Here is a 139,775-nt window from a genome sequence, read left to right on the forward strand (position 1 = left end):
TTGGCTTGAATAAAATGGTCAGGTTTGGGGGAGAGGCAAACCCTGCCTTCCAGCATAAGGACCTTATCATATACCGTATGTCAAACATGGCAGCGTCATGGTTTGGTTCTGCTTTGCTGCCTCTGGACCAGGATGACTTCCACCACTGATGGAACGATGAATCCTGAATTGTGTCCCCAAATTCTACAGCTAAAGCCAGGACGTGTCCTTGTGAACTGAAGCTCAAGAGAAAGCAAGACAACAATCCAAAATGCACAAGTTACAACTAAAGGATGGATAGAGCAGAAGAAAATTAATACTTTGAAACAGCTGTCAAAATCCTGACCTTAATCCTACAGAAGCGTTGGGGAAGGCTCACAACATCCTTGTGTCAAAGCTGTTTGGCCAGGAGGGAAGGGCTAAAATTTCTCCAAGCAGATGTTACAGGTGGTCCTCGTTTGTTCAATGACTGTTCAAAGTTGTGTCACATTGAACAAGAGGTATTGTACTTACAAGTTCTCAAAGTTCCGGTTATTGCAGCACCTGGTCACATGACTGCTATCTGCGTGCCAGGCTCACAATTACATCACAGTGAGTCACAATCACACCCCGCAAATTTTGACATTCCCTGTGGGCTCTTGGGAGGCTGGAAGTTGCAAACACACGAGGTCTTCGCTTAACCACCTATGCAGGTTTTGTTTAATGACAGCAACCAGGACTGCTGAAGTTGCCATTGCTAAGAGACGTGGTCATGGGAACATTGCACGCTTAGCGGCAGAGTTCCATTTCCAATTGTCACTGTAATCTGAGGACTATCTGTACAGTATTGGAAATGCTTAGTTGAAGTTATTGCTGCTTACAGGCAACACACACTACTGAATGCAGTTTCAGATACTTTGCCACAACACATACGTTGCTTTGGTTCATTTTCCTCAATAAATCAATGAACAAGTATATTGCTTTTTACTAATTTGTTTAATTGGGTTCTCAACTAGTTTTGGGACTTATATGGAAAACAGATCACGTTTTAGATCATATTTATGCAGAAACATTGAAAATTCAGAAGAATTTACAAACTTTTAAGCAACACTGTACAGTTGTAAATGTTTTGTACATCTGAAATAAAGTTTACTTTTTTACTTCTTCTTTGAAACAAAATTGCTATTGATTTTTGAAGAAATTACCAGACAGTGGACTTGCAATAACCTAATAGGGACCAGTTGCAGGGCTGCCTTTCACTGATGTCTCATAGCCTGGTGGAATCTGGAGGTAGGGAGCCCCTTTGAACATATTCCCCAGTAGTAACTGATCATCCAACCTTCTTGTTCTTTCCTCTCTTCAGGGCTAATGTTTAAATAAGTATTATACATGCTGCAAAAATGCTTTAGACCTTATGCCGGCTAAGCACTTCTGCTCTTCAGTAAAATAACCTGGATTTGTTCCTGGCTTCTACACTGCCCAAATGCCTCTTCTTCAAATGAGTGAACCTATATTAAACCATGCAACTTTTAAAGTAGCTGTGCTATTTTGTCCCTCAGATGTGTGCAGAAAATTGGGTGGGGGATTTTTATCAAAAGGAGACAAGTGCTGTGCTTACATGAGGACCAAATCACAACTTCTACATAATTTTTGAAGTAAGGCCAGTATTCATTTCCACAAATTCCCTTCACCTATTTATAAGACTGTCCACACTTGCATTTTGTCTCAAATTTGTTCCAAAGTGGTACAGTGGTGGACTGAATTCCACCCGAAGCCTGCCCAATACCAGGACGTTTCTGGTTTCTTCAGTGATTGAAATAAATGAAAATAATCAGCAATGTGCAAATCCAGTTTGAGTACTAACACCCCCCATTCCATCATGCAATACAGTAACACAAAGGAAACGCAACCTGGTGTTCCCTAAACCCCTTCCTGGTTTAGGGTTTTGGTAGGATCTTGTTCAGGCTACGTGTATCTGACTGCTTGACCTGGCAAAAAAGACCCCGGCGAGAGCAAAGTGAAGGCTTTTCTCATTGCCCTCATTGTCCTCCTGCAGTAGAATAGCCCCAAACCCAGAAGGTTCTGACTTTGCCAGGGCAAACCTCCACCTGGGCTCCTGCCAGAAGAGGCCACTTGTGCTGCGCAAGGAGCATCCCTTTGAACAGAGGCCTCAAAATCTTCATCTCTTCGATTAGAAAAAGCCAAAGCTGCCACCGCTTGCTCAAATTCCTGTTCTCAGCATGTAAAGGAGACAGGAACAGAACGTGGGGGGGGGGAGAGTCCAGAGACCACCCCCCCTGCACAAAGTGAAGGGTTCTTGCGATGAGGAAACAACACCTCGCCCATATTACAAGAAATGTTTGAGCGTGACAGTTTAATTGGAAAAAGACAAAAAGAACAATATGAAACATGATAGATATGACTCAAGTACCATACATTTTCCCCTCCTCTGTATCAACATTTTTATATGAACACAACAATTAGTCCAATTAATAGAGGGGCTTAAATATATTTAAATCATGTAAAATATTTTCAAAGTTGCTAAAAGGTACAATGCTTGGCCAATGAACAATACAGGAATATTTGTACACCTCATTATACAAAGAGACAACAAATCAAGTCATCAGTCGTACAACAGCATTTTGTTTGGCCTTCCCACCACACAAAAAGCCGGGCCCTGCAACCCTTTGCCCCTGCCAGACCTTGGAAAGAAAACGGTTTGCTCCCTCTTCTGAAAAAGTGAAGAGTCCATTTATTACGTCAATACGATTTTGTACTAACTAGTTCACCTTTAGTATTAGTTAAAATCATGCTGGTAACTTTTTATGCTCAGTTAAACATGTAAATGCATCAAATTAAAATTCCATGTTTTAAAAATGTCTGATATTAGAATGCCAGGATTTCAAGGGTCACGTTCACCATTCCTCTCACTTTCCATATGTGCCGGAGTGCATCTTAAAGGCAGACAGGCTGGCAGGCATTAGAAGTACCATCCATGGAGATCCTGCAACTTGACACGACCTGGAGAATTTTGTGGGTTCACACCCAGAGTGATGACAAGTGCTGGATACCAAAGAACCAACGGTTAGAGGAAAGTGACGGCAGCAGCATCAAGAGTGGCAGCTTCTCGTGAAGAGAGATTTCCAAGCTCCCCAAAACACAGTTGCATGATAAATCAGAAGGTCACAGTAATAATCCAGGCCCCACATGATCTGGGCTCGGCTACCTTAACTGGTCTAGGGCAAAGCCAGCAATGCAAACTCCACTCATTTGCAGCAAAAGCCAACGTAATCAGTGTCAGCAGAACGTGGGTGGGTGGGTGTGGGGGCGGGGGGGGGAGGGGGGCGTGTAGAAGCTCCACCAGAAGCACAAAAGCAAGCAAAGCAACCCTGAATTCCACTGGCTGGGCTTTTCCTCCTCCTCCTCCTCCTCCTCTTCCTCCTCCTTTTCCTCCTCAGAAGAACAGTTCGGCGGCCCTGGAGCTGGAGGTGAGCCAGGCGTGGAAGAGTCCTCCGTCTGGGGGCACGTGGCACTCTAGCAGCAAAGGAGTGAGATGGGCACTGAGGGGCAGTCTCATTTCGCAGCATTCTGGTGATATCTGTGTCGCCAAACCTCTTGTATCTTTTTGCACCACTTATGAGCATTCCCACTTGGGTCCATCAGGTAGTATGTCCTGTTAGGCTGTAAGTAAAGAAGACTCAGTGCCTGTTCATTTCAGCGGCCAGTTAATATATTGCCAGCAGCAGGGTTGGCTTTAGGCACGAAGACCTTTGTGCAAGCTCCTGCCCACTGGGACTTCCCCTGCTACGTGTCACCCAGGGTCCTAAGGCAAATCCACAGGGCTGCTCCCTACTTTCTGCTGCCCCTGAGAGGAAATCGCTGCAGACGCCAAGCTCAGAGTTTCTGGCATTTGGGCCTATTTTGTTTCCCAATGAGGGATTTCTCACAGCTCCTGTTCTCAGAATGGGCTAAATCTCCCCCCACCTCACCCCCACACACTTTAAAATCATTTGGATGAACATCCCAGCACAGAATTTAAAGGAATACAGGAAAACCCCACTTGAACTGGCTGGGCAGGTCACTTACTGTGTGGACAAAAAAGGTCTTGAAGTTCTTTGCTTCTGGTCGGAGTTCCAGTGACCAAGGAATCTCCCCTTTCAGGACTTTGTTGACAGGGTCAACGTAGTACAGGTGTGGCCCTTCCGTGAGCAGCAGCTGTCGCCGGCGGGCAAACAGCCCCTGTGGAGAAGCACATGGCACCCAGAACCCATTAAAGGTTTGTTTAAAAGCACAATCAGTACACACAGTTCTACGAGGTACTGTTTGGGACCTTACCTTCTAGTTCCAGAAAATGAAGCCATCACAAAAAGTTATAGTTATGTCAAAACTACTATAACCAATTCCTTAAGTTGGGAAACTAAACAATTCAACACTTTCCAAAAAGCAGAATTGAACAATAAAGCTTGATTTAGACTTGTCTGCAACGGTTGCATTGTGAAGGGTCTGATGTTGTAAGCATAGGTTGCAGGTGGTTGTAGATGGGCCGACACACACACACACACTTCCCAAATCTCAACTATGAGTCGTGTGATGCGCCTCCTGCATGCTGATTAGTTGATCCAACTTCCTGATGGGCACCTCGTTCTTTGAGTTGTTTAACACTCACAGAAGTACAAATGCAACAGCCACGCAACCTTCTCTGAATGAGAATCAGATGTTCCCTGATGTGCAGTGACACGGAAGTCTAAACTGCCTTGCCAGAGTTCCTGTCTCCCAGGAAAAGCCCCACTTCTCTGTCCTCAGGCCCAAGAGTTTAGGGCCACTAAAAGCGGCCTGTCTCCCTGTTCAGGATGCTAATCACCACAGAAAGCCTTGGGAAGGGAGGGAACAGGAAAACCCTAACCCGCTTCAGGATGGAAAGCCAGGGCTGTTGAATGATTGCTTTAGTTGCAAGTCATGGTAGTTTTCCTTTTAGTGCATTCTTTCTTTGTGAGCTGCTTTGGGTCTCCTTGAGTAGAGCAGCCTATAAACTGTGGCAAAAGAGAAGCAATAAAATAAGAACCAATGACGATGGAACCCAAAGCTGTACACAGTCCCCAAGTCTTCTAAGTCAGGAATGGGGCATTTTTTTGTCTCCAGGGCTAGTCTCTGTTGTTTTAGGGCTAGGAGAACCTCACTACAATGTCATTAAACTGGAGCAGCACCCACATTTTTGCCCAGGCATGGATAGTAAGCAATGAATAGGTTTCCCTAACAGAGATGCTCCAGCTGCCCCTCTCCTTGTAAGCCACCAGCCCAGGATAATCTGCAGCTTTCATGCTCTGGTTCCCTTCAGTTTAAAGTGCCATTATTTGGGCTGCTGCTCCTCCCCTCTGAAATGCCAATCTCCTAAATGCCTTTGTAGCCCCAGCTCTGCTCTGCTCGTAAGGTAATGGCAAGAGGGCAAAGGCCAAAGTGTTTGGGCATCCCGGGAGGCGACTGAAGAGCACTTGTTGAAACTTTTTTATCTTCTTCTTTTAGAACCTAAATGAATATAAGAATGGGGTTCAAGGGTTCTTGCAGTTGTTTTGGCGCCTATTTTTTTGGTATTATCTTTGCCTTCTTTTGCCACAGCTGTTATTCTTCTATTTGCAACTCTTTGAATTGTATGATTTTTTCCCCCACTTCTTTCTGTTCTATTCTGGTATCTCCAGGTCCTGCCATGTATTATGGTCCATTTATTATTACACACACCTAAGAACCTAAGTGCAACCAAAACACCGTTTATGTGAACATAACCTGCTTCTGTTACAGTACCTGCAATCCTTCACCGATGCCTCTTCCTAAACAATTTATCTATCAAAAGGTCAACCCAAAAATCTGAATATGCAACTAAGGCAGATTTTGCGGGATTGTTTTATTTGCCTCCCAATCACATTGTAGCAGGAGCATTTTTCAAAGACTTGGTCATCCTTGGGCTTTTCAGAATGTCCAGAACAAGGGACTGACCGATCGTGTTCTGGAATGCTCCCCAGGAAAGGCCTGGGAGTTCCAGAGCGCCTCCCATCGCTGGTGCAAAGAGGTTGGCTACAATGGCTAACTCTGGTCCAAGATTTCTACAACTATCTTCCAGCAGGCAAGCAGTTTACCTGCCATTATTCTAGGGCCATCACCACTCAGTGCATCCCCCTTTCCACGGATTAAACCACACCCAGGGTGACCCTTGCTTAGGGTCCCTCCCCAAGGCCTTTCTCTTTCATGCTACCGTTGCAGCACAGGAACTGGAAGGAGTCCCCACCTTCTGCCTCCCTGAACTGAATATTCGGGGGCAGCTGGATTCCACTCTTGTAACTTTGGGGGTTTCCTGTGCTGTGTTCCCAGAAGGCATGTCAAGCAACAGGACCAAGCAACTTACCTTTCTCTTGTCTACGGGCCCCATTTTCAGTATTAAATTGTTTTCTACAAACTGGTGCCTAAAGAGGAAACATCAGAGCACATCATTCCATCATACTATCTTTGAGCCTCCTCAACTTGCAACATGAGACAGCACAACCCCTCTGAGAACCAGAAGAGGAACATCAATCATCTTTTGGGACTGATTTTCATGTGCCAAGAAAAAACAGTCCTAACAACGTTAACAAAGATCCAACATTTTGAGTCATAAATTGACTGGATTCTTAGAGTTTAATTACTGTATTTTTCAGAGTATAAGACGGACTTTTTCCACCCCAAAATGGGTGGAAATGTCTGAGTGTCTTCTACAGCAAATGTGGCCCCACCCTCCTGCCAGCGCCCCACCCTTCGGCCTCTGCCTCCCAGCAATTTACCTCCTTGCAGCAAAGAGCCTGGTCAGCTTCCGCACAGCCGCTGATTGTCAGTAGGATCGCCTCCCGACGATCAGCTGTTTCAGGCTGCAAGGGTCACCATTGCCTCTTGCCGCCTCCACGTGCCCCATTTTTGGCCTCCAGGCACCCCATTTTTGGCTCATTCTGATCCCCGCTGCCTGGTACGGGCTGAAAAGGGAACGCACGGAGGCCAAAAGTTGAGTGCGCTGAGGCGGCAGCAATCCCCACAGCCTGGAACAGCTGATTGGTGGTATTCTGGGAGGCCCATCCAACCACCAATCAGCTGCTTGTGCTAAATCAGGCTATGCTGAAGCTGACTTTGCTGTTTGTTGCAAGGAGGCAAATTGCTGGGAGGCAGAGGAAGATTTTTTTCCCCTTGTTTTCCTCCCCAAATCTAGGTGCATTTTATACTTTGGAGCACCTTATTTTGCCCCCAAAATATGATAATTAAATTTTCTGAATCCACCTCTTCCAAATTAGAATCTCCATCCTCATAATCAAGCAGGAATATATAGCTTCAAGAATAAGCGTTTGGTAGTTTTTTACAATAACTTCTGAGAACCAAAGCTTCAAGTCTGCTGCTATCTTTCCACCAGCTTCTCGAATTCTGAAAGCTTGCAAAGCTTTAAAGAAGGGCTGGAGAACTTGTGGCCCTCTGTACATGGTCAGGAGACCACCACTTCTCATCTTTTGGGTGGCTACAAGTTCCAGAAGAAGTTTCTTCTGCTTGCTACACTTTTATGCCATGTTGTTTAGTGATTTTTTCTTAGACAACTCCTAAGAAAGCCTTCTCTTCTCTCTGCACTTCAAGAATAGCAGCAGAAGTTCTAACGTTTTCTCAGCAACAGGAAATTCTCGCAGTGTTCCAAGAAAACCTCTTCCATGTTGCCACATGGGCTTGCTTGCCCTTCTTCCTTCAATCTGAACAATTACTTCATTTCACGTTAGTCATATTCACCTTCTTGTCTCCTTCTGGTCTGACCTTAAATTCTGTGTTCTTTTAAGCCCATCTCCTCTTTATTCCTCCTCTAAGGCCCTCCTCTAGATTCAAGATATTGAGAAGTTCTAGGGGACAATATTGTATTTATTAATTATTTCTTTATGCCACTCATCTCTTCTATAAGGTGACTCTGGGCGGCTTACCGGTTACAAAACAAGTAGGTAAACAATTCAAATGTATTCGAATAGTAAAACTGCAGAGATTAAAATTTTAAAAACTCAGCTGAGAGATCTCGAGACTTACCAAGGATTGCCCCCAGCCTGCTTTGCCAACAGCAGCCTTTTCTCCTCTTCAGAGAACTGGAGGTCCAGCTCAAAGGAATTGCTGTCCAGGTCATGGATGTATTGCTCTATGTTGTTTCCAGAAGTCTGCAAGGGACCCATTTCTGGGGAAGACAGTGACTGAGAAGAGGTGGAGGTGGAAACTTGCATGCAGCCAAACTGACTCAGAAGGTTGTCATACTACAAAATAAAAGCAAGCGCTGTTTAGCACTTGGCCCCAAATACGGAGGTGCTGAGACAGATGAAATGACAGGGCTTTTCTGCCTTTATCCCAAAGGTGCCTTGTTTTTAACTGGACTTTCTTGATTTTTCTTGAAGATGTTTTGCTTCTCCTCCAAGAAGCTTCTTTAGTTCTAACTAATGGAAATAGAAGGATTTACACCCTTTTCACTCAACCAGTCATTAACTTATGTCTTGCTACGCTGGACTGCATAAGCACAACTGGAGTAATGTCATATATGCCGCGCAACGCAGCAAGGCATAGGCAGACCTGTACATTAGGGAAACAAACAAACAAACCACCCACTCCGCAAAGGCCTGAGGGCCCAACACCAGAGAACTGATCATCAGGGCAGGATTCAGCAGTCCTGGAAAGAGGCACCAGCTTGGCCCTGCTGGCCGCTCTTGATCTGGCCACCCCAAGGCCCAGACCTAGCACTGCGGTCCAGGATTCAGCTGTTGTAGTTTGCCGGCATCCCATCCTGTGCAGACGGCAGCAGAATCGGACAGTGGGGAAGAACGGGGACCAGTCTGGGAGTCTGGGGAGGACTTGGACATCCCATGCAGATATGGGGCCAGGACCATCTGGAGTTATGTGCTGACTCCGGAGCTTCCAGAATCTGACAGCAGCGAGGCAGAGGAACTAGGGGGACCCTGTTCCCAGTGCATGTGTGCGCAGAGCTGCTAGAAGGTGAGAGCAGCTAAGAGAAAAGGGGCAACTTGGGAGTTAAGGCTTGGAGGTGATTGCCCCTCCCATAAGGTATGAGGAAAGTGCAAAGGTAGAGAAACGCTTGCAGGAAGCAGTCATTCGCTCTGTTTGGATTAAACCTCGAAGCTCTGTGTGGACTTTGTACTTCGTTTGGCTTTTTACAGTTAATTTGGCACTTTAATTGTTGGCAGCCATTCAAAGGAAAGAAAAGTGAGTGCTTATCTCAAGGGACTGTTTGGGACTCATTATAGGCTGGGAATGAACATAATTCCCAGCACTGAAATAGAGAGTTGTTTGGACTAAGCATGTGCTTAATTACGGTCTCAGGAAGCCTTGGTCAGAGCATCAGCTGAGCCATAGCATGATCCCACCCAGAAATGTCCAAGCGATGGATTTCTTTTATACCCAAATCAAAACGTATTTCTGCCCATTCCCTACAGCGGATACTCTCTTCAGGAATGCAAGGCCAGCCTTGGGGGATAGGCGGACCGAAGTCGATGCTCCAAGAGACACAAAGAGCCCCCTTCCCGGATGGGGATGACAGGGCAAGCAGGAAGGCTGTGGAGAAGCAGCAGACCCACCGGAGCTGATCCAGGCGCATCCCTCAATGGAGGGAATCAAGGTTTCCTGGAATCTGTCAGCTGTGGACACTTACATTCCCATAGCAATCCTCGTCATCTTCAGACATGGCAGGCAAGTAGGCTGTGAGCTTGGGAGGGGTTTGATGATGCAGATTTTCCCAAGTGATGAAATCAAAGAATGGGTGGGCCCTCAGTGGTCCATAGCTTCCCATTTCTTCACATCCTAACCGTTTGGTAGCATCAAGAACCTGATTAAGAAAGGACAGTTACTTTTCCCCTGAAACTGCTCAGCTTCCCAGGACGTTTTATTTGGGGAGGGTCCCTCCCCAAAACACACAGCCGGAGGACTTGAAATTTGATGTTAACTCTTTCTAGAGAGGATCAAAAGAACTGCATGGGTCTAAATTAAAAGCTGAGCCCCCTCCCGCCCCCACCTGGAGTGCAGCCAGGCTGAAGCAAGCCCCTTGGCGTGCAAAAATAGGCTGCTCTGCCTCTCTCTCAACTTCAGTAACAGCCAAGACAATTGTAACAATTACACACACTTTTATAGATTACTATAAACTCAATCCCTGGGAAAATTTGACTGCAGTGCATTATTCATAAAATAGCTGAGTAAAATATTTTATATTTAGAATTAAATGAAGGTTACTTATTTAAAACAAGTTTTTTTTCAACTAGAACGCTTGAGAAAAAGAACCATTGGTTGTGAGTTTGCTAACCATGGAGAACAATTCTATTCAAATATGGCAAGGATATCCCTGGTTTATGTTATATTCATTGTTTTCACCTGAAGAATATGCCAATTACACCTCCTGTAATTTTAAGCTCCTCTCCTTGTTAGAGAAGCTGAGCTTTTCTTATCCAACGTTCACTACAGAAAACAGGAAGCAGGAACAACTGTGAAGATCAGCAAAAGAAGACCTCTGAAGACCTAGCACCAAACATGGCCAGAGCAGCGGAGGAAGACCCCCAAAGGCACCCTGGTAGGAGTAGCAATTTCTTAGAGACAGGCGGCAAGAAAGAATGGATGAATCAGGAAGTTTTGGTAACACCTATTACTTCACAGCATCCTGGAGATCTTAAGCAGGAGATCCTGGACCAGAGGTAGGGAACTATGGACTTTTTATGACTGGCGGACTTCAATTCCCAGAATTCCTGAGCCAGCACTCACAACCTCTGAAGGCAAGCTGTCCCACTGATGAATTGTTCTGTCAGGAAAGCCTACATAACAGCAGAACCCGGCATGACAACAGAAGGGACTTTCATTGTCACAAAGGTCAACAAAAACAAACTTCTCCACTTGATACACAACAAACTCCCTGAGCTGTTTGATACTGTGCTGGACTGGCAGTAGTTTCCCAGAGTTATGGTACCGGGGGGTATTTTCTTCCTTTGGGCCTGGAATTGGGAGGCAGCTTGGAAATGCGTGGACACCGTAACAGCCACAGACCACATCCAGGTCACTGAGGGCTCAACTCACACTCTATGCTACCTCTGATTTGGGTCTCACAGCAGGAGCAATAGGACCTGGAGTTGGAGGAGTTCATTATTCATTTTTATTTAGGTATTTATCAGATGCAAGGCTACTTGACTCCAGAATGACTTTGGGCAGCTTACTCTATGAAGATTTTCTTTTTTAAAAAAAAAAATAGAAAACAAGAAAAAGGTACCTCTTTGGAGACACATTCCAGGCATTTCACAAAACAGATCCAACAGGAGCTCAACAGCCTGGTTTTTATAGCTTTTCAGAACATCGTTAGGGTGGGATCCATACTGGGATGCTATTCCAGGTGTGCTTCCTGGATGCTGCCAATTAGAGACTTGGCAGTGCACTAATTCTGCCTGACCTTACCAGATGGATAGAAAACCCTGGGTTGAGACGTCCTCCAGATGCAACCAGGCCTTGTGCCACACAGGGCTTTACAGATGACAACCAGCACCTGGAATGGCATCCATGCTAACAAGGCAGCTTGTAAGAACTGAGCCATGCCCATCGCTGCTGCCTACACCACTGCATTCAGGACCCTTCAAGGGCAGCTCTTTGTAGAGCACACTGCTGTAGTCCAGTCCCTAGGTGATGAGGCATAATGCCATCTCTGTAAAGTATTTGTCAAGGCCTTTCACGATATCCTTGCGGAGAAGATAGATAAACATGAGCACAGTGTAATTGATTTAATTGATCAATTGATCCAACTGATTTGCAACTGGTTGAAGAATCCCAACCAGAGTTCATGTACAAGTGTCAGCATCAGTCTAGGAATTACTGAGCTTCATCTTTAGAGCTAACTTATTCACTATTTTATAAATAATTTTGTGGCAGAATGGAAAGGAAGCCTATTTATTTATCTGATGTGATTGTTGTTGCCGTTGGCTGCCTGGGGAATTCTGGGACCTGAAGTCCACACATCTCAAAGTTGCTGAGATTCAGAAACACTGGACTACTGAGTTTGTATTACAAGAGTTTTCAGGATGAACTTTGATAACTTTTACAAAGCATGACGAATCCTATTTTACAGAGAGGAAAGATGCCAGAGACCTGGAAAGAGGCTAATATATCAGTAATACCTAAAGAAGATCAAGCTTGACTTTAGGAAGAAATTACAGACCAATATCATTACTGAATAATAACTACAGTGGTTCACAACAATCCTAGCTGATAGAGTGAAAATAATTTTGCAATCTATTCATGAGGACTACTGTGGATTTTCACCTAAAAGACAGCTAAGGAACAATGTTAGAACTGTTTGAATATTCTGGTACAATTAAATCCAGATACTTCTTTTGAAATCATGGGACTTTATCTTTGTATATGACAGCTTCAGTGAGACTATTCTATGCTAAAAATGCAAAGATTCAATATGCCCCACAATGGAGGAATAGTTGGTGAAAATACTGGAACTTCTGGAGAATGGCTAAATTTACTCTTTGATTAGACAAAAATATATATATTTATGGCTGACTGGAAGCTACTTACAGACTTTTGCATGAAAGAGAAAAAAAGCACTTGTGACTTGTGGTTTAGGGGAAAACATTAGATAATAGAAAAAAAGTGACCTAACCATACTTGCATTTGCTGCAAAGGAAACCAAAGCTTCCTCTGTTTCTTTCTTTTTCTGCACTTTTGCCTTTTCTTCTTTATCTTTGTTTTCTTTATTCTGTCTTATGTGCTCTTTAAAGCTTTTGTATTTTAAAAAAGAGAAAATGTTCTCTTGCCTCATTTCAGTTCCATAAGTTATACAGTTCCAACTTCTACATTTCAGTCATGCTTAGATGTTCTATCAATTTCAAACTGGATTTGATCATGAGACTCATTAATCTCCTGCATGAGGTGAAGGATAAATTTGAAAGATTTGTCACATTAAAGGGCTGACTACAAAGCAATTGAAATCATGGGTCATGGATTGCACCGTGTTCTTGCTAGCCTGTTCCTGCTTTGTTGTTCCTATCCCTGAGAATTAGCAGAGGAATGTGCTGAGAGATTTAAGGGGACTGGAATGCGAGGCCCCTGGGGAACCGTTCCATATTTAGGCAATTAACAACAACAACAACAACAAAATTATCATAGAAATCTATACACTTCTAAAAGTTTGCCCTGTGCAAGCAGAATGAACTTGTCTCTGCTGAAAACAAGGGCAGGACAAGGATGAGTCGGAAGCTGAGCTGAACACCTGGAGAAATTCTCTAAGCAGTGAAACAGCTGACCCACAATGGGAGGTTTTCAAGTAAAGGCTGGATGGCCACCTGGGATGGGTTGGTGGATTCCCACACTGAACACACATTTCCATTTGAGAGAGAGAGGGGTGGGGTGGGGATCAATGCATTTAAACAGGCCTTGCCTGCCGATAACCTATTTTTATTAGCATGGTTGAGAATCCTCTTTCACTATTGTTCCTTAACAGCTGTTATTTAATCCTGACTAACTATAAAAAGTAACGAAGATGACTTTGTCCCAGGTGGCAATAGCACTTAAAGCTTACCTACTGCCTCACAGGGCTTTACCGGCCTCTCTAAGCATCAGCATATTGCTGTTGTGGCCCACCAGCTGCCAGCAGGGCTGGCGGCAGAATTGGACTATGGGGGGGTTGAGGAGGACCTCGGGCCAGTTCTGGAGTCTGGGGAAGGCTCTGATGGATGCTCTGTGTCAGGCGCAGAGATAGAGCCAGGGCTGCCTGACATTTCCCAGCCACCGGAGAAGCAGCTGTCTTGGGAGGCTGATATGAGTGAAGAGGAGGAACAGCTGGAGCCTGTTCCAGACACATGTATGTGCAGAGCTGTTGTTAGGAAAGAGGAACGATGGAAGTCAAGGAGTTGACTCGGGAAGCAAAGCACGCATGGATGCTGAATGGCCCCTCCCTGGCTGGAGAATAAATAGAAGGGGAGTCGATGGAGACCACAGTTGGTCTTTCTGAAGCTTTTGCTCATTGTGTTTCCTGCCACAGAGACTGCTTGCCAGAACTTAATTTGCAGTCTTTAGGCTGAGAGCTTATCACAAGGAACTGATAAGGTCTGTTGCTGCTGTTAACTCTTTGAAGGACTATTGCCTGGACTTTTCGGTGGGTGAATGCAATTAATTCACAAGAGGTAAATAAAGAAAGGGGTTTTTCGTGACAAGGAATCTGTTTCTTGCTTCTGCTAAGACTGGGTTAGAACAATTGCCCCCAACAATCTGGGTCCTCATTTTACAGTTTGAGCCTGGTGAGACCTGAACTGCCGAACTGCCAGCACTCAGCAGAATTAGCCTGCAGTCCTGCATTCTAGCCATCGCACCACCACGGCTCCTGCACGCCAAGAGTGATGAGTATGGAATCTGAGGGTTTGTTTAAAGGAATCCTTTGCTTTTTGGCACTCAATCTCCAATGAATGCTCCTTGACTGTACTATACGGGTTTGGAATTACTGTCACTACGTGATTTCTCTTGTGACATCACACTTTATGACTGAATCAATTAGTGATGGCAATTGAGTGAGGACTGTGTGGGTCATTAAACAAGGATCACAACTCCCAATTTCCTGCCAGCTTTCCCACTGAATTTTCTTGTGGAAAACCAACAGGGAAGGTTGGATATGATGGGACTGCAACAGCCAGAACTCCAAAGAGTGGCTGCAAGTCTTCCTCTCTTAGCGGCGCAGTGAGTTCAAACGGTTACTGAGCGGTTGTAACCTTCAAAGGAGTATTTTTTTCCTATCCTACCTGTGAACACTTAAGCCCTCCAGAACTCCTCTGGAAAGGACCCCAGTTGCTTTATCTACCCGAAGAAAAGGCTGCTCCTTCTCTTCCCCAAAGGCTTTCAATGGGCTCTGGCAGGCCAAGAAACCTGGTACCCTTCACTTCACAGAGGATTCTCCAGTCCAGCCAGACGGGAGGCTGTGCTGCCTCCTACCTTTCCCTTCTCTCATTATCCTTGGTCAGAAACTGATCTAATATGGCTATACAAAAAATGAATGAATGAATGAAATAGGTACCGGCCCTGCTTATTCTCATGATTTAATCTCCGCTTGGGTATCCCAGACGTTCCTGTTTCTGCGTGATGGGCACCTTTTTTATTTTGTTGGACACATTCGTCTTGCCGTCTATCTCCAGCCTCTGCCTTTGCTCTTACAGGAATCCTTAAAAGTAGCTCTGCTCCTCCTGGGATACGAAACAACTGCCCTTCCATAGTACCCTGAAGGGAGCGGGTGCAACAGCCCGGTCAAAGGGGGAGGGAGGCAGATCAGTGACGGGGACCGAGGGACGAGAGGAACTCATTGCAAGCACTTGGGGCCAGCTCCCCTCGCATCCAGCATGCGGTGCAACTGCGTCACCGTCAGAGTATATTCATGAACTGAAACAGAGCGTGGTAACATGGTCAGCCAATGAATAGGCATGGCAATTAAGTCAGCCAATGAGAACTGTTTGGAAACTGAAACTAGAAGTAGCCTAGGCATGGCTCTATATTAAGCTCTGCAGCTCTGAAGCTATGTTGAGCTCTGTTTACTGAAAATGAAACTAACTTGCTTACTTGCCTGCTGAAGTTACTTGCAACCTGTTTCTGTCTGAGTTTGCTCCATGTTGGAGAAATCTACAACTTGTTCGTAAAATTTACTTATTATGTTTATAAATACGTTAAATGAAGCATCAGCTATCTGTGTTTATTGTTCTGGCGCTGAATTAACGCTGCAAAACTCTGAACAGTCACTAACGCCTTACTGGGGTTGGCTGGCGTGTGCCAACCCCTCAGCAGACACAGCCGCGCAGGCCTGACCTTTTGCTCAAGCAAGGAGTCCCTTCGGCTGGAGCGCAGCAGCTCCACAGTGTAATATGACAATGAAGACTCAATCCCCCAGGCCAAAAAGTTATTTAAAAAAAATAAATCAGAGCAACTGGTCCAAAGTATATACTTTGGTCCGGTTGCTCTGAGTTAACTTCTTAAACAGCTCCTCCACATGGCTACCAGCAGAGCAGGCCTGCAAAGGACGGGCAGGCGGCCGAGGGGCTTGAAAGAAAACAAACTGATAACAGATTGAGAATTAGGGCCTTGATTAAAGGTGTGAAAAAGTGTGAAAAAAGACTTGTTGAAGAGGAAGCTCTGATGGTAATCAAACTCAAACCAGTTGGGGGGGGGGGGACTTGGAGAACACAGCTAAATGTTTTACATTTGGTTTTTCCCCTGGATAGCAATGTTTATTTACCAGAAGCTTTTCTACAAGATCTTTCGCCTTGGGAAAGAACTTCTCTGGGAAGTCATATTCCAGTTTGATTATCTTTTGAAATATGAGATATTCATTTCTGCAAAAACAACAAGAAAGTGTCACATTAATGTAAAATCCTAGGTAGCAAAGGAAAAAACACATCGTATCACACAAGAGGGTTATTTCTTCATCAGCAAGGAAATAATTCTCTGCTGGAAGGGGGTCAGAGGACATTATGCTGCAGTGACCAGACAAAGTGCTGCAAATCTGCACTGAATACATCCAACTAGACACCAGCTTGAGTCACACATTTTGGTTAAGCCATGGGTGAATCATGTTTGTCTCTGGAAGTTAACCCATATTAACCCATTTGTGGCTCAATATATTAAAACAACTGTGGTCCCAAAACTATAGTTTGTTTCTTAAAATTGAATGAAACCACAACAACTGTAGATTTCAACAAACCAGCCAGCAGGTGTCAAAGCCTTAAATGACGATTAGCCAAAATCAAACAAATTGGCAGTAGAGAGAGCAACTCAGCTGCAACTGTGGAGAGTCTGGCAAGAGGGTCCACAAGGAAGTTCCCTTTTTAATTCCCATTCAGTGTCTCTTAAGGGAATCCAGAGACCAGAGACAGGCAAAAGCAAGGAACCTGGCTAGGAGGGAGCCTTATTAAGCAGAGCCAGAAATTCCAACCCCTCCCCGTTTCTCCTTTGCCTCCCACTAGATGAGCACTCTCTTTCAAATCGTACCCGGGAAATCCAATTCAGGACATGGCCTTACCCAGCTCGGAACGGTGGCAGCCCTGCTACAAGCTGGTACACGATGCAGCCCAGCGCCCAGAGATCGGAACTTCATCAGCAAGAGGGACAAAGGGAAGAAACAAAGCACAGGAATTAATATTACATAATATTAATTATTAATATTATTCACCAGAAACAATTCCACAGAGCTTCACCTACTACCCAAGGCATTGCTGGCAAAGGATCTGTCATGCCCCTGTTGGAATCTGATTCTGAGGAGGAGGCCGAGCAGCTGACAGGGAGTGGGTGTGCAGCTTCATTGGCTGTGGAAGGAAGTGGGGAAGGGCAAAGTCTGGCTGGGCAGAGCAGGGGAGAGGTAGAGCAAGGGAGAGGGAATTCAGAGGAAGACCCAGGCCCATCCCCCTCTTCATCCTAGGGCACGCAGGGAGGAACGGAGAAGGGAGCAACGTGAGTTGCATGGCTTTTGGGGGAGGAAAGGGCCCTGATTCCCTTCATTAGCTGCAGCACTTTAAACACTCTGAGTGTTTAAAAAGGGAGATTGCGCACAGCAACTTGTTGGAAGCAAATCATGTGTTGTTTGGTTGAGGCTTATCTTGGTTCCTGGCATCTTCCCAACTGTGTGTGTTTTATTGTCTGGAATTCCTTCTCCTGTCCTGTTCAGTTAATTGCTGCATTGCGGTTTGTGTGGATTTTTATTTATAGTTTATATGTACTTTGTTTTTGGACTGAATTTCCTCCACTGAAAGACTGTTCTTCAGAGAGTTTTTTCTCCAGCCGAAGGTAACTGGACATTGGGGGCAAAGTTGGAGGTATTAAAGGGACTTTTCTTACTTATGTGACTGTGTTGCTTTTGTGCCATGCCCCTTTGGGTCATCACAAAATCAAATCTTCAGAGCCTTGCAAAAAAACTGGGGGCCAATTTTATCTCTGTGGGGTGAGGGAGGGAGCCACCACAGAGAAGGCCCCTTTTCTTGGCCCCACTAGATGAACTTCCTTAGGGGAAGGAAGGACCCGCAGCATTCCAATCTCCTCACTCTGGTGGGTCAGGTAGATGTGACCAGGAGAAGATGGTCCTTCAAATAACCTGCTCCCAAGCCACGTAGGGCTTTAAAGATGACAACCAACACTTTTGAATTAGAGCCAGAAGCAAATCAGCAGCCAATGCAGCTTCCACGGGAGAGAGAACACATGTGGACACATCTAGGCCACCAGAAAACCGTGTAGGCCACTGCATTTTGAACCAACTGAAGCCTCCCAATACTTTTCAAGGGCAGCCCCATGTGCAGTGCATTGCCAGACATGAGACGACGAGGATGTGAGTGACTGTGAGCAGAGATTGTTGGTTCAGGAAAGGGCACAACTGATACGCAAGCGGCACTGTGCAAAGGCCCTCCCAGCCATGACTGCCACCTGCTCCTCAAGCAGGAGTCATGAGGCCGGGAGACACCCGCCCAGATTATGCACTGGGTCTCTCTGGGCTATGCCAACCCAGCTAAGACCAAAGAACCGTGGAAACCAGAGCCATCCCGTCATACCAGGGTTCCGCTTCAGTCCATTGCTCCCCATCCGGCCCTTCAAGCACTGCGGGGGGGCACAGCATCACATGGGCTGAGATACAGAGCTGGGCAACATCAGCAGATTGATGATATCTCCACCCAGCAGCTTCACGTAGATATTAAACCAAAGTGGAGAAAGTACTGAGCAGTGGACGGGGCGGGGGGGCAAGACACGGACCGAGAGCGGTCACAGAGGAGGTGAAGCAGGACAACGCCAAGCCCCTTCCAGAGCCCCGAAGCTGCTCCAGAAGGAGACTGTGACTGATGGTATCAAAGTCTGCCGAGAAGTCCAGGAGAGGCAGGAGAGACTCACTACTTATCCTGCTCCCGCTAGGGGTCATAAAAGCACAACCGATGCGGTTTCCGTCCTATAACCAGGCCTGAATCCTGGCTGGAAGTGGCCTAGTCAGGGTCTCCAACCTTGGTCACTTCAAGCCTTGTGGACTTCAACTCCCAGAATTCCTCAGCCAGCAAAGTTGGCTGAGGAATTCTGGGAGTTGAAGTCCACAAGTCTTAAAGTTGCCAAGGTTGGAGACCCCTGGTCTAGCTAATCCATTTCATCCAGGAATCTTTGGAGCTGTATACAAGTTCTTTCAGACAGAGCAGAGCTTCCTCAAAGTAATTTACCACACTGTAAGGGTATCATTTAAATTTTAAACTAAAAACAACAGCTAATAAACAACATATACAAATTTAAAAAAATGATTGAAAAATTTGTTTCCAGTTCTTTCCAAATAAGTTCGGTTTCGAACAGACATTAAGTTAGTAAGAAGATGGAGAGTATTTTAGCTGTAAATGTTAAGAAACTTAGTTTATTTTAGCTGTGCTTTGAAATGTAATATTATTCATTCTTTATTGAGACTTCACTAAAAAACGTTATCCTTAAGAATCCCTCACAATAAATTTCAATAAGTATTACTGCCAAGTAGGAAAAAAGAAGAAATAATTATTGTCTCATATCTGGGCAGAGCAAATGTTTTGGAATATTGTATTGAACAAATATTGATGAGTTGAAAGACTCTCATTAGAGAGTTTTTAGGATCCCTTTTCATCTGCTGGACATCCCCCTCCCCCCAAATCCAACTGTCAACAAAGACAATGCAAAAAGCTTGGACAACCAGGTAAGAGCTCAAAGGCATCTCCTTAATGCAGCTCAAAAGAAAGTACGAAAGAATTTCAACGCACACGCAGAGCTCACCTTTTGCAAGCAGATTTTTCAGTTAATAACTCCGGAGACACGTACTGTGCTGTCCCTACAAAGGAGTTTGCTCGGGCTAAAACAAGAAATACAGAAGTAAGGGAGGGCGCTTCTCAAGGCAGTGCGACTGTTCAGTGGAGTGAAAGATACATGATTACACACCTTGTTTGCTATCTGCAGACAATATTTTCGCTGTCCCAAAGTCCGTAATTTGAATATGCATCTCTCCATTTAACAAGATGTTTTCCGGCTTCAGATCCCTAGAAAAGGCAAAATATGCTTCTGTGAACTGGTCATCCCTTCCTCCCCAGGGAAATGTTTAGCTCCCCAATGCAATGTCCAGCATTCAAAGTGACATCAAAAGAGAAAGTGCTCTCTATATTGTTGCAGTAGCATCAGGAAGATTACATTAGTAAGAAGCAAGCCAGAAAAGGTTTAGTAGGCACGGAGGACCCAGCGCTTAAACGCTTTCAACAGTAAATTCCATTTGAAAAACTTTTACTGCAAGATAGAAAGAAACCAAACCCTGGAAAAAGGTGCAGGCGTACGTGTTTGAAAAATGACTTGAAGTATCATTTATGATATAAAAAGGACGTTGCTGCTTGAAAGAATCCACTCACTAAGCACGATGCAACCTTCTTTTTTGTTTTGCTTGGGCTTCTAGGCCGTGCTGCCTCCTGGCTGTTGCCTGGACTCCTGGGAGCAGCACCCCCGGTTTTCTTAGCCAAGGGTTTCAGCAGGGACTTGCCATGGCTCCCTTCCTAGGGCTGAGGAGGAGTGATGGGCCCCAGGTCGTCCAGCTAGCTTTTGTCTCTAAAGCAGAATTAGAACTCATGGTCTAGTCGGATGACTAAACCATACCACTAAACTGGCTTTCTTAATGCAATTTTAGCAGCTTCAAACTGAGGAGGAAGTCCCAATCTTGATAAAGGAATAGTCCCCACTTACAAGTTAAAGTATTCAAACTATATAACATGGAGACCTTAATGAAAGATTTGAAACTTTCTGTAGAGTTTTAAATTATTGCAAGTTCTCTCAGCTGAAGACAAGCAAATCCTGGAATACAATTCAAGTGACATAGCTTCAGGAACTTCATGTGTCTTACAGAAATACATGAAACTTGAATTAACCTCAGCTTTTTTTTTTTTTTTGTTATTTCACAGACAAAGTCATCCACCAGAGAATTTGGGGAACAGGGAAGAGTTACTAGAAGAGGGAGGGAGGGAGGGAAGAGGATGAAGAGGTAGGCAAAGCAAGGATAAGAAAGGGAAAGCGGAAGACAGGATATAAAAGAAATCTAAAAGCTAGCTTAAAGCTCCACCAAATTTGGGGAACAGGAAAGAGTTATTAGGAGATGGCTGAAAAAGGGAAGGAAGGAAGGAAGGAAGGAAGAACAAGTTAAGACAAAAAACCTGAACTCTGAATGTGGCTAATGAGCTGTGTCTCCTTGTCTACCGTATCATTTGCAATATTTGACAAGCTCTGCAATTCGGGACAGAGCTGGCTCCTCAAAGCACTAGGGATGCAGGGATAAACCCAGCATCCTGCAAGCTCCATACTGACTGCAGCCACACAAGCCCTCTGGGCATGGAACAAGTAACAGTGAGGCAAGCACTTTACGTAGGCGTTTCCTTTCCTGTAGTGGGCAAGCAGAAAAGGCCAAAGAGATCAAGAAAGCCAAGGCAGTGCAGAGACCCCCCTCAGCTTCAAAAGCAGGGATGTCCCCGTGGGCAAAGGGGATGCTGAACCGGAAGAGACAGTTCAAAGCCTCCACCAGCAGCGGCTGGGAAGGAGACTCCCCAAGGCCGCCTCCTTATACAGTCCCACGATAGAGAAGTAACCCGACAGACCAAGGGATCAGGAGGTGCATCAATTCAGAATACATTACCTATGGATAATGCCCTTTCCGTGCAAGTACTCTAACGCAGCCACAATTTCAGCAGTATAAAACCTCGTACATGTCTCATCAAACGAACCGATCTTTCGGATGTATTTTAGAAGCTCTCCGTTTTTAGCATAACTGAGACCAAAATCTGAATGCCAAGTTAAGAGTTATTTCTACAGGATGATCTAGACACAACAAGCATGTATTTGGAGACAAGGCTAAAGAGAAAGCCACCAGATTGGAAAGAAGGCCATCAGGGGCCACAGCTAGTAGGCAGGAAGGAGTTTTACTAGCCTTTCAGGCGCTTTCCTTGAGTTAGCTTCCTAAACTAGCTATTAATTAGAGCTACTCCTTCATTTAGTACCAATTTCCATTGTAAGTCATTGCGGCCATAAGTCAAGTCAGACCCAAATTTTAGGACAATTTTTATAGTAGCTGTTAAGCAAATCATGTGGTAACTAAGCAAACCCAGCTTCCCCAATGGGCATTTTCCATGGAAATCAGCCCCCACCCCACCCCCAAAAAGGGTCACAAATAGCAAACACGTGACCGTGGAAGGCCACAACTGGTTGCAAGTAGGAGCTGCTTGCCTGGCAGCTGAATTGCAATCCTATGACTGTGGGTTGGTTTGGCAGATTGTAAGTCATTACTTCCAAGGCTTCTGTAACTTTGAGCCACGGTTACATGGTCATAGGTTGAACTACCTGTGAAACAGATATTTCAGTTTTTTTAATATTCTCCATGACAGAACCGGTGCTCTCCGATTCCTGCAACCTGTCAGAGGTGGCTCTGAAATCTTAGGAATCCCATTCTGCCCTTAAAACCATCAAGAATGCCAACAAATAGTTTGATAATTCAGAAAGTTCTTGACTGCGCTGAAATGGACCTACTTACACAAAAACGTAGGGATAAGGTGGGCTCAAAATATACTACAGCTTGGGAAAAATGGTACAACTGGATGAAGGAGAAAAACCAGGAAAAGATAACGATTTGAAAAATGAAGTGGTTAAACTAAGAGTATATACCAAAAATAGAAAATGAATATTAGTAAAATTATTTTCAATAAACGATCACACCGTCTTAGCTGATAAGAAATATATATGTTTTATGTCAATATCTGTATTTGTATACTGGTTTCGTTTGCAATGAAACATTGTACCTTATACATTGTATATATTTTTCTTTTTCTTATTTTAAATATATTTTAAAAAACCATCAAGAAGCTCCTGAGATTCAGCATTCAGCACACACACACACACACACGGAATTCCGGTTCAGACACCGTTCCAAATTTGCCCACAATTTTTACGGCCCAATAGGAGACAGGAAAGGATACAGAGCTTTTCTTCGTCTTGAAATGTGAAGTAGAGCTTCACAAAGAAAGGGTGATCCAGGCGGGACATCACATCTCTCTCCCTGGTCACGTAGGGGACCTTATTCTCTTTGATGATATGGCGCTTCTCTAGAATTTTAACTTTTAAACAACAGGCAGGTTACTAGAAATTTGGGCCTCGATCAATGAATCCCACTCTCTGCTTTGACCAAGTGCAACAGTCGCACCCTCCAGCATGCGTGTCAAAGTGGCCACATCACGTTGCCATCACCTGACGTTTCATGGCATTTTCCCTTCGCAGAGCTGGGGTGGGCATGGCCTGTGTGGGCCTCCAGTTTGACACCCCTGCCTTACAGCAACACCAGGTGTAACTTAGAGGGTCATCCACAAACTACAACCGAAGAAGCAAGTGATACTCACTGGCATATTCTCGGGAGGTGGTCAATTCTCTGGCCAGGACAACCTGTTTTTAAAGGAAAGAGAAACCCGGTTACATTCGAAGCATGTGACAAGCCCTTGGAGGCAAGGCTGGCGCATTCTTGTAGAGCCAGGTGTTCTCTATCTGGAGGCTGTCACCATCAGGCCTGACAAAGGGATTAAGCACACTCTAAGGCCTTGCTGAAGGGTGCCTGGTGAGGTTTGGTATCTAGAGGGCATCAGTAGACACACTATGCTTACAAAATGAGTACGGAAAAAATATCAGCCAGTTGCTCTCCCTTGTGAGTCCGACCCAGACTGCTCAGCCAGCCTTACAAGGTGCTTCTTTGAGTGTTTTGCATGCTCAGATCCAAAACCTTATAGGCATTCGTAGAAATCAGGTGCCTGAAGAAAATGCAGTGCTTTTGGGAGGAAAAATAGGAATGGGAAGCCAGGGAGAAACGCAAAATGTCAGCCTTCCAACCAAACTCTCCATTGCAATTCAGAACTCAGAGACAAAGTCCATCCAAGTATGAAATGATTTGAGAAGTCATATTGGCACACCTGGGAAATCCCGAATCTGAAATCCTGCATTTCCCCCTGCTATATTAAACTCACACCCAGCCAGCCCCCTTGTGATGACCCTCAAGTCACTCTCTCCAATCCACCTCCATTCTGAACTCCAAACTCCAGCGACTTGGCCTTGAGCTCTGGCGAAAGAATTCTGTTGTGGCAATCCTCCCTTCTCCCTTCCCTTCCCTTCCCACAACTACCCATCCTCCTCCCTTGCGGCAGCCCCAAATCCGATTCAAGGTGGATCCGAGGCCGACACGAAGTCTGTCTAATGTGGTCAGGCTCTCAGTGACCTAAGCACACGTGTCCCCAAGCGCAAAGGCCTGGAGAAAGGCACAGCTGACTTGGCCTTTGCGATCTTGGCAGGAACAGACCGGACCTCCAGCCCTGGCTTATCAAGGGAGACCGAGTGGAGCAAGAGGCCAGTTTTAAGTTTCTGGGTGTTACCCTAAAAGAGGACCTGACCTGGGGGGCTCACATTGCAGCCCTGGTCAAAAGGGCCCAGCAGAGACTATGCTACCTGAGGCTTCTCAGGAAACAACAACTGAATGGAAAACTGCTGGGGACCTTCTACCGCTGCACCACAGAGAGTATCTTAACTTCCTGCACACCTGTGTCTGGTTTGCCAATTGCACAGGGGCAGATAGGGCAGCACTCCAGAAGGTTAACGTCATAGCCCAGAAAATCCTGGGTTGCCCTCTCCCCTCTTTGGAAGAGCTTTATAGCTCCCGCTGCCTTAAGAAAGTTCAAAACATCCTCAAAGATCCATCTCATCCTGGGAACCCCCTTTTTTTTTTTTTTGAACTATTACGATCTGGCAAACGGTACAGGACAACAATAAAAACAAGGACAAACAGGCTGAAAAACAGCTTCCATCCCAGGGCAGTAGCTCTGTTGAATTCTACTGTATAGTGCAGTGTTGATGTGGTGTTGGGGGTTTTCGGTTCAATGTGTGGAGTGTGAAGGACGGGGTTTATTGTCATGGTCATGATGTGCACTGAAGATGGTGTTTGAGTTCATTGTACGAGGTGCAATGACAATAAAGTAAACGTAAACTACACTAAACATTGCGGGTACAAAGGCAAGCGGCTGCCACTGATACTCACTGTGGAAAAAGATCCTTCCCCGAGAATCTTCCCAAACTTAAAGTCCTCTGGGCGTTTCTTTCGAGGCTGTGGAGGCTGTTGCAAGGTGCTCTCCATATTCAGTTCCTGTCTGCTGCCACAGGCAGCAGCAACAGGTTGAAGGCTGGAATCCACCTGGTTCCTCACCATTGATGGAGATGAGCAGGAACATAAAGCCACACTGGACTGGATAGGAACAGCATCATACTGCAAAGTAGAAAGCACACTCAAGGCTGTGGCCCGTAATCGATCAACGGTCACTAGACAAAAATGGCCAAACCACGAAGCACTGCCTGTAAGGAACTTGGCAGGCCCCGTCTGTCATTTTGCACAAGCTCACAGGGCCTGAATGGCAACGGCTCAAGTCAGAGGTGATCTCTGGGGCCTAAAATGTCCTCCTCTGGCTTAGGGTTCAAGTGAGGCACCCAGTGTCCTCCCTCTTCTTCATCCCTTTCTTTCGTTCTCTGCCAACAGAAACTCTGCTTTCTAGAGGATACTGAGTAAGCTCAGTCCTCTGTGTTGACCAGACTAGAAACTCAGAGCTTGACTTTTCAGTAGTCATACTCGAGTTCCAGCCCTGCCTGTACTGGGCTTCTCATTTGCCTGCTAAAAGGAGTGATTGGCCGAAAGACTCTGCAACACCAACAGCTGAGGGTGCTGGGCACTTTGGATGACACCGAGAGGCTTCTAAGACATGGAACTGCAAACTCAAGAAGCAGCAGCAGCAGGAAAGGGCCAAAGGCTCTCTCTCTATGCTCCTTGAAAAGAGAGCCAGACAGATGCCCTCATAGAGCACCATTTGAAAAGCTGCCGGAACAAGAAGCCCCCAAAGATTCCCCTCAAAGAATAACCACCACCGCTCAGGAATTCTCTCCAAAAACGCCCAGCAGTTTGCTAAAAATGGCTGCTCCTCACTTACAAAAGATCAGTCCTCCCGGCTTGGTAGCTCAGAAAAAGCCCAAAGTGCTTCCGGTCCGGTGAAAGATTTGTGAGCAGGACCTGCAGGGACTGACACCTTCTTTCAGCTGCCCATGAACACAAGAGGGGCACCTGCAATCTTCTTTCCCTCCTCGCTTTCCTTCTTATTTGGATCCTGGCAGAGTTACCTATCAACTAGTACTTGACTTGTACTAAATGTTGTACTAAACCTGAAAGATATTACTCTCTACTTAATACCGTATACACACCCACCCACCCACACCCACGGGGCAGCCTGGTACTCATTGTTAATTGGTTCCTGGAGTCATGATGAGTACCAAACTACTTTCCCCGAGTTCCTTAATCGAAGCCTTGCGGTCCACTGTTGCCTGGCAAAGTCTGCTTTAGTCTGCTCTCCATGAAAGCTGCTTCCTTAATATGCAGCCATGTCGTTTCTGGAGGATTTTCTTCCACACCAGCTCAGACTGAACCAGTGGATTTACTTGGATCTTAGGGATTTATTTAGAAAAACCTAGCGGCTTCAGAGCCACATATAAGTATGAGAGATACCCACCCATTTGCTATTTAAGGAAAAGACAAGCAACTTCAATGAAGAGGCTCATTTAGACAACTATTGTCCATCACCAGAAGGGGCTCCAGAAATTAAAAAGCTTGTGCAGGAGACAGCTTTCTCCATCACCTCTCAATAACCAACCGGAAATGTTCCCGGGGAATTCATGAAGTGCTCTGACCAATAAGTTGCCATTGTTCTCTGCTTCTTCTGCAATTCAGTTGAGACCTTTGCAAAGCTAGAGTGCGTTTCTCAAATACATTCCTCTAGAAGTTACAAGAAAAAGTTCTTGTGTACTGAATAATATCAAGGTGAATATGTATATTTGTGTTTGATCCAAAATCATTTATGCCCCCCTTTCACTGAAAGTATAGATGGCCCAATTAAAACAAACACTCAACAAAAAGGGGCCAGGAACACACAAAAAAAGCTTCCCAAATAAGAGTTAACATTTTTCATAAATAGAGAAGCAACCTGAATTAATTCCTGAGCAGGGAAACCAAAGGCAAGAGGGGGGGGGGGACAGACCTTCCATCCTTTTGCACCATCGTTCCTTAACCCTGTGGTTCTCAACTTTCTAAGTAAGTGATGCCCATAGCTACCAAAGGCTGACCACTCCTAGCCTAGAATAATGTTCCTATAGCATTCTAGATAGTTTTTGCCCACTCTACAAACTGCTGGGTTCTTTCCCCTGAAAAATGTCTTCTATCACCAACACATTATTTTTTTCGCTTGGGGGAGTCTCTACTTTTCCCCCTGTCATCAGTATATTTGATAATGTTCCTTCTCCAGATGTCTGTGTGTGCTTTCTTCCAGGGGTAGGATATGAAATCGATTGCTCAGCTCCAGTGGGGGTGGATTGGACTGAACTGCAGGGTTTGTGTGATGACCCATAGTCTCTCAAAATAACCCAAAACCCAAAACATACATTAAAGTCCAGTAAGGCCTTCAACTTAACTTCACTGTTTTATTAGGCACAGTTTAAAGTCACAAAAGTAAATAATGAGGCAAAAAGAGAACCAAAACAAATCGCATTGACGAGAGTTCCGAAGCCAGCCAAGATAACTAATCATAAACTCCAGGAAAATAACCAAGGAGAGACCATGGGAAGAACGCCAGCAAAGATAAACCTCTTTCAAAGTAAACAATAAACTTTGACTCCAGCAATTCTGACTACGCAGTTACAAACTTATATACATAGCTCCCAGCTGCAAGCCACGAGGAGGATCTCCTCATGAGGAGTAATCTCCTGAGTAGACCTAGCTTTTCCCTAATCCTCTTCTCCCTGCATGACCTAGGATGGATAGGGGATGGGCCTGGATCCTCCTGATTGCTCAGCCAGCCTCTGCCCTACCCCAGCCTCCTCCACCACCTCTGGAGCTACACTCCCACTCCCTGTTGGCTGTTCCTCCTCTTCCTCAGAGTCAGTCTCCACCAGGGTCATGACACTATCCCCCCCACCCCACAGGGCCCCCTCCCCTGGGACCAGGCAGATGAGGACGTTGAGGAAACCAAGTGTGAAAGTCCTGGACCAAGCAAGGAGCATGAACATCAGTGGCATCGACCCAGGGGAAGTCCTCCGGTCCATAACCTTTCCATGCCACCACATACTGAAATCGGCCTTGCAACTGACGTGAATCTCGGATGCTATTTACTTCATACTCCTCCTCTCCCATAGGGGCTGGCTGTGATGGAGCCGGTCTATACAGAATGTCGGCCAAGGCAGGGACTAACAGGGAATGATGAAAAACAGGATGGATACACATGGTCCGTGGCAGGGAGAGGCAATAAGCCACAGGATTGATCACCGCCTCAACCGGAAAAGGTCCCAAGTAACGGTGATCAAGATTTTTCGATGGTCGCATTGCTGGTAAGTATCTGGTAGAAAGCCAAACCTGACTGCCTTCCGCTAAAGGCAGAACATCGTGACGATGTTGGTCTGCAAACCGTTTATAGTCCTCCTTGGGTCTCTCTAGTTGTTTGCAGACCATGTTGTACACGTCTTTTAACTCCTGCAAGAACGTATCCACTGCCGTAACTGGGGAATCAGACGGGGCTAAAGGGAAAAGTCGTGGATGAAACCCATAGTTAGCAAAGAAAGGGGACACACGGGTGGATGCATGTTGAGCATTGTTATAAACAAATTCTGCCACCGGCAGCACTTCCACCCAATTGTCTTGTTGACTATTGCTGAAACAGCGGAAGTACTGCTCCAAAATAGCATTCACTCTCTCTGTCCCCCCATCAGTTTCAGGGTGATGAGCAGATGACAGACACGCCTGAACCTGCAGTTTCGCGAGTAAGGTCTGCCAGAAGCGTGCAGTAAATTGTACCCCCCGATCTGATACCATGCGGTCTGGTAACCCATGCAACAGGAAAACATGGGAGATAATTGAGCCGTTATCTTGGCTGATGGAAGACCCGCACACTGAATAAAGTGGGCCATTTTAGTCAACATATCCACTACCACCAAAATGGTTGTGGCACCATTCGATGGTGGTAACTCAACGATGAAATCCAATGAAATTGCCCCCCACAGTCGTTCTGGCATGGGCAAGGGCTGCAAGAGATCAGGGGGTACACCAGGAGCATACTTGGCTTGGTGACAGATCCCACAGGACACCATATATCCCGACACATCATGTTTAAGTCTTGGTCACCAAAATGTCCTAGATATGACGTACAGTGTGTTGAACACCCCAAAGTGTCCCACCGCCGGACTATCATGACATTGACGTAGGATAAGGCCACGAAGAGGACCTCCAGGCACGTAAATGCGATCACGGAACCTCAACAGTCCCCAATATACACCCAAGGAGTCTCTTGTCTCCCATTCTCATCCAGTTCTCAACGTCGAGCTGCCACAAATGGGTCCTGCTGCTGCACCTCCTGAATCCTCACTTGGAGGTCCACAGGTTCCTCGGTGGCCGCAAACCACTCCAACGGAATCACCGTCTGGGGCAAGATTTTATCCTCCCTTTGGGTATACTTGGGCTTCTGAGATAGGGCGTCGGTGCGTTGATTCCCTCCACTCGGAACATAGGTCACCCGGAAATCAAATCGATCAAAGAATAAGGACCATCTCACCTGACGCTGGTTCATCGTCCGAGCTGTACGTAGATGTTCCAAATTGAGATGATCTGTCTGAACTTCGATTTGGTGACAAGCCCCCTCCAGGTGGTGCTGCCAGGTCTCAAAAGCGACCTTAACCACCAATAGCTCCTTGTCCCAAATCAAATAGTTGTGCTCTGGAGCCGATAACTTCCGGGAATAATAAGCACATGGGAACAAAGTGCCTGCGGGAGCATAAGCCTGGAGGAGCACCGCACCAACTTCACTGTTTTATTAGGCACAGTTTAAAGTCACAAAAGTAAAAAATGAGGCAAAAAGAGAACCAAAACAAACCGCATTGACGAGAGTTCCGAAGCAAACCAAGATAACTAATCATAAAATCCAGGAAAATAACCGAGAGTCCATGGGAAGAACGCCAGCAAAGATAAACCTTTTTCAAAGTAAACACTAAACTTTGACTCCAGCAATTCTGATTACGCAGTTACAAACTTATATACATAGCTCCTACCTGCAAGCCACGAGGAGGATCATGGTAATCTCCTCTTGAGTAGACCTTTCTTTTCCCTGATCCTCTCCTCCCTGCGTGACCTAGGATGGATAGGGGATGGTCCTGGATCCTCCTCTGATTGCTCAGCCAGCCTCTGCCCTTCCCCAGCCTCCTCCACCACCTCTGGAGCCACACTCCCACTCTCTGTTGGCTGTTCCTCCTCTTCCTCAGGGTCAGACTCCACCAGGGGCATGACAAGTTTGTTTTTTCATTGGGTCTTTAGCAAGCATGAATACATATATGACACACATACATACATATCACAACAGGGTTAGTCTTTCTGTGACTATATGTTTTTCCGTGACTATGCGATTTGCAAATACTCTGAGTCATTCCAAGGCAGGGTGTCTTATTTCTTTTAAAATTTGGTTTAATGAGTTTTATTTTTTAGCAGTATTTTCAATGGTTTCAATAACCAATTCCTTTGGTTTTCAAATTTGGTCTTTGTGATTCATGTTGAAATAAGACTTAAATGTTAGTCTTTTGCTCCCTCTTGTGGCTAGTGTTGAAGTAAACTTTAAATATAACTCATCAAAGGCCAATCAAATTGCCTTCAAGATACAGTTGTAATGCGGAGAAGGAAAAAGCAAAAAGGAATAGAAAGAAAAAAGGCACTCGGCTCAGTTGTTGTAACAATTAAAAAAAAATAGTATATATAAAGTATATAAAAGTATATAAAAATGGTAAATTCTCAATTCCTCCCATGCAAGGTTTTATTTAGTAGTGTTTGTAACTTTATCTAATTTGGCAGCCATTCTCTTAGTTCATTCATTTATTAACAAAATTATGAAATGTAGATTGTCAAGCATTTGTCTATAAAAGGCTGTGTTACAACTGTGAGCTTAAACAATATTTCTTAACTCCCAGTCACTCAACTCATAAACTGACCACAAAACAAGAAGCAGCTGTCTGGAGTGCATGTGGGCAATCTCACTATCTCTCCAGAGAGATTTTATCAGCCAGGATCCAGGATCCAGCGGCTGAGCTCCAGAAAGGCCGTCTCCATCTGAAAATCCATCCTACTTTTTAGCAGGGATGTCTAGCTGTTCCTTGAAAGTTAGGTTGTAAATTCACTTTCTAATCAATTTCAAAAATTATGTTTAATAATCTTAAGGCTATTAGAAATCTTCAAAATGACAAGTTTACATAGACACTTGGTGAATTACCCTCATTCAAGAATAAGGGAAAAATTAAGTATAAGTTAAGAATTTAAAGATTTGAAATGAACAGTGAAAAGCTAAATAAGATTTTAATCCAAAAAAGGTATAAATTAAGGATTATATAGAAGCAAAAGGACTTTTGCGACACAATTTTGGAATAATTATTAAATTAAATAGCACCTTCATGAGAAATAAATTGTTTAGTTCCTCTTAAGTCGTATCAGAAACTTGAGGGGACTAAAATTTTGATGCATTAAAGGAAAAATATAGCTTTGCTTTTTCGTCAGCATTGAAACAAAATAACACAAAATGGTATCCCATTTGAAATATTTCAGAAGAAATCCGAAGAACTGGGACAGAAATAATGTCAGCAATGATGTCTGTTTCTACAGACAGAATATATCCAAAAGGTGGGGAAATGATAGATGGAAAACAGAATATTCTGGAAGACTTAAAGGATAAAATTTAAAAACAAAGCTCACTTGATTAAGAAATAGTAACTATAAAGAAATTACTGAAATATTGAAAAATAAAAAATTGTTGCTTATAAGACAGAACAGACAGTAAAAATGGGGAATAGAAATGACAAACCAAGAGAATGACTTGGAGAGTAACTATTTATTGGATCAAGACAAGAAATTTGCTAAAGCCTCCAAGAAGGAATACAAAGTTGGTTTATTTGATCAGGGTTAAATTAAGATGTGTTTCTATAAAACTCTGGGAATCCTTTGTGAGGTCTGTTGACATCAGAGCTGAAATGTTAATGATTTAATGCTTACGAGTAAGGGATTAGTTATGGGAAGAAAAGCTATTACATAAAACTTTACACGTGAATTATTTAAGCTTGTTTGTGCTTGTGATAAAGATCAGAAGCACCTACTTAAATGTTCCTTTTCTCTTTTTTATTTTTCCTCTTTTCTTTCTCTCACACTTTCCATTCTGTTTTATTTCTATTTCTGAGTTTAGTTGAGTTTGTATTATCTTTTGTTAGAATCTTAGGGTTGGAAGAGACCTTGGACACAAGGCAGGAGTTCTTATAAAATCCCAGACAGATGGTTGTCCAATCTTTTCTTAAAACCCTCCAGCAACAGAGCACAAGTCAGGAAGTCAAACTGTTCCATTCGATTAATGTCACTTCATTAATCTCACAGTCACAAAGTGATTTTTTCCTTTAAAAAGCATGTGTTTTGTGTGTGCATATGCGTGTGTAAATTTATATGGCCACCCAGCTTCACAGGTGATTCTGGGAAGCTTACAATATTAAAAATCCATAATATAAAACCCCACCCCCCCACCCCCATGACAGCAACTACACAATCCCATTAATTACTTGATCGGCTCCATCTCCATTCCCAGGCCCACTGGCAAAACCCGTATCTTCAGGGTCTTTGGGAAAAGCAACGGGGGAGGGGGGATGGGGGGGGGGGACAGGGGCAACCACTGAGAAGGCTCTTTTCTGTGGTCCCACAGCTCTAATAGATGGGACTGCAGCCAACCCTGCCCTCCTGTCCTGGAAAGTTCGAGTCAGGACTAAAGTCCTCCATCCCTCCACTTAGGAAGAGAGGGAACCACACAGGCTCTTTAAAGGACCGAGGCACCAGGCCTCCCCCACAGAATTCCTTATCACTGCCAATAACCACTCACATGTCACCATCGGGAGGCCTTAATCAGCCAGGAGAGACATGGATCTAAAATTCCCTAGGATCTTGTCCATTTCTTTGGGATCTACAAGGTCAAACCATCCCCAGACAACTGAGCAAAGACTGGGCCAGTAACCACGCTAATGTCTAACTCTGAATGAATCTGAGTGACTTTCTCTGCCAGAAAATCAACAAATTCCTCAGCAGGACCCTGCAGACGAACCTCCGAGCCCTAGAGGTGATGATATATATCCTCCCGTAAAACTCCAGCAACACCACTAACGGCAATCAAATAGTCTTGTCACAGTTAGCTGATTGGTCAATTGCGGGAAGTTCAAATTCCATTCAGCCGAACCACCAAATTCTGCAAGGACCCTTCCAACTCAAGCTATAGGCCACAAGTGCACCAGCACACCCTCTTTTCCATCCTCTTTCACCTAAGTGTGATGGGACAATCAACCTTGGAAATAGTATAGTCTGACGACCCCTGCCCAGTGTAGGAATCCACTGCTATCCCTTTGACCAAGGGTCTTCAAACTTGTGGACTTCAACTCCCAGAATTCCTGAGCTAACATGACTGGAGGAGGAATTCTGGGAGTTGAAGTCCGCAAGTCTTAAAGCTGTCAAGTTGGAAGAGCCCTGCCCTTGACGGGCATCCAGCCTCTATTTAAAACACTGGCTGCAAAAGTCCTACATCATTCCTCTGAAGTTTTATTCTCCAGCTCTTATCATCTTGCTTCCTTTCCACTCCAGTTTGGCAGCATCCTTCCAAAAATGCAGTGGCCGTATCCTGATCTTCTGGCAATGACTGAATTGTGTTCGAGGTGCTTACAGACCTCGCAGTAGAGCTTGCAATACATGGGCAGACTTAGCCATATTTTCAACAGGAAATTATAAGCATTCCAGACCAAGCCAAATCCAAAAACACTAGGGAACTTTTGGAAGCTTAGCACAGAGACACATCAGCCCTTAACACAGAGATAAATCATATTTACACAACATTCAAAAGAGGTAATTAAAAAAGCTAAGAAGGAAACAAAAAGGCCAGAACACATCCTCTCCAGTAGTCTACACCCAGACAAAGCAGTGATTAACACCACACAAACAATCAAGCGTAATACTGACCCTAATTAAGAAACCAGTAAGGAGAAAAAACACATCACCAACACCGGCAGGACAAGGGACTATATATAAACAGGAAGCAAACCCCAGACTCACTAGAAAGGATAATGTTACCTAGTTGGGTAACAAAATGTCCGGTAGCAAACAACCTACTCAAGAGGCACAAAAGATTCCACAGTACACCAACTGTTCTCCCTAATATGGGATGGACCAGGAGCAAGTTTTGACAAATGCTTAGACTTGTCAGAACCAGAATTGCAGGGTGAAAGGGGACCTCGGTTTCTCCTGTTTTACCAGGAATTCTCCACTCACCCTCACCACATACACAGTCCCCAGATGGACTGCAATTATTTTCCTTTCTCAGTGCTCGTGTGCCCCCTTCTCACAGTCCAATTCCTTACCTCCACCATCAGAATTGCAACCAAAGGCTGCAGGAAACAGAGAAAACCTTATTCCAATTCATGAGTTTAAAACATGGGAAAGAAAGGCATAACTGTACACAGAGGCCCCTTTTTTCCCAAAGGCAGTTACCAAGACTGAAATGTGCTTTGCATTTATGCTACAGCCAAGAAGAGCTGTGTAGGTCGCAGCCCCTGGATGCACCTTCCCATTTGCTACCCGAGCACCACAGGCCCCGTGCACAGGAGAAGATGGAAAACACCACTTTAACTTGGATCAGATAAACGCTCAAGCCGTTTCAGCAGTGGGCCAAGAATGAAAAAAAGGCTGCATCATGCGGGCAGACCTTGGAGAAAACGCAGAGAGGCATCTGAGGTGGTGCCAAGGGATAAGCAGATTCGCCTAACTTAGGCTACATCAAAAGAGGTATAGTTAATAGGAGAACCCTCTGAATTAAACTGAAATCCACCCTGTTCTGTAACACAGCAGGATGACCAAAGGGTTGGAAATTAAGTCCCCCTGCCCCCTCCCCAATTGAGGTAGCTGGATGCATTAGCCAGGTATGAGCTGAAACATGATAGCTTCGTCTCAACAGCCTCTCCTCCTTTTAGATCCTGTGCCAAAGTAGTAAGCTGAAGCCTAGTTAGCCACCAGATCCGACAGCCACTGTCCCCACGTTAATGTCCCAGGCATTGACTCAACCACGATGGAAAGCCTTCTCTTTTGGAGCAGCAAGCCCACCTAAAGGAACCTGAGAAATGCAAAGCAAACCAGTCCCACCCTGCCACATTGCTGGCTGCAACACAGGAAAGCAGGCAGGTGCTTTCCAAAGACGGCTTTCCTTCTTCTCTTGGTCTGAGAAGAGCTGGGCTTGCCGGTTTAACTCCGCAGGATTAGGTTTTCTGCTCCTACCAGACTCACCCACTGTTGGGTGGCTGGGGGAGGGGGAAGGACTTGTGGGACAAGAGTGCCTGCCCACCCCCCTCAGAAGCGAGGGAGCAACATTTTACATGGCACTGTGGCCCCATGATAAGGAGCTGGCAGCCAGCTGAAGAGAACACAGGAAGAGGAACAGGTTGGCTCTATCTGTGGTGCTCTCTGGCAGGTCCTCTTCCCCTCTGGAACCGAAGATCATACTGACAGCAGAAGCCTCTGCAAGAGTCCAGCAGCTTTCCTCACCCCCTTTTCCCCAGGAAAAGGCAAGGCAAGCAAGTGGACCTCCAATCTTCTCTGCATTTTGTCCAAGGGGCTGAAAATAAGCCTGGTGGTGCCTGAGCATGTTTAGAAGTTATTAGCTCTCCAGCATAGCCCAGAGTTGGGGAGAGAGGCAATTTTCCATGAGAGCCAATCTAGCAGGTCCATCCATAGTTCCTTAGCCACCAGGAGAAGCAGCATCCCACATACTGTTGTCTTGTCCAAATAGCTGTTGGTCTAAGGCAAATCAGAGCATTCTCAGGCCTGGAGAATAATGCACCTGCCATTATACTCCCGCTCCTTTGGTGCTTGATTTCACCTGCTGGGGAGCGGACCAACGGCTCCAAGAATATATTGTCAAGCCATGCGGAAATGCTGGGGGAAAAGTGGAAAGAGGTGCCTCAAAAGCTGCCCTCCAGCATCCTTTAAAACAAATATGGGGCAAAAGGGCGAAACAAGTCCTTCTCAACCCCATTGGCAAGTGGACAGTTGAGGGGTTCAAGAAAGAGATCAGAAGATCAAAGACTGACCTCTTAATAGCTGCAGAAAAGCTTCTAATCTCTATAGTAGCAATATGCATAAAATGGTTGCTGAACACAAATTAGTTCAGCTGTCAACGTGATTTATTAAAAGAATGGACTCTATACCCAGCGATCTCCTGGAAGACAGGAAAGATGGGAAGTCTTTCCTTAGGCCCTTTGCAATAGCAAATGACAACCAACCTGGTTCCAGAGTGGGATGCAATATAAGCTTCTCACTGTTTCCTCACCCCATTCTGTTCCAGAAGTGTCTGGTTTGCAGTATTAATCAAAGTGAGCAAAGACTTCCATAATACCTGCCAACACAACCCAATTTGCTGCGGCAGGGACTACCAGAGTCAATGGCAGAGACCATCTTGACATCTAGGCACAAAGAAGACAGAGCATTTGACCTGATGAAAGTTTGAACCACGGTGGAGAGGGAATCTTATGGCAGCACAAGAACTTCTTGGATAAGTCACACGGGACAAGGGCCTGGGAGTGTAAGCCTGTCTAGGCAGGCCATTACCTTGGGCTTCATCCCTCTGGACATATGGTAGTCACTCTCTTTCAGGCATCTTTATGTGTGCAATTTCCCCTCTGGCATTCTCTGTTTCCTTTCATGAGATTTAATACAGATTCACATACACCAACAAGAGCTCCGTTGGAATTAAACAGATTCCAAACAATACTCTCTCTTGGAAGCAGCTTTCCTAGTGATGCTAACCTCAGCCATGAATTGTCAAATTAAGTATTCCTATCGATAAAGAGATGGTCCAGCCTTTCACCACGGTAAGTTGATGTTAACGCCAGGTCCTTATTTTATTCTTAAAGTGAACATTTCACAAGGCACAGGAAGTGGTACTTTTAAATTTATGTTGCATCCTTTACCATCCAAGTCAGCCTAGCTAATATAAACTAGATATATTCAGGCGCTTAAGAACCAAGGGTATCCATTGGGACAGGAACATAGAATGATCTAGGGTGATATATGTCTTCCTCTATTAGTAGATGGGTCAGGGAATGCATTTCAGTGGCTAAAACTAAGCAATTATTTGGGAGAATTGCTGTCTACTCATCAAGGAAGGCTTGTCATCCGGGATTACCTGATATGACATTTGTACAGGAGCAAAGTGGTCAAAATTATTTACTTCCATTAAGCATGACTGGAAAAACACATCAGCTTCTGCAAAGATGGCCTTCAGCTGCTCTATACTGACAGGCTGCTGTAAACCCTTCTGCCCACACCCTAATAAAATTCCTTTTTTGCCAAAAACTTTCCAGTAACCAAGAATGAAACTTGAACTTAAAATGATAAGTTCTGATTTTTGAAACAGTCTAACTCTGGAAAGTCTAAGAGTTGCTATTGTCACCTGAAGGAAATACTTGCGTTTTGTAATTAATGCTATTATCTACTACAGCACTACCAATTGTACAATACCTAGATTGAATAATTTTTCAGCCAAAGACAATATATGCAACTAAGGAGCTAGCCCTCATCAAAGGACAAAAAGCTTAAGCCCTGCTTTCTAGCCAGAAGAAGCAGAGTTAACCTTTCCTTGTTGCCCACTGACCCCACCAGTCACCTGATGATATGCCTAAGTGAAGGCCAGTACAGAAACAATGGCTTCTGGCTCCCTAAGGTTTCCAGTGTACTGTATTTCAAAAAGCTTTCTGTCCCAAATGAGGTTAAAAGTAATGCTCATGAAAATTCAGGAGTGATGGCTGTTGGGTCATCATTTCAGAGACATTTCCTTACTCGTGCCCTTTGCCCAACCCTCACTTCCCCACCACTCCAGATCACCGGCTCTGGTCATCAACCCTCGTTGTGCCGTCATTTCCTTACCCAAAGAGAAAGCAGAAGGATGGAGGGGGGGGGGGGGAGAGCAGGAATGATTTCTGGCCAGCTTCCCCAATGACGTTCCTTGCAAGCAGCATCGGAAATGAGAATAGCAGCAGCCCTAAAGAGGCCGCGGCTTCCCCACATTTCCATGCCGCAGGAGTCTAAACTTGGGAGTTGAGTTCGGACTGCCGGTAAGGGTCAATTGGGCCGAAGGGGAGCTTAAAGACTCTTTGGACCTCTTGGCAGGCGGCTGTTCTCCGAAGCACCGCTTTACCCTCCAGCCCAGACTTTCAGTTTCTTTGCAAGGAGAGAGAATACAAACCCGAGACTTGCCTGCCGTCAAAGCCCCCAATGAAGCCCCTGATCCCACCCAGCGCACCTCGACTCGGAGCCGGGCAGCCGCTCTGGCGACTCTTGGGACGGACCGAAGCCGTTCTGAGCAGACCCGGAAAGCGACCCGGCTCCCGCTTCGCCGTCAAGGCCGCGCTTCCTGCCCGCAAGGCGCCGAAACCGGGTCCCTTCGTGGCCCCGCCAGGAGCCGAGCAAGGCCGGGCGGCCGAGGGCCAAAGGCGGGGCCGATGCCGGGGGCCAGCAGGCCCAGACCCGCCGGGCAGGGCAAGCAGAGCCGCGCGCCCAAGGCCGCCGCCGCCGCCGCCGCCGCCGCCGCCCGGGACACAGGCTCGCCGACGGGCACCGCGCACCTCCACCTCGACCCATCCTGGCGGAAGGAGCTCCTCCGCCGGCCGGCCCTTGGCTCCGCGCATCCCGGGCGGGGCCTGCGGAACAGCCGCCGGCCCTGCCGCCGCCACACCGACCCGGCAGCCGGCGCCGCCTGTCGCTCCCGCGCGCGAGGGGCGGCCGGCCCTGCCGCGAGGCCTACCAGGGGGCTTCCAGCGCTGGCCATGGGCCCGCCGGCCCTCCGCCGCCTCCGCCGCGCCGCCACCAGGAGTGCGACCCAACGGGACGCCCGCGTCCTCCGCCAGTGACGTCAGCCACAACAATGCCCGCTTCCGCCCGGAGAGGCGGGACTTCCCTCCGCGCGCTTCCAGACTGGCTGTCCCAAGGCGCGGGAGCCCCGTCCGCCTCTCTCGCGAGACTCTCTGCGCGCCACCCCTCCCCCCCGGATTGACGCAGCTGGCCTTCGCGAGGCCTGCTGGGTAGGAGGCCCGGATGCGAGGGGGGAGGGTGGCCGAGGGGACATGGCGGCGCTTCGGGTCTTTTCGGGCGAGCCCGGATCGAGCGGAGGCGGCCGGCGTCCTGCCCGCGCCGTTGCCTCCCCGGCGGGCCGCGAGTAGAAGCGCGGAGGAGGGCCGGTCTCTGCGGGGCTGGAGCGGCTGAGTCCAAGGGCCGTCTCCCCCATTCATTCCGCGGCGGCGACTCCCCCCTGCTCCCCATAGTGGCTTCCCCCGTTTTGCTCCCCTGGTGGGCAACTGTGAGTCCTGCAGCGAGCGGATCGGATCAGGAGCTCCTCGAGCAGCCCCTTCAAGGCGCATCGAGATCATCGCTCCGATCCCTGAAGCCGTCCTGCCGTTTGCCCAGCGCAGGAGCGCGGCTTCCCGCATTCCTGAACTGAAAGGCATCGCGGGCTAGTCCGCATCAGGCTTCGTTTGTCTTCCCACAGCTTCCCCCGCTTTGCAAGCCCCATTTTACTCGGCCGGTTTATAAGGCAGCCTCCCATCTGTCGGCCCAGAAAGTCAGTTGTCGGTTACCGTCAAACAAGCTCAGCCCGAACGGTAAATACGTCTCGTTTTCTGGGAAGTTACCATTGAAGCGTCAAAGCGGCACAGTATGAAGCCTTTAGGCCAGGGGTCCCCAAACCTGGCCACTTGTAAGACTTCCACTATTCAACACCACCGACAATGCTACCATCCTTCAAAGCGACCTTGATTATGTGTCAAACAGTTGGCAACTCCAAATCTCGACCAACAAATGCTCTGTCCTACACATTGGCAAAAAAAGTCAGTATACCAAATACAAGCTAGGTGGATATGACCACGTTGATGACCCTCATTCTATCAAGGACCTTGGAGCACTCATATCTAATGATCTAAGTGCCAGATGTAACAGCATTGCCAAAAAGGCATTAAGAGTTGTAAATCTAATCTTATGAAGCTTCTCCAGAAATATCGAATTGCTAACTAAGGCATACAAAAGCTTGCTAGACCAGTACTGTCTGGAATCCACACTGTATATTGGACATTAATTACAACTGAGCGAGTCCAGAAGTATTTCACCAGAAGAGTACTACCCTCCTCTGCTTGCAGCAAAGTATCCTATACCACCAGGCTTGAAATTTTGGGCTTGGACAATCTCGAACTACGCCGCTGCCGGATGGACTTAAGCGTAGTACACAAAATTATCTGCTACAATGTCCTACTAGTCAATGACTACTTCAGTTTCAACCGCAACAATACAAGAGCACACAACAGATACAAACTCAATGTAAACCGCTCCAATCTTGATTGCAGAAAGTACGACTTCAGCAACAGAGTGGTCAATGCCTGGAATGCACTACCTGACTCTGTTGTTACATCCTCTAACGCCCACTCCTTTACCCTCAGACTATCCAATATTGACCTCACACCATTCCTAAGAGGTCCATAAGGGATGTGCATAAGTGCACCATCGTGCCTACCATCCCTGTCCTATTGTCCCCATTTATTCGTACCTTTTTCCTGTATTCTTACTCTATACCTATTATCTTGTAAGTGATTGACAAATCAAATAATAAATAAACAATAAATAAACTCTCAGCATTGCTGGCTGGAGAATTCTGGGAGTTGAAGTCCACAAGTCTTAAAGTTGCCAAGTTTGGGGACCTCTGCTTTAGACTAAGAAGTCTGGTGCTTTTCTGATTCCACATTCAAAAGCCGCCAAAAATCACACTGGCTGTTAACATGGGGGAAAAATTAGCACAACAGATGCTCTGGTGTTGCCACCTTCCTAGGTCTCCATGCTTGCTGGCAAAAAGGCTGTTTTAAGGATCTTTTGAAAGGCTAGAGAATGATGCCAGTCTGTCCTCCGGCAGGATGATGGTTTTCCACAAGGCAGAGAAAGTTCTCTTCCCAATTAAGTCCCAATAAAGGAGAACTTTCATAGCTTGAACTATGGGGTCCTTGGTGCTGTCTGAGTTTGGTGGTTTTCTTGCAGATGTTTCATTAGCCAAACTAGGCAACATCAGTGCAAGTAAGGAATGTCAGGGCAAGACAGTAGAATATAAACGGAGAGTAAACCTCATTCCTTACTAGCTCTGATGATGTTACCCAATTTGGGTAAGGAACCCTCTGCAAGAAAACCAATCTCAGAGAGCACCAAGGAACCTTCTTGGCCTTGCCAGACAAGATCCCTTGGCTGATAGGCCCCTCCTGCCAGCCCTGATGAAAAGGGGAGAGGCAATTGGGGAGAGGCCTCAAGTCACCCAGCCCTCAGCCATGGGGGAGGGGAGTCTTTGTAGGTCATTGCTAGAACCTTGAACCTGGAAGCAGTCTGGCTGCTGATGCACTCCTGGAGCCAAGGTGCAATATGCACAAAATTGTGGACGCACACATCAGATACCTGGATCGTACTATCATACGTAGTGGACATGTGCAGAGGCTAAAAGATTGGACTAAAATCCACACATGGTTGGAAAAAATGACAAAAAACATATAGATTTAAAGCCAGAGATATTTTTATTGGGCATTATACCTGAAATATACAGTAGAGAAATGATATATTTGATTATAAATGTATTAACAGCGGCTAGAGTTGTATTTGCTAAAAACTGGAAAAATGAGAAAACTACGGAGGATGAAGTTATCAAGAAAATAATGGACTGCGCAGAAATGAGTAAATTGACATTTGAAATCAGAGCAAGAAAAACAATTTTATAAAATATGGGACTTGTTTTGCCAATGGTTAGATAATAAAACAGGGAAATGAAATATTTTATAATACTCTATAATATAAGTATAATAGAATTGTTAGAGATAAATTATTGTAAGGATAAAATATTGAATAGATGGGAGATGATGAAATGAATGATATAAATGAATGTTATAGGCTAAGTTAAAATGGGGATTTACTCACATAAAGTGATGAAATGACAGTAACAGTCTAATAAACAATAATGATAATACTAGAAATAAATACAACTTATATATAATATGAGGATTAAATTGTAATTAGAAGGGAATGACTGCAGAGAATGCACAAGAGACTAGTACCAACTGACACACTGTATGTAACTGAAAGATGGCTTTATGGTTTTTTTTGTTTGTTTGTGCTTTGTGTATGTTTAAAAAATAAAAAAAAACTTTAAAAAATTGTGGACACAAATAACTGCACACACAGCTGCATTTTGAACTAGTTGAAGCCTCTGAATATTCTTCAAGGGCAGCCCTGGGTAGAACACATTGCAATAATCCATAGGAGAAGTGGCAAAAGCGTGAATGACAGCCTATTACATCACTATAATTTAGAGGCACAGCACTCAGGATAGAGTCACGTTCTACATTAGGGAAAAATTGGACAAGGCAGTTTCCATTTGGTCTGTTAAGAGAAAACAGGCATAGTCTTGCCAAGCTGTCCAGACCAGGCCATTGCCCTTAGTTGTAATATAATCTGCCTAGGAAACGTAACGTGTTCTGTGCATGCATTAATTGTGTTTTTCTAATCTAGTATTGCATAAACTTGAGCCTGGGAGTCTCCACCCTGTAAAAGGGCCTGAAGGGCTACAAATGACCCCCATGTGTCCATTTTGGAGGGGAACTCTGCTTTAAGATCATTGTCAGTGTAAGCTGTAAATCGTTGATCACCAGCCCTCTAATCTTGTTGGGGCTTGTCACATGTCCACACTTATCTGATGGCCCTCCAGATCAGTTCCCCAATCCAAGAGACGGTTTCTGTCGCTTGCCGAGGCTGAAATCAGGCAGGATATTAATGTGGCGCAAGAGCTCAGTGTCTTTGGAGACCATCTTCTGTCTGTTGGGCAAAGGGCATCTTCCTTTCAGCGAAAAAAAATTCAGAAGAATATCTGCACCTTCCTGAGCAGTGACAGAAGAGCTGAGGGTAAGGAAGCGTCCTTATTTCTCCCAGTGACTACTCTGGGCAGGCAACAGAAAGAAATGCTGCTCCTTGGCTCCCACCACCCCTCTCGGACTTGGTTAAAAGGCACACCTCTGCTTCCAACTGGTTTTCATGGAGAACTTACAGAGGGTTGTGTCCCAATCCCAGAAGTGGTGGTCCTGCTTCCCTTTTCCTTCCTTCCTTCCTTCCTTCCTTCCTTCCTTCCTTCCTTCCTTCCTTCCTTCCTTCCTTCCGATGGAACTGCCTGGTTGGCTCCATCTACCCAGGCGTCTGTCCGCAGAATCCACAGCAGGGGGATTCAAGACTTGGTTTGGGGATGAGTGAGCTCCCCCACTGAGAATCCCTTCCCAGCTAAGTCCGTGCCATGTCTGTGTGCAGCCACCTTGCATTCCAGTCCTCCAGAGAACATGGGAAAGGCCTCCTGTGGGACAGCTGCCGGCTTGATGCTCTGGGCTCAGTTCTTCCTCCTCTTGGCAATGGAGCAAACAGGTATGAGGTAGCAGCAAGAGCACCTGCTTATAATGGGACCTGTGCCCCCAAACTGATAACGAGCCAGTGGAGATTGGTATCCAAATCTTCAAAGCCTGAGCAGGCTCAAGGTACAGGTGTGGGAATATTTCTACCTCCCCAACCACCAACTTGGAGAAAAGCTAGGCGTAAAAGTGGGCACTGCACTTCTGTAGCTCCTGAGGAGCGTAGAGGTCCTTGCGTTGCAGAGGGTGACCAGAGCAGCTGTGCTGGAATAAAACAAGGCCTGGAAAGGCCCACCACCCACTTCCAGAATCCACTCTGTTCAGAAGCCCCTTAGCTGTCTCATTTTCCGGGTCATGATAAGTTGCCACAGTCTTCTCTGGGTGGCTACTGGTTTTAGATATGATTCCAAACAAGAAGCCCATTGTTGGTCCAGGGTCCAAGGAAGAGAAATTCCTTGTCTTTTTTGCATACCTCAGGTAGCCGCTAGAGGGCAGCAAAGGGATATAAACCAATCTTCTTTGCTTTCCTCTAAGGCAGGGGTGTCCAACCTTGGCAACTTTAAGACTTGTGGACTTCAACTCCCAGAATTCCTCAGCCAGCTTTTTCTGGGAGTTGAAGTCCACAAGTCTTAAAGTTGCCAAGGTTGGACACCCCTGCTCTAAGGGGTCTCTGGATTTTGGTAGCCCAGGGATGGTATCACTAAGCAAGAAGCAGAGGTGGGATTCAGCCAGTTCTGACCAGTTCTGGAGAATCAGTAGCGGAAATTGTGAGTAGTTGGGAGAACCGGCCAATCCCACCTCTGACTGGCCCCGCCAAGCCCATCTCTTCTCTGCCTCTCATTGAGGCCCATCTGATTGGCTGGGTCTCCTTTGGTTGCCCTGCACAGGAGAACAGAGCTGGAAAGCAGGCTAGTGGGGAGAGAAGGGGGATTTTACAGTATCCTTCCCCTGCCATGCCCACCAAGCCACGCCCACCAAGCCACACCACGCCCACAAGCCACGCCCACAGAACTGGTAGTAAAAAGATTTGAATACCACTACTGGCAAGAAGCCTTTGGGGGCGTCAAGGGCTGTGTGGGGGACAAGACCGGGCAGGGGGTTGGGGAGAATTGTAATCCTCAGTTGCTTTTCTCTCGCTCTCTCAGCAGAAGCTGCCAGCCGGGTGCAGTGTCTCAACAATTACGGTTTTCAGGGACGCAAAGTGGACTGCCGATGGCACCGCAATCAGGCCTTGGAGGGAACTCTGTCCTACCTCAATTTCTCTGAGTAAAATCCAGGGTTTGTCCACTTGGACAACAGCAGGGTGGTCATTTCGTTGTGTTGGTCTAATGTGGATTTGCCAGTAGAAGAAAATGCACCCACTCATTCCAGCCCATCTCCCTGGCTTTCTCAGGGCCCTGGAGAAAATGGCAGCTGCCTCTGGCAAATGGTCCTCCCCGCATCCCAGCCCAGACTACCTGCCAGGTGCCCTGCTGTCCCAGCAGAAGCACAGGCACCTCCCTTCAAAAAAAACGCCCCCATCCTACCCAGGGGCTGGCTCTGTCCCTCCACTCCAAGTTGCACCCCCCCCATCCCTTAGTTGGACGAGTGCCTGTTGGAAAGTTGGGAAGGGCCCTCCTGCAGGGGAGCTGCGCCCATTTCCCAGATCATGTCCTTCCCAAGAAGCAGCATGGCCAATCGAGGGGAAGAAACCCCCCCCTTTTCCTCTCCAACGTCCATTACAGCATGGGGGCTTCTGGGGCTTGTGAGCAGAGCGAGGAAGCAGGGTCGATTTCTGGGGGGGGGGTCAATAGGGGAGCCTCCAAGCAGCACGGACTACAATGTCCATCCTTCCCTCTTGATCGATGTGACCTCTTTGGCCAACGTTCAGTTCTATAAATCCGAAACCATTTGGGGGACTGTCGACCTGTTTCATCCAGAGAACTCTTTCCCCTCCTCCTCAGCCTAAAGTGAGAAGCGATCTGCAAATGCCGCCCTTTCTGAAGAAAACCTTCCTTTGAGAGCACATGGGCCTCACCCCCACAAGCCACCCAGAGGGAGAAAATGGGGAGGAGGGCCCCCCCCATTATCGCTGGGGGTGTCTGCTTTATGTGCAGTCCCAGCCACGTAGTCAGGCTGGATGAGTCCGAAGAGAGGCGGCCTTGGGGCTGCCTCCCCCTTTCAGGGTCTTGGCAAACGTGGCAAAAGTGTGCTGCCCACACCTGGACCTGAGGCTGAAGGTGGGATCTGACCCAGGCAAAATAAATGGAACAGTTGGCTTTTGTGTTTGGGAAACTGTGTTTCTCTAGAAACAGCCAAAAGTTTCCTTTGCTCCCTTTTTGCTTTTTCACAACCACGTATTCAGCATACAGGGGGCATCCGGACGTCGGAGACATCGAGCACAGAGGCCGCTTTCCCGGCCAAATCCTGGACTGTCGTCCATTGCAGGGGGGAGCAGGATGGGGTTGGCCTGAAGGCCTGGGGAGGGGCTACCAGGCAGCAGGGGCAGGGCGCAGGCTCAAGCAGTGATGGCCTTCCTTCTTCCAGCACCCTCGGACTCTCTGGCGACCTCATCTGCCCTCTGTCTGCCTCCCCTGGCACCCCGGGTCCTTTCAACTGCTCCGTGTACAGCGAGGAAGGCGAGTTCACAGAAAACGATGAGTACACGGTGGTTCTGCACACCAGCTCCTTGGGAGAGAACCACACCGAGGTGGTCTTTGTGAAGTACAAGCCCAGACTACACAGTGAGTGAATGTGAACCGGAGGGGGAGGAGGATGAGAGCCCTGTTCGCCTGGGGTCCTCGGGAAGGCTGCTGGCTCCTTGGGGGTCTCTGGTGGAGCTCAGCAACGCGAACCTTTGCGTTCCATAATGGCTTCTCCCTGCCCGCCTTCTCTTCCCAGTTCAGTGTGATCCACCCTTCGACCTGCAGAGCAAGTGCAGTGACACTGCGTGCCGTCTCTGCTGGAGGAGGCCAAAGGCCTATGAGGAGATCTTGGAGGTCTGGCAGTGGGAGCTGGCATTCAAGGCTGTTCAAGAACCCTGGGAGGTAGGAGAAGCCAAGGGAAGGAGGGGAGCTGGGGCGCAGCCCTCTAGGACCCCGGTGCTCCCAAAGCCACCACCTGCCCCCTCAGGTGATAAGGACCAGGAGGAAGGTTTAGGCTAGGCGACTCAGGTCAGGGCTAGGCGACTCAGCAGAGGCAGATTTGCATCCATTGGCAAGTGGCCGGAGCCCATGGCCGGAGGGCTCAGGGTTCACTTGGTCTGCCCTCCAGGATCCCTAAAAACCAAGTCACCGTCTTGCAGTGCCTGCAGCTTTCCCAACGGAACACTTCCGAAACGGGTTGGGACTGTAATGCAACTTGGCCATCCTCGGCCATCTTGTCCACAGTGACAGCAATTATAGCCCAGGACACATTGATGGCAGAGAGCCAAGTAGTCCTCAGGGGCGGGACTGAGAGTGCAGAAACCTGCCTGAGGAGGCCCCAAAGCTGGGTGATGTTGAGCCAGCCCCTCCCTCAACACCAGGAAGAAAGCAAGGGCAGCTCACTTCTGGAAAGGATGCCAAGGGGTTTAAATGATGCCAAGGGATACAGGGATTTAGCCAGGCAGTTGTTGTGAGTCAAGACTACAACTCTCTCTGTGTGTGTGTGGTGGGGTGTATGTGGGGGAGAGATGGTTTCTCAATAGGTCCTGTGCAGCTCGACCGCTTTCTCTGCTCTTGAGGGCAGGCAGGGTGTGTGTGTGATTTCATTCACCAGGTACTTGATAGTGTAAGGCCCAGATTCTCCCCTCTCCAGATGGTAAAAATGAACTTCTGAAAGCTGGGTACTTCAAAAGGAATTCTTTATTGAAAAGGAAGATATCCAGGCGATGTTCAAAGGAGAGTCTAATATGCCTCCAGGCCTGCAGTCCGGTGTGGATTTCGTCAACACAGAGAAGCAACAACATGTTAATTCCCCCTTTTTTTCTGGAACCATAGTTGAGGAAAGTTTCCCGGGAAGTTTCTTTTGGAACCGGACTTTTTATGGCCCCTCCTCCTTTTGCTTTCTCTCCAAGAGGTGACAAGTTTCCAGGCATCTGGGCTCCAGTCTCCAGTTGTATATCATGTGCAGGTTATACAGATTCAATACAAGACTTAAGATATTCAGGTTACATCAAAAGGGATTACTTGTACCAACTCCCCCCTTCTTCTTCCATTGAAGAATGGCAGATACACAGATCCAGGGGTGGGATTCTACCAGTTTGCACCCATTTGCTAAAACCGGTTGTTAGAAGAAATTACTGGCCTAATCCTGTAAGGAAGGCAGGAAGGAAACATTCTGGTGTTTCTTACAGAAACTGCCTCTCCGTTAATCCTTATTACATTCTTGGCAGGACTAGACTTCCTGTCTCTGGAACTTCTCTGGAGTTTTTTCCGCCTCCTTTGCTGGTACTTTGCTTGTGTGGAGTGACCCTTCAAAGTTACAATGGCACTGAAAAAAGTGACATGACCGTTTTTCACACTTACGACTGTTACAGCATCCCCACAGTCATGAGAGGCCAGGCGAGGAGATGCGTGCCTCAATGTGAGTGATGTTGAGTTGGCCACGCCCAGCCAATAACATGACCACCAAGCCATGTCCACCCAGTCACATGATCACCAAGCCATGCCCACAGAACAGGTTGTTAAAAATTTTGAATCCCACCCCTGCATGGATCTGACAGGTAGTTTCCTTCCCTCCCTCCCTCATCCTAGGAAGCACAGAGAAGAGTCTTCATCAACTCGGAAACCTGGGTGCACATAGAAGGCTTTGAGTTCAAGAGCAACAGAGATTATATTGCAAGAATGCGCTGCAAAACACCGGAGGAGAATCATCACTACAGGAGCCACTGGAGTCCATGGAGTCCATGTGTCACTTGGACAGCTCAGCCAGGTTGGCCTCCAGGATGCGACACTGTCTTGATGCTGGACTGATGCCAATTTCCCCGGTACCTGTTTTGGGACCACATTACAAAGCCATTTTGCAGAATTTTGTTAGAGTTGTTTCTACAGGTAATTCTTGTTTAGCAACCAAAAATTAGGACCAGCAACTTGGTTGTTCAACACAATTGCCACTATGCAAAACCATAAATGTGCTTATGACTCTTATTTCAGACCCGTAAAACTGAGGTTTGGTCGTAATGCTACGTTTTCACCCCCGCTGTAACTGCGAAGCCACTAAAGAAGGCAGTTGCTAAATGAGGTCTACCTCTAGCACAGGGGTCCCCAAACTAGGCAACTTTAAGACTTGTGGACTTCAACTCCCAGAATTCTGCTCTAGAGGTTTTGGTTATCATGGGGTTGAAAGGTACCTCAGTGAGCATCTCATCTGTCTAAACCGGTGGATCTTCTACAATATTTGGACAGGCTGCCCCCAGCCTTCGTTGGGGGAATTCCAGGGAGATCCCTCCTATTCCACTGAAATTCCTCCCGATAGGCAGCTCACCTGTATCTGCTTCCCTGCACCTTCCACCCAGGACGGAACAAGCCTGCTCCCTCCCTGCCTCCCTCCTCTGCATGAGACGGGGGTCCCAGCCAATCCCGAGGCAGGCAATTCTAACCTTCCTGCGGGGTTGATTTCTTGGCTGGGCCTACCTAGCCGAGTTGACGTAGACCAGGACTCAAGCCAAGCCTTGGGAGGAGCCCCTCTTTCTCTTGCCTTTGGCAACAACTGAAATGGGACAGCCGGTTGTGGCCCCCAGGCTGGCAGTTCACCCCTCAGGCCACGCGAGCCAGCAACTTTCGCTTCCCTGGTGCCCCACTGGGTCCAGAGGCAAGAGCCAGGCCGGGTGGGGGCCTTCCGCAGGCCCTCTGCGATGCTTCCCGCCTGGCCAGGGCAGTCCTGCTTGGGCTCAGGCGCTCCTCTTTCCCACCCCAGGTGACTGGCAGCAGCTTGATGCGCCCACCTACTTCCTGCTCTGCCTTGGCACCCTCCTGCTCCTGCTGGCGCTGGCCTTCGCCCTCTTCAAGAGGTACGTTGCCTCCTTCCGCTCTCATGGCGGCTCTGCAAAGTGCCTTTGCCCCTGGGAGTTGGCACCTGGGGTCCCTGCCCCTTTTGCTCCTCCCCTCCCTCCAGCTGCCACAAGGGGGGCGCCTGCCTTCCCGCAGGGCCCAGAGACCAAGGCCAGCAGCCCTCCAGGGCCACGCGGGGGGGCGCCTGGGCTTCCCTGGGGGCTGTTGTGGCAGAAGCGGCGGGGAAGCCCGGGGGGGCTGGGGAGGAGGGCTGGGGGGCTCGGGGCAGCCGTGCTGGGCGCCCCCTGCGAGCTGGGGGGAGCGCGGGAGGCGAGCGGCAGGACCAACCGCCTTTCCTCGGCCACAGGGCGCGGAGCAGCTGCGAGGCCAGCATCCCCACGCCGGCCGCCTTCTTCCAGCCTCTCTACCTCGCTCACCGCGGGGACTTCAAGGTAACGGCCGGGCTCCCCGGCTCCGGCCTTCCGCCCCCACCCCACCCGCTCCAGCGCCGGGCAGAGGAGCCCGCAGCCGCCGCCCGCCCCCCCGCCCTGCCCGGGGCCTCGGCGAGCCCGGCTGACGCGGCTGCGCTCCCCCGCAGGGCTGGGCCGGGCTGGCCCCGGAGGAAGAGCCGGAGGCGGAGGCGGTTTCTCGGCTCTCCTTCCTGCAGCCGCCCACCTGCGCCGGATCGGGGCCAGCCAAGCGCCGCGCCTCCCCGCCGGGCGAAGAGCTCCGCGCAGCGCCGCTGGAGCCCGAGCGCCCGCCCGGCGACTACTGCACCCTCGGCGGGGCGGGCGAAGGGGCGGCCCCCCTGCCCTCCGACTGGCCGCCGCCGCCGCCGCCTCCCGGCACCCGCTTGAGGCCTCCGCCCGGCTGGCTTCCCGTCCGCGGCCAAGGCCGAACCCAGGAGCCGCCCGGCGCCCCCGCCGCTTTGGGAGGGCCGCTCCGGGACGGCGGCTCGGGCGGGGAGGCGCGGCCGATGCGTCCTCTCTCCGTCTGAGGCTGCCGAGAAACGGGAAGCGCGGCGTTGGCAAAGCCGGTCCGTGACGATCAATGGAAGGCTACGTTGGCCTCGATGCATCGCTTGCCTTTATAAAATAAATAAAATAAATGTTTCATCCGTTGCTTTTTGGATGCTCCTCCTTTCAGGGAAAAAGTGTGTGTGTGGGGGGGGGGGTTGGTTAACAGAAAAGTAGAATGGTTGTGAAAGACACCTACATGACACAGGTAACAGGTAATCAGAGTTGGAAGGGACCTTATAGGTCATCTAGTCCAAACCCACCCACCCCCAAGTGGGAGACCCTTCTCCATTTCTGACAAGTCCAGTCTCTTCTTGAAAGCTTCCAGTGAGTGAAGCTCCCACAACTTCTGAAGGCAACTTCTGTTCCGTGGGTTGATGGTTCCCACTGTCAGAAAATGTCTCCTTATTTCCAGGTTGAATCTCTCCTTGTTAGAGTTTCCATCCATTATTCCTTGTCTGGCCTTCGGGTGCCTTGGAAAATAACTTGACCCCTTCCTCCTCTCTATGGCAGCCCCTCAAATATTGGAAGACCGCTATCATGTCTCCCCTGGTTCTTCTCTTCCCTAGACTAGCCAGGCCCAGTTCCTGTTCATCGTATGTCTTAGCCTCCAGTCCCCTAATCCTCCTGGTTGCTCTTCTCTGCACTCTTTCGAGAGTCTCCACATCTTTTTTATAACGTGGTTAGTAATCATGTTCTAATGGTACAGTTGAGTATATATTGTAAGAATACTCTTTGTTCAGTGTCTTTGCTTTCTCTTCTCCTTTTGCATATAATAAAATAAAATCATGGGGTCGGGTGGGGGGCGGGACGGTGATTGATAGAACTTTCTTGGCAACTTTCTTGGGAACTGGACTCCAGAACAAGGTGCAGCTGCAGGGAGCTGGCCTGCCTGCTGCCTTTGTGGGGTGAAGGAGGGACAAGAAGCTGTTAGTCTACAGTAGCCAGAATTTAGGAAGTCAGAGCCTCTTCGCAATTAACACGTTCAATTTAAATGCAGAGCCTTTTGCCAGCCAGTCCACAAAGTGGCTGAAAGGTTTGAATTGGGATGAGGTGGGAGTCGGAGGTGAGGGACTTTGTCAAAGGCCATCGACAGGCAAATTTGCAGATGACACCGAGGGAATTGCCAATACTTTGTAAGGTAAGATAAGATTCAGAAGAATCTTGACCGGCCTGAGCATTGGGCCCTGTCCAACAGGCTGCAATTCAGTGGCGAGAAAAATAAAGTCCTGCACTTACGCAGGAAAAAACAGACGCATAAGTACAGAATTGGTTGACCTGGCTCAGCGGTAGTAACCAAAAGGGTTCAGGCCAGAGGTGGGATTCAGCAGGTTCTGACCAGTTCTGGAGAACCGGTGGTGGAAATGTTGAGTAGTTCGGAGTACCAGCAAATCCCACCTCTGACTGGAGATTTTACAGTCTCCTTCCCCTGCCAGGCCCACCAAGCACCGCCCACAGAACCGGTAGTAAAAAAATTGAATCCCATCCCTGGGTTCTAAGTATCCTATTGGACTACCTCTTAAGTATGAGCCAGCCTTGTGCTGCAGTTTCCAAAAAAGCCAACGCAATTCTAGGCTGCATCATGGGGAGTGATGGCACTGCTGCTGTATACTGCATGAATAAGGCCACACTTGGAATAATTGCATCCAGTTCTGGTTGCCACAATACGAAAAGGATGCTGAGATTCCTGTTCTGTTCTGTTTTGTTCTGTTCTGTTACAGTTACTCTACTCTCATTCCTTATTTTATTCTCTTATTTTATTCCCTATCCTATCCTGATAATCAGTTTCTTTCACCATCCTTTCCTAAAAAAGAAATGGTTGAGAACCAGACCAAAATTGTGCAATACAATTAATCTAAAAAGGACAAACAAATTGCAAAAAGCCAAAAGACAACTGAATGGAAGAACTACAAGAGAAGATACACTTTGCTGACTGAAGACGTTTTGAGAATATGAAGCAAACCAGGGAAATTTTTGGCATACCAGATTAGAAAAGAAGAAGGGAGACAGATAATATCTGTCGCAGTTCTCATTTAGCATCCACAGCAAAGACTGGCAACTCAGCTGTTAAGCAAAGTGAACAATTGTGTGACTGTGGTTGTGCCCCAGCTTTCCTTTGCTTGCAGCATCCGAAGGAGGTGAGCCCAGACAGCAGGGAGCGGTTGAGGAGGAAGCTCAACTCGGGAAGCTGGGAAAGGGGCAAATCGTGCAGCCACCCCCTCCCCCACCCCCACCCTTTGGGGGTCTCGCCTTGATGTTGGGCTAATTAGCAAAGGGAAATCAATGTTTGTATTTGCACTCTTGGGAGAGGAAGAGTTACAAGGGAGTAAGCAGGCACACGGCGGATAATCCTTGCCTTACAAAAATCCGGACACTTGGCAACTGGCATGTGTTTATGATGGTTGCAGTGTCCTGGGATCACATGATCCCCTTTTGTGACCTTCTGAAAAGCAAAGTCAGTGGGAAACCCAGATTCAAAAATTGGAGCAGGCACAGGACAACACTACTAAACTCTGATCAAGTCACAGGTGAGGGTGGCCTTATCACAGGGCAGTTTAGCATTTAGTAGCAGCACCTGAAGGCAGGGACTTGAAGGGCCACTGGCCAGGCACTGACCAGGTAGAGTTTGGGGGCTGGAGTGCAAAATTGGAACCAGGTGCCAAGATGGTACCGGGTGACACCAGGTTTAAGAATCTGCCCTGGCAGAAAAACATCGTCCAAATATCACTGGTTTCCTGATCACTTAGGAGGAAACTGACTTTTTTCCTCCCAAGCTATTTATTTATTGAATTTATATTGCCACCTATTTGCCCATGGTGACTCAAGGTGACTTACACAATGTAAAACCATATTTAAAATAAATTAAAAAAAAACAATAAAAACTAACCGAAAGAATTTCTTATGTACTGAGAATTCTTGATGGCTTTCAGTGTGCAGCGGGCAAACTGAATAAAGATAAGGCAGTTTATCTTTCTCACGCTGTTACAAGATGCCTATCTGGGTGAGATTATTGCAACTTTTTTTTAAAGGCAGTAATCAGATCAAAAAAGGAAGAGGTGGCCCTCTTGCACAGAAAACAATTTTTTGCATGTAACTGTGAAGAACGGAGAATTGAATTGAGTCACAAGAAGACTCCGTTTTCCTGCATCATTCGTATAAAAACATGTTGAGATTCTTGAAAGAGGGCAGAGAAGAGCAACAAAGTTGGTTAGAGGGCTGGAAGGATAAAACATGTGAAGAATGGACTTTCTTTTTCTCAGTTCTTCCCACCCTCACCCCACCTCCCCAAAAATCATGTGTAGTCTTAACAGAGCTCGGCTGGTTGTCTGACAGAAAGTGCCCAGGACCTCCGACAAGTCTGCCTAATGCCGACTTGCAGTCCCTCTAGAGTGGGAGTGGTGCAAGCCATTTACCCCCCCCCCCCACAAGCTCCAAGCCTGGGAGGAGGGGGCAGTGCAGGGTGGGTGCGTGTCTGCTGGGTGCAAAGGAGCTGGGCAAAGCTTCCTGGGTCAATACAGGTGGACCTCGGGTCTTTGAATCAGCGGTGATTTGTGACAATTGCCTGGAAAAGCCCCTGCAGGGTTTTTTGGCGAGATGTCCAGAGTGGCTTGCCTTCTTCCGAGAGCTGAGAGAGAGTGACCGGCTCAGGGTCACCCAGGGCCAGGTGGCTGGGGCCAGGAGTTCTCCAAGCAGCCCCCACCCCCACCCCCAGCTGCCCTTCCTGTCCACTTGCGGTCTTTCACTCACTAGCGGAGAACGGTTGAAGCGGGAAAGAGAACACCGGTTGGTGCAACAGACAACCGTGTGTGGCTGGCTGTGGTTTCTGTGGAGCCAGCCCTTGTGGCAAGTTTCTCATTCATCCATGTTGCAGGAACTTAGGCCATGGTTAGTCAATCAAATCCTTTGATGGTATAGGATTCTTTGCAATCCCTTTACAGCAGGACCCCTAAGGAAGCCTTCTCAGCTTCTCTTGGGGTGACCCCGAAGTAATGCCTGCCCTGATCCAGAACACAGAATAAGGGGCTTGGAAGGGACCTTGGAGTCCAGCCCCTGGCTTAAGCAGGAGGGCCTCTACCCTTCCGGACACAAGTGGCTGCCCGGTCTCTTCTTGAAAACCTCCAGGGATGGAGCACCACAACTTCCGGAGGCCACTTCTATTCCACTGATTAATCGTTCTCAGGAAATTTCTCCTTCATTCTAGTCTGGATCCCTCATCCCTCTGTTGCTTCTTGTCAACCCCTCCCTCTTCTCTGTGAAAAAACCCTCAAAAAGACCGCTATCATATCACCGCTGGTCCTACTCTTGGTTGGACTAGACCTACTTGCATACTTGGCGGCCTCCCTTATATTCTTTGTTGCTCTTTTCTGCACTCTCTCTAGGGTCTCCACATCTTTTTTGTATCACGGTGAGCAGCATTAGATGCAGGGGTCCAAATATGGCCTCACCGGTGCAATGTATCCCTCCTTCGGATCTTGAAACTATCCCTCCGTTGCTGCAACCCAGGGCGGGATGAGCGTTTTTGGCAGGTGCAGCACCTGTTTAAGCGATTGTCCACTATGACTCCTAGGTCCCCCCCAGAGTCGCTAATGTTGAGTCAGGCACCGCCTGCGTTATAGTTAGTGGGCGTTTGGTTTCCCTTGTCTCTGTGTAGGATCTTACTTTTCTCACAGCGGAATTGCATTTTGTTGGATAGGGCTCAGGGTTCAATTCTGTCAAAGTCCTTCTTCTAAAGCCGGGGTGTCAAATGTGTGGCCCACGGGCCAGAAGTGTCACATGCTGGCCCCACCCCCACCCAGTTTAGCGAAGGAGGAAAAGGTCCCAATACGTCACGTGACGATGCTGTGACGATGCAAGCTTGACACACCCCTGTTCTAAAGAGTTACCAATTCCCCGCCAGCTTGGTGTTGTGTGCAAATTTGATGGGTACCCTTCTTTCCCCTCATCTACAGATTACAAATGAACAGAGTTGGAAGGGATCTTGTAGGTCATCTAGTCCAACCCCCCCCCCAAGCAGACCCCGCTCCATCTAGATCACTTATGAAGATGTTGCTGGGCCTAAAACAGAACCCTGAGGTACCCCATGGCATGTTTCTCTTCACATGCAGATGTAGCTCTGTTAAGGACTACACACACTGGAGTGCGGTTGGTCAGCCAGTTGCAAATGCCTCTGGTGGCCGTGCTGCCTACTCTAGCGGTGTGCAGTGTCCGGTGTGCAGGCTCAGGATTCCTGGCCTCCATTCCAAGTCACATGACTGGATGGGAGGGGCTGAGGGTGGAGCAGTTGCCAAAATGTTGAGCCACCGCTTCTTCCATTGAGACGGGGTGTGCGTGTGCGTGTGTTTCTGGATCATCTCTTCTTCAGCCCCTCCCGTCAGGCTTGATCTGCCCATTTTCAAACTCAGCCGTCCCTTGCTGCCACTTCTTCCTCCCCTCCAACGTTCGTCACCTTCTGCCTAGTATCCTCAGGGTGGTCATGTCATTCCTTCCTAACATCCTGCTGAGTTGGAACGAACAAGGCCCTTTGCTTTAAAAGAACGCAAGATGCTCTTGTTGAACGATGCTTCTGTCCCAGCCTGTGACACTAAGTGAACGAACCCTTGCATGAGAAAAACAGGTGCATGTGCTGCAGTGGTGTGGCCAAACGATGATTGCACAATGCCTTGTGACCTCCTCCTCCTCCTCCCATAGCCTGTGGCTATCCATATCACTTCCATCAGCTTGAAGGCCCTCGGGGACCAAGGACAACAATTTCTGAAAGCTTTTATTTGTGGTCAGTAGATGGTCGGTGTCCATCTGAGGGGTCTTAGCATCCAGCCTGGGCAGGAAGGGAATCTGGTCCAGCGTCTCCCATGGCAGAGCCACAATCCCAAGACATTCACACACCTAGGAACCCCCGATTCTTGTAGGTCAGTTTCACTCTTTAAACATCTCTATCAGCTAAACATTGTGCAGAAGCAAAAGGCCACTTTCGCTGCAAGGAGGGAAGGAAAACCAAGCCAGGACGGCCCAGTTCACCCCTGGGTGCAGGCTGGGATCCCGCGAGCTCAGCTCCTCTCCCCCTCCCATTGGCCTCTCATGCCCCAAGCCTTCCATTCCACCATTGCCCGGAGGACGCCACACCTGTACAAAAAGGAAGGTGGGCACCTTCTGGCAGGGGGCAAAGGAGGGGAGGCGGCATCACGAGCCTCTGGGGCAGAAGAATCCTGCCAGAGCTGGCAGAGGCGTGTGGGATGCTCCTCGGGGAGCCGGTCCTCAGCCGCTGCCCAGCCCACCAGGGTGCCTCAGTGCCGTGGGACTAAATCCACTGCTTGACATATCTGGGCAGGGGAAAGTCCTCTTTTTCAGGTTCCGCCACAACCGGGCCGGGCTCAGAGTGGCAACTGCAACCGGCCGGCATTTCCGCCGGCTCCCCATTGCCAGGGCTCCTGCAGTCGCAGTCTGCGAAGCCGCTGTCCATGGTGTCCAGATCCAGGTCGTTGATGGGATCACTTTCCCCCTCCCAGTCGGGAGACGGGGGTCCCCTGCAGCAGAGGCCTTCCTCTGGGGCTGTGGCAGGGGGGCTGAAAAGGGAGGGGGCAGGCAGCAGACCGAAGAAGCCCTCCCCGCCCCCTGGGGGAGAGCCAAAGGGCGGGTGGCTCGCCCTGGAGGCCGGCCCAGAGGGGAAGGAGTCCTGCAGGGGCATCTTGTCCCCCAGCAGCAGATGCCCGGAGCCCAGGCCAAGGATGCTGCTGCTGCTGCTGCTGTCGAACTGCAGGCCGCGATAGGCCTCCTTTTCGCTGGTTTCCGTCTCCTCCTGCAGCTCCTCCTGCAGGGCCCAGCATGGGTGGGCGCTGCTGCAATGGGGGCAGTGCATGGCCAAATCCTCCGCCACCGTGACGGTGCCAATGGAGAGGTGGCCGTAGCCCTGGCCCCATGTGGCACTGCAGCCCTTGGCAGAGGCCTGCGAGAGTTCCGACAGGAGTGGGGCGGACATCGGAGGCTGCCTGTTCTGGCCCTCCTTCCAGTCTCCCTCAGAACAGCTCAGCAGAAGACGCTTGTGTCCGATCTCAAATATCTCTGGCACAACTATGCCCCACTCAAAGGTATCGAGTGTTGTGCCAGAGCAAGGGGCACCCACCCATTTCTGTGGAGAGAAGAAAAGAAATGCAGGGTGTTTGGCATCTCCAACCTTGGCCACTTTAAGACTTGTGGACTTCAACTCCCAGAATTCTTTGCTGGCTGAGGAATTCTGGAAGTCCACAAGTCTTAAAGTTGAATTCTGGGAGTGGAAGTCCACAAGTCTTAAAGTGGCCAAGGTTGGAGACCCCTGATCTAGAGGAAGAAGGCGCCATCTGGGTGGTTAGTTGCTCCAGGGAATGTTGCCATGGACACAAACCACCTGCCAAGGTACCTTTGTCATCTTGGAACGATCTGTTCCTTAGTCCTCTCTACTGTGCCAGCCTTGCTTGGAGCTATGCCGAACATCAGAGCTGCAGGTCAGCACCAGCTGAGGAGGCTGCTCTAAATCCCCAGACAACTGGGGCATTTGTGGAGATGCGGAACACCAGAGGAAACAAGGGGGAACCCTGGGACGCTCCAACCACAAATGTGTCGGAGGAGACAAACCCTCCAGCGTCCCTTCTAAATCAGCCACCCAAAGAATGGGACTCTGCGTGCTCTCAGCTCAGCCGCATGGTCGACAGAACCCTCATCCCTCGAGAGCTCCAGAGGTTGCCCGGGTCGCTCCCTGTCTTCTGCCAAAGGGCAGCCCACAGAAAGGAGGCCGATTTCTGTGACCCACGGAGGCCTACCTCTTGCTAGAAATGACTCTCAAAAAGCACAATTCTGGTTAAACAGGTTCCTAAGGGTGGGAGGTTTGATGGTGGGTGGAGGGGAGGCTTGAGTTGGGGGAGGGGAAGGACTCCCCTTCTTTATATGGGTCCCACTAGAGACAGCCATCGATTGGGGATACTCGGGCTTGGACTCCTGCACCAAGCAAGGGCAGTGGTGGGTGGGGAGGACGGTGGGCGGCAGGGTTCATACGTCCATCACAACACCAGGAAGAACAAGAAGCTACAGAGGAGCGAGGGAGGGAGGGAGCGAGAGGAGGCCCACTGGAAGGCCTTGGTCCAAACGTGGTCCATGGACATCGGCTATTCTCCTCCCAAGGAGCGGAATGGGACGACAACTCACCACAGTCAACGTGTCATGGGACAACTTGCTGGGGGCCAATTCAACAATTTAGTTTAATTATTTAAAATAATTTTTTAAAAATATTTTAATTGTTGTTATTCACACTTTGTTCTGTACCTCCTTTGGGCATCCATTCTTTAATGATTCAATTCCACCATTTTTTCGATATTAATGTAACTCTTGTCCCGCAGTGAGTTGGCCAGAGGGAGTTGTCCTGCAGCAAGTTAGACGCAGCAAACTGGCCGCAGTGAGTTGTCATTGACGCCCCCCCAGATGGGAGGATATGCAAGGGGAGCAGAGCTGTCAAAGGCTGTCTTTCCCTGGTTCAGACCCAGTTGGACCCCTCGAGAAGAAGAAACTTGGAAGGCCGCTGAAGGTTCCTCTGGTGCCCGTGGTATGAAAGAGATCCAGGGACGGCCTAAAACTCCCCAAACCTTTCCTGAGCCTGAGCCTCCCCCCTCCCATCCCTTATCTCTCCGTTCTCCAGAGCAGGGCTCTCCAACCTTGGCCACTTTAAGGCTTGTGGATTTCAACTCCCAGAGTTCCTCAGCCGGCTTTGAGACCAGGAACTGTGGCCCAGCCTGCAGCTTGGCAAGACCTAAGCTTCTGCTATTGACCCCATTTGCTGCCCACGGCACACCCGTGTCGCTGCCTTTCCCTGGCAAAGAGGGCAGAGAGGCCCCTCGACTGTTTACAAATGCCACATGTGTTTAGTTTGCCCATGTAGGGCAGAAAAGCATCTGTACAGGCAATCGGGAGTTGGCAGTGACTGCAGTGCGTGATGTAGGTGGAGAGGATGAGAAGTGAGTGAGCCTTTTGCTGGGATTCTGCTGGCTGCTCGGGCAGGAAATGGCTCCCTTTCTTCAGCCGAGAGGACCGCCTGTGTGGGCTTTCCTCTGCCCACAGGGGGGTGATGGAGGAAACCATGGTGGGGCCAGGATAGGCTGGTGCAGGAAGTGGGGGCCGGGGGAGGAGAAACTAACCTGTGCTGTTCCCTCTGCCACTCTGAGCTGCCCACAGGCGGCTCTCCTTGCCACAGGAAGCCCCTGCTGGGCTGCCAGAAGCAGGGGGGGCTCCAGGCACCCCTTCAGCTGCAGTCCTTCCCCTCCCCGTAAACGACATTGGCTAGTAAGAGGCAGGGAGCCGGCTCTTACCTTGAAGTCTCCGTTGTGGCTCAGGTAGAGGGGCTGGAAGAAGGGGGCTGGGCTGGGGATGAAACAGTCCAGCTTCTTCCGCAACCTGTGAGGGGAAAAACAGGCCAGGCCGCTCACCAGGTGCCGTCCCACCTGCTGAAGGCCAAGCGCTGAACAGGAGCCCCTTTGGTTTCTCAAGTCCCTGAACCAGGAGGAGCCTTGAACCAGGGGCTGGCCTGCCTGGAAAGAGGGATGGTCATTCTCCCACCCAGGCCCTCAGGAGGCAGCCAGGAGCTCATCAGGGCCCAGGGATCCTCTTGAGGGGTCTCTGGTCCCCATCCTCTGCCGTTGTCCCCGTGAGATGCTCGCAAGATCAAAGCAGACCAGCCCCAGCTCATACAGCTCCAGCTGCCTTGGATATGGGGTGCGAGGTGAATAACACACATTTTTGGGGGTGGGGTGGGATGGCGGGGGCAAACCCTGCAGTGGAAGGAGACGTGGAAAAGCCTTCATGGGAAAAGCCTTCAAGGGGCTCCTGCAGCTGGCTTCCCCGGCAATGTCACTCACCTCTGGTGACACCCCAGGAAGAACACCAGGACAGCAATGGAGCTGAGCACCAGCACGACCTTCTCCGGCCATTGGAGTCCACCCTGCTCTGGGGCTAAAGAAGGGAGGGGGGAGAGTCAGTTTGGCCCGCCAATCTTGAACAGCTGGTGCAGAAAGCCTGCTGCTGAGGAAGGGTCCGGAAGCCAGGTTGGGGGTCAGGACGTACCTACGGGGCAGGTCCCTCGGGCTTCTCTGGACTGAGGAGATAACTGGGTAACCCAGGAGGAGAAGCCAAGGAAGAGGCTTGGGGTCAGGAAGCCATGCCTGGACGGCCGGTTTCCCCCACCATCCTGGCTGTGACATTGAGGGCGTGGCAGGCGGAGGAAGGCATGCGGGGGGCTCACCCTTGGGTGTGGTCTTGAGGGAGGCGGGGGGGCTCCAGTCACTCCACGTTCCCTGGTAGGAAGAGGCCGGTCTTGAGCGCACTTGGAACTCGTACTTGGTGTCTGGCTCCAACTCCTGGGGCAGAAGCCGCAAGCTGCGCAGGTCCTGCAGGAGGGATTTCTGGCTCTGCCGCTGCGTGGAGGAAGAGGAAGAGAGACTCCTGGGGGCGCAGTTCTGAGCCCCCTCAAGAGACACCCCCACCCCCCAGGAGTTGGGTCTGCAGACTGGTGGTGGCTCCTCTCTCGCAGCAAGCCAGAGAAAAACCCAGAATTGTCCTCAGAAAACAGACTCTCTTTCCCCCTGAGGGACGGGGGTGGTGGATACCCAGCCATGCCCCAAATCGCCCAAGATGTTCTGGAGAACCCTGGCTTCCCCCAGCTGGTCTCTACCCACACTCTGCCAAGGAGGGGAGGGAGTTGCCAGCCACGATGGCTCCTCCAGAGCTACTACCAGGTGGTGGCTTGCTGCAGGCAGCAGAAACACTCAGCCTCGTTCTCGAATCTCAGGGCCACTCAGTTTTATTTGTACGAATGGCTACAGGGCGTCGATCGGGGTGGGATTCTACCAGTTTGGACCAGTTCAGGTGAACCAGATGTTAAGTTTTCGTCTGGTTTGCCAAACCGGTATTTCAACTGACCGGCCGGCCGTGCTCTCCCCGCTCCCCCAGTCCCAGGAGTCTCCGCACAGCCATTTTCGATGCAGGTCCACATGGAGGCTCTGGGAGGGGAAAACGAGCCTTCCCGAAGTCCGGAAATGGGCCTGTTTCTGGCTTCCAGAGGATTTCCAGAGCCCGGGGGAGGCTGTTTTTGCCCTCCCAGTGGCCCGAGGGAAGCCCCCGGACCCTCGGGAAGGCGAAAAGTGGCCCTCCCTGAGGTTCCGGTAGGCCACGCCCAGCATGGCCACGTCCCCCCAGCAACCGGCCAGCAAATCAGTTGCTTGGATTTTTGAACCCCACCCCTGGCATCAACCCCAATTGGGACCCCCGTGTGGTGCGGCCAAGGAGGGGGCATTTCCTTTTGCATCGTGCCAGGGAAGTGCCAGGGTTGGAGGAAGCCCGGTTGTTCAAAGTGCGGCTTTTAATAGGAAGCCCAGAGCCCTTCTCCCAGCCCTGGCGATGAGGCAGGCTCACTGTGTTAAACGGGCATTATCTGCATTTCTTAAAAAGTGGGAGTGTTAGTCGAAGAAAGGTGGAAAGGCCACCAGTCTGTCCCAGGCACTAATTTTCCTAGGACGTCTTGGCTGCAGATAAAATAATGTGTGCTTCACATTTAAGCCCAGCTTCCTTGCTATTCCTGGTTTTCCTCCTGAAAGGAGGAGGGCGAGTGGGAAGGAAGACTGACTGCGCACACACACACACATGCACACACACACACACACACACACACACCCCGAGGAAGCTGCTGCCTGGCTGGGGGCATCGGCCGGCCTGGTCTTGTCCGGTGGTGCTGAAGCCCCAAACCCACCAGCTGCCCTTCAAGGAGGGCGGGCCAAGCATAGGCTGCTCTGGATCGATCATCCCGTCCCCATGTCACTCCTCCCTGCCGGTGCCTTCGGATGACCTCTTGAGCCCCATATCCCTTGAATCCCCCCCTTTCCACTCTGCCCCCTCACCTGCCAAGGGTGGCCCCTTTTCCTGTACCGCAACTCGTACTGCAGGCTGTCACTCAGTAAGTGGTACTCCTGGTCCAGGTATCTCGTCTCCCAAGAAAGGGTGTAGCCAGCAGAGGATGCAGCTGCGGCCAGGTGGATTGGCGGGTAGGGCTTAACTGGGAAGGGAAGAAACCAGGCTGGGACACCCGCCAGCAGGCGGCATTTGCCCCCGCCCCCGAGGTGGACAGAATTAAGATGGCCCAGAGGGCAGGAGGGGTAACCCTCGGTTTAACTTCCTCTCCATAACCCGCCTGAGTCCTTGCTTTGCTTTGCTCTGGAGCAACAAGAGACAAACGGCGCTTCAGCAACAGGACTTGGGCGGTTGCTGAAATGGCTTTTTAGGGACCCATTAAAGAAGAGCCTGCTTTCTGGTCTCAGCTTGCCCTTTGCAGCGTTGTCATAGTTTGCATGTGTTGCGTACAAAAGCTGTGTGTGGTGTTGAACATCAGAGCACCTTCAGCGTGCTCGGTTTGTTCACTGCAGTGGCCCTTAAAGACAGCAAGCAAGGCCCGTGTTGCAGCCCTGCCGCCTCCCTGGGAGAGGACATCCCGGGCCAGGAGCAGCTGGAGGCTCCCTGAGGAGGAAGGCATCGCAAGGAAAGCAGCACCGGGCGATGCCCACGTGCGGCCCTCGGAGGTCCCTCTGTCCAGCTGCCACCGGCTGCTGAATCTCTCGCACCGGCTTGGGAGTTCTAGCACAGGTTGTACTCACTGTGATTCTGGAACAGGAACGTCTTATTGCAGCCTTGGGGCAGCCGCGAAGGCCCCTGCGCAGGAGTTGTGGCGATGCTGACCTCAAAGGTGTTGAGGGCAAAGCAGAGCTTCTGCTCGGAAAAGCAGGCATAGCGCGCATGGGTGCCGTTGCTGGCGGTAAGGTTGAAGGAGCAGCTCCCACCATCTCCACAGTTCCTAGGAAAATGAAACGTCTCGGGGGGTGGGTGTCCAGCAGTGAGGGCACTTCCTGGGGCCCGTGGAGGGCTTGCTGGAGGGAACCGGGGGAGCGAATTGCCCGACCCCCCCCCCATCCAGGAGGCTTTCTCCTGCTCTGCAGGTGGAAGGCTGAAGCTCTTGACTGCAACCCCACCAGCACCCAACCTGCAACAGGAGAGCCGCTTCCCCTCCCCCACACTGGTCCCCTGAATCGAGTTGGGCAGGCAAGACGACTCTCCAGGCCAAGAGAGCCCAAGTGGGAAGGGCTGCAGCTAAGGCCCCTGCTCCTTGTTCTGAGTGGACAGAGAAGCCCAGGGCGCCTGGGAGGCCGGGGGGGGGGGCGCAGTGCCCCATCCTCATACCTACCATGTTGCGGTGAGGTTGTACAGGGCCCTTTGAGCTGGGCTGAGGCCGCCTCCCCACGCGCATTCCAGCCGCTGGATGTAGTCCGCAAAGCAGCTGAGCTCCTGGCATGCAGAGGCTGTGCAGGAAGGGAGATGCTGCCACATCAGCTGCGGTGCCACTGGTCTCCCAAAGGCCGGGAGGCCCAGCCTGAACCCCTCCCCCGCCTCTAAGCCCCCTCCCCACTTGCCAGCAGGTGGGTCGCCTTCTCTGTCCCCGGAAGCCCTAATAAGGTCTCCAGACCCTCCGTTTCCAGCAATGGAAAGGGAGCATCCTGAGGGCCATGCAGGATGGTCTTTGTAATGCTTGAAACATGGTTTTTGTAGTACTGTTGCACTGGTTAACTAACATGGGGTTTCTTGAATTTTAAATTTGTTTTTTTCAAATGTATTGTTAATAGTTTGCCGTAATTACACCTTAACCTTCAAGTGAAAGCCGCTCTTTCAGCCCTGGCACAGGAGAGTATTGGGTACATTGTGGATCACCGTTTCGTTTTCTGCTGTTCTCATGCCTCAGTGAACAAAGAAAAGAGTCAAGCCCATCCTTGGGAAGCGCTGAGAAGGTATCGTGCCCAAACCCATTTGGACATTTTTCCTTTCCAAATCTTTCTTTTACTTTTACTCAGAATACAGTGCTCGTTTCTATGGCTGCTACTCTCGTGTCCTATTGGATGTTGTAACTCTTGTGATGTAATTGGACAGGTGACTATTTCTAAAGCCATCAACTTTTGCTTTGAAGTCCTTTGTTGTGCTAACTATAAGAGTGACTGTAATGCATTTTTCCTCACTCCCCTTTTCATAGGGAGACCCCACTTTATCAGAGTATTCCAATAATTTCTTTTAAATGATCTTCTGACTCGGTGGCTTATTGGAAAAGATAAACTGAGGCAGAATCTAGAATCAGACTTGGCCAACAATCCCCAGCGAGGTTGCAGGTGAGGTGAAGAAAAGGCAGGGAAGAGCCTTAGGCCAGCAGTTCCTGGTTGGCTTCCTCTTTTCCCCTTTGGACACCTGGGCGGAGGGGAGATTGTTGGCCACGTCCTTCTGTCCCTCTGGGCAAATGGTGTCTGCCACAATTATACAGTAGCACAGGCACCACATTAGCACCAGGTTTATGGTTCAACTAGTGTTAGCACTGAAACACACCACTAGCTTCTAAAGAGGTATTAAAACATTTGCATAGCATCAGTGAAATGCTGATTAAAATAAATTAATAAACCAGATATTAACAAATGCCCTTTCAGAAACTTTTCCCTCACAATTTCCTTTGGCTTTCCCTCGGGACTCACCTCTCTGCACCAGGTTTTTGATTCTCCTTCCAGGATTTGGCTTCAGCCAGTTCGCACCGGTTCGGGCAAACTGGATGTTAAATTTATATCCGGTTCAGTGAACCGGTAGTTCTGACAAGCGGCTGGCCCTGCTGCACCCCACCCAGGAGTCTCTATGCAGCCTGTTTTGGAGCCCAGGTAAGTGCAGGGGGCATGTGGAGCCCAGGGTTGTGGAACATGGGCCTCCCAAAGGCTCGTGGAGGGTGAAAATGGGCCTATTCCTGGCATCCAGAGATCCTCCGGAGCCAGCCGGGGAGGTGAAAAACGGGCCCTCCACGGCCCATTTTCGTTCCCAGGATGGTGCAGGAGGCCGACTAGGGCACGCCCACCATGGCCCTGCCCTCCAAGCCACCGGGTAGAGAACCAGTTGTTAAATTATTTGAAGCCCGCCCACTGCCTCCTTCCCCCGGCGCAGGGAAAGGGCAGAAGGGAGAAGAGATAAATGGGGACAAAGATACAGAAAGCAGCCAAGAGGCAAACATCACTTTTCTACTGCACACCTGCAGTTGGGGTGATTTGAAGCACCTTGGTGGCTGATGTTGTGACCTGCAAGGGATTTGCCTGTGAGTAACAGAATTGTCCACCTGCCCGCCCGTTGGAGGGCACTGGGCAAAGAGCTTTTCCCCACCTGCTGCACTGCAGATGCCTCAGCCTGCAAGTCCCCTGCCAGGCCCTGTGCTGTGCAGTCAGGATGCTTTTGGGGGTGGAGGGAACCAGGTGGGCCCCGAAAAATGAAACCCTGGGGCTGCTGGTTGTTTGGATAGAGCCAGATCTGTCCCTTTGTCTCACTAAACCTGGTTCTCCTTTGCTCCTGCTGGTGCCCAGGGCGGCCAGGACAGCGTCTCTCTGGTTAGCTCTGAGGAGTCCCATGGCGACTGAGCCACTTTCCAAGGGGGCTTCCTATGTGACAGTCGGCTTGACAGGCGAGAGTCATTCCTAGCACCACATGGAAGAACATTGGCCCACCTACAATGTTTTTTTGCGTGGCTTTTGTGCCACTGTGATCAAACTCATCAGCAGTAATTGATGTGCATTAAACCTGGTTTCAGAGCAGGTCAGGCAGAAACAACTTGGACAGCTGCAGAAATTGTGGGGTGGGGAGAGAAATCCAGACCTCCACCCTAAAAGTAGACATGGATCCTGGATATAAGGTGTTGCCCTGAAGTGCAGCAGCCTTGGGTTTTTGATTTGTGCTCCGCTGGAAGGGAGAACCGTGTGGCAACTGGGTAAATGCAACCGGGTATCCCAGACTCCTTGGGCAATGAGGGTTGCCCAGGCTGTTTTTTGTAATTGTAGGTCACTCTGGATAACACACACATGTTGCGAGAACATGCCCTCAAAATGTGGAGGCAGATTACAAAGGCAACTTACTGTGCTGAAGGAGAAGGAGCACCCCAGCTATCTGGCCCAGCCGCATCCTTTTCTTCCTTCCGTTAGGATTGGTTCACTGGCTTCTTCTGCGTCTTGGCCAAGAAAAGTTAGATGTTAGTAGTGGTGGCTTATGGGCCCCCAGATGCAGATGCCTCTCAGGATTCAGCAAAGACCCTTGGATTTCAGGGAAGGGACTGTTTTCCAACTCAAAGCAGACAAGCAAGCTTGCAATCTTTTCCTTAGCCAGCCTGCCATCTCATCAACTTAGAGCAAGGGTGTCAAACTCAGTTTCATTGAGGGCCAGATCCGGGTTGTGTTTGACCTGGTGGGGCGTGGCCAGCATGACATCAGTTGTGTTGGGTGCGCCTGTAGTGGCACAAATGCTCTGTGTGGGAACTATGATTCGTTGTTCTTTGTGTACGTGCTAGGAAAACGGAGCCTTCTGGTGGTTGGCTGGAACACGGAGCAAGGAGCAAGGACAAACTGTTGCCATTTCTTAACCAGAACTGTAGCAAACTTAAACTTTGCAGCCTTGTATGCTTTATGCGAATGATCAGTGCATGTTGTGTGATGTAATGCGTTTGTGATAGGACGTTAACAAAATTGCTATGTTAACGAAGATTGCTTCTAATAAAAGAGGGTTTCGGAGTTCTCTCTGCGCTCTCATCCCAAGACAACTTTGCGTAGTGTCTTCTTTTCATGAGAGACCACCACAGCTCTGCTAGTGAAAACGGGCTCCTGAGCTCCATTTTCGGCTGCGTTGACCTCCTGCAACCCGCTGCCAGAAAAAACAGACCCCGGGGGGACCATGCATGGCCCTTGCGAGTTCTGTTTTCAGCTGGGACGGCCTCCTGCCACCCTCAGCCAGTGAAAACGGAGCTCAGGAGGAGCTGGCAGAGGCACCACAGGCCAGTCCTTCGCTATTTCCAGGGTGGCCCCATGGGCCAGATCTAAGCACCCCATGGGCTGGATATGGGCACCAGGCCTTGAATTTGATATACCCCTGATTTCAAGGAAGCCCAAGGCCTCCGCATTGGTGATCTGTGCAGAATTTCAGATGGTTTTACAGTGTTGGTGGAATCAGATCCTTCTGTCCTAAGAGGCTAGAATTTCATCCAGGGCTATTTGGAATTTTCCATAATCTTCTTTTGTCTTGTTGTCTTGTTGAACACCTAATTTCCATAGTACTGACTTATGTCTAAGTACTATATAGTTACCCATGTAGTATATCTGTATTACTATTATCCTTCTCATATGTTCCACTTACTTCTCTTATTGGTATAATTATTGTGATTATGGTTATTACTTGCTATTATGATTATTACTTTGTTATTATTATGATTATTACTTTGTCATTTTGCATTTTATACAGAGCTTATGCACTGGAGACAATTCCTTGTGTGTCTAATCACACTTGACCAAGGAAAGTATTCTGTTCTGCTCATCAGAGAGATTTTGTTGTGGCTAAATTTCCTACCTTGCCTGCTCGGGCTTGTCCTATCCACCTTGAGTCCCACTTGAGCCCCAGGCTGCCGAACAAGGTGATGGGGAGGACCAAGCAGTATTGCAGGAGTGGTCATGGGCTATTTCAGTTGCCACAACATCACCTGGGAATCTAACTCTGCCAAGAGAGAAGTCCAGCCAATTTCTGTCCTCTCTTCTGGACATTTTCATGAGTCAGAAGGTGGGAAAGGGAACAAGGATGTCCACCCTACTCCTTTACAAGAGCCAAGTTGATTGAAAGTATTTCAAATGTTAGGAAAAAGTCCTTGAGCTCATGATAGAAAGAAGGAAGGAAGGAAGGAAGGAAGGAAGGAAGGAAGGAAGGAAGGAAGGAAGGAAGGAAGGAAGGAAGGAAGGAAGGAAGAGTCTTGAATGTTGGATTTCAGAACAACAGATTTTGATCAACTCTGATATAGAAATGTCAGATCCAATGGCTTAAAATACTGAAAGAGAAAAAAAGAAAAATGGGACATGAAATACTAAAGGAGCAATTGCCTTATGTCCTAATTGGGAGGCTAGTGTGACATACACAGGACTACATACTGAAAAGAAAAAGTGGAGGATTTGAGAGAGCAATCAGAAACTCCAGGGCTGCATAGACTGAGCTGAGGCAAGAAATGTCCAAACCAAGGGGAAAATAAAAGGAAATTTTGGTGTATGCCAGAGATGAACAAAAAGGCAAAGAGGTGGTCAGACCATTATGAAGAGAAAGGTGAAATGGAAAGAAGTAAGACGCTTATAAGGATGAAAAGTCAGAAAGTTTCAACTCATTTCTTAGGAAGGAAATGAAACTCTGGTTCTCCATGGTTGTCCCACGAGTGGGAGGAGGACGTGGCGGGTGTCGGTTGGACCAGGAGAGGGTAAAGGGCAGTTAGCTAACTGAAATCCCTCAGGCCAGAGGGATTCTGGAAAAAATAAGCAAAGGCAAGCTTTGGGTTATCTTTGAGAACTTCTGATGACTGGTGAGGTCCCAGAAGACGGGAGAAAACAAATATTGTTCCCTCCCATGAAGGAAAGAGATCAAGTCCTTCAATGACCTGCAGTGACTTACTTAAGGACTGAGTAGGAAAAGGTATTGTTTTTATGTCATGGTCACATGATTTGCTTAGGGACCACCATGACCAGCAACAGACCCCCAGTGGGAGCCTACCTGTTCCCACCGCTTAACGCATGTGCACCTAATGCATGCAGGCAGCTTTTCCTGCACCAGCTGAGGCCTGCAGGGCCAAAGAAGAGAAAAGTGCAGGGGAGGATGGGAGTGTGGATCCTGCACTTTTCTCTTCTTTCTCCTCTCAGCTGATCATTGGAGGCTTTTATTTTACTCCCGGTTCGGTTGAACTGGTCAGAACGGGCAGCATACCACCACTGCAACAGACCTCTTGGCTGTTGTCCTTAAGTGAGGATTATTTGTATCTAGGATGCAGTGATTTTGTAGTCTTAAAAATGGTGTTATAAATAGAATAGAATAGAATTCTTTATGGGCCAAGTGTGATTGGACACACGAGGAATTTGTCTTGGTGCAAAGGCTCTCAGTGTCCATAAAAGAAAAGACACATTCGTCAAGAGCCAAGAATCATCAGGTACAACACTTAATGACAGCCGTAGGGTACAATCAGCAATCAAATCATACTAGGAAACAGTCAATATAGATCGGAAGGATACAAGCGACAAAGTCACAGTCATACAGTTATAAATGCTGAGAAAACATTGGCTTTTTGCCATTGGAATGTGAAATACTGTGGAGATTGCTGAGAAGAAACTCCTGTGGGTCAGCTCTTTGACCCTTGGGAATGGCCGGCCAGGGAAAGTTGAAAAATTACAACAAACAGCAGCCCCTGTGGATGGCCAGAGCCTCTGCTATGGAAGGCCTCTGTTTGGCACGGCAATCTTCCCAGTGGATAGATGGAAACTTAGTTGTTCTTACAATTTCAGCGGTATCCTTGGTGATATCGCTGCAAGCCCTGCGGACGTGCCGGGAGTGCTGTGGGAGATCAGGGGGAATGGAACAGGGACCTTGGAGGATTACTCTGGCGAGCACAGAGATCCGTGGCAGTGACCACGGGTGCAGGAAATCTTCCCCAAGAGAGGCTGCTCACCTGCTCCTTTTTAGAGAAGCACTGAAAGCAAGCAGACCTCTCTCTGGGCGCAAATAAATATTGGCCGTTTCCAGGGCGGGGAAAGCAGGCTCTTTTCCCACTTGTGCCTCATGCATGGTCACAGATGGCCCACTAATATAACATCTATTTCAGTAAGTTGAATCATGGTAGGCCTGGGATTTTACGCACCCTGGTTTGTTCAGATAAAAAGCTACTGTGGTCAGTAGCTACTTGCACAATTACCTCAGAAAGTATACCTCAGCCATTTTGAGGGCTTTTCATGCTGCCAAAAGTTCATTTAAGTTGAGTGTAGAAGCATCTTGGCTGGATCATTGTGGTCAGCCACCTCGATGGAGAGACGGGCCTGCATGAGTTGTTTGACGGGAACTCCTGAAGAGTAAAAGATGCTGTAGTAGGGGAAGATGTGTAGAGAGCGGTGGGGCTGACTTGGAATGAGTCATCAAGAGAAAATCTAAAGTGTGGCTAGAATGATGGTTGATATTTTCTAAGGGGGACTGGGAACATTGCGGCAACTGATGCATTTGCATATGGGATGATGTACCTGGGTACCAATGTAAGTTGTAGTAACTGCTGAATGTCATATAATCTGAAGCTGAGGTGCCAAGGTTGACAACTTAAGCATCAAGCACTGAAGTCAAAGCAGACCCAAACCTCCTGGACGGGCGGGTGCTCCACTGCTAGAGGAATCCATTCCTCCTGCCTTGGGTGGTGGGGCTAGACTAGAAAACCTCCAAGCTAGGGAAGATGTTAACGAACCTACAGAAGTGAAATGAGAGGCATAGCCATGGGTTTCAGAGGGAAAGGGTGAAGATAGAGCAGTCAACGTGGGGGCTCTGGAGCTGCTTAGGGGGTTAGTATAATTGCTAGGAAGGAGGATTGACAGTGAGAACAATCCAACAGTGGAACGGCTGGCCTCCACAAGCTGTCCGTGCTCTATTATTGGAGGTTTTAAAAAAGAGATTGGACAGCCATTTATGTACCTGAGGACTGTGGTTCTCACCTGGGATCACAGTGGATCCACGAAGACTTGAAGAAATGTTAGAATTTAAACCTTGAGTTAAGTCTTGGTTGTCCATGGCCATGGCCTGTGGCCACAAAAGGTATGTAAAGTGGGCTCATGGTGAAGAAAAGATTGAGAAGCATGGTTCTTTCTTGGATTTTGAATGGAGCACCAGCTGAGACACGGGTCTAGGGTCTCCTGCTTGAGCAGGGGGTTGGACTAGAAGATCTCCAAGGCCCCTTCAAACCCTGTTATTCTGCTCTTTTCTGTTCAAACGAAGTAAGTGGTGATGTTGGAGAATCTTCTGGAAGAATAGGTTGAGGTGGAAAGGAAGCCTTGTTACTGGCTTTGTAAGTAATATTAATCTTGATGGCAGTCAGATTCCAATAGTTCTTTGATGTGAACAAATAAGCAAGATTTTGAAATGAAGTCTTATATAAACATAATAATCCAATAATTCTTACGTATTTAGTTGAGTTTAAATTTCCAGAACCAGTTGGAATTGTGATATAGGGCAGGGGAGGAATTAGTTGACCAAATGGGGGAATGTTTATGCATTAGGCCCAGAGAAATTATGGCCCCCTTTCAAAAGTGGGATGGGGAAACCCCACAAATTTCAGGCCACGCAGTTTGAATTAGTATTTGGCAATATTATGCAGTGAATCATGAAGCTTTAAAACCATGCAATAATTACCAGAAATGAGCATCCATTTATTAACAAACGAGACTTGCCAGATTAACATTATCTGACTGTTCAATCTGGTAATTTCCTTAGTATTTCATCTCTTGATTTTATCAAACCACTTGACAAAGAACAGAACATTCTGATTAGTAAGCTAGTTAAAAGAGTGAGCTGGCTGTCGTGGCAATTAAATAAACACTGAGTTGGTTTGAAAATCGTACTTAGCTGGATTACTGGAGAAAGCAATTATGCTCAGAAGAGTTAGCAGTAAAACGAAACTAGGCAACCAGAGAACATGGTAGCTGGACGCTGTCAAGGCTGACACCAGCCAAAGCATAGAAAAACTCAAAGAAATAGTGCAAGATTGGAAGACGTGGAGAGACCTGGCCCCAGAGAATGGCCAAGAGTCAGATTCGACTGAACGGATAACATCATCCTCACTCCGCTGCAGAGTATTTAGGAAGGTCTTACAAGATCCACTCTTGGGCCTTCTGCTCTTTTGTCCTTTAGGAAAAAGAAGTCAAAAGACAGGGGTGAGGTGCCTCGCTTAGTCATAGGACTTAAAAACGGACTTTAAATTGTAGCTGACAAAAAACAAATAACTCCTGAGTGACAGCACCACTGTAGTTGTGCAAAAATACAAAGAAAAACACAAGGGAGCAGAATAGGGCAAAGGAGGGGACCAAGGGCAGTTGGAGCAGGGGTCTCCATCCGCGGTCCATTTACCGGCATCGGGCTGTGACATTCCCAGAAACCAGGCTGCGAAAACAAGCGAAGCCTCATCCACAGGATGTAGGTACCACGCAAAACCCCTCCCCCTCTGGTTCCTGGAAAAACCTCTTTCCACGGAACTGGTCCCTGGTGCCCAAAAGGTTGGGGGCCACTGAGTTAGAGGGCCGCCCCCTTTGGACTCAGCCATGCCCTGAATATACCTGGGAGCCTCTTTCTTTAACCAGTCAAGTCGCCCTCACCTCATGCCCAAATCATGACTGAATTTGAAACCGTTTCTTCTGCAGCCCAACAAGACAGACACAGACTTCGGAGAGTAATTAGGACTGCAGAAAAAACAATTACTACCAACCTGCCTTCAATCGAGGACCTGCGTACTGCACGAGTCAAAAAGAGGGCTGTGAAAATATCCACAGACTCCTCACATCTTGGACATAAACTGTTTCAACTCCTACCCACAAAACAACACTAATAGAGCATTGCACACCAGAACAGCTGGACACACAAGGACAGTTTTTCCCAAAAGCCATCACTCTGCTAAACAAATAATTCCCTCAACACTGTTCAACTATTTACGGTCTGCACTACTATTACTATTAATCTTCTCATCACTCTTTATCACCCGTCCCCTCCCACTTGTGACTGTATGACTGTAACTTTGTGGCTTGTATCCTAACAATTTTTATTGACTATTTCCTAGTATGATTTGATTGCTTATTGTACTGTATGACTATTATGAAGTGTTGTACCTGATGATTCTTGACTCTTGACGAATGTGTCTTTTCTTTTATGTGCAGCGAGAGCATTTGCACCAAGACAAATTCCTTGTGTGTCCAATCACACTTGGCCAATAAAGAATTCTATTCTATTCTGTTCTATTCTGTTTTATTCCATTCCATTCCATTCTATATTCCATTCCATTCCATTCCATTCCATTCCATTCCATTCCATTCTATTCTATTCTATTCTATTCTATTCTATTCTATTCTATTCTATTCTATTCTATTCTATTGATCTGTTTTGGCAATGCCCAATCCAGAGATTCCGGCTGGGTCAGAGCATGATCAATGGAATAAAAACATGTCATAAAAACATAACCATACAACCAGAGACCTAGACTAGAAAAGAAAGAAAATAACCAGAGGAAAGTGAATTGAGCAGACCATGCAGAACATAGGCCACCAACATCTGGAAGTTGCTCCAGCCACCTTAGCCCAGGCCTGATAGGACAGCCAGCTGTTCAGCCCTCCAGGGCACCAGCAGCCACCTGGATCTTAGGGGCGAACCGCATTCCAAAGGGAAGGTGCCATGACCAAGAAAGCCTGCTTCCAGGTCATGACTGATGGCACTGTTTAACCAAAGGAGCCCAGGGGACATTGCCTGGTCAGCATGTATCAGCTGAGTAGTCAACACCCGGGACTTATGCCATGTAAGACTTTAACCAGGAGCCCTACCTGGAAACCAGCTGGCAAACCGTGCAAGTCCCAAAGCAAAAGAGTGTCCATCAGTGCTTGTGGCACTGCATTCTGCACCAACTGAAGTTCTCAAGTGGCCTTCAAGGACAGCCCCATATAGAGTGCATGGCAATAGTCAAGCTGTGAGGCAACCAGGACCTCCTGATCTAAGAGAGGGTACAACTGGCCCACCAGACAAGCTGCACACAGGCCTTCCTGGCCATAGCTGCCACTTGCTCATTGAGCAGGAAGACCCCAAGGTTGCTCAGCGCTACTCAGTTGGGAAATGCAACCCTTTCCAAGGTTAAAGATAAGAGGTGTTAGATCTAAGTGGCCTTAATATCTATGGCCACTGGGTCTTTGGGAAGATTGAGTCCTCCCCATCAAACCCTGCACAACTTCTAGGCACTGGAATAAAACCTAAATAAAATTAACTGAGGCTGTCATCTCCGGCCAATGAGAAGACTTGCATTTTTAGAATTATTTGGAATAAGAGGCAGCATTGGCATATCCTTAGCTTTTGTGCCTTGGACCAGTGCCTACCAACTTAGCCTAAAGCTGAATCTGCCATACAGGACCTCACCCACTGGTTTCATGTAGACGTTGGAACAAGAAGAAAGAGGAGATAGAATGTTATGATATCACCTCAAAGGTGGAACCTAGGGAGAGAATGGAATTGGCCCCAAAGTAGGAGAACTACTGTAAAATGGTGCCACCAGCTCCCAGTCCCCGGAGTCAATCCAGAAGGATATCATGGTAGATGGCATCAAAAGCCACAGAGAGATCAAGGAGGACAAGCATGGATGTGCAATCTCCAAGCCAGATTCATCACAGATATGACAAGGCTGTCTGTACACTGAGTTCTAGTCTTAAATGGTACTAGATAATCCAGATCCTGCAGAATTCTCAGGAATTCTGCAGACTTACCTTTTCAACAACATGGTAGTTATCCAAAAGTAGGAGGTGCAGTACCATCTCCTTCAAGGCTGAGCACACCATTTCCAAAGAGATCACCATCAAAGCATGGACTCAACTATAACTCACCTCCCTGGCTGCCTTAACTAAACAGTAGGGCCTGGCTTTAACAAACGGGTGGTCGAACTAAGAGCCGTGAAAACCCTGACTATGTACTTCTTCAAGCATGACCAACTCATCCCACACTACACCCCAAGATGGCGCCTGGGACAGACTGAATCTATATAAACACTCTCTCCCTCCCTCCCTCTCTCTCTTACACCCCCCTCCAAAACAACTAACTTATACATTGATTTTATTTTTCTACTTCATACATTCCTTCCTTCATTTTTATCTCACTTATATTACTTTTACAAATAACTCAAAGCAGCAAACATATCCAACATATTTTCTCTTCCTTTTCCCCTCCTTAGTAGAGAAATGGGTATAATGTATCATTTTTTAAGTATAAAATAAAACCCTTTAATTCTAATAATTTAATTTTTATATTGTTTTTCAAATATTTTAACATTTTATTATACACCAATAAAACACCAGAATCCATATTTGAAAGAGATGGGTGGCTCAGAAATGTGAAAAATTGATTGATTGATTGAATGAATGAATGAATGAATGGTTAAAAGTCTATTGCAGGGTGAAAGTAAATTAATGGAATTTGACAACAGTATGTGCAGAATTTCTAACTTAAAACACTTGTGAATTACAGAGAGAGAAAAAGCCAGCAGTTTGAAGTTCTTGGCTGCCTGTTTTTGTTTAGCCAGCTTGGAAGATACATCAAGAGAAACTGGTTTGGAAGAGCCTCTTAAAACCAGAGGACACTCTGACAGTTGAAAATGCAAAGGAAGGCAAGTCAAAGGGCACAGTGAAAAAGTGAGACTAATTAAATATAAAGAAGAGAAAACTAACAACAAGAAGTATGGCAACCAGAATTGACCATGAAGATATTGAAGTAGTTTATAGCTTCTGCCTCTTAGGATTGACTCTCATCAGCAAAGGAACCAGCGGCCCAAATTCTCTGTGTGGATTAGTGTTTGGTAGAACGGACACGAAGGCTTTGGAAAAGGTATTCAAAAGTGGCAATGCTACAAAGGTCAGAATTGTGGCGGCTGAGACGCTCTAGAGAAGCGAAAGATGGACTTTAAAGGATAGGAGGATAGGAGGAGAATTGATTCATTTGAATTGGTGGAAATTCCATTTGATGGAAAAGTCTCCTGAGAATATTGTGGACAGTCAAGAAAGAAAGAAATGGATCATCAAACAAAACAACTCAGGGTTGTCACTCAAGGGACAAATGACCAGGCTCAAATTATCCTATTTAGGCCACATTGTGTGAAGATCCAGCTCTCTGGGAAAAGCTGCAATGCTGGGAAAGAGGAGAAGACGATGACCGGGTGGCAGGGTGGATAGACTCAGTTACGGGGGCCACAGGGGCACCATTAGGAGATGTGAAAGGCCAAGTTGGGGTCAGATCCTCCTGGAGAAAATATCTACCTGTGGGGTCAACTAAGAGAGTAGGCAAGACTGTCTCAATGGCAGTCAATCAACCAATCTTTTTTCAGACTTCCATATAAGCCTGAAAAAAAAAACCCTGCTGCTTTAAGGATAGCAGTGGAGTTACTCTGCCAAATTCTTCCTGAAGCCTCCACAGCCTCTTAAAGGCAGCCTTTGGCTCTAAGCAACCACTCTGCAGACCAGACGGAGAGGCCTTGGGGCCCATGGGATGAATCTGGGAGAGGCTGCCCTGCAGTCTTTCCCCCCCAAGCCCGGCCCGAGCACTCCTGTCTTGGTCTTTCACCCCACTGTTACTAGCCAGGATATGGCCAGAGCTCAGCAAAATTCCCCTGATGCTCACCTCACCTGCTTTCAGTAGCTCCAGGCCCTCAGAGCCCCAGCACCACTCGATCAAAATCCATGGCCTACTCAGGCAACGACAGGAGGATTGACTGATCGCCCTTCTCAACATGGAGATGTGAATCTCCCTCTCTAGGTAGAAGTGGATTTTTTTTGGGCTGACATCTCTTTTCAGAGAAACTCAAATTTGTACACTGGCTCTCCCTGGGCAGAGGGTCAGCCTGGCCACTCACATCTCCTGCTCCTCTTGAATACAGCAGTAGACATCAAAAGGCCAAAGAAGGCCAATGGAGTCCTGGAGGTCTCCTAGAGAGGCCATTGCTGCCCATCAGCATTCACTGTAATGCCCCCCAGACACCCCTCTGTCCCAAACAGAGCCCAACATGGAAGCCGAGGAGAAAGACGCCCTCCTCCCAGCCTCTCCCCAGTGCCCAGCATTACCGTTTGCCTTCTACTCAGGCGGCCATGTCTTCCAGTAAGCTCACATAACTTCCCCGATTATACCTCTGAAGTCAGTGAGTCATTGCTAGACACAGAGCTGCCTGCCCCACAGTTACTGTACCGGAAAAGGAAGTGGTGAATGGGGAGGGGGAGCAAAGTGTCCAAGCCAGCTCACCTTGCAAAGCACACGTGGCCTCTTCAAATACCGGCTGGCGCCCCAGGATTGCTTAGATCCACTGCCTGTCCTCAGCTGAACAGCACTGGGCTCACTTGGAAAGTGGAGGCCCCGGGATTCCAGCGGCAGAGGAAAGGTGGCCACACTCAGGTGCATTTGTGTGGAGGCATTGTCCTGTTCTGGGCTACTTACAGACCCCGCCCCCCCTGCAACTAACGTCTCTCTGGGGCTGGCACAGAAGTGGCCTCTGTGTCAGTGGTCACCAACCAGTGGGCTGGGGACCACTGGTGGTCTGCAAGAAAATGTTGGTGGTCTGCAGAGAAAGGTCACCCCCAAAGCACCCCCCAAAGCAATTAATGAAGGCTGTGGGAGCACAAGGCTTCTGTCGCTTGCATTGTGAACAACATGAGGTAGTGAGGGGAGGGGGGGGAAAGGGTGAAGGGGGGGAACTTGCCCCACTCGCCCCACACACCTGGCCTGGTCACCGGGCTGCTTCTTTCCGCTTCTTTCTTCTGCTTTTGGCTGCAGCAAAAGCAGCAAAAGTCTTTCTTTCTCTCCCCCAAACTCCACCAGAAATGAGTCTTTGGGACCCTGCAAAGCCTCCTGCTCCAAAAGGCTGCGCCAGCAAAGACTCATTACTGGCAGAGTTTGGGGCAGAGAAAGAAAGACTTCTGCTGCTTCTGCTGCTTTCCTTGCACGAAGCCAAAAGTCTCTGTCTCTGTCTCTATCTCTCTCCCTCTCCCCTCCTCCGCCGAGAACGGAGCTGCAGATGGTATCTAGCAATCCCAAATCAAGAATGATTGACCAGTAGGAAAACGGGGTGGGGATTTTCCTGCAGACTTCTTTTGGGATTTTCCCAGGGTCTCTGCTGATTTTGACAGAGACCCTGGGAAAACGTCAGCGAGCCACTGCCAGTCAAAATTCATATTAATGGTCTGCGGGATTTAAAATTATGAGTTTGGTGGTCCCTGAGGTCCAAAAGGTTGCTGACCGCTGCTCTACATAGCCATCAAACGTAGGTCAAGAGCCCAACAGGGGCAACAGGTTGCCTTTCCTATCTAGATCTGAAGTTTTGCAACATTTATCAGAGGGTCATGAATGATCTAAAGCAGCAAATTAAAAGCAGGATTGCATCACTATTCTTGCTCGGTGTTTGTTTTAGCCAGCAAGGTCAACAAGTTCTGCATTCTTCTTTCAAAGGGTGAGTTGGTATTATTGCCTTCTCTCCAGGTAGCAGGAAACTGAATGCAGCCCTAAACGTTCAGCCTGCTGGGAAGCAACCATAGTGTAGCTCTCTCCAACCGCAGCTGGGAAGACCCGGGGCTGCAAAGCTGTGGCTGGAAAGGTCACGGCTGCCCTGGGAGTTTTCTCAGAAGTACCTGGGGATTTCCGCCTCTGCCGGGGATTCAGCGCTTGCAGCCAACACACGGTGGGACCTGACATGGAGCACGGAAGGGGCCTCCTTCAGCCCGGGAGTTGGGGTTGACCACGGGCTTATTTAGGAGACTAAAAGAGTCACAGACGAGGCGGGTTTGAATGGACGTTTTGCTGGCCATGTGGGATCAGGCCCTAGGATGTGCAGCACAGGTTGTGCAGCCTACACTAATTCCAGGCAATGTTGCTCGCAGTGGCTGTGGCTTCTAGCCCACACTTACTTTTAGTTTATTGGTCGATTATTAAAACATATATGCCACCCATCTCACTATGCAAAATGACTCTGGGTGGCTTGCACCACAGTGCAAGTACAAAGATAAAAACATTAAAGTTAACAGGAATTAGTTAAAGCTAGGAAAGAAGTAGGTAGGAAGGCTTGTCTTCTTTCCTCCAAAGGCTGGTTTAGTTGCCTGCACCCACACGGGGCCATCGCTGCCTACCTAGGCCACAAAAGCGTGGATGAGTAAGCAGAGCTGCCGATGGCCGCAGGCAGGTGGAGGTAAACCCTTCCCAAATCCCTATTGTGCAGAGGTGTGCCTCCTGCCTGCTGATTGGCTGGCCTGACTTCCTGTTCGGTGCTTTGGTGTTTGAAGGCACCCTAGTGAGAACACTACATCTGCAGAAATAGAAACAGAGCACACAGAATCAGAGAGTCGGAAGGGACCCTGGAGGTCTTCTAGTCCAGTCCCCTGCTCAAGCAGGAAACCCCACCATATCCCATTTCAGACAAGGGGCTGTCCAATCTGTTCTCTAAATCCTTCAGAGTTGGAGCACTATTTTATACCAGTACGTTTGTTTTTTTCTTGTCTAAACCTTACTTTACGCTAGAGGAGGGGTTCAGCCGGTTCTGACCAGTTCTGGAGAACCGGTAGCGGAAATTTGGAGCGGTTCAGAGAACCGGCCAATCCCGCCTCTGACTGGCCCCGCCCACCCCGTCTCTTCTCCGCCTCCCGTTGAGTCCCAGCTGATCGGCTGGGTCTCCTTTGGTTGCCCTGCACAGGAGAACGGGGCTGGAAAGCAGGTTAGTGGGGTGGGGAGGGAAGGGGGATTTTGCAGTATATCCTTCCCCTGTCATGCCCACCAAGCCACGTCCACCAAGCCACACCTACAGAACCAGTACTAACTTTTTTTGAATCCCACCACTGCTTTACGCACCTCTGAATTATATCTTGTTGGAGAGAACCGGATATTGTGTTTGTTGAGATTCTTCTGGCTCTTGAGCCTACCTTCTGAGGAGCTGGCTATTCCTGCCAGCTTGGTGTCATCTCCAAATTTGATGCGTTCCTCTTTCATCCCCTCATCTGGACATTGATGAGCGCTGGGCCCACCTTTGCTACTGTCCCCCAATGGCAGATGCAGACACTTCCTGACGGAGTCTTTCCCAGCCACCTCCAGCACGAAACGCCCCTGCTGGGACCAATTGGAAGCCGGATTGTGAGGCTCTCCTGGAAGGCCAAGAGTCAGGGCTCCAGTAGTTACCCCCAATTAAATGATGAGGCTCTAGCTGGATTTTCAAAGCTTAAAGACGATTTATTAGGAGTAAAGATGAGTTGACACCAAGCAGGTGTGGGCAGATCTCACTCTGGCAGCAAGATGCCCCAAAGGGGTGGGGGGCATGGTAGGAAAGGCCCTTCCCCCAGAGCCCGTCAGCTAGGATTCCTTGGCCGACGGGGTCCGTCGCATGGCTCTCCTGCAAGAGCGAACGGAGCAGACCGACCTCCCTGAGGCAAGGTGGTTCTTTAGCCAACCTGGTCCCAACAACATCCCTGGGTCATATTACAGTACAGAAGGCAGGAGAAGCAGCAGCCGATGGAAACGGATCAAGGAGAGAAGCAACCTGGGGCTTAGGAGAAACTTCCTGACAGGGAGGACGATTGACCAGAGGAACCGCTTCCTTGCCTCCAGAAGTTGTGGCTCCTTCCTCATCACTGGAGGCTTTCAAGAAGAGATGAGAGAACCATCTGTCTGAAACGGCATCGGGTCTCCGGCTTGAGCAAGGGTTTGGACTAGAACAGGGCTCTCCAACCTTAGCAACTTTGAGACTTGTGGACTTCAGCTCCCAGAATTTCTTAGCCAGAAAAGCAAAGCTGGCTGAGGAATTCTGGGAGTTGAAGTCCACAAGTCTCAAAGTTGCTAAGGTTGGAGAGCCCTGGACTAGAAGACTTCCAGAGTCCCTTCCAGCTCTCTTCTGATTGAAATCCCTCTACCAAATTGCCTGGTTTTGACCTGCCTTGTTCCGTCTGGACAAAACGGAACAGAATAAGGCGCTTTACTGGAAGAGCTGCCTTTGCCCTGGATCAGCGGGGATGGGAACACTCCCGCTCATTGCAACTGTGGGCTGCTATGCAAACTGTTAAACATATTGGGCAAGATTGCCTACGCCGTGCATTCTCCGCTTCCCTAGAAGATCTGCACAAAGCAACGCCAGAGGCCATCGCCTGGAGAGCTGAATTGGACATCCGGTTATGCTGCCATCGCTGTACGCCTGTCAGCTTTGGAAGCCCTATTCCACGCGGCCACCTAGCCTGAGAAAGTGGGAGGGGGGTGATTTCAATGAAGCGGCTCTAAGGAGACTAAATAAAATTCTTTTGTTAGTTCAAGGTCCATTAAGTATGACGCAGGATGAAATAAGGATCTTACTTTTGGACGGATCGTGATTGGGCCATGTGATGACAACCAAGGGGAGATGGGTTTGTAGTTTGGGAAATTGTGGAAAGCCTGAAAACTTTTAGATTCGGGATTCCACAGGTGTGCCAGGTGCTGTTCTAATAAAGGTACTTTTGAGATATGTTGGCCCACCAAGTGTTCCTGTTCCTCAAGCAGCTCAGGCGGCAAAACAGCTTCGCCTACTAGAGCTGTCCGGCAGGGGCCACATCAGCCTTTCTCATGACTCCCCCACCCGCCCAATACATTGGGGATTCCCAAAGAGGCGGGCCAACTTGTGCATGGGGGCGCACGAGCCACGCATTTCAACCACGGGTGAAGTCAGAAAAAGGTACACAGGCCCAACTTGTACAATGTCAGGGTTATAAAAGGGTTTGTTTATTTAGTTATTTATTAAAATTATGCCACCCATCTCCTATCCAGAGACTCTGGGCCGCTCGCAATGAAATACAATCCTACAAAGGCCTAAATGAGAAAGAGGAAAAGGCTGGCAACCAAGAAGAGGGGAGTGGGGCCTTCTCCCCTCCCCACTGGGGCCTCAAGTTAAGCAGCAGAGCCGGGGAGGACAGGCGGACGGGGATGGATCCCACCTCGAGAGGTCCCATGGTCCGTGGGGGAGGGGGCATGGCAGAAAAGGCCCTTCTCCTAGACCCCCCCCCCGGCTGAAGCTCCTTCACCAATGGGGTCTGTCGGAGTGAGTGGAGCAGGCTAATCCCATTGGGACGAGGTGGTTCCTTTCATCACCTGGTCCCATAAAGGGCTTTAAGGACAAAAGCCAACACCTTGAATTGGACCTGGAGGCAAACTGGGAACTAGTGCAGGCAGGACTGGGGTTGTAATGGGAGTGTGTGCGTGGGCATGCATAGCTAAGTCTGGAAGACTTGTAAAGGCCTCCTGGCTCTGCAGCACCTGTGTGTGTTTGTGTTGGTGTGGCTTCTCTGGCCCCTGGACAGCCTGTCTCCTCTCCTTTAGGATGAAGCTCTGACCTGCACTGCGCTCCTCACCCCAAGCATAGCAGCTCTGAAAGGCTCCAGAGCTCTTTCTCCCTCCCTTCAGGAGGACCCTGGCCCCCACTCGCCCTTCCTTCCGAGCTGCAACCTGGGGCTCCCCAGCTGCAGGAAGAGTAAGGAAGGCCAGCTGGAGGGATGGAGGCCTTGGAGGTTCGACGCCCAGCTGAGGCTTGGGGATGCAGAGCCAGAGGGGGGATGGGGAGGCCGGGGGAGGCAAGGTGCCCGGGGTGTCCGCCGGGCCCCCTTCTGTAGCCACGGTTCTAGGAAGACCTGAAACTGGAAAGGGGCACAAGCCGGGGCAGCTACAGCCTGCAAAGGCTGCTTGACCCACCACCCATGTTCCCTGCTGACTGTCCGGAGAGCTGCAAATTGTGAAGTGGAGAAATGGGATTTCCAGCACTGGGCTTCACCTGCTTTTACCTGAAAAGGTGCAACGTCTATTCCTCTCCGAGTTTGAGCACAACCCCCCCTTTGTGCTCAATGGGTTCCCTGCCCCCGAGAAGCCTCTCTTCGATGCCCGGAGGAGAGGCTTCTAGACGGGCTCCACGGAGAACTCCGGGGAGGCGAGGCTGCTCTGGAGGGCACAGCTGAAGGCCCGGTAGCCAGAGAAGAAAGTGGCCTTCGGCCCGGGCAAGCTCTCAGGCCCCCCAGAGGCCTGCAGGGCAGAAGCTCCCAAGGCCCCTCCTGGCTGGGGAGGGAAAAGCCACGTTTCTGGGGCAGCGGCTCCGTAAAGGGAGAAGGCGTCTTGACCAATTGGGAAGCCTCCAGAAGTGTCCGGCAGCGGCAGAAGACCCGCCCCAGACGCGCCCCAGGCCTGCTGGCTTTGGCCTTCCTGGGCCAGGCCAGGCCACTGACTCCAGGCCGGGCAGAAGCCGCTCGCCGGCTGAGCCTCCAGGCTGCTGAGGGACTTGTAGCCCAGAGCCAAGCGGGCGGCAGGGAGGGCAGTGCAGGAGGGATCGGTCGGCGAGCTCTCCAGCCCAGGCAGCCAGTCGGCTTGTCCTTCAGGAGCGTACAGGCCTGGCCCCGATGAAGGCAGCTCCAGCCCACAGCCCTCGGCCTCCACTCGGCAGCCTTGATAAGCCGGCTGGGGGAGGCCCTGCAGGCAGATGGGCTCCTCTGGAGTAAAGCCACTGTGGGTGGAGGTTGCCAGGCCCCCCGGATCCCCTGTGCTCAGGACACCACCCACAAGGTCCCTGAAGAGGCCGGCCACAGCGTCTTCGTGCTCCATCCGCATCTCCACGGGCTCCGTCTCTTCCTCTGCCTCTTCCGGGCTTCCTGCTTTGACCTCTCCGGCACTGCTGCCTGCGGTTAGGGAGCCTTGGCTCAGGAAGACTTCTTCGGGGACCAGAAAGGGCTCCCGGGTCACACACGGAGGCTGGGGAGGGAGACCGGCAGCCCCTTTGCTCGGAAACGGCCTGCAGTGGGCATGTCAGGAAGAAAAGGCCCGAGGAGGATCAGCCTGCTGCCACAAGGCCCCTTGGCCTCCCCACTCCCCAGGCTCTCCCCTGGCTTCCATGATGCAGCCAGGGACAGCGCCAGAGCAGCCGATCCAGCCCTGGCCTTCCCTGGAGGCAAGGCCAGCTGCCCGCTCTACCTACCGTCTGCAGGGAGCCGGGTCCATCTTGCCGAAAACCCAAAGCTGAAAGAAGCAGGAAGATGCTTGAGGGGGCTTGCATGGAAGGTGTCCTGCCCCCTCCCCCCCTGGGGAGCCCCCCTGGGGAGCCTACCCATTTCCCCGCTGTGATATCCTCGGCCAGTTTGCTCTTGCGGGGACTTGGGATCCCATCCCACCATTTCCTCTTCACCCTGCAAAGCAAGAGAAGAAGTCGCTTCATTATCTGAAGAAAGGCAGGGAAACTGCAGCAGGACAGACACCCGCCCCCCCCACCCCCGGGCTGGATGCCCCAAACGCCTTAAGGCCCCACACAAGGGGGTTCGTATTAGGTGCCGTTGGCAGGGGCACAATATTGCCTGGTTCCCCTCCTCTCCTTCAGGCGGATTCCAATCGGGGAAGGAAATTGAGGCTAAGAACTTGGGGAAATTCCTCAGGGCCGGATCTCTCTCCACGTCTGGTCAACATCTACAGGAGGCCACTGAATGAGGCCGGCCTGGGGTCAGTTGATGCCCAACTGTGTCTCTTGGTTGACCAGGGAAGCTTTTGAAGTTGTATCTCGAGGGCTTTGGATGGGGAGGAGCAGGTGCAGGTTCATTCCTAACCAAAGTGAATGACTGGATGCATGGAAGATGTAATTAAGGACCTGCCAACCTTCTTGGTTGCTCATCCCAGCTGGACCTCCTGGATGTGTAGCTCTTGTTTGCATGCCAGATGACGGCTATAATTAGATTAGTTTTTGCACAGACCCATCTTGTGCACCAATTGTGTCCTTTGCGGGATCAGGAAGTCCTACAGCTGTGCTACTGCCATGTACCCTACACGGGTATGGCCTTGAAGACCACCCAGAAGCTGCATCGTGTGCAGAATGCATCATCTGAGTGGTAATGGGTGCACCTCGCTTCACCCCGGCAGCACCCCCACCCCATAAACAAGTTGCCAGACAGCTTTTGGGTAAAATTCAAGGTGGTTCTTGTTATGGCTCAGGGCCTGGTTACCTGCATATCTCCAGGTACGCCTGGCCATCTTGCTAGATCCAGCCAAGCGCCTGGTTATTAAAACCGTGTCCTGTTGTGAACAACTCTTGAGACAGGGCTGTTCTAGCGCTGGCTGTGTCCGTGGGGCAGAACCCCCCACCCAATATCTGCTCAATAAGGCTCCTGCAAAAGGCAATTCCAGATCCCACCCCGAGGAGGGGATTCTATTCCCTGGTTTTTGAGTTTGCTTCTCTAATATAGTAATATTTGTTTTCTGTTTACTGTTTCCTACTTATTTTCCTGATTGAAATGTTGTCCATGGCTGAGAGTCACTTGAAGAGGCTTAAAAAACGAACCAACAAGCAGACCGATTCATGAAACCCACCATAGGCAACAGAGGTAGCCAAAGAGAATGAGACCAATGACGATCACGCACAACCAAACAATGTGCATCCAGGATTTCTTTTCCGAGCTGGGCTCAAAATCTGCAAAGGAAGGAAACGGTTACAAAAAGAGAAACGGTGGGAATCAGCACCAACTCAGGACTGCCCAGGTGGCTGAGCTGGAGAGAATTTGGGCCAAGCATAAATACATGTTTCCATGAAGGAGGAGCAGGTGTAGGTGAGAAGCACTACCAGGTTTCTCTCTCTCCCTCCCTCTCCCTCCCTCCCTCCCTCCCTCCCTCCCAACCAAGCTGCCGTAGAACAATAGCTTTTTGAGTGAAGAAATTCTCCACATCATCTTCTCCTTGGACCCACCCCATTAGAAAGGCAACTTCCACTCATATCTTGGACTCCAAAAAAGCAGATTTTGGTGAACTCAGAGCAAATCCCACAGCAGGAGGGACTAATGGGGAAAGGACTTCAAGATCGGTGGAGGTTGCCGAGGAAGCGTATTAAAAGCAGAATTGCAAGCCATGAAGGACAATTTGAGGAAAGGTTGTTGAAAGCAAAGACGAACTAGAAGTCAAAAGAGAGATAGCTGTGGTCCCTGCAGATCTGTGGTCAGGGAAGATGAAGCTCTGATTGAGCTGAGCTCAATGAACAATGCTCAGAACAACTGAAAAGGCTTGTTTGGATATTTTCAACACAAAAAGGAAAAAGAAAGAAAATGGAAACCAGCAGTTTAGTGGCAGAGAGAAAATGGTAAAAGAATGTAAACGCTGCTTGATTTCTCCCTGGTTCAGTCTTCTCCAACAAGAATTGTGTATGTCTAGTCCAGTGAAAAGAAGGACTGACGTGATAGCAATATTCCAGTATTTGAGGGGCTGCCACAAAGAGGGGGAGGGGGGTCAACCTATTTTCCAAAACACACAAAGGCAGGACAAGAAACAATGGACGGAAACTAATCAAGGAGAGAAGCAGCCTAGAACTAAGGAGAAATTAAGCAGTGGAACAGCTTGTCTTCAGAGGCTGTGGTACTCCATCACTGGAGGTTTTTAAGGAGAGACTGGCCAGCCTCTTGTCTGAAACGATATAAGGTTCCTGTTTTAGCAGTGGGTTGGACTAAAGACCTCCAAGGTCCTTTCCAATTCTGTTATTCTGTTAACAAAAATAATGGAATTACCATCTGGGAAGTGTCAGTCCTTCCAGCAGCCCTTAACCTGTCCAAAGCAAAGATAACAGCACATCTTAGGTGAGATTAAAGTTTACAATAAATGGCAGATGGGAAAACCATGATTTCAAAACAAATAAAGCTTCAAAATCAAAAAGTGATGATAAAACAGAAGGAAAAGTTTCACTGGAAATACAAGTGGTTCTATTAAAAATAAGTTGGTCCTAAATGCTAAGGAATGGCTATTCCATAATCCAGCAGATTATGCTGCTCACAGGCATCAATAGATTAATAGATCAATAGTTTAATCATCAATAGACAATTAAAAACCAACATAATAACTTCAAGGGTGCCTGCAGACAATCTGATTGAATCCCTACAGCAACAGTCACACTGAATATATATAGCGATAACATCTAATGGGAATGTGATTCTGATATGTAAGAAGAAATATAGAATACATAGATGGAGATTAAATGAGATGCTGCTATAAGCAATCAAGCAATTAAGAACTGTAAAAAAGAGGTTGGTATGCAAAAAAAGTATTCTTGAGAGGACAATTTATATTTCAGAATACTAAATTGAAGAAACAGAGAAAAGATTATAAAGATATAAGTAAAAGAACATGATTTAAAATACCATCTGAAAGAAAAAATATTTTAAAACAAATTAAATGTTTGCAATGCCAGTTTTTAAGCTGATAGATGAAGAAATAGAAACAAAAATGAATTTTGTTGAACAAAATTTTTTTGAATCAGCAAATATACCGTGGAAATGGCTAATATATAAACTGAGGAAAAAAGGATGGGGGAAATGATATTAAAATTATAAAAAGTTAATTAGATAGATAGATAGATATAGAGATAGAGATTATATACAGTAGTTATAATGTATATATAAAGGAGCAAATTCTTTTCATTCATAAAGAAAGGCAAGTACCTACTGTACCAAAAAATTACCAGTCAATTTCTTCACTGCATTAGAACTATAAAGCATTTACGATGGTCTTAGCTGAAAGAATGAAAGATGTTTTGAAGGATTTTGTATATGAAGATCGATGTGGCTTTTTGCCTAAAAGACAGATGAGGGGCAATATAAAATATTCTTTACATACAAGAGTATAATCAATATATGCAACATAATCAAAAACAGGCCATGTTGATATTTTTTCCTGTGGAAAAACATTTGCCAGTTTGAAATGGATTTTTTTGGAAACAATGGATTTTGAAGATATTTTTATCAAATAAGTAAAACTGATACATAACTCACAAACAGCACAAATAGTCGACAATGGTAAATTGCCTTAACCTTGTGAGATACACAAAGGAACAAGATGAGCTTTCACAGCTGTTGTTCAGTTTGGCTTTGGAAGTTCTTACGAGAGAGATAAGATGAAAGAATAAGTGCGGTGAAAGTAAAAAAGTAGTTACCTATATAAAATAAAAAGCATTTGCAGACTGTTTGGTTTTAATAGTTGAAAATTCCTTGGAGGGAATAGATATATTATTGGAAAAACTGAAAGAATTTGGTAAAATAGTTGGAATTAAACTTAATGAAGAAAAAATTAAAATCTTAGCCCCAAAAAATGGAAAATCAAAATGAGCTGATAGGAAAGAGGCCCCAAAGCTGCTTTTCCAACCACCTGGTTGTTAGCACTTGCACTGAGAGCCATTGAGGCCACTTGGAAGTTTATCTTCCGGAGGTCTCCTGAATGGTGCAAACGGAGCCTTCCTGGAACTGCCGTGTTGTAAGGGCCGCGGTCTTACAAAACAGTCCTTTCAGCACTTCCAAGAAGGCCCCACCTCCACTTCCACTCTGCTACAGGTGACGCTGAGGACACGGGGTGAGAAACCAAAGATTAAATATACAATTCTGCAGGATGCCAAAGGGAAAAAGAGGCTTAGAATGACCCAATCTTACATTATCTTTGCAGCCTATTGTTTGGTTTGGGTGAAGGATCTGTAAGTGAGTCTCTGGCCTGAGGAGGAAACAGATTTCACCAGGACCAGGTTTCTACCCAGGGACTAGGCCGGGGCCGCCTCAGAAGTGCAGGGGGCTCAGAGGGATGAGTTAAAAGGAGCAGGAAAGGGCTGATCTGAACGGCTGCCAAAGGAGCACCCATGTCAGTCCGGAAACGCAGAAGTTCTCCTTCAGAGCTCCCAGGCATTTGGAAGGAGTCGCATCCGTTGCGCAGCTGTTGCTTCCCATGCACTTCTTGCACCAAGAGTAAGAAGATGGTGTGAAGGCTCGGGCAAGGACTGAAACTTAGAGGGAGCAAGACTAGGAGTCTGGGGACACAGAACGAGGTGGGTGGCCCTTGTCATGCCCCTGTTGGAGACTGAATCCGAGGAGGAAGACGAACAGCTGACAGGGAGTAGGAGTGTGGCTCTGTTGGCTGTGGAGAAACTGGAGAAGGGCAAAGTCCGGCTGGGCAGAGCAGGGAAGAGGTAGAACAAGGGAGAGGGGGTTCAAAGGAAGACCCAGGCCCACCCCCTCTTCATCCTAGGGCACACAGGGAGGAACAGAGAAGGGAGCAACATGGGTTGCGTGGCTTACAGGGGAGGAAAGGGCCCTGATTCCTTTCATTAGCCACAGCTGGGAAGAGAGTTTAAAAGAAATGCAGGCTGAGTGCAGCAGCTGCTGGGAACAAACATGAGTTTATCTTGTGTTGACTTTGCTTATCTGTGTTCCTGGCATCCTCCCAACTGGGTTGAATTACTGCCGTTCCTTCACATCTGGAATTCCTTCTCTTGCCCTGCCAGACTAACTATCTCAACTTGCCTTGTTTGGACTTATAGTTACACTTTTTGTTGACCACGTTTTGGACTTGATTCTCTTCAGCCAAAGGCTGTTCCTGGGAGAGATTTTCTCCAGCCAAGAAGGTATCCAGGACATTTGGGACAAAGTTGGAGTTAATAAAGGAACTCCTACTGATTATCTGACTGTGTTGCCTTTGTGCCATGCCCCAGGTCATCACAGCCCCACATCAGACCGTGGTTCAGTGGGTTCCTCTTCAGCCCATCATATTTCTTCATGTCTTGCCTGAGACAGGATATGAGTGGTTGCCACAATCTAAGGCTCCACTAGTTCCAAGAATTTTACGTGCAAACCCATTTCTGCATTCTTTTAAAGCGTTTCTTGTGAAATGAAGGAGACTTAGCATATCGTGAGATTTTTAAGTTCAGGATTCCATCCTCAGAACCTCATCAAGCTCTGCATTTCCTCAGGCGGGAAAAAAGGCTTCCCCCCTTTAGCTTTGCAGGACTGGTGATCTCTATGTGGTCTCCTCTCCTTCCTTTGTCCCATCTCTTCTAATGGACAACACTTTAAGTCTTCACCAAAACACTCTCTTCCATTACTTGTGTGTTTCCAGTCTTGGCTGGCTACTCTTGCAGAGTGCAAATTCTGACGCCAAAAGAACCATAAATTGGCTTTTAAAAAGTATTGCTTCCTTTAGCAAAATGTTGCTGTTTCTGTCTTATTACTAGCCTAAAATATCTAAAAGAGCAATTAATTAATTCTTCTTAGGCTATAATTCCTGTTTGTGGTTATATACTGTAGACAAGATTGCATTTTTCACAATACAATTAAACCAACAGATTACCTCCAATCCCTTTCCCTGAAGGAATCTAATAAATTAAGGGGAAATTATTCCACTTGAATGGGGACAATCTAACACCGCCCTCCAACAAGAAAAGTTGTTAATTAACCTTGGAAACATTCTTTGTTGAACAGGAATTACATACTGTAGAAAAATCCCCCCTTTAATCTTGCGCCCAGCTAATTGCAGTATTACAGCATCTACTTAAAAATATAAAGAACGCTTAGCTGAAACCCTTTAGAGATCTTCCCCTCCTGAAGTGTTGATGATGGGGGCCCAATTCAGAATAGTTGTAACCGGCAAACACTCAGGAAGTTCTTCTGTTTCCCACCAGACTGTTCCACGGTTGGTTTGCCCTGGGAAGAGGAGAGGCAGCTTCCCCAGAGCCAAAGTGGCCTTGAGCCCACTCACCATTGAGCCACTGAGTAGTCGCACTCCACTCACTCCAGGTTTCTCCCCAGAGTTTCAAGCCATAGCGCACCCTCGCTTCGTAGGTGGAGTCTGACTGGAGCTTGTCTGCAAAGATCGTGTGATGGGATGAGTCCTCTGGAACAATTATTTTCTGGGAAGAGAAAAACACATGTCAGTACGTGCGCGCGCGCACACACACACGCGCGGAGCAGGTGAGGGAGATACCTTTGAGAGGAAACAGGCAAGACCTGTTAGCCAATAGGGCTGAAAAAATTCCTTAAGTCTTGGGAATCAAGACAACCTTTGGAAGAAGCCGAGAGAGACCCTCCCTGATCCACTGGGATCCAAGGAGGAGGGGAGATCGAGCCCAGTCAGACCACAAGACTGTTGATCAAAGCTGGCTTTGTTCTCCTCTGGAATTGACCCCCTGGGCTGATCTGTCTTAGGGGGCTCCCACCCGATGCATAGCCTGAATCCTGAAGTGGCCCCTTTCTTTCTACTTCGGGGCCCTGGCTACGGGGCCTTGGCCAGCGGGGGAAGAAGGGAAGATCCTGCTGGCTTCTAGGACCCGGCAGATAATGAAGTGTAAAGCGTGTGCTTTATTGTTTTGTACGTCTATTGTCACTTATGGATTTTTAACATTTTCTTAGCTTTTCAAAATGTTCTGAAATTTCCCCCCAGCCCTGCCTACATTTCTGCACGTGTTCATAATATGCTCCTGAATCCGTAGGCATTTGAAGAACAATCTGACCACAGAAAACGTTTGTCTGAGGCACCCGACCTCGAAATGCCTGAGCCTGCTTTCTTTTCAAAGGACAGACTGGCTGAGGGTGCCGGGCTCTAATTTAGGAGCAGGTGAGCTCTCCTTCTCAGGTGCCACCAAAGAAGAAGAGATTTACCTGTAAGCTCCTGGCTAGCTCAGGGTTGAATTGGCAGAAAGCCCAGCTATCCTCGTTTGAGGCTGAGGGAGCAACTACACCATCACGAGAGGATGCTCAGCTTCCAACCCATCAAATCTGCCTTCCTCACCCGTAGAAAGGGGGAGCGGGGATGCCTTACCTTTTCTGTGTGGTTCTGGGGCCAATAGGCAACCTCGTACTTCGCTGCAGGTGTATAAAGTGAGTTTGACACAGCGTAGTCCCTCTTCCAAGTAAGGATGAAAGTGCGGTCCTTCTTGCTCTTCTCGATCCTCAGGTGGACCAGGGGCCTGGGCTTCACTGTGGTGGGGAAGAAGCAGAGGCTGAGACGGGGAGAGGCGTCTGGGGAAGGGGAACCCTGCCGGCAGGGCACTGGCTGGGCAAGAAGCCCACAATTCAAAGCCCCCCCGTATCTTCTCTCATTCTTCCACTTTAGGGACTTTCCGTCTCAGTGTTGGAGGAAGCCCCACCGTGGCTCCTGCCCACCCTGCCATTTACTCCCCCAGGTTCCATTTGCCACCCCCCCCCTCTGTTCAGCGGAGAACTCTCCAAGCAGAAAAGGAAGAAGGCTTGGGATATCAACCGTTAGGATGTCACTGCAGAATTCTTTGGGGCCTTTGTCTGGGAAACAAACCCCAGCGCCATTCCGGAGGCAGAGCCAAGAGACGAACTGATGCACCCAATCTTGCAAATGAATCCTCCCCACCTCCTTTTTCCTGTCCAGCAACTCCTCCAGGCCAACAGGTGCCCCTTTTGCCACCTGAAACCAAAGTTGCTGTGGCTGAGGATGGTCCCGGAGTGGAAAGAGATTTCTCACCAATTAAGTCCATATCCCAGGTCCGGTTGCTCCAGACCTTGGCACCGTTCTCTGTCCTGGCCAGCGATATGTTATACTTGAGTCCTTTGAATTTGTCCTCTGGAATCACGCAGACACACCTGGGGGCAGTGCCTGGGCCCTGCTTCTTCTGCAGAGGGCACTCCTGTGGCTTCCTGGAGAAAGGGCGAGAGAGAGCACACAACCCTTTGTCCATTTCTGCACAGCCAGGGATGGTCTGCAGCAGCGCCAAATACCCTCGCATCCCCCAGGTTGCAGAGAGGCCTCTGTCCACGAAGGGAGCAGCAGATCTTGCAGGCAGCAGCCCCTCATCCAGTCCACTACAAGGATCTGCTCCCCTGAAGAAGTGAAGTGAGCCTCCTGGGCCGGCTAGAGGCAGCCCGGCCTCAGTCCCCTCCACAAGGGGTGCGGGAAGCGCAGCCTGAGAGAGTCTACTTTCCCAGAGAGGGTGGGGCAGCAGTGGTCAGCAACCTCTTCAGGTCTGCATTACCCAGGATGCCCTGGGAAAATTTCTTCTCAAGAAGGAAACAGTAGCAGCGTAACAGAGTTGGAAGTTGGAAGGGACTCCCCCAGTCCCTCCTTACTAGTTTCAACAAGCTGAGTTGCTCTAATTGTATTTATTTATTTATTTTTATATGTCAAACATGTATTAGCAATAGCAATAGCACTTAGACTTATATACCGCTTCACAGTGCTTTCCAGCCCTCCCTAAGTGGTTTATAGAGTCAGCCTCTTGCCCCCAACAATCTGGGTCCTCATTTGACCCACCTCAGAATGATAAAAGGCTGAGTCAACCTTGAGCCTGGTGGGATTTGAACTGCCAAATTGTTGGCAGCTGGCTGCAGAAGTAGCTTGCAATACTGCACTCTAACCACTGCGCCACAGAGGCTCCTATGTATTAGATAACATGTATAAGTATAAACATGATTATGAATACATGAAATTGATACAAATAAAAGAAGAAACAATAGGACAGGGATGGTAGGCACATTGGTGCGCTTATGCACGCCCCCTACAGACCTCTTAGGAAAGGGGTGAGGTCAATAGTAGACAGGCTAAGGTTAAAGTTTTTGGGGAGTCAGGTAGAGGATTCCAGACATTGGCCACTCTGTGGCTGAAGTCGTATTTCCTGCAATCAAGTTTGGTGTGGTTTACCTTGAGTTTGTATCTATTGTGTGCCCTTGTATTGTTGTGGTTGAAGCTGAAGTAGTCATTGATGTGTAAGACATTGCAGTAGATAATTTTATGTACTACGCTTAGGTCAGACTAGAGTCATCGTCATTCTAGGTTGTCCAAGCCTAAAATTTCAAGTCTAGTGGCATAAGGTATTCTGTTGTGAGTAGAGGAGTGAGAACTCTTCTTGTGAAATATTTCGGGACTTTCTCAACTGTATTAATATCAGATATGTAATGCGGGTTCCAGACTGATGAGCTGTATTCAAGTATTGGTCTAGCATATGTTCTGTATGCTCTAGTTAGTAGTGTGATATTACCAGAGAAAAAGCTACGCAGGATTAGGTTAACAACTCTTAATGGCTTTTTGGCTATGTAGTTACAGTGGGCTCTAGCACTTAGATCATTAGAGATGAGAACTCCAAGGTCCTTGACAGAGTTTGGATCATCAACAAGGTCTTGACTATTCAGCCTGTATTTTATTTTCTGATTTTTTTTGCCAATATGTAAGACAGAGCATTTATTTGTTGAGATTTGAGATTTTTGTGATTAGAGCCCATTCATGACTGCTGAACCAGACAGGCGCTGGTTGCCTCTCTGACTACAAACCGCTTCGCCTGTAAGAGACCTTGCAGAACTTTCATTGCCCTGCGTTAACCATCCAGGCGTTTCCATTGGACCAACATGGAGATGCTGGGGAGCGGACTGTCTCCTCAGGGCTACCACAGTGCCTTACCAGTCTACCAAAAAGTTAATTTGCCTCTGCCAAATGGGAGAGCCAAACGTCTCACGAAGGAACTAAAATTTTGCCAGAAGAAACCAGACACAATATCGTAACATCAAGCAAGTTGGATGGACACAATTACAGCCATGTTGGGTGCACCACCAGAAAACCTGAAGAAGCAGGTCGGGGACAGATGATCTGCCACGTCCTTTGAATGACTTGATGCTCTCTTGAGGACATGTAAGCATCATTACAGGAGAGAGTGCTGGACAGTCATCCTGTCAGTGGCCCAAATCAATTCCCTGTGGCAGAGTGAGTACAGATGGAGGAAGTTGCACAGCTACTCCAAGGAGTTTGACTGACCGCTTGGTTCCCCAGTCCCTGCAACTAGAAGAGTCCCTGCTTCATAACTGACCCCACACCTCCTACCCTTGGACACTCAACACACAGCTTTGTGCCCCTCAACCACAACACACGGCTTTGCTAATACTTACTTTGCAAGAGCTGACTGGTAGAGTACGTTAAACTCCGCACTGCAGTTGGTGACGGCATCCACCTCCCAATGACAAACCAGTTCAGTGGCAAAATCGGTGTGGCACCTTGGCTGGACATTCTTTGAGGATGCAACTAGGAAAGTACAAAAGAAGAGGAGCTACTTGACGAAGCTGATACGTTCAGACAAATAGTCTGGCACAGCTTAAGGTGCAGAAAAGCGAAAGAATCCTAGGGAACATTTCTTGATTGGATCACATCGCTCCATGGCTGGGTTTCCTCGACCGAAGGAGCAGGGCCCCCCCAGGCCTGCGTAACTTTCTTTGTTTGGATATAAGCAAAGCATCAGCCTGGTTGTAGTCCAGTTCCTGGTTATAAATAGCACTTGTTATAAACATGGGGCTGCGATCTGTGTTACTGCCCAGCTCTTCTCCCTAACTGCACAGGATCGGAGCAGGGCTTTCTCTGACCATGGCATCTCCCGATTTTGGATGCAGACTTTCTGTAGATGGGTCTGCTTATGCCACAGACAACTTATGCCACCCACCCCCCTTTTTCTGTCATGGAAGAGGGGGAGCCTCCTCCTTCACCTCAGCCCAGAGAGCCGAAGAGACCCCTCCTCTTGCTTGTCAAATAGCCCGAGCCAAAAGGGTGGATGGTACCTACCCTCTCACATGAGGCAATACGTTATCATTATGAGAAAATAACTGTAACAGTAATTAATGCAGATACAAGAAGGTTTTGGTGGATTGATGGTGAACTTACCTAGAAAACACTACCTAGTAAGTATGAATCTCCGGGTGGAAAGGCAACTGCAGGGACATATTGTTCTAAGGATATTGTTGCCAAATCTAGGAGTGCATTAATTGCTGAAAACAATCACAATATTTCTATAGAAGAAAGAGGAGGAGGAGGGGGGGGAGGAGGAGGAGGGGGAGAAGAAGAAGAAGAGGAAGAAGGAGGAGGAGGAGGAAGAAGAGGAGGAGGAGGAGGAGGAGGAAGAAGTTGAAGAAGAAGGAAGAGGAGGAGGAGGGGGAAGGGGAAGGGGAGGAAGAAGAGGAAGAGGAAGAAGGAGGAGGAGGAGGAGGAAGAAGAGGAGGAGGAGGAGGAAGAAGTTGAAGAAGAAGGAAGAAGAGGAGAAGGGGGAAGGGGAAGGGGAAGAAGAAGAAGAGGAAGAAGGAAGAAGGAAGAAGGAAGAAGGAAGAAGAAGAAGAAGAAGAAGAAGAAGAAGAAGAAGAAGAAGAAGAAGAAGAAGAAGAAGAAGAAGAAGAAGAAGAAGAAGAAGAAGCAGCAACAGCCTTCCATGCCTTCATTCTACACAAAATCAGGTCTAGGGCGGGACCTTTGATTAATGGCCAAGTGTCACAAAGGGGGTACAGAAATTATTAATGGACTCATCTCATTCTATGTGGACTAATCCACAGAATTTATGATAGCACAAGCTGCCCAGAGTCACTTGGTTGAGTTTGTGGCTAAAGAAATTGAATAACAAATTACCATATTGAAAGTTGCAAGCTGAACCAATTTAGCGGCAATACCTACTGAAAAGAGTTGCAACATCAACAGTAGCAATCTAAGCACACCTCTGATCCATAACTGAGGATTCTCAACAGAAAAACCAGAAGGAAGACAATGTGGCAACAGCCACAGGCAAAGAGGGGCTCAACTGCAGCCCCGCCCATCTAAAGGCTGCATCGCCTCTGAAGTAAAAACCAGCCCCAGCATTCCAAGATTTTGCTTCTCTCTATGGCCACAGTCCCCCCAAATGGACCACGGGCTGTAGTGGCCCCCTCAGAGGATCACTCTCAACCCTTGGGACAAACCCATCGCCACAAACAATTCAGCAACATCCCTATTCTGGCAAACACAGCCCCGTTTTCTTTTCTTTTGGGGCCTCACATCCAGGCCCTAAAATCCTTGGAAAAGTGACAGCCTTATCAAAGACTTGAACCAGGCCAGCAGTTAATACCAGGTTAACTTCCCCTTTCGTGCCGCAGATAGTTTGAGTTTTGCATACTTCTTTACCAGCCCCACCAGGGAGGACAAAGGCCGAGGGCTGTCTTGCTTTAGTCAGGAGCCCACCTTCTGGAAGGCGCAGCCTCTGCCGGGGTGTGAATCCTTTGTGGCTGGTTGCCTGCTGTTTGCTAATGATCACCTGCCTTTGTTCTCCAAAGGCGTATAAAAGCTACACTGCCCCGCTTCCCCTTTGTACTGTACAGAACAAACAGGTTGCAATTTTCTGCATTGTCCAATAATTGGCTACTTTGCACCAGGAAAAACAAACCTGGCATTTGGACAGGCCAGTCTGCGGTTTGCCTCTGAGGCTGAATGTTTATACACTCTGACTGTAAAGTTCAGCTATAACTTAAGATCACGATGTGCCAAAAATGAACTTAAGCAGAAGCTTTGAAGAACAAAATCTAACTTTAATTGATCCACCAGGTTAGGGTAAGACCTTTCCTCGCATACACATAAGATGGATGTGTGAGGATGGTTAAAAAAGCATGTAGAAATGTAAAGCCTTCTTATACTTTTAAGATTCTTTAGAAGTAGAGTAACTGCATTGTAAAACACTCTAACTTTCCTGCAAAAGACAAATGTCCTCTGGGACTGTTTATCTTTCATTATCCTCCTATTGTCCTGCTAATTGATCACAATGACCACTTAAGGAGGCTATTAACAGCATACTTCAAAAGCTGTGTATTGCTCCAGATGTAGGGGGTATGGTCCATTCAGATTGATTTAGATGGGACAATCATGTGTCTCAATAGGCAAGGGGTGTAACTGATTGCAGGCATGTGTTATTACTTGTTTTACAACACGTGAAAGATTACAGAAATATTTTCTATAACAGCAAGATAAGAACTGCCTATAGAGTGATTAATACTTCTACGTATATTAAGAAAACAACTGCCTAACGTCAAGATAAGACATGCCTATAGAGTAACTCTACTTAACGCTATATTTTACTACATTTCTTTATTTATTATCCTTCATGACAAATGTCTGTTTATTATTCCCCAGGTATCTGGGTGGGTTTGGAACAAACCTTGGCAGAGATCACCTCACAGACCGCAATGCGAGGCTGGAGCCTCCTGAACAAGTTTACACTAGAACGTTTACTTTCCCAAAGAATTCCAATCCCTCTTCCTGGCTCAGCCTTTTAGGGAGCTGCAAAGAAAGGCTGCTGATATGCAGTTGCTAAACCAGGAATGCGAGTGGAGCCTGCAAATTGTAGGTAGCAATTTAGTAGCAATTTAGAGTGCATTTGTCTCCTAAATCGGTGCTTCTCAACCGTGGCAGTTTCAAGATGTGCAGATTTCAACTTCCAGAATGACTCCCTGGACAAGACGTGGGAGCTGACGTCCACACACCTCCAAGCTGCCAAGGTTGAGAAACAGGGTCCTAAACAGGAAGGTGTCTTTTCTGCTTTATGTCCCAGAGGGCAGGGACCACCCAGCAGTTGCTGTCAGTGTATATCTGCACACTTAGCTCCCGCTTCTCAAATGGGGTCTCGCTTCTCTTCGAGCTTGAAGGAGCCTCTTGTGGCCCAGAGGGGACGCCATGGCTCTCGAGATGGCTCTGACCGGTCGACACCCTTTCTTCATCTTGAACAAATGTTTTTATTGACGTAGTTTTCGTATTTCTGAACCACCCATCTCTCTCTGGGTGGTATACAATAAAATGTTAAAATACAGAACAGTGTATATGAAAAGTAAATACTGTAAGAGGAGGCAAGACTTTAAAATTAGTCAAAAGGTGAGGGGAGGGTTTGGGGGGGATTTTAAGCAGCCCCACGGCTGCCAGCTCCCCCAGCCCCCCCTGGCAAGGCTGTAAAGCAGGGGGCTCCAAACTTGGCAATTTTAAGACGTGTGGACTTCAACTCCCAGAATTCCTCAGCTAGCTCTTCAGCCAGAATTCTGGGAGTTGAAGTATGCAAGTGTTAAAGTTGCCAAGTTTGGGGACCCCTGCTGTAGAGGCATGTCTTCGCTCCTTTTCGGAAGGCCGGGAGACTGAGGGCCTGCCTCCTCTCGGGTGGGGGTGGGGGTGGGGGAAGAAGAATATTCCACAGATGAGGGCAACAACAGAGGCCAATGACGTCTCACTCCCATATTTGGACCTGAAACCCGTCTGAAAAGGGCCCAGGTCATCAGTTTGCTCCTCTACCACCTTCTCGGTCACCTTCCCTAAAAAGAGAAGATGGGAGACTGGACAAACGTTGTCCAGAATGGTGGGGCCAGCAGTGGCCACTTAAGTAGGGAGCACACCAGCACCTCTTTAAAAGGAACTGGGAACACCCCATCCAACAAGGATGAATTCCCCATCGCTTGGACCCACCCCCGGCGCCTTAAGCAGCCAGGAGCAGCACAGATGGAATGCGCAGGGGGTGGCAGTTTGCATTCCGAAGGATCCTGTCCCCTTCCTCAGCTCCAACAGAATCAAACCCTTCCCAGATAACTGGATAAGCCTCCCAGGGCTTGCATCACACTTGGTGTTCAACTGAGAACTGAGTGATTTAATCTCCAGACGCCTGGAAAATTCCTCTGCACAGCCCTGTGGATAGATGTTTGGGTCATCCTTTCCAAGCAGAGTCCGCCTGACCCTAAACAAGGCCACTGGGTGGCATTCTGCAGAGCTTGGCTGCTCTTACCTCCACAAGTAGTGGTGGCCTTAACTCACGTTTGGCCGAGTTCGTTCTTCCTTTTCCTCCCGCACCCCGCTAGGCCTCTCTCGACCCTTTCCAGCTCCCTCAACGCCTCCGGGAACTGTGTGGAGTGAGGTGCCTAAGACTCTGCCTGACTCCCTTTGCCTCAGCCGGGCCCTGTAGTGGATGGGCAGCTATTTCTCCCAGCTCCCTCTGAAACCCAGCTGGGCCCATCAGTTGCTGTGGGTGGAGGAACCCAGAACCCGAACTCCTCTCTTTGCCTAGACAATATATTTATTTCACGCAGAAGCAGAAGGATCTATGCTGCCCCACCTGAAGGCATTGCACACATCCTGTTCGGCTGCAAACTGCATTCTGCAGAAAGGACCGTTTGCTCAGAGCTCTTTTAAAATCTAAAAGACATTGAGACACTTATTTCCTCTTATATTTCTTGCACATCGCTAGTCAAAGAAGATAAAAGGCAAAGAAGGTGACCTAGGAGACTTTGGGTTAAATGTTGCAATTATTATGGACACGCCCTTCTCTTTTCTCTGCATTGGTTTTTTTATATGCTCGCATGACTACAAACCTGCTTTAATTCTGAGTAACCCCCCCATATGATTTTAAACAGACATCCAATCTTTCTTTGGCCAGGGTGAGGATTTCACTGCAGGTGTGTGGAATTTTCCAATTTACCTCTGGGCGGTCATCCTAACCCCAAGCCCTCTCCAAGCCTCTTTCTGGAGGGTCATGATTGGACCTCACTGGACTCCCTTGCTCCCTCCTATCCCGCATTTTTATTTTTACAAAAAAACAGTCAAGGCAGTGAACATCTCCAACAGGCCTTCCTTCTATTCCCCCCGCAAGAGACTACGACCCAGGCATGGAAAAGGTTGGGCCGAGGATGGCTTTGGTGTGGCTTGCTGGTCATGTGACTGGCTGGCGTGGCTTGCTGGTCACATGACTGGATAGGTGTGGTTTAGTGGTCATGTGACTGGGTGGGCGTGGCCAGGTGACTGGCAAACCAAATACAAGTGGTCCTCACTTAATGGCCCGTTGTTTAGCAAGTGTTCTAATTTATGACTGGCCTCCCCAGAGCTACTTGACCTGTTTTTGGAGTTTTGACAGCCATGCACACACATATACACACACTCCCTTCTAACCCTGATGGAGCAGGTCATTGGACTAGAATCGGCAAAGCATCTCTGATTAGACTCTAGTAGTGAATAAAATCTAATCAGAGATGCTTTGCCGATTCTTGTTGATTTGTTTTATTTTTATTTCTTTATTTTATGTTGCTGAATTGCATTGACACGTGTGTCCCTTCTTGTGCACAACCCAGAAGCTTTTGTGATTCTTTGCAGCAAAAATTACCGACCTCTGGCTTTGCTCTACTTTTGAAATGTGCCGGCACTGCCGCGTTCTAGGTGCCAGCCCCGCAGGTCCACCCCATTGAGCCCACTGAACCGGAGGGACCTGCCCAAGCAAGTCTGAGCGAAACAGTGCACCAAGTCAATGGGATGAGCCTGAGAGAGGGAAAGAGAGAGAGAGAGAGAGAAGAGAGAGAGAGAGAAAGAAAGAGAGAAGGAAGAAAAGAAAGCGAAAAGGGAAAGGAAAGATGAAGAAAGATGGGGGGATGAAAGGAAGGGAGAGAAAGAAAAAGAAATAAAGGAGGAAGGAAGTAGGGAGGAGAAAAATAATGAGATATCTATTCTAGTCCAATCACCTGCTCCAGCAGGGTTAGAAGGGAGTGTGTGTGTGTGTGTGTGTGTGTTTGTGTGTTCTCCTTGCAATTTACCAGAACATTTTGATTTTGCCTTCTTCAGAATTGGCACTTTAAAACATTGGGGAAAAGTAATTTTTTAGGGTGGAGATCTGGTCCAATGGATCCTGTTTAAAGCCTCAACAAAATGTGAGAGCTTCCTGATAGTCTTGACCATGGTTCGTCCACAAAACCTTTAATAGAAGCCAAAGAGGCATCAGCTAGCTAGCGCTCTCTCCCTCTCTCTCTCTCTCTCTCTCCCTCTGTCCATCCCAGACTGGCTTTGCTCTACTTTCCCAATGTGCCTGCGGGGCCAGCACTTCGAACATGGATGGATAGAGAGAGAGACAGGCAGAGAGACAGAGAAAGACAGGTAGGTAGGTAGGTAGCTAGCTAGGTAGATAGATATATTGGTAAATAGGTAGGTAGGTAGGTAGGTAGGCAGGCAGGCAAGCAGGCAGGAAGACAGACAGACAAACCTTTTGGATGGTTGTATTGATAGGTATGTAGATAGGTAAATAGATAGATATTGGTAGATAGATAGACAGGCAGGCAGGCAGGTATGTAGACAGGAAGGCAGACAGACAGACAGACCTTTTGGATGGATGGATAGATAGACAGACAGACAGACACAGAACGCAACAGCGGTGACACTTTGGGAAAGTTCGTCACGGGATTCGAGGTGCCGGCTCTGGAGCAGTGCAACAGTTAATGGGGTGAACCTGCAGTGCTGGCGCCTCGAACACCCCCCCCCCGCCGCCTTTTAGTGCCCCTCTGCCAGCCCCCTTGGGGGTGCTAAGAGGTGGCAGGGGAGCATTCGAAGTGCCGGCACCGCAGGTTCACCCCATTGACTGTTGCACCAGAGAGGTGCAAGGGACTCAATGGGGTGAGCCTGCGGAGCCGGCGCATCGAATGCAGCACATGCGAAAGTGGCACATTGCAAAAGTAGAGCAAAGCTGCCTGCCCTGGGCTTCCTCAACCCTGCCTCAACCCCTCCAGGAAGAAGGAACAGCACCGGCCTCTACGACGTGAGTGCCCTGAGAGGGGGGGCAGCTTGGGAGGCTGATCCCTGGCAGGAGGGGCACCCTGTGAACTTGCTGTCAGGCACGGCAAAGCCCCCCTTCCTCTGCCTCCCCCTAGGACAGGGGTCTGCAACCTTAAACACTCAAAGAGCCATTTGGACCTGTTTCCCACAGAAAAACAAAACACCGGGAGCCCCAAGACGTGGGTGGGCGTGGCAACTCAATGTCCCTCCCACTGAGTCACGTGACCCCCCAGGTTTTGTGGTTTTCTGTGTTTTCTATGGGGAAAAGGTTGCTCTCCCTCTCTCCTCCCTCCCTCTCCCATCTCTATCTTTCTCCCTCTATCTCCCTCTCCATCCTTTCCTCCTCATCTCTCTCTTTCTCTCTCTCTCCCCGTGTCTGTGTCTCTTCTCACTCTCTCGGAAAGCCCTGCGTGCTCTCCTTGGGGCTCTTTGCTGTCCCCTTTTCTTTCTTCCTTTTGGAAATCTGGGCTGGCTGAAGAACGAGAGGAGGGGAAGGGAAGCCTCCACCACGGCGTCTGCTCGTTCCTCAGATAGCCCGGATTTCCAAAAGGAAGGAAGAAAAAAGGATAGCGAAGATCTCCAAGTAGAGAATGCAGGACTTTCCGAGAGTGTGAGAAGCTTTTTTTTCTTTCTTCTTGGCGAGTTTTTGGAAATCCAGGTTGGCTGAGGAATGAGTGCAAGTCGTGGCAGAGGCTTCCTTCCTTCCTCCCCCTCTCCTTCTCCTCTCGTGCGCACCCTCCAGGCCCCACCACAGCAGGCTCCACACCCAAATTTAGTGCACTTTACTACGATCCCTCCTCCTCCTCCTGGAGCCCATTACAATGCGGTGTATCGGAGCGGAGCGGTGCAACAGTCAATGGGGTGACCCTGCAGGGCCTCGAACGCCCCCCTGCTGCCTCTTAGTGCCCCCCTAAGGCATCCCACTGGCCCCCAGGGGGCGGTACCGCCCACTTTGGGAACCACTGTTTTAGAATAACATAGCTACTTTCATAATTACCAATTAAGATATAAATTCAGTTCCATTCTTGAAAAGTTTGCAGTTTTGTTTTTAAAAAATCCAAATCTGATTCATCTTAGACTTGCTCCAGTTAACTGTGTTTCCCCAAAATAAGACCGGGTCTTATATTTTTTGGACCACCCAAAAAGGCACCAGGTCTTAATTTTGGGGGGTGGGTGGGGGCGGCAGCTGCTCCTCCCACTTAGGGTGTCCATGGCCTCACTAGACAGCCGATCTGCGCCTCTTTCAGAGCCTGAAGGAAGGTCCTCCGCAAAACAGCTGATCTGAGCCCCTGTGTCTTCTCTAAACAGCACTTTCCTGCTGAGCCTTCAGCATTGAAATCCTGGGATAGGCTGAAGGCTTGGGGGTGGAATAGAAGGGAAGCGCAGCCTGTCCCTTTCAAGCAATCCAATGTCTGTGTGTGTGTGTGTGTGTGTGAGAGAGAGAGAGAGAGGCAAGAGAGAAAGAGAAATGGTGGTGAGGAAACCCTTTCAAAACAGTGTTTCCTGCAACTCTTGTTACTCCCCTCCGCTGTTTCTCTCTCTCACACACACACCCCCAAACAGACATTGGATTGTTTGAAAGGGACAGGCTGCGCTTCGCTTCTCCTGTAAGCAAACACATCCCACAATCTGTCAGAATTGCCTGCCTTTTTGTCCTTTTCTCAAGCAGCAGCAGCAGCCGCCGCCAGGTAGAGGTGGGGAACAGTTCCAGGCACACGGAGAGACACAACTCCTGGCTCTTGCTGGATCAGCGGGCTGGGTCGCCTGAGTTAAAGGACCCAGGTGACAGGGACAGGGAAGTGGCCATGGCCACCCACTTCACTAGTGCTTACTTTTGGGGTAGGGTTTATAATTAGGCACAGCCCAAAATATCAGGGAGGGCTTACTTTGGGGGTAGGTCATATTTTGGGGAAACACGGTATTTCTACTCGCTACTAGCTTAGGAAGATTTGGAGAAACTAAATGAAACTTGTGGTATAGTATCCCTTTTTAATACAGGTGATCCTCATTTAGTAACTGCAGATGAGACTAGCGACTGTCACAGAGGCAGTCATAAAGCAAACAGTCACACGACTGCAGTTTATCGGATCTAGCGGTAGTGATTAAAGGAATGACTGGGCTGTTAGGCACAATGTCACATGACCGCCACCTGCAGCTTCCCACCAGCTTCCCCATTGACTTTGCTAGTCAAAAGCTGGCTGTGAAGGCTGCAAATGGTGGTCATGTAAACATGGGATGATGCATCGCTCATTATGAGGGCTGACAGCCAAGCACACAAATTGTGAACATGTGACTGTGGCGACAACGCAACAAGAGGCAATGCCAAGAACTTGGGGAAAGTCTTATTTCAGGGCATGTCCGTTTGAACCGCTTGCTGAATGAGCAGTCAGAGAGCCAGGGCTGCCCATAGCAGTGGAAGGAAACGGAGGAAACCGGACTAACAAACTGGAATCTCTCGTCTTAGTAAACCAGGAAAGAATTGCTTTGAGCAACATGAAACTTCCATGCTCTTAAAACAAAGTTAGAATTTGGCTCTGTCCTACATATGAATGCTGTAGTAGAATGGTTCTATGGCATCTAGTGCCACTTTAAGCTGAGCATGGTCCTCCTGGCCCTGTTCTCACAATTCCCCATGGATCAAGACAAGGTGGAGATTGGCCGAAAGGATTATGACCTCGTGCGAGAAGGAAAAGGAGACATGGCCCTTTGAAAGCTGTGGTTGTTTTGAGGAATCGCCCAGAGGAGGAAGACTTTTGAACAGTAGAGTCAACCTGTTCTTAGTTCTTCTTTGCCCCTTGCCTCCTTTTTTATTATCATGAGTGTAAAATCGGAAGTTAACCCTGTTGAATTAATGCTGGTCCGTTGTGGACTGTTTCGTTCAGCACTAAACTGACTTAAGGAGAACACCGAGGTCTCTTTAGGTGAGGCAGGTTTGGGAGCCAAGCCCAGAAGCGCGTTCAGAGCTTCGGCGCCGTTTCCGACCCCGCTCCTCGGGGAGGCCGACCCGGGGGAGGCGAGGGGCCGCGCCGCCCTGTTCTGCAAGAGGCGAGAGCCCGACCCGGCCCCACCCGCCGCCGCCCGCGCCCCTCTCGCCCACCCGACGCCGGACTTACGGTGCCACAGGAGGCAGAGCAGCCCCGCCGCCGTCGCTGCCGCGCTCCGCCACGAGCCCATCGCCGCCCGACGCCCGGGACGCGCCGTCCGCCTGCCGCGGCTTCGCCGAAGCGGCCCCGCTGCCTCTTCCGCGAAAGCGCAGGGCGGGCCGCCACGCGGGCGGAGGCGGCGTCTGCTGGGACCGGGCCCTTCCGCGGAGGCCGAGGGAAGGGAGGGAGGGAGGGAGGGCAGGTCGGGAGCCGCCTCCGCCGTGGCCGCCCCCGCTTCCCCCCGGCTTGCGGGCATCCCTTCTGCCGCGCGCCGCTCCTGCCGTTCGGAGGCTGCTGGCCGCGCTGGACGGGTCGCCCGCGTTCCCCAGCCGCCCTCGGTTGCCTTAACCGGCCCGCCTGCGTCCTTTGGCCCAAAGCGGAGGCCGTGCGGGTAGAAAGGGCCTTGGGCGGTCCGGGTCAAGGGGCCGCTGGGCTGGGATTCCGGCTGGCGGGTCTTGGGGGAAGCCGGGCCCAATCCACGTGCCCTGAAAGCGCCAGCAGTCTTTGGAGACGCTTGCCTGTTATTTCTCCGCAGTTGCCCCGGACGGGAGTAAAGACCCCCCCCCCGAAATTCCCAGGCAGGAAACGACCGATGACGACCCCCAGGGGGCTCCTCCACAGACCCTTGGGAACTCCCAGCTGCCTATGGAGGTTGTTCCAATGTCCGTTTGAATGGTTTCATGTAACAGGTTATCTGTGATCATTTTCATATACTTAAAAAGTTAAGGTCATGTCCAACTCTGGTTTCTTACCTGAAGGAGCCAACGGTGTCCATGATCATGTCACCAGCATGACTATAATGCTTCCCACCAAAATAGCACCTGTTCATCTACTCACATTTGCATGCTTTCAAATTGCTCCATGGGCAGCAGGTGGGGCACAAGTGCAACCCTTGGGTCTCCAACTGGCTGTTGGCTTTCCAGCTGACAAGCTCAGCATCTTAAATTGCTGAGACTTCCCACCCCATTGATATAGTTAAAGTGGGCTAAAGACCACTTTGTATACATTATTGTGGCTCATCACAATCATCCATATGTTCTGTACACTGCGCATAATATGAAGCCACTGCTACCAGTTTTTTTTAGCTGGTGTTGCTGTCAGATGCATTGTGTTCTTCCCAAGAACTCACAGTATTTTAACCTGTTCATTTTTACCTACTTTATTTTCCTACCATTTTTTAATTATTATTTGCACATGATAACTTTTAGATATGTTTTGGCAACCGTGTAATGATAAAAAAATGTTAATAATCAATTAGTGTCATCTTACATGAGCCAAATATATGATCCACTGTTTCTTCTGCTTCTTTGCATAATAAACACTTTGAATCCTTTGATGGTTTTTCAAGTTTATGTGTGTGTTAGATAGCCAGCATTTTTTGCCATAACCACAATATCAAGCTGGATTGAAGCTGATTTAAGGCACCAGCTAAAAACCAAGAGGCACTGAGTTTCTAGACCCATCTTAGGCACAAAGCCAGCTGAATCATCTCAGGCCAGTCGCTCTCACTCAGCCCTAGGAAGGAGGCAAGGGTTAATCACTCCTAAAAAAGTTTGACAAGAAAACAGCAGGGAGCAATCCAGGCAATCACCAGAATAGTGACTTAAAGACACAAAACAAAACAATCCCAAACCAAATACGTGGCAGCTTGGGTTAAAAAACAACTAGAGCCCTCAGCGACATACAACACAGATTTCACTAGCAGACTCCGTTCATACTTTGGAAGGTTTGGGGGGCCTTCGAGGACCCCCATGCCTGCTTCTAGAGCAGGGGTCCTCAAACTTGGCAGCTTGTGGACTTCAACTCCCAGAATTCTCCAGCCAAGTTTGGAGACCTCTGCTCTAGGGGGATGGAGTTCCAGAGGGCAGAGTTGCTTCCTCTGTCCAGAAGATGGTAACATAAAGGCCCCTTTGGAGAAGTGGTGAATACTAGTCCTGCTTTAGCATGAAGGTTGGCTGTGTGGCATTGGGCCAATCCCTCTCAGCCCAGTTGCCTCACAGGATGATGGTTGGGGAGAAAACAGGAAGGAGCATTAGGTAGGTACAGCCAAGTGCGGAGGCATAGAATCGGAAGGGCCTGGCTCAACGGCAGCAACTGTTAGGTGTTCTAGCTGCTTAACTATAAGCCAGCAATGTTCTGCAATGGCCAGGAAAGCCAATGCCATCCTAGGCTGCATCAACAGAGGAATAGAAACAACTTCACATGAAGAGTTAGTACCCCTTTATAAGGCCTTGGTAAGGCCGCACTTGGAGTACTGCAGCCAGTTTTGGCCACCACGATACAAACAAGATGCTGAGACTCTGGAAAGAGAGCAGATGGGAGCAACAATGACTAGGGGGTGGATGCTAAATTGTATAATGAATGCTTGCAGGAATTGTTTATGTCTAGTTTATGGAAGAGAAAGATAAGTGGGGTGGCATAAGCAGAGATGGTATTCAGCCGGTTCTGACCAGTTCTGGAAAACTGGGAGCGGAAATGTTGAGTCGTTTGGAGAACTGGCAAATCCCACCTCTGGCTGGTCCTACCCCCATCTCTTCTCTGCCTCCCACTGAGTCCCAGCTCATTGGCTGGCTGTTCTTTGGTTGCCCTGCACAGGAGAAGGGAGCTGGAAAGCAGGTCAGTGGGGTGGGGAGGGAAGGGGGATTTTACAGTATCCTTCCCCTGCCACGCCCACCAAGCCCCGCCCACTGAACTGGTAGGAAAAAAAATGTTGAATCCCACCGCTGGGCATAAGGCTCCTGCCTTGAGCAGAAGGTTGGACTAGAAGACCTCTGAGGTCCCCTCCAACCCTAAGGTTCTATGTTCTGTTTGTTCACCGTCCTGAGTTGGATATAAAAAGGGCGAGGTGAACATACAATTGCAGTGGGGGCAGAAGGGCAAGACCCTCCACCGGTGCCCAGCCCGGGGCACGGCCGGAGGGGCCACCGATGCCAGTGGGGCTCCCAAACCGTCGAGCCGGCGCTTCCAGAGGCCTCCCGGAGCGGCCCTTTCCTTCGGCCCCTCCAAAGCTCTGGGGCCCCGCGCGGGCTCGGCCGCTTCATGCAGTCACGCCCGGGGTGGGGGGGCTCTGCTTTCCGTGCCAGCCGACGGAACCTCCCCGCGCGGAACTAAAGGCGGCCGCCGGGGTTTCGGGCGAGCCGTCGGGTCATCCGCGCTCCTCCTCCCCGCCGACCCCCCGCCCCGCCATGGCCCACACCGAGGCGCCGGTTCAGCACCCGCCAGAAAACGGAAGGCCTCCGCCCGCCCGCCCGCCCGCCAGAGGGCGATGCGGAGACCGGAGGAGGAGGCGCGCTAGCCAGCAGCCCCGCCCCGGGAAGGGCGCGCGCGGGAGCCCCGCCCCCTCCCCTCCCGCCATGGCCGACGTGCTGACCGACGCGCACCGGCGCTTCCTGCAGGCGCTGCTGGCCCGCGGGGTGGTGGAGGCGGCCGAGGCGGAGCGGCTGCGCCGGCTGTGCTGCCAGCGGCACCCGGGTCAGTGGGCGCCGGAGGGCCGCTCGGGGGAGGCCGCGGGAGGGAAGGGCCGGCTGGGGCGGCGCGGGCTGCCCGGAGAGGGCCCGGCGAGCGCTGCGGGGGGGTCTCTGCCGCCCCGCCCGCCCGGGGCTCCCCCGGAGGCTGGGGGGGGGGGGCTCGAGGGCTGCCTGACGCTCCCTTCCCCCCCCTTGCGCCCCCCCTTCCGCAGCCCCCGGCGCCGGCGAGCAGCTGGACGACTTCCTGGCCGCCCTGAACGCGCAGCTGCAGCCGCTCTCCATGGAGATCCGGAAGGGCTCGGCGGAGGACACCGGGGGGACCTACTTGGCCCTGGTGAGGAGGAGGAGGAGGAGGCGCCCCTTCGGGAGAGGTCAGGGCTGGGGGGGTGTTTAAAGCTCCCCCCTCATGGATCGTGACCCCTGAACCGAAGGGGGGGCTTCCCTGCCCAGAGGCCCCGCAGCTCTGACCCCCAACCGCCTTTCATCCCCCCCCCCCCATTCCTTCCGATCCCAGGTGAACCTGGCAGAAACCGACATCACCAAAATGGCCAGCGACTTCTCTGAAAATGAGCTGGAGCTGTTCAAGAAGACGGTAAGTATGGCTACTGCCCTGGACCGAATGCCCGCGGCTGCTGTCGGGTTGCTCAGGAGAAGCACGAGGGGAAATGAGCTAACTCTGCTCACAGCCAGCGGTTCTATCCTGACTGGCTCAAGGTTGACTCAGCCTTCCATCCTTCCGAGGTGGGTCAAACGAGGACCCAGATTATTGTGGGGGCAAGAGGCTGACTCTGTAAACCGCTTAGAGAGGGCTGTAAAAGCACTATGAAGCGTTATATAGAGCCGAGGTTGTACAGTGGTTAGAGTGCAATACTGCAGGCTACTTCTGCTGCCTGCTGGCTGCCAGCAATTCAATCCTGACCAGCTCCAGGTTGACTCTGCCTTCCATCCTTCCGAGGTGGGTCAAACGAGGACCCAGGTTGTTGGGGGCAAGAGGCTGACTCTGTAAGCTGCTTAGAGGGCTGGAAAGCACTGTGAAGGCGGTATATAAGTGCTACTGCTATTGCAGAGCGCTCCTCTGGGGCTCACCTTGCCGCAGTCTGTCCAGCAATTGATACAGATCGGGCCTCTTCCCAACTCTGGGCAAAATAGCCTTCAGAGCTTGGTTTGACATGCAACAGAGAAAGACACCCGGGATCTTTGCCATGTCCTTGTGAGGACTCCTGTCCTGCTCCATCTGCCAGGCGACGGTGGTCAGCATTGGTTCATGGCAGAGGCAGTAGAAACATATAATTTGTGGCACTTTGAGCATGAAACAGTGATTGATTTGAATTGAAGCTACTGATGAAAGTAGAGGGATTCTGCTAAGTTAAGAGTTAGCAGGTAAATTCTGGACACCACAGTAACCCCATTTGTTGAATGGTTACATTTTAGAGTTTACCCTGGGGCCGGACTTAAAACCCCCACTATGTGACTGTTCATGGGAAGGATTTTATGAAATAGTCTGGATAGAAGCGCACACACACACACACACACCCCAACCAGGATGTGCTGTTTGCTTCCTCCCCATTAATTCTGCTAAGGAGAATTCTTTGGGAGAGCAAGTAGAGGAACAATTACTGCCTTGTTAAGTTTTAGCAACTCTCTAGTATTTTGTGCTGTGAAGTAGCCTGAGTATGTTCTAAATAATCCTTATGAGGGCTCCTGGGTGGTCTCTGAGCTTGGTTGTTGGTTGCACTGATGATGTCTATGCAGATTCTCAGTCACCTAGGTCAACCAACCTTTTGGACCTCAGATATCGCCAAACTCATAATTTTAAATCCTGCAGACTAGACACCCTGGGAAAATCCCCCAAAAAGTCTGCAGGAAAATTCCCACCCCATTTTCCTACTGATCGATCGTTCTTTGTTTGGGATCGTAGGATCCCGTCTCCAGCTCCATTCTCAGGGGGAGAGAGATAGAGACTTTTGGCTTCATGCAAGGAAAGCAGCAGAAGTCTTTCTTTCTCTCCCCCAAACTCCGCCAGGAATGAGTCTTTGCCGGCGCAGCCTCTTGGAGCAGGAGGCCTTGCAGGGTCCCAAAGACTCATTTCTGGCGGATTTTGGGGGAGAGAAAGAAAGACTTTGGCTGCTTTCCTTGCACAAAAGCTGAAGAAAGAAATGGAAAGCAGCAGCCCGGTGGCCAGGCGAGGCACATGGGGCCTGTGGGGCAAGTTCCCCCCTCCACCCTTACCCTCCTCTCCTCACTACCTTGTGTTGTTCACAAGGCAAGTGACGCAAGCCTCGTGTTCCCGCGCAGCCTGGATTAATTACTTTGGGGAGGTGCTGTGGGGATGATGTTTCTCTGCGGACCACCAAAATTTTCTCACGGACCACCAGTGGTCCCTGGCCCACTGGTTGGCAACCATTGATCCAGGTCATAGTTGTCTCAAAGGTGCTTTTTCAAAAATGCAACTGGACTGTTTTTTCCTTGAGGAAAATGTTTTGCTTCTCGTCCAAGAAGCTTCATCAGTTGTGGTGGTAGGGGGATGGAAGCATAGGTGGTTGATTGCACTGATGAGGTTTCCTACTCGGGTAAGGAAACGTCTGCAAACAATCCATCTCAAAGAGCACCAAGGACCCAGAGTTACTCTGAGCTAGAGAGATTCTCTTTCGTTGGAATACTCCCAATGAGATGGCCAGTCACGAAAACTTTCCTGGAATGGACCGATGCAGCAGAGGTGCCTCCGCAGGATGTCGTCTTGCATTCAGTTGTCCAAGCTTTTTCTTGAAGCATGTCACTAATTTTAGGTTACAGCTATTTATTCTCTTCTTTTTTGGCCCATGTGTGATGTGTAAAATGGTCTGTAGAGTTAAAAACAAAAATACAATACAAATCTCTCCAGGGCTGTAGCCATGTTTATCTATTCCAGGAAAACCACATTTATTAAGTTCTAGCGGATGATAGTCTAATACATGCGTTCTGCCCCTTGGGTCCGGTCCTGTTGGGGCAAACATCAAGTCACACCATCCCTGATTGGAAACTCTGGGTGTGTGTGTGTGTGTGTGTGTGTGTGCCTAAGATGCGGCACCCTGTGTCTGTCCGGGGAAAGAGTTTCGGTCCTTTATTTTTACAGCTGGACCTGATCCTGATGTCCGGGAACGGCTTTGCATCGTCCACCGAGATCTTGAACTTGGCCGACCAGTTGAAGCCAAAGAAAATGAAGAAAATGGAGGTGGAGCAAGTGCTTCAACAGCTGGTGCAGAAGAAGTGGCTGTGTGAGGTAAGGCTAAGGCCTCAGAGGTGAGGAGCACATCACACCACCTCCTGCACAGGAGAGAGGAGGGGCTGATGGGCGCCAAGGAGGATTGACAGCTTGTTGGTGTGTTTTACAGAAAGAAGGGGAATACACCCTGCACATCCGCAGCATCCTTGAGCTGGAACAGTACATCTTCCGCCATTACCCGGAGTCTGCCCGGAAATGCCACATCTGCCACAGCCTTTCTGTTCAGGTAACTACCAGCCCATCTTATGGCAGATGCAAGACATGGATCACCTGTAAAAAAATCAGTCATAGTTTGGTAATTAATGGTGAACTAACATCAGCTGCAGCTCAGTCCTACCTAATGTAATAAAATCTGTTAGTGAAAAAATGAGCTACCAGCCTCCTGATGTTTGGCTACCACAGACTAATTTAGCAGTTGCTGCCCTGCAGTTCCCAACTGTAAGCAGGTGATGGGCCAAAGTTCAAGAAGCCCCCCAAACCCTCCACATGAAGCTGGTCAGCCTCTTGGCTGAATTCCTGCCCATTTAGCAAGTTTTCCTTGGACTTAAGGCAGAAAAGGGCGTCTCCTTGCTCCAGGGGTTTGGCCTCTTTGGAAGCAGGGCTCCGAGCACAGCGAAGGCTCCCCGGCAGTGGCTGGGCAGTTTTTTGTAGGGAGGGTGCAAGATTCTGTTCTGGAGGCCTGAGCCACAATTACGAACCACCAAATGCATTTCCTGGACTCCTCTAGAGCAGCTGGTGGTGACAGAATAGAGGACAAGGCTGGTCAAGTGGGTTCATGGAAAGATGCTCCCCGCTTGCTTCCCTTGGAGGGAGGCGACGAGGGCCTTCAAAGATTCTGGCAGCAACATTTCGACCCAACCCATCAAAACCTCTCGCGTTCCTGAAGAGGCAAAATTATCTGCTCAGAGGCCTGGTATCTCCTTGATCTGTACGTGTGACTCAACGCGACTGCTTCCATTTCAGAGTCAAGTGTGTGAGGACTGTGGAATTGTGCTCCATTGCTCTTGCCTTTCCAAGTACTTCCAAGCACAACCAGAGCCCCGTTGCCCTCACTGCAAGCAGTTTTGGCCTCACCAAATTCCAGGTAAAAACCTGAGGGTGGCATGCCTGTCTGTGGAATATCTGTTTTTCCCAGGGAGGTGAGGGCGACCTGACCACAGTACCTCATCAATAAGGGCGATTTGGCCTTTCTTTCATTTTGTAAGATTGCGAGGCATCGCTTTGTGCTGGAAAATGCAGCCTCGTTCAAATAGAGGGGAGGACCAAATGAAAACAGGATCAGAGCCAAAGCCTTTGCATGAGTCGGGGTGTTCTGCTTTCACCATAAAAGTGCTGGCTCTTGGGATGTGAGCCAACACCATTCTGGCTCCCCTTCCTCCTTCAGCTCATCCTTTCTCCTTTCTCCTTTGCAATGCAGACCTCCATCCTCCCAGCCAGTTGCCCTCAAGCGCCAGGAGAGAGAGCAGGAAAGCCTCCAGGACAGGCTCCAGGCACCAGCAGTAGCAGCAGCACCAGCAGTAGCAGCAGCACCAACAGCCTCTGACCTCTTGGACGACACGGAGGAGCAGGTTCTTTCTCTGGGCGCACCTGGACAAAGTGGGGCTGTGCGGTGGTTAAAAGCTGAAACTGCAAGGGCAGCCATTTTGCCTTCCTTTTTGCTTTGATTGTGGTTGGGCAGTTGGCCTGCCTCTTGTTTGCTGCCTAGGGAGCACTGTCCTCAACGCTTCTCCTTTATAAGGGGAATCATCGCTGTAGACGGGGTTATATCTCACTTGGCGCAACAGGACAGGTCTGAGCACTTACTCCACTCACCCAGTGGGACATCCCTGCCTCTTCAATCCCTAAAGACATTTTGCTGTTGGCATTACTCCTCCTCTGAGCTGGTGGGACTTGAGTGGGTGGTAGATCCATTAGGGAATTTTAATACTTCACCCAAGAGCTTGTTTGCTGCCTATGGAGCACTTTGGGACTCGGCAGGATGATTTGCTTAAGCCTTAATGTTGGTAGCTGTGAGTGACGTATTTTCTACTGACAAAATAAACTTGGGACTGAATATCGCAAAGTATGTTATTCTAGTGCATGTGGAAGTAGCAGGATCTAGAAGACAGGATTATTCTGCTTACTGCATCTTTGGGTGGGTGTGCTTTTCCTGGATCATTCTGTACCTGTACCTATTCTTGGCTCCTCTGGATGTGGCTGTTCTGTTCTCAGCATAAACTAGGACCACCAGAAGCTAACGGAGAAGCTGGTGTCCAGGGCTCGAACGTAATGCCAGTAACTGGCCGGGATAAACAGGACCTCTCCAGGGCTCAAGATACAGTCTTGAAATGCTGCTTCCTTGAACTTAGGAAACTTCACGAAGTCAGGGTCTTCCACATCAACCTGCAAAAGAAATGCCCCTTTGAGACTAAACACTTCAAGAAGCTCAAGAGTACCATCCCTGCATCCCCAGAAGATGGGGAAGAAATGGCTTTGTCCCGACATGCCTATGGCAAGCCTTTTTGGGCAGCCAGCTTTAAAAATTGCAGTGGGCAAATAGTGGCAGTGAGCAAATAGCAGCCATTGTTTCATGAGTCGCAGGTGTCGCCCACCTGGCTGGTGTTGTGAAGAAGGTGGCCTTCGTGTGGATACAGTTTTTCAGACTGGTCAGGAGAGAACAGACGGATATATTTGCGTCCCATCACCTGAAAATGGGAACATGAAAAGTTAATTGCCTGTCATGATGGGGAGAAGTACTTCCATCATCTACCTGCCCTTATCTTTCAAATGTTCCAGGCTAGGCCCATGCAGAGATGGCACGGTTTCTTCGTGCTCTGAGAGTTAGTAAGCCACAGGCAGTGTCCCCTTTTTCTACTAATTCACAGGGTGAAGTTAGCAGCCTGCTAGGAAGGTACTTGGAACACCCAGCAAATAGCTCTAGTGCCCCATCAATAATTTGGTTCAATTGAAACAGTGGTGCTGCCAGAAGTTTGGTGATGCCAGAAGCTGGATTAAGATGATGGTCCAGAGCAAGCTGAAATATTATGTGAAGAACGACAGGGGGTCGGCATTGTTTCTGCCCTGGCAAAAACTTCTGAAGGATGTAAACAAACCTGGACCAAGAAATTTTGTTGTGGATCCTGGTGAAGAGGTGAGATGGTCCCTGATGGGCCAAACCAGGCATTGATGGTGATCTCCTCTTCATCATTTTTGCCCAGGCAACAATAGTCCGGGATGCCAATGTCCTCCTTCAGCTCTGGGATCTGGTGATACCCCATCAGAAGTAAAAGTCAAGAGAGAACATGATCTGTAGGTACCTTCCCATTAAAATGCTTAGGCGGCCAGGGGCCCCAAGTGAGATGGAGCCCATCAAGCGGCTTCTCTGATTGTTATGCCAAGAGAGTGACAGTTTATGGTTTTTGCATTGGGCTTTCACCCTTGTTGTAAACGGCCCAGAGTCACTGAGACTCAGGTGGGCAGCCACAGAATTTTGCATAAATAAATAAATAAATAAATAGGGGTGGGGGAGGATTAGGCTTCTGACAACTTTTTTTCCTTGAGAGATCTCTCTGTGTGAAGGGCAACTGGAGGGGGCACAAGTCCTTTTGCCCCTGAGAACACACTTTGGGGCATGATTCAGGGCGAAGAGAGACACACATCCATTTTCTGGGATGCACAGTAATTTCTGCATTTACCTGTTCAAAAAGCTGGTGCTGAGCAAGGTATCCATTGGGATTCTGGCATGGAAAGGAAAGGGCAGAAGAGAGTCAGCAGAGCAGCCAAGGAGGCAAAACCGCCCCCGCCCTCCCCATTTGCCCCTGTAAAGGCTGACCCAGACCGCAGGCCCTGCCCTCCCCCACTTCCCCGAAGAGGGCGCTCTCTGGGTCTCCTGCAAGGGAGCCCCGCTGCTTTTGACCAGAGAGGAGGCGCCCCCAGCCAGTCCGTCGGGGGCTTCGATGAAGGAAGAGCTCGGACCTCCTGCTTGACGAAGCGGCCGACGAACTCCGCGACCGTCATGAGGTTTTGGGACCAATCCTGGTCGGTGTAGCGAGCGCCCAGCTCCACCGGGACGGTGCGGTTGCCGGCCAACTGAAGCAGGTAATCCACGCTGCGGGCAGAGGAGAAGGCCAAGGCTGAGGGCCAGACTCCGCCCGCCGCTTCCTTCAGCCCCGCGGCGGCTCTTCCCCCGCCACGGATCGATCGCCTTCGGGAGGCGGAGGGAGCCTCACCTCCACTTACGCAGGCAGGGCCAGTGGTCCACGACGCCCTCCAGCACCAGCGGCGCCCCGGGCAGCAGGAAGCGCTCGCGGAAGCGCTGCAGGGACGGGCGCCGCGCCCGGGACACCGGCACCCGCGCCGCCGCCTCCTCCTCCTCCTCCTCCCGGGCCGGGGGTCGTTCCGTGCGCGGCTTCTGCGGGGGAGGGAAGGGGTCAGAGGGCGACTCCACTCCCCCGCGGCCCCCTCCCCTCCCGCCGTCCTACCTTGCCGGGCGGGCCCTCCGGGGCGGGCAGCAGGCGCTGCAGCAGCGCGGCCAGGCGGGCCAGCTCGGGGCCGGGCGTGCCCAGCAGCAGCCCCAGGTCGCAGGCGCGCAGGGCTTCGGCGCAGGGCCCCCGCGCCCGGCACAGGCAGAGCGCCCGCAGCAGGCAGGCGTGGGCGAAGAGGCGGCGCCAGGCGCGGCCCACCCGGTGCCACGGGCCCTCCTGCAGCCGCTCCCACGCCCAGTCGCCCAGCCGCTCGGCCGCCCGCAGGCAGGCCTCCCGCGCCGCCGCCGGCCACCCGCCCGGCGCCTCGGCCTGGCCCAGCAGCGCCGCCGCCTCGCTCAGCAGCGCCGCCGCGCCCGCCCCCACCTCGCCCGCGCCCAGGCCCGGCCCGGCCCGCGCGGCCCGCAGCACCTCCGCCGGCTCCATCGCCGCCCAGGCCGCCCCCTCCTCGCTCATGCCGCCCCCCGCCGTCAGCCCGGCCGGAGCGGCGCCCAACACGCGTCACTCCGAGGCGCCGCGGGAGATCTGCGCCTGCGCAGACGCTGGCTCCTACTCCCCCTCCCCGGCTACTCGTGCACGGCGTTCACCCTGTAAGACGCCAGGGGCGGGCTGGCCGAGCTGCCGCTTCTGAGGCGCTGTGTGGGCGGGGCTGAGCCCGGATGGGGAGGAGCTGTGGGCGAGCTGCAGGTCCAAGCCCCGCCCCCTTGTGGGCGAGCGTAGCCGGTGCCCCTCCCACCCCCGAAGCTCCCGGTTGAGCCTCTCGGGGCGCTTCTGTCGGGCAGCACGCCCCGCTTTTCTCGGCCTGGGCTACTTTGAAGACGTTGCGGACTTCAACGCCCAGAATTCAGCTGTTGCCGGTCGGGGAATTCTGGGCGTTGAAATCCAGGCCCCTTAAAGTTGCCCCTTTGGAGAAAAATCCCTTGAATCCCCTATGGCGGGGTTCCCCAACCTTGGCCCCTTTGAGACTTGTGGACTTCAACTCCCAGAATTCCCCAGCCAGCTCTGCTCTGCTCTGCTCTGCAGTTATGCTGGCTGGACAATTCTGGGAGTTGAAATCCACAAGTCTTAAAGGGGCCAAAGTTGGGGACCCCTGCTGTAAAGTTTAGGGCTGCAGCAGCACTCACAGGCCTCTCTCTATCTGTTGAGACTGGCTAGTTATCCAAGCCTTTTTAAGCAGCAAGCATGGCAGACTTTCCCAAAACTGGCAGGCTTAGCCTGACTGGTCTTCCTGGCCACTTTGAAGCCAGTGCCCGGAGCTGGTTCATGGGGCATGGGTTCAGTGCTGGGGTCCTGTTCGTTCTCTTCAGTGACTGGTATCCAGAAGCCACCCCTTCCTTTGGACCCTGCTGCAAGAGGTTTTGCTTGCGGTGCTCACCTTTGAAGCCTTGAATACCCTTCCAGATACACAAGGAGTCGTACAGCCAACCTCCCCCCACCCATACCTGGCAATTCTCTGATTCAGAGATGCTCTTGGTGAAGTGATTTTTCAGATGCAACAGCTTATTTCTTCTGCCCCAACTCTTGCCACACAGACACAAAAGATCACACATCTGGCTACTAATCTGCACACATGTACACCTTGGGAGAAAAAGAAAACCATCACGATCTTAGAAAAAAAATTAGTGGAAAAGCAAGGCCTAAAAGGAGTGTTTGTGGCTATCATACTTAGTGTGACTGATGGCCATGCTCACCCTTAGCCTTGTTTCCCTACCCCGCCCCCCCAAAAAAAACCCAGCTTGCAAAGTACAGTAATATTCAAGTTCTAAGTACACCTGGGCATGATTAAAGCCTCTGTATTTACCTAACTCCACTCTTTCTTGAACAAGCATCCATGTTGCTTTGTGAATCCCCCTTAATCCCTTCTCTATCTTGTCCCAGGTTGCAAGCTCAGCTGTTTTAAAGAGCAGACCTGCATTCCTCAGAATGTGGTTCGATCCCTTGAGGGTCTCTGCCTTCAGGAGTCTCCCTTGTATGGATTCCGTGTGCCACAGGTTGGAAGTGAAGGTTTTGCTATCCTCTGCCTAATGAGAATGGAGACATTGGTGTGGTTGGAAAGAGCTGCTCTGAGAAGTGGCACCTGGCTGTTTGGTGGCCTTGTCTTCCCCAGGATGAATAGGTTCCTAAGTCAGCTCTTGACAACGGAACAGTCATGAAGGCTCAGGAGATATAATTGCCAGAGTGATTACTTAGCACCCATTGTAGAAAGCCTTAAATTGTTCCCCTCAAATTAACATTCTTTTTTTCACAAGACAACAGCTGGTCCACAGCTTGAACACAACAGCTAAGATAAATTAAATAAAAGAGGCAATAAAATTCAAACCTAATTTAATTTGTGGTACATGCAGATGCTGGCAACACTTTTTAAAATACAACAAAATATGTGAATGTCAGCAAACTCCAATAACTGCTTGGTTCTCATTACCGCAGAGGTCACAAAAACAAAATAAAGCAAAATTAATGTGGCAAGGCCCAAGAAAGTGTGACTCTCGCTGGAGGACCAGTGAATTCAGGAAGACTTTCAGGCCTCAAGGGGCATCTCTCCTTGCCAAGCCCATCTGCAGTTGGTTGTGTTGTTCCTGCAGATAAAGGTGGGAGGGACGACAAGAGTGTGCTATTTTATTTATATCATGCCTTTCTATTTATGAAGCTGTGGTTTAAGTTAAACATCATTTCAGATGGAGAAACATTTGCCAGCCTGGGTGCTTGAGTCAGGATGAGCAGAGTTCCCAGTTTAGAATGACAGCATATGTTGACTTTAAGGTCTTGGGTTTGAACAGCATGTGGTGTTTTGTTTTGTGTTTCCTTTTTTTTAATATGCTGCGCTGAGTCACATCTGAGTTGGACAACCATAATGATCCAATAAATAAATAAATAAATCTACACAAAAGAAAGATAATTAAGAGGGAGGGCGGAGCTGGCGTCACGACGGTACGGAGTGCGATCTTGAAGATCCGAGATCGCCACCAATATCTTTGCTTCTGGACGGTCCAAACGGATCTAAACCGTCCCGGAGAGATGGTGAATGTAAAGAGCGCATCCTGTTGATCCCAGGGACAACGCAAAGTCCCTGGTAGATCCAGGCGAAGCTCTTTTTCCAGCGGCAAAGAGGCAGCCATTAAAGCTGCTGAAGCTGGGACAGCTCCAAAACGGAAGAGAATGGAAAGAGAGAGTGTGCCGGTTTGGTGAGAACTTTTTCTTTTATTTTAAGATTTGAAAGAACACCCTAAGGAAAAGAAAGAATTTGTAAAATCTAAGACAGAAGTGATTAAGCAGTGATTTTAATCAGGAAATCAAAATTAATATTTCTTTTTTTATTGCTGGACTCTTAATATATGATTTTTTACCTTTTCCTTTTAGTTTTTTTCCCTTTTTTGTCTTTATAATATTCTAGGCTAGAGATTCCCTTTCAGCCTTTTTTTTTCTTTTAAGTCTTTCTTTCATTTTTAATTAATTTTTTTATTACATTTTGTTTGGAAAAGTGAAAGTAGAGGAAGATTTGTAATACTGCCATCTAGAGGCTTAGAAACCTTGTCTTCTTTTTTTCCCTTTTCGACCAGACAAAGCTGAGGAAGAACTGAGGCTTCTTTTCAGGACTTTGAGCCTGTTTGATAAGATAGAGGGAAGAGCACAGGAGAGTGTTATTGCAGGTGCTCCTCTGGCTTTCTATCAGTGGCTGGAGACTGGTGTTAAAATTTACAGAAAGAAGACAATAAGACTCTAGAGAAGAGAGTTATAAAATTGTTTGGAACTTAACAAAAAGCCTTGGATAATTAAATAGATGCAGTGTGTTCCTTCTTTTTTTTTTTTTACGTTGGGCTATTCTTTATTTCAACAAACCCCCTCCTTATTAGTTTACTATTTTTGATAGTTACTTGGACCTTTGGCCTTTTGGAATTTTTTTTTTGTCTTTTTTTTTTGCTTTTGGAGTCTATTTTTTATTTTTGCATCTTATTTTAAAGGGAAAATCTTAGTATTAATTTTTCTTTTTCGTTTTAAGGGAGTAGTTTTTTTTTTCTTTTTTCCTCTCCCTTCCCATTTCTTTGTTCACCTCCTATATTGGTTTTTTCTGTGGCTCCTTTTTTTCCTTTTTATACCCAAGACTTTTTAATTGGATTAAGGTGTTGAAGAACCTGAAGAACTTTATTTTTTTATTTTTATTTTGCCACCCACAATACTTAACAATTTTTCCTTTTCCTGTTTATGGTTTCTTCTTTTGGGGGGGGGGGGTTCTCACTATTTAATCAATTGATTAGATTAAGGTGTACAAGAACCTGAAGAAACTTTTCTTTTATTCTGCTTGCCTTTTTTCTCCACTATTTTGACCTGGAATTACAACTGGTCATGACACGAGTGGATTAAGTCTAGAAGAACCTGAAGATTTTGAATTGTTTGAAATGAGCAGGAAACTAACAGCGGCTGGTTCTTCAATTCCTACTTCTTCCTCTTCACCATCTGGAGGACAATGCTCAGTACAGACGATGTTACAACAAGAAAAAGAACAGGAAAGGGTGATGCTGAAGATGATAATGCAAGAAATTCAAAACATACAAGCAAGAACAGAGAATATTGAAAAGAGAACAGAGAACAAAGAACAAAGAACAGGAAAAACTGACGAAAAGGTAGAGACTACCCAACAAATGATGATGAAGTATGATGAGAGATTCCAAAAAATTGAAGAAGATAAACAAAGAGATAAGAACATTGGAGATATTGATGGCAGATTAACTGTGGTTGAACAAGATAAAAGTGGGATGCTGGGATGGGAGATGGACAGATCAGAATTTTATCTTAGATTCCAAAACATAGAGGAAGAAAAGGGACAAAACTTGGCAGAGATAATGACAGAAATCTTAGCTGAGGCTCTGGAAATAACTAAAGAGAAGATGATGGATGGAATAGATGAGGTTTTTTGAGTTTTCACAAGACACACAATGAGAAATAGTTTACCAAGAGAAGTTCACATTAGATTTACAAAGAAAGCTATTAAAATGCAAATATTACAGGTGGCAAGAGAGAAAAAACATTGAAATATAAAGATAAGGAGATTGTGGTTCTGAAACAAGTACCCAGAAGAGTGAGAGGGACTAAAATACTACTCAAAAAAGTGGTGAATTATAGATGGTTGATACCAGAAGGTTTAATGTTTACATGGCAGGAACAGAGACACAGAATTGACTCAATTGAAAAAGCCAAGTTATTTTATACAGAATACTTCGGAGGGAAAGAGGAGGAGACAGAAAAAGAAATTTCATTAATTGAATTCCAAGGGGACTGTCAAGCAGCGATTGAAAAAGAAGGTGTATTAGGTGGAAAGGTGGAAGCTAGAGAACGAAAACCAAGATCTACTAGGGCTGCAAAACCCTAGTATAATCATGGAAGAGAAAAAATTGATTACAATTAATATAAATGGACTTAATTCAGTTGTTAAAAAAAGGAAAATTTTCCATAAATTAGAGAAATTAAAATTTGATATAATCTGCCTACAAGAAGTAGGCAATATGAACAACTATTGATACAGCCAAAGCTAGGGAAAATATTTACTTCTATGACACAATGCAAGAAAAGAGGAGTGGTCTTATACATCAAAGATACTATTCCAGCTAAATTGATCCATACGGAAGATGATGGAAGACTCTTAATGGTGGAAATAATGGACAAAAATATGGAAACATTCCTGATAGCAATCTATGCTCCAAATGAAAATCAAGAAGAATTTTATAGAAAATTACATATGAAAATAATTGAACTGGACTATGTTAATATCTGTATGATGGCAGACTTCAATGGAATAGTAGACAATAAATTGGACTATACAACACAGAAAACAACAAAGCAAAGCAGAAAGACTCTCCCTAGATCCTATTTTGAAATGATAGATGAAATAAATTTAAAAGATGCATGGAGAGAAAGTAACGCTAAGACCAAACAATATACCTTCTATTTAAACAGACATTCAAACAGACATTCATTGTGGTCCAGAATAGATATGATATGGTTGTCAACAGAATTGATTGCTAATCTCCAAGAAATAGATATTGAAACAAGTACCTGGGCAGATCATAACCCAATGATAATTAAATGGAAAGGACAAAGAAAATCTAGATGGACGTTAAATAACACTATACTAAAAGAAAAAGACTTTACACAGAATATGGAGAAAGGACTGGCTTTTTGTATGGGATACAATGAAGGCATATGCCAGAGGCTTGATAATAGACTACACAAGGAAAAGAAATATTACGAAAAGACTAGCCTCTAAGACATTAGAGGATGAGTATAAAGGACTTGAAAAAGAGTTACAGAAATTGCCACAGAAAAAGGACATTAAGTTAAAAATGGATACAATTAAACATAAAATTGGATTAATGGAAAAAGAAGAATTAGCACAGAAAATCAAAGGTGTGAAGCAGAACTATTTTGAAGATGCAAATAAACCAGGTAGATGGTTAGCATATAAACTGAGAAAGGAGGGAGAATCAAGGAAAATATTGCAATTAATAGATGATCAAGGTGAAGCTTGCTATGGAAGTAAAGAGAATCATACGAGATTATTATGGGAAATTATACACACAAGAGAATATTGATGATGAAAGAATTAAACAGTACTTACAGAATGCTAACTTACCCCAGATACCTAAAGAGATTGAAATAATGTTAGAAAGCAATATAATGATGATGGAGTTAACTGAAGCACTTAAGAAGCAAAATAATGGAAAGGCACCAGGTCCAGATGGACTTCCAGTGGAATTTTATAAGAAATTACAAGAATCGTTGAATCTCCCATTGTTAGAAGTTATGAATGAAGTTATGTCAAAGAAGAGGATACCCAAATCATGGTCAGAAGCTTATATTACACTTGTCCCAAAGGAGGACGCCGACCCACTACAAATCAAGAACTATAGATCTATTTCCCTATTGAATTCAGATTATAAAAATTTTGCTTCAATATTGGCAGAAAGACTCAAAAAATACTTAAATAACTTTATTCATCCTGATCAAAATGGATTCCTGCCAAAGAGACAAATTAAAGGCAATATGAGAATAATTTTGGATACTTTGGAATATTATGAGGCACATCCCAAAAAACAAATGGCTTTGATATTTTTAGATGCACAGAAGGCCTTTGACAATGTGAATTGGTGATTTATGTTATTACAGTTGGAGCAGATGGGCTTTGGTAAAAAATTTATCCATGCAATAGAAGCTATATATCATAAGCAAACGGCAAAGGTAGTGATAGAGGGAGAATTGATGGATTCTATTGACATAAGAAAAGGAACAAGACAAGGGTGCCCACTATCACCTTTGTTGTTTGTGTTAACTTTGGAAGTGCTAAATAGAAACATTAGAGAAGAAAAGGATATAAAAGGGATGAAAATTAAAAAGGAAGAATTTAAACTACAAGTATTTGCAGATGATCTGGTTTTCATTGTAGAAGATCCATTAGAAACAGCATCAAAAATGATAGAAAAGATAGAGGTATATGGAAAGGTAGCTGGTCTGAAAATAAATAAAGATAAAACAAAGATTTTGACAAAGAATATTTTATTAAGACAAAAGAAAGAATTGCCAGATGTTTTGACAATTCAGGTCACAAATAAGATCAAGTATTTGGGGATACATTTGACAGCAAGATGTAGCTCACTTAAAGAGAATAATTATATTAAACTCAAGCAACAGATAGCGATAGATTTGGTGAAATGGGAAAACTTACAATTATCATTAATAGGGAGAACATCAATGATCAAGATGAATATATTACCCAGAATTTTATGTTTGTTTCAAACAATTCCAATTAGGCTAGGGAAAGATTACTTTGAAGATTTAAATAAAATTGTGTTGAAATATATATGGCAGGATAAGAAAGCAAGAATAAAACTAAAACTCTTGCAAGAAGCTAGAATAAGAGGAGAATTTGGTCTGCCTAATTGGGAGTTGTACTATCAAGCTACAAATCGGATGTGGGTTAAGGAATCGATAACACTAAGAAATACTAGATAGTTGACATTAGAAGGACATGATTTGTTGTTGGGGTGGCATGCCTTCCTATGGTACAAGGGAACTAAAACACAGGGGTACTTTAGAAGACATTATATATGGGAGGCTCTGTGGTTAAATTGGGAGAAGACTAAAAGGCAATGTTATTTGAAAATTCCGGTCTGGCTATCGACTATTGAAGCATTTTCTTATCCTATAACATATAAAAAGGAACAAACAATGTTGATATGGTGAAATATTGAATGAAAAGGGTGAACTTAAATCTATGCAAAAACTAGAGGAACAAGGTATAAAGATGAATTGGTTTTCATATGCGCAAATACGCTCTGGATATGATAAATATTTTAAAACAGAAGGTTTCTATGCTAAATTGACTGATCTAGATAAGATCTTGACAGGTACTGATGAAAAGGTGATTAAAAAATTGCATGGATATTTATTAGAAATTAAGCTAGAAGAAAAACAAGTCAAAGAAACAATGATTGCTTGGGGAAAAAGTTTGGATATGGGATTGATTTAGAGAATTGGCAAAAATTGTGGTCTCAGAATTATAAAATGACAATGTCAACAGCATATAAAGAAAATTTGTATAAGATGTTTTACAGGTGGCATCTACCCCCAACAAGAATAGCAAGAATGTTCAAGAACAAATCTGAAAAATGTTGGAAATGTCATCAGATACCTGGCTCATATTACCATATGTGGTGGACGTGCGCGGATGCTAAAAGATATTGGACAAAATCCACACATGGTTGGAAAAAAATGACAAAAAAACACATAAACTTGAAACCAGAGATACTTTTATTGGGAATTTTACCTGAAATATACAGTAAGGAATTGAAATATTTGATTGTAAATGTATTAACAGTGGCTAGGATTATATTTACTAAACACTGGAAAAATGAGAAAATACCAACGCAAGTTATTAAGAAAATAATGGAATGTGCTGAAATGAGTAGGTTGACATTTGAAATTAGAAAACAAGAAAAACAATTTAATAAGATTTGAGATTTATTTTATCAATGGTTAGACAATAAAATATGGTAATGAAATATGTAGATTTTTAGAATATAAAGAATATATAAAGATGTATTATCTTTATCATAATATAAATATAGGATGTGGGATGATAATATGAATGTCATAAAATAAATCAATTAAAATATGAATTATCTTGTAAAACATGAACGAATAATAGTATAGTCAAATGATTGATTAATAATGATATCAATGTATTTAGAAATATTTGATAGATAATATGACAACATATACAATGTAATTGTAAGTGATGACTATGAAGTGGATGCACAAAACAATTTGTAAACCAACCGACACACTGTATGTACATAAGTGGAAGATGGCTTGATGTTTTTATGTTGTGTTTGTCTATGTTTGTCTAAAAAAATAACACTTTTTCAAAAGAAAGATAATTAAAACGGTTCTTTAGAAACAGGCTCAGAGAAACCGGAAAATCCGAAAGGTTATAGGAACTGGGCATGACTAGTCTAGTGAAGAGAAGGACCAGGGAAGACATGCTAGCAGTCTTCCAATACTTAAGGGGCTGCCACAGAGAGGAGGAGGGGGTCAAGCTATTTTCCAAAGCACAGAAGGCCAGACAAAGAATAATGGATGGAAACTGATCCAGGAGAGGTTCAACCTGGAAATAAGGAGAATTTTCTGACAGTGGAACACAGGTTGCCTTCTGAAGTTGTGGGAGCTTCAATGCTGGAGGCTTTCAAGAAGAGACTGGACTCCCATCCGTCAGAAATGGTGTAGAGTCTCCTTCTTGGGTGGAGGGTTAGACTAGATGACCTACAAGGTCCCTTCCAACTCTGTTATTCTGTTATCTGTAGTACCAGAGCATGAGACTCTTCTCAAGTTTATCTGGGCTACCATTAAGATGGCTTGTGGCATCAGCTTTCTTGCTAATGAAGTTCCTTCTTTTAATCAACAACAAAAGACGTGAAATCTTAGGACTGGGAAAAGCTATTTTGTCTAATGCTCTACTCTATTTATGGATCCCAATGAAAGTGCTCTGGGTTTGCCATAGGCTGTCTTCTGCTTGCATGAGACTGAACACTTTCAAAGGGGACGATGGAGGAGGCAGTCCCGAGGGCCTTTGTGGGCAAAGGTGACTCCACTGGTATGGCAATGTGAGATTTTATAGAATCAGAAAGGTTGTGGTTCTGCAAGGCCAAATTTCCCATGGCTCAGTTTCTCTCAACCCCAGGAAGGAGGCAATTTTGCCAGGAAAGCTGTGGGGCCTCAACCAGGTAGTCACCAGGAGTCCAAACTGACTTGAAGGCTTTACACACACACACACACACACACACACACACACACACACACACACACACACACACACACACACACACACACACACACACACACACACACACACACACACACACACACACACACACACACACACACACACACACACACACACACACACACACACACACACACACACACACACACACACACACACACACACACACACACACACACACACACACACACACACACACACACACACACACACACACACACACACACACACACACACACACACACACACACACACACACACACACACACACACACACACACACACACACACACACACACACACACACACACACACACACACACACACACACACACACACACACACACACACACACACACACACACACACACACACACACACACACACACACACACACACACACACACACACACACACACACACACACACACACACACACACACACACACACACACACACACACACACACACACACACACACACACACACACACACACACACACACACACACACACACACACACACACACACACACACACACTTCTCAGCCCAGCTGGTGCTTTAAATGTTTTCAGTCCCTCTTCTGGGATTTTAAGAAGGTGGAGTGGGAGATCTAATGGGAAGCTAGTTCCAGTTCCTACTTCCTCAGAGCTTAGCAGGATATTAATTGGTTTATTTTATTCAGGTTTCTATGCTGCTCATTGCGGGAATGGATTCATGTTCAAATTCTGACTTTCCGGCCTGCTGTTCTACCTGCCGGCTACTGCCAAGTCGAGATGGCCATTTCGTAGTCAACTGCCTAGTAAGGGCTGGATCCTTCTGCTTAGAAAGACACTGATCCAGTGGTTTGAAATTAAAATAATTAAACACAGTTACAAATGGAAATACAGGAATGAAGAGTCTAAACCCGTGTTCACATAAGGCATTTAAAGTTGAGTGAAAACTTTACAGATGCATTTACAGAATATGCTCAACTGTGTTAATTTTAAGCTTGGATATTCTTTTGTTGTTATTTGAGCTTATGGTTTACTGTTCTGTCCAAGCAGAACCTATTTCTTTAGTTCATGATTCAGGGTAATATGAGAACCCAGATCATGGCTTAATTCAGCAACCTGGCCAAGCCTTAACAAAGGCGGCTAAAGCTTGGTGGGCATGGTACGGTCTCTCATGGAACTCAGCAAAGCTGGCCTTTGAGTCAACCGGTGTGGGATTGTGCTATAAAGTATTTTTAATTGCCTCCCTGCTATTTGGAAAATGTTGAAGCCTTGCAGTTTGCTTTGTAACAAATAATTAGACTGCCACTGAGAGCAATCCGGCAGATTCCTGTATGGTCCTCTTGTGCAGGCAAATGCTATTGACTCATAAAAAGGGAAATGGGAAAAGCAGCAGGCTCGATAAATCACCCCCCAGAATGGAGTGATCGGCTCCTTGGCTCATTTCTCCTGAAAGCTGCTCTGAGAAACAGGCTGGTAACTCAGCAGGGGTGCAACTGACACGTCAGCAGGAAGGGTGCCCCCTCCCCCCCGGGGGTAAATCTTGCCTCTGGAGAAGAGGAGGCTCAGAAGAGCCCGCCCCCCCCGCCCCTCCAGTACAAGAACACCTTGTCCCCAGTGCGCATCGCAAGGCCCCAGGAATAATGTCACCCTTTCCTTGGTTAACATTATACCATCCCGCGACAGCAGAGAAATTATGACAATATGTTGCTTTACGCAAAAGTACACAACAGAGCTATTTGTGCGACCCAGCAGCTGCCGCTCTCCACGGAGCAGATGGCCCTGATAAAAACGCAATGCGGGGAACAGGTTGATGGAGGCATCACAGTCGTTACACCTGCCTCGTCCTATTAGATGCTCAACTGCAAGAGGCACGGCTGAGAGACTGCAAGCTCTCCTAGTCTGGGGATGGAGATTTAGCCTCCCTCCCCCAAAAGGGAGCAAGAAGATCATGGCGAGGAGAGCAACCAGCCATTGCGGGGAGGCAATGCCTCGTCCTGCCTCCTAGGGAAAAACGGGAAATCAATCACCCTTCTCCCCCCAGGTTAACAGCCTGTTGTACTTGGTGGCACTTACGTCTACAGAGAAGCCAAATCATGGAGCTTCTTCCGGGCACCAAAAGAACTTCCTTGCTTCTTTTTGGTTTTGTGGGAGTTCCTAGATGGATACCACTAGATGACCTCGCTAGGGCTCGCTGCCTTAGAAGAGTGGGGAAAATCCTCAGGGGCGACTCACACCCTGGTCAGACCTTCTTCACTCTCCTGTCATCGGGAAGGAGATGTAGAAGCACAGCCAGCAGCACCAACAGGCTGAAGAACAGTTTCTACCTGTGGACTGTCAAACTCCTGAACGGAAAATAACTTCATGTCAACATAGTACGATAGACTTGCGGGGCCGGCGCATTGTGCAACAAGGTCACTTAGTGTAATGAGATTGGGATTGGGTTAGGGACTTCTCTCCTCACGGTCAGTTGTGTGTGTGTTTGTGCACACGAAGGGCGGCTCAACCAATCTCATTGTACACATATTGTACTCTGACAATAAAGGTAACAAAGTCCCTGCCTTGATCCTTAATAAACTCTTGCCAGTTGCAGATAATGACAAATACCAAAAAGGTTCAATTCAAATAATGCAGAAAGAAATCCCCACTATATAAAAATAACATGGATCTGGAAAGGGAGACTAAGTCCAATATTCGGCCCCTAGCAGAAATTCAAGCATCCTAGGCAGTCTTGCATCCTTCCACAACCTCCTCTCTTCTTTTTAAATTAGCTGGCCCAGAGAGGGCGAAGCCCTGGGAGCAACTGGTTCATCCATGGCGTCATGGCTGCAACTGAAAGTGTCATTAAAAGACTCCGCTCGGAGCCTTCTGGAGCACCTCTGTTCATAGGATCTCTAGAGGGCAGTTGAGAAGTCCCACATTGCTCCGCTCACCCCATCCTCACACCCCAGCATTGATTCACCGGCTGCAACATCTCCTGACCTGTAGATGGAAACCAATGACTTGGTTTTTTTTAAAATAACACCCCCACTACTGCCTCTTTGCTGCAGTCTAGTAGCTAATAGTTAAAAAGCGGAGCAGGTGACAGACAGGAATGGAGAAAAAGTTCAATTGATTGTTAATACAAAAGGGGGAATCCTCTCCCAGCCCGAAACAATGCATGGCGCAAACCGCGTGCTGGGCCTGCCGGTTGGAGGATGCTTCTCCTGGGCTGGTGTTGAGCAGAATTCCATCCAAGGGAACCACCAGTAATGGGCTAAAGAGTACAGTCCAGCCCCAACCAGCTCTGGATAAGGAGAGATCTGGGGGTCTCAACATTCATGCTGGCAGGAGGGACCAGCTGTGTAATCGGAGGGGAGCTGGTGAGACCGTTCTAGGAATGGGGCCAATCCCAGCTTCCCAGCTGCCCCTTGCTTTGGACGTGCATCGGTTCCTGGTGGAACATCTGACCATTTTTCTGTTGGAGAAGATTAGAGCTGCTTGGCATTTCCTTAGTTACCTGCCAGCATATGGTCCTTGTCAGATTGGAAGCTTCACACGCAAGGGAAGATTTCCTGCCCTCCCCTCGACTATGAATCCACTTGTATGGATGATTGTTGACTGTTCTAGTGTAGCCAGCTTTTTAATCTTTGTTTGCCACTTGGACTCCTTGTTGAGATGGGTGGCATGTAAGGATTGTCGTGAGGACAAAATTAGGGTGAACCCTTGAGTGTCTGCTCAGTCAGACTTAAACTTCCTTAAACATCAGTAATGACAAATGCAATTAGTACTTGCACATTTTTATTGTTGCTTAGAAAATAGCCATGTAAACATTCTGAATCAGGATTGTAGGAGGCATGATATTTTATCAATTTTCTAAATATAAAACAAACTCACAATTGCTAGTGATTATCATAATCCTGTGGAGAGGATCTGGGCAAACATACATTAAGACGGAGTTAAAAATAAAGAGATTACGCCCACCCCAAAGGGGAGAGAAATGAGGCTGTGATGGATAAAGGATGGATGGGTGTAAGGGATAAATTATAGAAAATAGGCCGTACTTTCCCCCCAAAATAAAAGAAACTCAAAGACCAATCCGGAACCACAAAAACTTGGAGGGTAAACATGTAATGGGCAGAAAGGACTCCTCAATCTTGCTAAGGGTGCTGGGTAATTCCCCCTCTTGAAATGTTAGCGATTGGGCAAAGTTAATGCCTTTGATTTGAGTGGCATTACACCATCAGCCATAAATTGGGTACTTTTGCTACTTCATATATTTTTAGCAATTTTCAAGTCCTTCAATGGGATGGTTCCTCAGCTGCCATTTTATTCCCTCCAGATGTGGCTACTACCTCTGTATACAGATCAAATAACCACTGCATTTCCTAGCTAATTCACACAGCTGGTGATTACTTGCCAAGCTCCTGTTATAATCACCCAGGGAAGAATTATAAATAAAATGTATACAAGCAACAGATGTTATCACTTTAAAAATGGATCCATCATGCATCACAAAAAAATGACCCATGTAGGATTTGAGTGGTGAACTGCTAAGCAGCTGGTCTGTGGTCTTTTATAACCTCCTCCAAAATAGCAGAGCCATTGTGATTAATTCAGATTAACAGTTAAAGCAGTGATGGGCTTCAAATCTTTTCACTACCGGTTCTGTGGGTGTGGCTTGGTGGGTGTGGCTTGGTGGGTGTGGCAGGGGAAGGATACTGTAAAATCTCCATTCCCTCCCTACTCCTGGGGGAAGGTTACTACCGGTTCTCCGAACCACTCCAAATTTCCGCTACCGGTTCTCCAGAACTGGTCAGAAACTGCTGAATCCCACCTCTGAGTTAAAGGGAAGGAAAAGCACCTCAGAGGGGCCTTCTTCCTGTGATTCCCTGGGGAAGGTGTCCTACCCCCGTGAAGGGAAACCTCCTAATTCAGAAGACCTCCATGTGTTTTTCTTCAGTGTCCCATTTATGTGTAAAATCTATTTTTCGGCGGCCTTCTTTATATCAAACCTATGATTTTCTATGGGAAAGATTAAGGCCATTCTCTCTGGACAGGGCAAGACAGTGACTCTTGACAGTGATCTCTTTTGTCCGCAGGTTTCACAAAAAGTAGTACCCCAGGAACACACTGTCCCATGTCAACAATGTAAGTGTGCCTCCAAGACATGGTTTGATATAGAATGCGGGGAACCCAAATAAATGAATTCCCAATTATAAGGTGCAAAGTTAAAGTACCTATAATGTTAGTGCAAAATAATTTCTTTTTCTTAAGCCTTCTTTATAAGCAACTACTCCAATCTAAGAAATGATTGGGGCGCTGGACGTTGTAATCCTGCAGCATCCAAGCAGTTCTTGTGCCTTTAGAAACAAAAGCAGCCTTTATTTTGCACATTTCAAAAATGGACCAGTGTTGAAATGTTCTGTTTCTTATTAACAGCTGAGACTCAGGAGAGGAATTTTAGGAAACCGTATAATGAGGCCGGAGATCAGAAAAGGCCTCAGCCCTCAGCAGACCCCTCATGCCTTCAACAATGCTTGCAGAGGTTAATGACTAATCAGCTAATTAAGATCAGGGAAGGCCCCAAAGGCCTCAGCCGGGGATTTAAGATTTTCTCAATTAAAGATGACCCAGCCCCCCAAGCTTCACTGTTGGTAGACAGCACCCCGGGGGATCGATGCCTTACAATGACAGCACTCTTTGAGGAAAAGAGGGGAGATGCCTCCATAAAGCAGCGAATTTGCTTTGAACAAAAGGATACATGCCGTATGGGAAACTGAGGAAGTGGCTAGGAAAATCAGGTGGGGGAAAAGAGGAGACCAATCTATTGCTCTGTTTCGTCTTCCGGCAGTTAATAGAGAAATATTCTACCTCTTCTGCCATCTTCCTTTATGCAGCCTTCATTGATTTTAAGTCACTTTTTTCCCCCTATTCATTAAGATAGTGGGAAAAGTTGGAAGCTCCTTGCCTGATTGATGGCAGGTTCTTCTAACTTCCAAAGCTTCATAAACATACAAAGCTGAAGGTCAGATGTCATTTCCCAAAACTATGGAATTAGGCATGGATTATCCTAGCTCCATTATTGTTTTTCTATATACATACCTTGGTAGGCGACTTAACAAATTAGGACATTCATCTTAGAAAGAAATCTATTTCGATTTGTGCAGTAAATCTAAAGCATTTGCCTCTGCTTCTGCTATGCAGATGATGTGGCTGGATTTCTAGGATCTCAGAAGAACACAGATGTCCCTAGCACAATTTGCAAGCAGGAGAGACTAGAATTAACTATCGAAACCAAAGACCGAAATGTTTGTTCTTGCCTGGCTTACAGAGCAAGTAACAACTTTAATTTGGAGCTGGCTTTTTGTATTTCTGCTAAAATAAGTACCAACTAAAAAAAGAAAGAAAGGAAATTTGCCCTTCTTTAAATTACATCCTGACAGTCTCACATTATTTATGTTGGACATCATGGGCCCCTGACTTTGGCCCTCTGCACAAGGGCAGTTGCCTGGCTCACATTGGCACCGTGGCTCCTTCACCCATCCCAGACACGGCCTGGCAGCCAGAAGCTGGTGAGTGACAGTGGAGGCGAAGGCTTCACAGCTGACCTACATTCATGGCTAAAGCGATCCTTTGTTCCTTCTAGGCAGAGCTGTTGGCTTTGCAGCGGGGATTCCAGGCAGCTTGGAAGCGATCTCTGCTAGGGAAAGTAGATTATCTCGGCTTGTCTCTTTCCCATCTATTTATGCTGCCTGCGGCTTGATCAGCCTCGCTCAGTGCAAAAGCAGCAGCCGATACTGAGTGCAAGCTGCCAGGCTATCCCAGGAGCATCACACACCTCCCTAAGTGTCAGCAGACCCAGCGGACAACCTGACCTGGAATGCCTAATTTCACCTGACCTCCCAGCATGTCAACACACCCCCCATGGCCCACAACCAGGACGCGGAAGCAGTTCGGAGGGGAGGCACCACTTCCAGAGTGGCTCAACCAATCCATCCCGGGTACCTCAGCTGCAGACCTGGGGAGGGGGCTTCCGAAACAGAGACATATCCGAAGCATACGTCCCATCCCAGGAGAGAGGCAGCTCCTACTTCCTTGGTCTTCCACAAGACTCTGACGTTATTCCCTCGTGTGTTGGGCTCAGGGCATAAGTACTGCGGTGGTTCTGGCGTGGGGACCTCTGCGTTGGTGTTTTTATTGAGCTTCAGGGCAATTTTGGGGGTTTGTTTTCTGTTTTTGTTTGTTTGCTGCCCAGAGCTTCCTGGAGAGGTGGATAGCCTGATAAATTGACCGACTGAATAACTAACTAACTCTGGTAAACTGCACTAAAAACATCAAAGGCTGAATTTGGATGGAAAGTCATGTAAGATGCTTTATTTAGATGCAGAATTAAGTCACTTTCTTAGAAAATGCCAGTTGAAAGTTCTCCCCCATCCTTGGGAACAGGGCACCTTGCATTGCTCCAGAAGTACCCAACTACAGCCTTTGGAAGGCGGGTGGGAGTCTTGGTAGAATTGATGGCAAGGAACTTGGCCACACAGGGACACTTCTGGCAAGGCCCCTTTGCCCCTTGACCCAGCTTGGGTTGAACCTGGGGTCTAGCCTGATACCATTGGCATGGCAGTAATAGGATTCAATTTTTTTTACTACTGGTTCTGTGGGCGGGGCTTGGTGGGTGTGTCAGGGGAAGGTCACTGCAAAATCCCCCTTCCCTCCCCACCCCACTGACCTGCTTTCCAGCTCCGTTCTCCTGTGCAGGTCAATCAAAGGAGACCCAGCCGATCAGCTGGGACTCAATGGGAGGCAGAGAAGAGATGGGGTTGGCGGGGCCAGTCAGAGGTGGGATTGGCCAGTTCTCTGAACTACTCGACATTTCTGCTACCGGTTCTCCAGAACTTGTCAGAACCTGCTGGATGCCACCTCTGGTGTATGGGGTTAAGGCCACCCTTAAACATAGAGGCAGGGGGTTCTTCGGGGAGCTTCCAAATCAAATCAATGCAGGTCTTCAGGATGTATAGTTCCTAGTTCGAGGAACCTCCCAGAGGTGAGGGCTCAGATGAGCTTAAGCAAAGAACCCCAAGATCCAAGGGGTGTGTGTGGCTCTTGTCTATGACTCTTCCTGAGGAGGGGTCGGCCACATTGGCCGTGGAAGAGCAGGGTGGCAGAGGGATTTCCCACTCAGGGGCTCGTCCATCCAAGGAGCCAGCTCCTTTCCCACCAGGTTAGCAAGGCCTCAAGGGACGCCAAGCTCTCCTCCTTTTTCTTGCCCCGCCCTTAGGGGTTTGAGATCCATCGACGTCTGAACATACCCATGGCCATCTCTGATTGTTCCCCTCCATAGGTAAAGGGCAACTGTTGGTCGCTTCTTCTGACATGGTCAACTTCAGACCAACAATCCAGTAAGCAAGCAAGAAACTGCCAAAGAGCCATCAGTAAACGGCCCAACCAAAGAACCTCTAAGGCAGAGGTCTCGGGAGGTCTCTGGGACCAACTCCCAGCAAAACTGCCTGGAGAATTCTGGGAGTTGAAGTCCACAAGTCTTAAAGTTGCCAAGTTTGGGGAGCCCTGCTCTAAGGCCGTCCCCACCGTCTGCTGATCCAGGTGCGAGTCGTGGGACCTCCAAATTCCCTTCAAGGGGCGAGGGACACCATATTGCTAGATTGCACTGGGGAAAGGCTGGTCAGGGAAGCATATGTAATCAACCATTTTTATAGAGTACGAATAAAAGTAAATTGCTTCTGTCTGTCCCCTGCAGGGCCTGGCCTTCCAGGGCAAACCCATCCTGTAAGTGCCGAATGCCCTCCGTTCCCTTGGCTGGAAAGCGGAGAGGCTCCTGGCCTCTTTGGACACCCTGAGGAAGGGTAGCCAGCCAAAGCCCCCCCGCCCCAAAGAGCCGGTTAGGACTCTCTGTTCTAGGTCCCTGTCCTGCCCCCTCTGGTACCCCCTCCTTTCATGGGCACAAGCCCCGGAGATGCCAACTGACTGGACACTGTGCTTCTCCGTGGCAGAGCTCCGGTGCCCTGTCCCTCCCCCAACCCACCTTCTCACCTGTTCCGTCCTCCCCCGAAGTGGAACATTTTCAGCAGAGAACGCCCAACCTTTGCCAAAGGGCTGCAGTCAGCCCTAGTCGATATCCTCAGCTCGGCTCGCAAAAAGCCCCAACCTCCCGACCCGAATCTCACAGCGCCCCTTTGGAGCCCCGTTTCTCGGGGTTCCTTCGACCTGCAGCCTCAGCAGAGGGCGGGCCTTTCCCTCGCTGGGATGCGAAAGGAAAGCGACGGGGGGGCGGGGGAGGAAGCGGGGCCCAGTGGGGCTTCCCTCAACACAGCGCCGGGCTCCGTCGCTTGGGGACTGGCGCCCGCTTTGCACCCAGAGCCCCGCCGGCCTCTCGCTCCTCCGGGGCATCGGACGTTGCCGCCCGCCTGGCGCCAGCCGCCGCTAGAGGGCAGCATTGCTCAACGTCAGCCCCCCAACAGCGGCGATGCCAGAAGGCGGCGAGGAAAGGCTGCGCCCCCCGCCCCTTCTCCTCTCGTCCCCGGCCCCGAGGGAGGGCGCCCCGGGTGAGGCGCTTCGCTCTTCCCACTTGCGCTTCTGTTGAGCCGGCCCGTTCCGCCGCGGGGCTTCCCGATCCGCTTTCCTCCGGCCGAGCTGCCCTGAGCCCCCACCAGCTGCTGCCCCCGGGGCTGCCCCCTTGCTGGCCCGTTTGGGCAGCCCGTTTCAGCCGTTGCCGCCTGCGCCGAGCCGGCAGAGCAGCCCGAGGGGCCTCGGGATGCGGGCAAGGGCGGAGGGGCTGGAAGAGCAACTGCGGAGCGGGACTCAGATTAGAGATCCTCAGAGTCGGAAGGGACCTTGTGGGTCATCTAGTCCAACCCCTCATGCAGGAGGCCCTCCTACACCCTTTCTGACAGGCGGGCGTCCGGCCTCTTCGTGAAAGCCTCCAGGATGAAGCTCCCCCTCCTGAGCTCTCTCGGTCCCCGCAAGTGCCTTTTCTCTCCCGGGCCGGTCTGATCGGAGCCCCTCGAACTCTGGGCTCTCGGCGTTGCTCTGCCCGCTCCCCCAGCTCTCTCAGGGGCCGCGAGGCGGGGGCAGCCGGGAGCCCGAGCCCCCCCCAGTGAGAGCGGATCGCCTCCAGAAGGCCCGGAATTGATGGCCGCAGCCTTGCGGCGGGAGGGCTTCGCGCGTCTGGAGTGTATTTGCTCCGTAACTGTGTCGGCACAAACGTTAAACTGAGAGCAAACACGCGCGTGGCCCGATCCTCGGGTTTCAGCGCTTAGCTAAAGTGCGGAGGGGAAGCTTTAGCCGGCCGGCTCTTGTCGAATGTGCCTTCCAAGCCAAGTTTGGGGAGCCCTGCTCTAAGGCCGTCCCCACCGCCTGCTGATCCAAGTGCGAGTCGTGGAACCTCCAAATTCCCTTCAAGGGGCGAGGGACGCCGTATTGCAAGGTTGCACCGGGGAAAGGTGGGTCAGGGAAGCTTAAGTAATCAACCATTTCTTATAGGGTACAAATTTTGCACTGGGAACTCCCGGAAGGCCCCTTTCAAAGCCATGGCTCTGGGTGGCAAGGGAGGGCCTCTCAAGGCCTGGCTGGTGGGGGTGGGGTGGGGGTGGTAGGGATCTGCCATCCATGTGATGCAGCGGCCAAAAAGGCAGGGGCAATCCTAGGCCTCCTTGAGCTGCCTGCTGTTATACTGGGCTTCCAGTGGCCCAAAACCGGTTTAACAAACTTTCCAAACTATGGAAAGGGACCATTCCACTTTCTCTAGCACTGGTCAGACCCTCAACCCCTGAGCACTGTAGACCCTGCTGGGCTCAACAGGCAGCAGAGTAAGCAAGGAGGAGGATCCGGGAACCAGAGGGCGAGTCCCATGGAGGAAACCTGGATTTAACCCCTCGAAGGCAGGCAGGGAGGAGATAGGATCGCATTCTTCAAACCCTTAGAAAGATGTCGCTCCTTTGTTCTCGTGGAAGATATTGAATAATGGATTTAAGTTACAGGACAGAGAATACAACGGCATGTTGGAAGAAGGTTGGACTTAGGGGCCCAACAGCCCTTTATGATTTTAGTATTTTATCAGCCTTTCCTTTCTCCAAGGTCAGCCTGATTTGGGGGGCATCCCAGGTTGCTTGCAGGCCACAGGCACAGGTTCAAAATCTGCACGTTTTGTTCCAGAAGGGAGTATTAAGCATCTAGCAGCCCAGGGCAAGATGAAAGGCAAGCTGTCCACCCTGGGTGCATTCAAGGGAAGGATGGGAGCAAGCTGGACCGTCCCTGGGGCTGCCCCTTCCAGTCGCTGCCCTGGGATCCTTGGCTGGGCTTTAGCGGAGGGAGGTGTGAGCTGCCCTCTTGGAGTCTGTCTGCTCTGCTGATCCAGCCTTGGTCGGTTTGCTTCCACTTCTCTGAAGTGCTGACTCAAGGAGCTTTAGCTGCACCGGAAAAAAACAGGGACACGGCTCAGTAACCGCTTTTCATGGGGATTCCAGACAAACAACCTTTCACGCAATGCTAGGCCTGAAACGCACACGTTTGCTGGTCGTTGCTGCCCCAGCCTTGCCAAGTCCTCCCAAGGGAGTAAGCCATAGTTCAGCCGCTACCTTATGGGACTTGGGCCATTTTGTGAAGGCCACTGAACGTCGAAGAGCTGCGAAGCTTGATAGAGCAAGCATGCTGTCCCCTGAGCAGCCCTAATCAGTGCAGAGGTCGGAGAGGCTGGATCTCTGAGCCTGGGGGAGGGTGGGGGGGCACCTCTGGAGCCCTAGCTAAGTCTGAGCAGGGCAGAAGTGATTGCGCAACCACCTGAGAGAGGGGTTGGCAGCCCTTGCCTGGCCCCAGGTAGCTCCTCCTCTGAATGGCACCTGTGGAGAACTGAGCCTCTTTCCCCAACAACAGGAACCCTGTGAAGAGAGTTGGGCTGAGGGAGAGGGGCCAGCCAGCCTCAGGTCACCTGCAAGATTTGGACTGCACGGGGAATAGAAGAGAATAGAATTCTTTTTTATTGGCCAAGTGTGATTGGACGCACAAGGGGTTTGTCTTGGTGCAAATGCTCTCAGTGTCCATAAAAGAAAGAAAAGAAAAAGAAAAAGAAAAGGAGGAGGAGATCCTAGCATGAGGAGGAGAACATCAAGACCAGCTCAGGCTCGATTAGTGGTGGGATTCAATTTTTTTTACTACGGGTTCTGTGGGCGTGGCTTGGTGGGCGTGGCAGGGGAAGGAGACTGTGAAATCTCCTGTCAGAGGTAGGATTGGCCGGTTCTCTGAACTACTCAACATTTCTGCTACTGGTTCTCCAGAACCAGACTCAACTGGCTGAATACCACCTCTGCTTTCTTCCCTTTGTTCTGAGATTCCAATTTCTTTACTCCCGGTTCTGTGGGCGTGGCAGGGGAAGGATATACTGCAAATTCTCCATTCCTTCTCCACCCCCCTAACCTGCTTTCCAGCTCCGTTCTCCTGGGCAGGGCAACCAAAGGAGACCCAGCCGATCAGCTGGGACTCAATGGGAGGCAGAGAAGGGACGGGGGGTGAGGCCAGTCAGAGGTGGGATTGGCAGGTTCTCCAAACGACTCAAAAGTTTCCGCTCCGGGTTCTCCAGAACCGGTCTGAACCGGCTGAAGGCCACTTCTGTGCTCAATGCAAGAATCCCAATGGAAAGCTTCCGGACAGATGAGATTGTCTCCTGTGCAATAAGCCCAGTGAAAGAGAAGCTGGCCAGTTTTCTGGAAATCGCTTTGATTGGGAAAGATTCTTCCAACTCTCCATTTGGCGGGACTCAGAGGAAGCTCCTGCCTTTTTGCATGTCTCTCT

The 139,775-nt window shown here is 48.6% G+C and overlaps 6 protein-coding genes across 8 annotated transcripts; 2 read left to right on the forward strand and 4 right to left on the reverse strand.

Annotated features, from left to right (window-relative positions):
* Positions 1 to 2,317: 2,317 nt before the first annotated feature.
* PDPK1 (3-phosphoinositide dependent protein kinase 1) lies at positions 2,318 to 39,058 on the reverse strand. 2 transcript variants are annotated; one of them, XM_026704022.2, is made up of 14 exons: positions 38,955 to 39,058; positions 25,073 to 25,297; positions 23,397 to 23,439; positions 22,980 to 23,117; positions 21,647 to 21,791; positions 19,921 to 20,018; positions 19,759 to 19,834; positions 17,024 to 17,092; positions 16,241 to 16,337; positions 9,647 to 9,820; positions 8,026 to 8,243; positions 6,353 to 6,410; positions 4,045 to 4,197; positions 2,318 to 3,639 (listed from the first exon to the last, which is right to left on the reverse strand). In XM_026704022.2, the coding sequence occupies exons 1-14, from the start codon at positions 38,976 to 38,978 to the stop codon at positions 3,532 to 3,534; spliced, it is 1,626 nt and encodes a 541-aa protein (XP_026559807.1). In that variant the 5' UTR covers positions 38,979 to 39,058; the 3' UTR covers positions 2,318 to 3,531. The 2 variants fall into 2 exon arrangements, with proteins under 2 accessions (XP_026559807.1, XP_087768698.1); XM_087912572.1 differs by lacking the exon at positions 38,955 to 39,058 and adding an exon at positions 35,300 to 36,088.
* A 3,931-nt stretch (positions 39,059 to 42,989) lies between these two features.
* LOC113438925 (interleukin-9 receptor-like) lies at positions 42,990 to 50,682 on the forward strand. The gene is made up of 9 exons (XM_026704561.2): positions 42,990 to 43,123; positions 43,520 to 43,630; positions 44,763 to 44,880; positions 46,141 to 46,337; positions 46,495 to 46,640; positions 48,330 to 48,507; positions 49,492 to 49,585; positions 49,933 to 50,017; positions 50,164 to 50,682. Exons 2-9 carry the CDS (start codon positions 43,549 to 43,551, stop codon positions 50,560 to 50,562), a joined length of 1,299 nt encoding a protein of 432 aa, XP_026560346.1. The 5' UTR covers positions 42,990 to 43,123; positions 43,520 to 43,548; the 3' UTR covers positions 50,563 to 50,682.
* A 5,642-nt stretch (positions 50,683 to 56,324) lies between these two features.
* Positions 56,325 to 77,423, reverse strand: IL21R (interleukin 21 receptor). The gene is made up of 9 exons (XM_026704055.2): positions 77,308 to 77,423; positions 66,556 to 66,647; positions 63,822 to 63,936; positions 63,238 to 63,434; positions 62,488 to 62,642; positions 60,837 to 61,008; positions 60,454 to 60,547; positions 59,908 to 59,992; positions 56,325 to 57,704 (listed from the first exon to the last, which is right to left on the reverse strand). The coding sequence occupies exons 2-9, from the start codon at positions 66,599 to 66,601 to the stop codon at positions 56,877 to 56,879; spliced, it is 1,692 nt and encodes a 563-aa protein (XP_026559840.1). The 5' UTR covers positions 66,602 to 66,647; positions 77,308 to 77,423; the 3' UTR covers positions 56,325 to 56,876.
* Positions 77,424 to 81,936: 4,513 nt separating this feature from the next.
* IL4R (interleukin 4 receptor) lies at positions 81,937 to 105,901 on the reverse strand. Its single transcript, XM_026704021.2, has 9 exons — positions 105,451 to 105,901; positions 94,888 to 95,020; positions 92,480 to 92,652; positions 91,805 to 91,962; positions 90,746 to 90,896; positions 85,565 to 85,664; positions 84,318 to 84,396; positions 84,189 to 84,229; positions 81,937 to 84,005 (listed from the first exon to the last, which is right to left on the reverse strand). Exons 1-9 carry the CDS (start codon positions 105,734 to 105,736, stop codon positions 83,123 to 83,125), a joined length of 2,004 nt encoding a protein of 667 aa, XP_026559806.2. The 5' UTR covers positions 105,737 to 105,901; the 3' UTR covers positions 81,937 to 83,122.
* Positions 105,902 to 108,680: 2,779 nt separating this feature from the next.
* On the forward strand, positions 108,681 to 114,262 carry NSMCE1 (NSE1 component of SMC5/6 complex). Its single transcript, XM_026704046.2, has 7 exons — positions 108,681 to 108,951; positions 109,160 to 109,281; positions 109,462 to 109,539; positions 112,060 to 112,206; positions 112,319 to 112,435; positions 113,173 to 113,293; positions 113,627 to 114,262. Exons 1-7 carry the CDS (start codon positions 108,834 to 108,836, stop codon positions 113,710 to 113,712), a joined length of 789 nt encoding a protein of 262 aa, XP_026559831.1. The 5' UTR covers positions 108,681 to 108,833; the 3' UTR covers positions 113,713 to 114,262.
* On the reverse strand, positions 111,419 to 117,147 carry KDM8 (lysine demethylase 8 (putative)). Of its 2 annotated transcripts, none has more exons than XR_015739541.1 (8): positions 116,670 to 117,147; positions 116,418 to 116,599; positions 116,164 to 116,296; positions 115,884 to 115,925; positions 115,302 to 115,451; positions 114,801 to 114,893; positions 114,375 to 114,591; positions 111,419 to 112,479 (listed from the first exon to the last, which is right to left on the reverse strand). XR_015739541.1 is itself a non-coding variant. In XM_087912570.1 (8 exons), the coding sequence occupies exons 1-7, from the start codon at positions 117,123 to 117,125 to the stop codon at positions 114,427 to 114,429; spliced, it is 1,221 nt and encodes a 406-aa protein (XP_087768696.1). In that variant the 5' UTR covers positions 117,126 to 117,147; the 3' UTR covers positions 111,419 to 112,479; positions 114,381 to 114,426. The 2 variants fall into 2 exon arrangements, 1 of the variants encoding a protein (XP_087768696.1); XM_087912570.1 differs by having other exon boundaries at positions 114,381 to 114,591.
* Between the last annotated feature and the right edge of the window lie 22,628 nt (positions 117,148 to 139,775).

The sequence above is a fragment of the Pseudonaja textilis genome, chromosome 14 (genome assembly GCF_049901715.1).
Source record: "Pseudonaja textilis isolate UNSWEBS1 chromosome 14, rPseTex1.2, whole genome shotgun sequence".
In the NCBI taxonomy this organism is placed as follows: domain Eukaryota; kingdom Metazoa; phylum Chordata; class Lepidosauria; order Squamata; family Elapidae; genus Pseudonaja; species Pseudonaja textilis.

What these genes read in the sequence shown, in the direction of transcription:
- LOC113438925 (XM_026704561.2), top strand. Translation starts at nt 43,549, where the DNA reads ATGGGAAAGGCCTCCTGTGGGACAGCTGCCGGCTTGATGCTCTGGGCT. An exon ending in TCCTACCTCAATTTCTCTGA is followed by an intron (nt 44,881 to 46,140) that starts GTAAAATCCAGG and finishes TCCTTCTTCCAG; the next exon opens with CACCCTCGGACTCTCTGGCG. An exon ending in CTGTTCAAGAACCCTGGGAG is followed by an intron (nt 46,641 to 48,329) that starts GTAGGAGAAGCC and finishes CCCTCATCCTAG; the next exon opens with GAAGCACAGAGAAGAGTCTT.
- NSMCE1 (XM_026704046.2), top strand. Translation starts at nt 108,834, where the DNA reads ATGGCCGACGTGCTGACCGACGCGCACCGGCGCTTCCTGCAGGCGCTG. An exon ending in TGGAGCTGTTCAAGAAGACG is followed by an intron (nt 109,540 to 112,059) that starts GTAAGTATGGCT and finishes TTATTTTTACAG; the next exon opens with CTGGACCTGATCCTGATGTC. An exon ending in GCCACAGCCTTTCTGTTCAG is followed by an intron (nt 112,436 to 113,172) that starts GTAACTACCAGC and finishes CTTCCATTTCAG; the next exon opens with AGTCAAGTGTGTGAGGACTG.
- PDPK1 (XM_026704022.2), bottom strand. Translation starts at nt 38,978, where the DNA reads ATGGCCAGCGCTGGAAGCCCCCTG. An exon ending in TCAAGACGAAGAAAAGCTCT is followed by an intron (nt 21,792 to 22,979) that starts GTATCCTTTCCT and finishes CTTGGCATTCAG; the next exon opens with ATTTTGGTCTCAGTTATGCT. An exon ending in ACGAGGATTGCTATGGGAAT is followed by an intron (nt 8,244 to 9,646) that starts GTAAGTGTCCAC and finishes TTTATTTTGTAG; the next exon opens with TATGACAACCTTCTGAGTCA.
- KDM8 (XM_087912570.1), bottom strand. Translation starts at nt 117,125, where the DNA reads ATGAGCGAGGAGGGGGCGGCCTGGGCGGCGATGGAGCCGGCGGAGGTG. An exon ending in CGGAGGGCCCGCCCGGCAAG is followed by an intron (nt 116,600 to 116,669) that starts GTAGGACGGCGG and finishes CCTCCCCCGCAG; the next exon opens with AAGCCGCGCACGGAACGACC. An exon ending in AACAAAATTTCTTGGTCCAG is followed by an intron (nt 114,894 to 115,301) that starts GTTTGTTTACAT and finishes TCCCATTTTCAG; the next exon opens with GTGATGGGACGCAAATATAT.
- IL4R (XM_026704021.2), bottom strand. Translation starts at nt 105,736, where the DNA reads ATGCCCGCAAGCCGGGGGGAAGCGGGGGCGGCCACGGCGGAGGCGGCT. An exon ending in TACCAGTCAGCTCTTGCAAA is followed by an intron (nt 92,653 to 94,887) that starts GTAAGTATTAGC and finishes CCCTTTCTCCAG; the next exon opens with GAAGCCACAGGAGTGCCCTC. An exon ending in GGCTACCTCTGTTGCCTATG is followed by an intron (nt 84,397 to 85,564) that starts GTGGGTTTCATG and finishes CTTGCTTTGCAG; the next exon opens with GGTGAAGAGGAAATGGTGGG.
- IL21R (XM_026704055.2), bottom strand. Translation starts at nt 66,601, where the DNA reads ATGCGGCTGGGCCAGATAGCTGGGGTGCTCCTTCTCCTTCAGCACA. An exon ending in TACAACCTCACCGCAACATG is followed by an intron (nt 63,435 to 63,821) that starts GTAGGTATGAGG and finishes TCATTTTCCTAG; the next exon opens with GAACTGTGGAGATGGTGGGA. An exon ending in AAAGGGGCCACCCTTGGCAG is followed by an intron (nt 61,009 to 62,487) that starts GTGAGGGGGCAG and finishes TCCTCCACGCAG; the next exon opens with CGGCAGAGCCAGAAATCCCT.